General features: G+C 42.6%; 3 protein-coding genes across 4 annotated transcripts in view; all 3 read left to right on the top strand.

Moving 5' to 3' along the window:
* crppa (CDP-L-ribitol pyrophosphorylase A) overlaps nucleotides 1–29,013 on the top strand; it is a 53,797-nt gene extending 24,784 nt beyond the window's left edge. For both annotated transcript variants that reach the window (XM_083918506.1, XM_083918505.1), the window contains 4 exons: nucleotides 1,843–1,920; nucleotides 2,111–2,203; nucleotides 8,857–8,988; nucleotides 27,549–29,013. In XM_083918506.1, coding sequence (XP_083774632.1) covers nucleotides 1,843–1,920; nucleotides 2,111–2,203; nucleotides 8,857–8,988; nucleotides 27,549–27,653 — 408 coding nt within the window. In that variant the 3' untranslated portion in view covers nucleotides 27,654–29,013. The remainder of the gene's footprint in view (nucleotides 1–1,842; nucleotides 1,921–2,110; nucleotides 2,204–8,856; nucleotides 8,989–27,548) is intronic.
* Nucleotides 29,014–70,891: 41,878 nt separating this feature from the next.
* meox2a (mesenchyme homeobox 2a) lies at nucleotides 70,892–81,590 on the top strand. Its single transcript, XM_083919158.1, has 3 exons — nucleotides 70,892–71,813; nucleotides 76,541–76,713; nucleotides 80,603–81,590. The coding sequence occupies exons 1-3, from the start codon at nucleotides 71,258–71,260 to the stop codon at nucleotides 80,819–80,821; spliced, it is 948 nt and encodes a 315-aa protein (XP_083775284.1). The 5' UTR covers nucleotides 70,892–71,257; the 3' UTR covers nucleotides 80,822–81,590.
* Nucleotides 81,591–84,757: 3,167 nt separating this feature from the next.
* On the top strand, nucleotides 84,758–138,322 carry agmo (alkylglycerol monooxygenase). The gene is made up of 13 exons (XM_083918850.1): nucleotides 84,758–84,859; nucleotides 91,713–91,843; nucleotides 94,325–94,476; nucleotides 108,351–108,454; nucleotides 109,160–109,255; nucleotides 112,652–112,718; nucleotides 112,965–113,030; nucleotides 115,133–115,212; nucleotides 115,604–115,738; nucleotides 118,699–118,815; nucleotides 122,718–122,800; nucleotides 124,470–124,575; nucleotides 137,824–138,322. Exons 1-13 carry the CDS (start codon nucleotides 84,761–84,763, stop codon nucleotides 137,902–137,904), a joined length of 1,317 nt encoding a protein of 438 aa, XP_083774976.1. The 5' UTR covers nucleotides 84,758–84,760; the 3' UTR covers nucleotides 137,905–138,322.
* The last annotated feature ends 5,857 nt before the right edge of the window (nucleotides 138,323–144,179 follow it).

Below are 144,179 nucleotides of genomic sequence, written 5' to 3'. Positions count from 1 at the left end.
TTAATTCCACTGCCCCCAGGTAGCCAAAATTCTCCAATTCAGTCACAAAGTTGTAATCCATTAGAATTGAGAAGTGTTGTTTCTAGCGCCTGCTTTGGCGGTAAGATGTAACAGCAGGCGAGCCTCTGGGACTTCATCTCCCAGAGTTCCTTTGGAAACCAAACAATGTACTGAGGTGCGTGTGCTTACGTTTACACGCCCCATCAGGTCTTTCCAATACACACTCATACATTTACCATCAGTAGGGTCTACTATCAGGCCTATGTCCCAAGTACACTCTGACTTTGTCCTGTTATTCACTCAATCAGTCATGTTTTCTTCCACATAATCCATTAGAATTGAGATATGTTGTTTCTAGCGACTGCTTTGGCGGTAAGATGTAACTGCAGGCGAGCCTCTGGGACTTCATCCCCCAGAGTTCCTTTGGAAACCAAACAGTGTCGACTCCATGACGTCAGTACATCTGCAGCTCTCACCTGCGTGATGCGGTGTGATGCCTTCACATGCTCCACACTGATAGGAGGTCGAAGCATCACTAACTGCAGCACATTTGATTTTTAGCGCGGGAATGTCCCCACAGACACAGATCGTATTTCTCAGCAAAGCAGCAAATACAAGTGCTTTCATTAGTGGGTCATCTGATCACTCACCATTGTTGTAACTCACTCTTTGAAAGATAGGAACGTAACAGACAATTAACTAGATGACAATCTCATGGATTATAACTTTAAATCCAAATAAAACTGTATATTTAAGACTGCATGGTTTTAAACGAGACCCATCCATATTAAAATAGATAAAATCCGGTCTCTTCCCTGACGTTTGACATCCATTTCCGCGGGTAGCTCACTGCTCTGCTGAGCTCTTTGTTTTTCTTGTGTATTCTGTGGTTTGGTCGTCGAGCCTCCGTGGCTTCCCAGCTCTCCAGGCCATGTCTAAATTTAAATAAACATTTCTACTCTGGGATTTCATGCCCAACCTGGTTTAGATCATCTCAAATTTTTTAAACCTTGCAAATCTACATTTCGGACTGAAATGATTTCCCCCCTGAAGCCACGGGCAGTTATCTTTCAGGACCAATTAACCCTCCGACATGTGTTTCCCATAACCATTTCACATTGCCAACGACTTTGTTGTTTTAATGGGTAGAACAACTGTATCTCCATGCCAAACTAAAGACTCTGGATGTTTACTTCTGTGTTATTTCCTGCGTGTGTGAAATTGTAGTACCAGGCTGTAATTAGAGGCCAAACAACAAATATGAATTGAAAATGGACACGGCTTGCTATCCGGTTGCCTCGTGTCACTATGTGCCAAGGCTGAAGCTGACTGGAAAGATCAGGACCTAAATGTCCTGGTTCTGTGTGCAAAAAAGCTTTTACAATTCTTGGCTGTACGTCGGCTTTTGACTCAATTTGCAGCGTAATGAAATTTAAGTTGATTGCTGTTCCCAGCTTTTTGCACATGACAGAATTTTCCTGCCACTTCGGAAGTTTAAAAGGAGCCCAGAAACAGTTTCATTTTTTAATCTCTTCCATTTGTTTTAATAAGCTTCTGATTACAGTTGATGGAAATAAGCCACTCAGTTGCATACTCCCCGAGTGTGTTAACATCAGTCATGGCAGGAGAACAGGTGGATGTAATCTCACATTAAATGATTGAAGACGTGGCTGAAACGAAAACCAGAAGCCTCTTGACCTTTTGATCACTGTATTGAATCGCTGACTCGACATCAGAAGCATTAAGACGCCGGTACTGCAGCTCCCGCTTTAAGTGTTATCACTCAGGATCCTGTAACAAGCAGAATATGAATGGAATATTTAACATATCTCAATCTTACAGGAGCTGGACGTCATCCCAGATCTGATGGGAGAAAACGCCAGCTATCTGTTGAAGGAGTGGAACTTCATCCAGCTTTCTGTAAGTTCCCATTATATTAAAAAAAAAAAACTTTTCAGGGAAATGAAAACATGTCCGTGCAAATATTCATGATTTGTTCTGGCCAAGGAAGTGTCTAAAAGCTTCTAGCATACATTTTATCTTTGCTGGCCATCATGGAGAAAAATGCTCTGAAAGTTCTTATCTAGTTATTGATTTCCTTGGTCTCCAGGTCGATCGTTCCTGCCTGTCTGAAGTGGAGGCGATGCTGACGGATTTGGAGGCAGCGAATCGGGCTCTCCTCCACCCGCTGGTGGTCATTTGGGTGAGTTATATAAAGCTTCTTGAATAAATATAATATAAATATAGATATTTGTAACAAATTTAGTGGCAATCCATTCAAATAATGTTGTTTTCAAAACCTCAAAAGTGAACCTTGTGGTGGCTGTAGATGAAAGGTCAAGGCCAGGTCACAATTGACCATCCATCCAGAGGTTGTGAAGATATTTCAGCCTGAACCAAAGTGATGGACTGACTGAGCGTTATTACAATATAGGAATGAACGTCGGTTTGTTCTGTATCAGTGAAATCATTGCTGAAGCTACTGACAGCGCTCTGCAGATTATCCTTCTAAAGTTTGCATACACTGTACGATTGGACCAAGCCCCCACCACAGCGACTTCCTGGTTGATCCAATACAGAAGTGCCAAAAACTGCAGTTCTTCGAGTGGCCACTTAGAGTAGTTTGCACAATAGAGCAGTTTCTCATTGACCCCCATGTTAAACAGACAGATTTCAAAGCATAATCAAACCTATTTAAGGCCTGGTACAGAAAACCATTCTGGTCTGTATGTTTAGGTCATATCTCCATGACAACACTGAGGGGGGGGAATTTTTTTTGTACCGGGCTAGTTTTTATAAAGTTTAAGGATAAAGGATAAAGTGTTTTTTCAATCAACTGTACAAACAGATGGTTTGGGAACACAACATGTGAGCACTGTTATTCTAATTAAATGGCCGCACAGCATGACTTGCAATCTGAGTTAGCCTACTTTCCAAGCCACAAACACTAGATGCTAATCTGGAGCACCGGGAGGATTCATGCCACGAGTGTCGGTTTTTTTCAATCTATGGGTTTAAACATAATTCATAAATGCTGGCTGCCTGTACTTGACTCCGCTAGGGACACGGGGAAATAAAAAAAAAATCACTAATGTTCCCGGACTCCCAATGTTCCCGGACTCCCACTCCCGTTTATCTAGTAACGTGTTCTGTTAGCCTAGTATCCTGGGCAGTCGTGCTAATGTTGCCAATTCATTAAACGTCAGCCAGACAAACATATCTCCCTCCCCCAACGTCACATCGATGCCCTTTTTTGGTAAGAGGAAATGAGGCGGAGTCAAAGTCGGACAAGATGGCGGCTCCCAGAGGCGAGTACGGTTGGATCAAGTTGAGAGAATAGACCTCGATGGAGAGACCCCGTTTCTGAGCCGATTCAGACCAAATTTCAGCTTCGATGGGTGCAGTGTACAGGGGAAACAAGGAGCAATCTTGGCCTGACCGACCTCTCCGGACTGGCTATCCTACACTCACCCAGACTCCTGACTGTTTCTCCCCGTCGTTGTCTTAGGAACCAATTTGAATGAAAGCATGGTTGCATAAATGTCAGGAGTTACAGGAACTATCCCCTGCACAGCAACTCTTGGCGTGCAACCTTTCAGGGAGAAAACTTGAATTTGTAAAAGCCAATCCCAGCATTTTACCTCGGACCAGTGGACCGGTGCCAAAATAAAGCTCGGTAATGAGGCTAACAGAACCTGGAAAGCCTACTCTCTGTAATTCTGTGATGTAACTCCAATTTAATAAGTGCAAATGTCACACAGCATTACTCGATTAAACCGCTGCCTTGTTCTGTGTTTGATACGCTGGCCTTCCAATAAAGCTGTAAGTCACCACACAGCAGGTTTCATTAGTTCAGGATCCACTTGGCTCCGTTACGCCAGAACAAAAGCAATTGTGCAAATCTTACTTACTTATTACTTTTTACCCTTCACTTATAAAGGAATAAAGATGAGCAATAGATTCTCAGGTCAGTGTGTGCGACTTCTTCCGTGACTTTTTTAAATGCCTGTTGTCACCACTCAGCCAACATCTTCATCCTGTATGTGGTTGGGTTTACCTGAAAAGGGTACCCAAGCAGTTTTACAGTTTCTTGGAAGTAACCATAAGTGCTCTCCAAATATATCAAAATGAATATTAAAAAAATATTCCATGGTGTTTTCTGATGGAGTAACGGGAAGCCAACGCTTGTTTCTGCCACGGCTGACGTTACATTTACCAGACTTGTTTGTCTTTTTTTTTCTACCCATCATGAGTGATTATTATTCCGAATAATGTACAAGAATATGCTTGTATTAGCTTTTGCAGTGGTGCAACAGTCGGCAACATGTTTTCAGACCTTTTCCACCTGCGTCTCCTCCTCAGCACATGTTTAAAGAGTTACTGAAGGTGTGTGTGTTCAGTAAGAGGCAGAGTTGAACGTGTCTCGGTGTCATTTCCCACACTCTGAATGAACCTTTCTTTGCATGTTGGTTGAATACAAACATCTGTCCCAGGACGGATTCAGTTTCCTTTGAGGTCCGTGTAAGACACAGCGAGCCAAACCTTGTCTTTTTTTCGGCTTGTAAAAACGTCACCTGTAGTCCACCTCACCGCGTGTCCCCTGATGAGCTCTGTAGCTGTTTGGAAACCGTACACCTCCCAGGGGAGCGCCTCGGCCCGGCCCCGCCTACAGCGCTGCTCGCCTACTAACAGGAGAGGAAAAGCCTAAAACAAACTGATCCAAACTGGTCCCAGAAACATTTCAATATTTGCAGAAGTCCCGTTTGGTTTGGCCTCTTTTCATTAAGAAAATGTAGCTCTATGACAAACACAGCGCCGAAACAACAGCAGATAAGAAGAAGACAAATAAAGACACAGAGGAACGATTTAACTGCCGATGTTACGCTGCATTACTCCACTGAAACCCATATCTTATTTGTTGTACCACGATTTCTATCAATATTGGAACACACACACACACAATCACACACAGATTCCAACATGTAAACACACAGAGTGAAGCTGGGTTTTAGTGGGATCAGCCCTCGACAACAGGGATGTCAGAGTTCCCACAACTCTCACCGTCAACATCAACATCACCGTCAATTTTGTTCTCTTCTATTCTATTCCACTCATATCCGTTCTCTTCGGTTATTCTATTATATTTTACACCTCACACTATATTTTTTGGTTTATTTTATTATCCAAACCTCTTATACCCCACTGGACTGTACTACTCTATTCCACGCATCACATCAGGTTACATTACATCCATTTCGCTGACAAAGCGACCAAAGATTCACGACAAGACCAGCTGAAACTTGCAACTTTAACATTCTTAAACCTGCCAGTTTACGCCAATGCAATTAGACGAGACCTTTTCCTCATCTCCACAACAATGGCTCTCTGTTCTTCACTTCTGACTTTTCATTTTTTTTTGTAGGTGATAATAAAAATTTATAGCGTCTTAAAATATGACTGATGACAGAGATGGAGAGATACTTGCTACAGCTGCGTTACTAGTTTCCATTCAATTCAATTTTATTCACAGTGCCAATTCATAACAAAGGTTATCTCAGGACACTTTACAGAGTAGGTAAAGACCACACTCTATGACTTATTTATGATTTACAGAAACCCAACAATTCCCCCATGAGCAGCAACAGCAATCTTGTGGCGTTGAAAAGCTTCCCTTTAACAGGCGAGAACGTGGAACAGACCCAGCTCTATGGAGGACGGACATCTGTCTTGACTGGTTGGGGAGGAAGAAAAGACACACAGATGGACAGAGAGAGACAAAGACAGACAGAGAGACAGTCCCAGAGATACATGCAACCACAAAAGTAACAGTAACTATAATACTATCTATAGTAATGTGAATATGACTTTTATGTTCCTTTCATCTCATCTTCAACCGTTTATCCGGGGTCGGGTCCCGGCTCAGCTCTCTTTTCGTCACAACGATTCTCCGGCCAATCTCACGCTCCACCGTCCCCTCACTCGTGAACATGATCCCGAGGTACTTGAACTCCTTCACTTGGGGTAAGGACTCATTCCCTACCTGGAGTAAGCAATCCACCGGTTTCTTGCTGAGAGCCATGGCCTCAGTCAAGATCCAGTGAGTGCTGAAGGTCACTGACCGACGATGCCATCAGGACCACATCATCTGCGAAAAGCAGAGACGAGATACTCAGCCCACCCAACTGCACCACGACTACGCCTCCATATCCTGTCCATGAAAATCACAAACTTTTATGTTACGGCAGTTAATATCGTAGAACAGTTTAAACAAGCACAGCTAAGGTGATAGACTATGACACTGTTAATAATAAGTAGTAGTATTGTTTTATTTCTCTGATTCACTGCTGATTCCCAGCGACCCGACCCCGGATAAGCGGTTGAAGATGAGATGAGATGATTCACTGCTTTGTTCTCTATAACGATGCTCCCTCTCCCTCCGCTTAAACACTTTTGACCAGTTGACGGTTTGTAGCTGCCCTGACCAGTAGGAATTTGCTACGAGCTCATTGGCGGCTGAAACAGGTGACGTGCTTTACATTCTCAAACCAGCTGTTGGTGACTTGACCATCTGAGTCACAGGCGACATCCTCATCCAGTTTGAGTGGAGACGAGCGGGTCACTTTTCGCTGCTGCAACGTTCTAAAATAGTTTTGTCTCGTTGGGAGCCTTTGGTCTGAGCTGGACTAAACGATCTGGTGCTTTCTATTCCGTTTCATTCTGTTTTGTTGTGTTTGACTATTCTGCTCTGTTCTACTCTGTTAATAACACTAATTTAAGTTAAAACAACAGCTACAGTCAAACATTTGGCTTTAGTCAACTACAATTTGTTGATTAATCAATCAACAGAAAATGAATGGACAGTTTTGATATAATTGGAAGTGTGACAATAAATAATTTCACTAATTTTTACATATATTTATACATCTAGTGTAAATTTAGTTTTATTGGGTCTTGGACAGCTGGTCAGACATCATTTTGAAGACTTAAACAAACTGATTAATTGCAAAAAATAAACAAGAAAAGATCATGAATGAAAATATGAATCAGTAACAGCCCTTCAAAAATCAGATAAGGCTATATTAAAAGCTACCGTGTCTGCAAAACTTAAGGCAAATAGCAATTTAAAAACTGAAAACAAGCATAAGACTCAAGCAGCTCACACAGAGTCGACTTTCCCCTCCATGTATAACCTGATTTCATGGTCACGTCAGAATGTGTGCGAGAGCTGTCTGAGAAACTGTGACTACGAGAAACGCGAAGCTGCCTTTCACGGTTCTAAGTGATGAGGCTTAGTTCGGCCCCAAAGTGTTTTTCTTACAGGGGGCTGTTGTTAGATTGCACACGTACCCCGTGATTTATCACAGCTTTGATCACATGGTAGTGATCAGTGGAGGGATAATTGAGTTTGAAGTGTAGGTGGTAGCCTGCAGGGCAGAGAGGCAGACTGGTTGATGGAGGTCACAGTTTTTAAACCGTCTGTGAAAATGAGGTGCTATGGCCTCGAGCGTCGGATTCAAAGAAAGAGCCCCATGTTGTTGATATTAGCACCTTATGTTCCATGTTGTTACGTATCATAAATCTGTGATTGATGTCTGTTTCTGGGAGTTTTTTGTATTATGCAGTAGACGCTTGTTATGTCGGGACCCCTCGAACATTTTCCTGGCTGATGGTTTAACCACATAGCAGCAGTTCACATGTTTTGACACCATGTTCACGTAAATGTTAGAGCTGAAATGAAGTTTGAAGGGTTACAAACAAACTAAAGAACCTAAATGAATAACACACAATAACTGTTCATTGTAAAAGTGTAATAAGCTCCAGTTTATCAAAGAAACTTGTGGGGCGGCACGGTGGTGTAGTGGTAAGCACTATTGCCTCACAGCAGGAGGGTTACTGGTTTGAATCCTGGGTGGGGCCCTTCTGTGTGGAGTTTCCTGTTCTCTCTGTGTCTGCGTGGGTTTTCTCCGGGTTCTCCGGTTTCCTCCCACAGTCCAAAGACGTGCAGGTGTTCGGTTCATTGATGACTCTAAAATTGGCCGTAGGTGGGAATGGTTGTCTGTCTCTGTTCATTTCTATGTGCCCTGTGATAGACTGGCCAGGGTGTACCCCGCCTCACGTCTGATGTCGGCTGGGATCGGCTCCAGCCCCGCGACCCGATAGGCACAAGCGGTTGAAGATGGATGGATGGATGTTGTTCTTGTGTCAGTTTTTGTTTTGGAGTTCATATTGTGGGCACAATTATCTCCGTCAGTGTTTCAGTAGACTCATGAACTAGTGGCCCGAAGGTTAAACGCCCTCTAATGTGCTGAAAAACTGAACGTCACCTGATGACAGCCAACGTCTGATTGATATTCAAGTATAAGCATAATTACTGCACATCTTGACACATTTGAATCGATCCTCCTGACGTTTAAGTCTCACTGTCTGCTGTTTTTGGAGATATATGACAAAATAATTGCGGTGAATAAATCGTGAGTTACGTTTCTGTCAGCAGGACGGTCGTGGATATCAGCTCATTTTTGGATTTGCAGTAATGTGAACCAGTGTGTCTGGATTATGCTCCCCAAATTGGAGAAAATAAACCCCAGAGGCCCAAAAGATTTACAGCTGAATTAGAGAATCATTATATCCTCAGACAGGACTGTGAATCAACCAAACCTCTGTGTACTCTCAACACAGCAGAGCTTCTCTGAACACAACCTTAAATAAACAGACTTGCAGAGTTGCAAAATGCTGAACAATGAGCTGTAATTGCTCCAAAAAAGGGACATAATAGGGACATAATTGCTGTTCTGGTTAGAGATTCTCTATCGGCAAGAGTTTTCTGATTGGGTACGGTGGCTTTTGTTTTGATAGGTGCATTTGAGCGGTTCAGATGAGCTGTCTGTCAGCGGAACAGTGGTAGAGCCAGCGGCTATCATGGACCTGGCCTCCGCAGCTAAACTCCGAAACATTCTCCTCTACGGCATCCAGCTTCATCAGTCAAAGGTAAGCTCTTTTCCCTGTCTTTCTTTTCTTTCTTCCTAAAGTGAGCTCACAGTTCCTGTCCTGTGAATGCATACTTTGAGACGCCAAACAAAACAGAATGGGAAATGTCTTTTAAGTGTCTCGTTCCAATGTCTTATCTGTCTTGTCATGCTTTTATGCTCCAGGCGATGTTGCTGTCTTTTAGTGCGAGTGTGCGCGTACGCTTGGGCGGGTGTCTTTTTTATGTTGGAGCGGTAATAAATGCGTGCCCACTCGTGGGATTAAGACAGCACGATATCATCTTTCCACCTTTCACCGTACATGTTGTGTAGTATTGTTTCAACTCAACGCAACAGGGATGAAGAGGACGCAGAGGTGCTTTAGGTATACAACAGCTCAACCACCACACGTGGAGGTCGAACCTCCACAGTCAAGCTGTGTGTCATGGGAATCCGCTTCGAGGCCCAGCCAAGTGTACACTGGAGTCATCAGGGTGGATGCGGTTGACTTGAAATCCATAACTGACTAGTAATTATAAGATTATATAAGGTGGAATCATTCATCCAGCACAGTGAGGAATGTCAGGATTCATGCTACCAAAGCCATCGAGTCAAATCACAACATTTGGGCCAGATGTGCAGGGGCAGACTGGAGAAAAATGCTGAATATTCATGCCGTTGCTTGCCTAAAATATGACATCCATCTTGATTTAGTATGTTCATAACTAACTGCAGCAGTGTGATAAATGACGTTCCTTGGCAACAGCATCGCTTCACAAATCAATTGAAAAAGCCTGTGTGCCTCATCCATCCATCCATCCAACCATCCATCCATCCATCCAACCAACCAACCATCCATCCATCCATCCATCCATCCATCCATCCAGATATCTGAGCTCCTTACCCTATCACTAAAGACAGGAACAAACCAAACCGACGGCGTCGAAGGCCGACTGTTGCGTCGTGTCATCTTTGTCTCGCCCAAAAACTTGAACATACCGCAATGACTACAGCAGATGGCTGAACTAGCATGTACATTCTGCGCCTGCGTAACATGAAATAACAGTTGTTGTCTTCTCATGCACTGAGCTGAATAGAAAATCACAGTGATTGACTAGTGCCAGCAGTGTGAGGTGAGGGTCAGTCGTCATCAGCAGAGGCTGACTGTCTCGCCCAAAAAAGTTGCACTTGAACACACCACAAAGACTACAGCCCACGGCCAACTAGCATGTACGTTCTCAGCCTGTATGAGAGGAAATGACTCTCCACACCAGCAGACGATGGTAGTCTGAAAAACTGGAAAACTGGAAGACCGACAGGATGGATTCAAGACGCTAGCTAGCGAGTAACATTAATAAAATAATAAACTAATTTCGGCCACTTGTACCTGCAACCTCATTCTTTCAGTCACTACCCAAAGCGTATGACCATATTTCAATGGAGAGCTTTGCCTTCCAGCTCAGCTCCGTCTGCACACCAATGGTCCGGTACAACGCCTGTACCGTCCAGATGTCTGAGCAGGTCCGCTTTATTCACCCCTGAATAAAGAAGAGAAGAATGAGCTGAAGGAGGAGCCCGGGTCTTCTATGGTTAGTGATTAGGCATCATGCAGTGGGCCTCACAAGACACTGTCACTTAATTAAATAGAAATGCATTGTATTCTTGAGACAGTGAGGCATGAGATACGCTGCTAGCCCACATGTGACTTTGATTCAGCTATCAGATGTTGGACATCATGATTTCCGCTGAATTATGGAAGTAATGCTGTTAATTAGTCATCCCGCTTCGACAGAGAAAAGGGGAAGGGAGTGTATGGAGGTAATGTGTTGTTTCACCATGATTAAATGCTTATCGTTGTGAGATAGTGGAACAGCAGAATACAGCCTTGTATAAATCACTGTTGGCTTTTTTTTGTTATAATGAGGATAATTCTTCCCAGATGGCCCTTTTCGTGCTTGCGGAGATGCTTGCCAACACTTCCTCTGTCAGCCGTACAGCATATATGAATATTGCTCAAATGAAGTTTGCTCTATTTCTTTGGCTTTAATGAGAAAAAGATCTGATCTGACACCAGGCAATATTGCACACATAGTAAACAGACAATCAGTTTGTTTGGTGAAAGATGCATAAAGATGTGCAGATCGCTTACAGTTGCAGTTTTTCCGCTTTTATTAAAACATAAAAAACATCCATATGAAATTCATAAACATCTGCGATGGCACTGTGATTAAATGAGAAACAAATACAACTAAAGTACCAGGCACAACTCAGGCATGTTGGCAGCGAAATTCAACATTTTCAACATCTAGAGGGCTGATATTATTTTCAGACCGGTCACTTGAATGCTGACATGTTGTGTTTTCCCCACGACGAAGCAGCCTGGATTACATTTTCTGTTCCCTGCAAAGAAAAGTCAAGTTTTCCTGTTTGGAAGTCTATTTTTAATCCGCGTAAGGGAAGAACACTGAAGGCGTTTAGTTATGCTGCTGATTTCAACATGTGTTCTTCCTGTGATAGTTCACTTCAATCAATAAACACCCAATTCATATAATAAGATGTTGACCTCCGGTATATAGTTTAAAAGAAGTGTTTATCCGTCTAAATGAAAGTTTAATGAATGTGAGTCCTTTTCCTTTGTTTGTGCACCAGCACCACTGATTTTTCCTCTCCGCTCATTACAAAGCAGCGCAATGGTCCGCATCAACACAGAGTTCTGGTTGATCATGTCAAACATTGACCAAGCTAGGGCTACATCAGACGAGAAGACCGTGACTCACTTTTGTCGGTTTTCACTCACTTTCTTTTTTCAAATCTGCGTCATTGTATCCAGAGCAGAGCTGGAGCAACGGTGAGGCTGGCTGTGAACTTTAGTCTCAAAATGACCTCACCACAAAACTAACTGTGATGGAGGGAGAGGAGGGTGATGGAAACGGAGCAGCGTGATGCACGGCAGTACGACAGTCGGCGAAGTTGGCCAAACTACTTCTGAACCAGACGCTGGCGCAAGCTCCTCTTCTGTCGTCCAGTGTGACGGATTCTTTGACGGGCAGCCTGAAGACGTGCTGCATGGTACGATTTTACAACTGAACTATGACCAAGGAGGCACACTTGTACTTCATCTGATAGGAAAACCTTTAATGTGCAGGTGTGCTGAACTGACACAGGGAGTTACTGAGACATGCGGCCAGGACACAGGACTTGAATATCCTAAACAGAGCTTGTTTGCCAGTGGAAATGAAATACGATTCTGTTTATTTGTGTGTTCTCTCAGGCAACAGTCTAAATGTGATTTTTAATTAAACTAATCTAGTGTTATTTGCATATCTTATAAACTAGATGAATAAACATTCATTCTGTGCTCTGTTATAAAGCATTTAATTTGCCCTTGACAGTCAAACAAAGTATGACATCAATACTTTGTGTATTTTCCAATGTTTTTTTTACACAAAAGTCTGTTAAAGATAACCCACCATAAACTCTAAGTCCCTTTTGTTCCTCCCTCAATGATTTCATCCTCTGCTTGGACGTGACTGGTTGTTGTCAACTGCACATCAATGAGAGGAACAACTGTGAAGAACATTTACGTGTCCCCGGTCTCTCATTATGTATCACTCTGAGGAATTATTGGACGCACCCACCTCTTTGGAAAAGTACAGCCATTTGGCTAATTGAATTTTAACCTCTGACAGTGAAAATGCATGAGCGCATGGAATTGTGTTCGTCCCAGAGAGGTTGGGAAAACGATCCACCTCATTGACCTTTAGTAACGTCTTTTTGGATAAAACGCGGATCCTGTCAAACGAGGCCTGACTGTGGTTTCACATATTTTCATAGTAACACTGAACCGCTGAGGCACAATGCATCCAGCAGCATGTCACCGTGCGTGCCACTTCGCTCCGTCGAGAGGAGAGAGTGAAATGGAGTCACGGACAATGAACAGCGGTCTCCCTGAAAGGACATGTGATCAAAGCGCTCTAGAGCCTTTTTCCGTTTATGTTGTTACTCTGTGAAGATGCCCACAAGCCAAACATCAGGTGCGATAATGTGCGAAAACATCAAACCTAAAGACGTTGGCTGAGGATATGCAGACACCGGATCCTTATTAACTGACACGATGTTGTGAGAACGGTGACGGTATACACTATCAGTGTCTGCAGTGGCGATAGGAAGTGTCATTGGATCCCTCCTCGCACAGGGTCCTGGCGACTTGTCATCCGCTGAAAAGGGTGTTGTCACGGTGATATATGGGTGTTGTAATCCCTGCAGTGAGAGCCCTGATGTTTACCCAACCCCATATTTCCTCCTCCTCAAAGAGCCCGGACCGGGAATCCTAAACCTGAGAAGAGATTAGCTGGCCGGGAAGAAAAGAGACGGAGAGAAAGGAGAGGAGGGGAGGGGATGGAGGAAGAAAAGGAGAGGACTCTATAGGTCTATTCTCCTCTACCTGTTCAGATCTTGGTCTGAAAGGCAGACGGGTGAAACCAAACCCGACCCAGTGAAGCTCTTGCTGTGACACTTGTGGAGTTTTGTCCTTGCCGGGGTCAAGGGAGATCAGGCAAGTCTGTCGTCTCTGTGGTTTCAGCACACTCCCGACTTTTCTCAGGCTAAATCCAACAGTTTACTCCTGAATAAACAAGTGATCTTAATACGGAGACACACCATTGCATAAAAGAAATCAGAGGGAGGAAGGTTGTGCAAAAACATTAAGTGTATGCCATTTATCTGACACTGATTCATTTTAAGGTGTCACAAGGCAAAATATATTATTGTCAGACTGAGAGTCTAGAGCTCTGTGAGGCTGTACTTGAGCTAAACGCTAACACCAGGAAGCTCACAATGACAATGTCAATATGCTGCTGTTTAGCAGGAGATGATGGTCACCAAAGTTATAGTCTCGCATTGCCAGGCCGCAGAAATGAAACCAGTCAAAATCATGTTGGGCGCTAAGCCTCAGATCCACTGACTGTGCTGTTAATAGAAAGCTAAATAATATCTCATGTGCTGGATGTAAGGCTTAATCTCAGCACTGTACATGTGGTAAGTCAGACTAGCAAAGTTTTAACAATTCATCCTGAGGGGGACATGCATATTGTACCAAATGTCATGCAAATCTATACAGTAGTTTTCAAGACATTCTAATGAAAATCACAGAAGTCAACCTCGTGTTTTTTCTATGGAAAAACTCAGCGAATCATCAGTTATTAACCATAAACGTGCTAAACACTGTAGTAGATTTGGAGATATTTCACTGTTAAAGCTAAACTTTGACCTGCTGATGGCACTAAATGGATTCAAGGTCAGGGCCTCAAGGTCAGTGGGAGTCATTCTTTGGAGACCGTGAATGCATTACAACATTTCACAGCAATTCATGGAATAGTTTGAGATGTTTCACTTTGAACCAAACTGGTGTTGGACCGACCGACATTTCCATCCCCAGAGCTAAAGAGAGTGAGCTCAAGTTTATGAAGTCATAAACAAATCAAGTTTCACTGCAAAGTTCCATAACTGAGATCTGGTTCTTCAGTTATTCCCCTTAAAATGAATCACACACTCCTGGAGAATTTTCTAAATGAAGCGCCATGGGAAAATGATTTCTCCAGAGGTCTTTGCCCACACTTTCTCTCACACTACATCTGTCAGTCGACTGTATGTGGCTTATCCTGTTCAAGTCCAACAGTGGAGACAGGTGAAACCCTACACAACCAGTTGAGGCGCTTGCTGTGACACCTACTGTATGTATTCTCACCCTGACGGGGTCACGGGAGATCAGGGATGGTTGCCGTCTCTGCTGTCTGAGCACACTCCCAACCTTTCTCCGCGCAAATCCAACAATTGTCCTCGGATGAATAAGTGACTGGTGTTATATATTCTGTGGTGAAAGAGCCTTGGAACCTGTAATGTGCTCCGAGATCCTGTCGTCATTTTGGTCTAAAAATGAGGAGTTATTTCTATTATGAGACAGGTGTTATTACTTAAATGGCATGCATTAGTCTCTTTGACTAATCCAGGTCATTTAATGTAAGGAGGAAAGAACACTTAACAAAACGAATGTTAGATAAGTTAATCAAAACATTTGCAGGAAGCAGCACATATAAGACATTACGTGGCATTCTGTGAAGCTGTTTTCAGTTTCACCAACAACGCCTCGGGGACGGCTGACAGATTTGGCGAGTCTTCTTGTTGCTCCGCTGCACTTAGCGTCCAACGTGCATCCCGCCCCTTCACACAGTTTTCCCCTGCTGTTTTGCCTAAGTGCTCGTCTTTGTTCTGACAATTATGTCTTTAAACTTTATCTAATATCCCCCTGGAAATGTGGATGAGAGCACTTGGCTCCCTCTGATGACATCTCCATACAGACAGAAGCCCGGGGATCGCTCTCCTCCTTAGTGATGTATTTGTAGAGTGTTAGGGTCAGAGCCTTGGGAGAGCCTCGCACTGCCGCAACATGTGCAGGATATCAAGCTTGATCTCCTACGCTGAGAGCGCTCCAGATGTGTGTCGGTATGTGTGAAACTTGACCGCTGGAGTTTGGCTCAAGGAATTAGACATACCAAAGCGGTGTTTACTCAGCTTTGATTTCTTAGATTAAAAAGACCAGTGAGCGCGCTGTTGGGGCTGATATGACTTGACTCCGGCTCTTACAGACAATTTGGAAATTACATTCCAAGAGAGAATTAGCGGTACAAACAGACGCTATGTTTTTATGGAGGATTAATGCAAGCCAGCTCTTCCCAATTAGTTTGTAAACATACAATCACTCAGAGTTAGGGCAAAGCATGTGTATGTTCGTTTTGCCACTTGGTTTTGAGCTGTTTCTGACCACCCACAGTAGTCCTGGTTTGAGTTTTCCTGCAGCTCTTTATGTTGTGGGTGAGCACGGCTCTGCGGGGATTATGCTTTCATTTAGCAGGCCTCATCAAAGATTGTTTTCTCGACACTCACCTTCCTGCTCTGCTTGTGCTTTTATTTGCAGGGACCTCTCGGTACACATGCTTGTCTGCTTGGGTGTGGTGGAAAATAGCTGTGGAACAGCACAAAGTGTATTCAGACCAGGGAAAGCACCACCAGATGCCCCAGAATGCTGATAAAACTGTGGTTAGCATTGTCACCAGCAATGTTCTCCTAGTGTTTGCGTGGGTTTCCTCTCAGTGCATCGGTTTCCTTCCACCAACACCCCAGGTGCTGTGCAGGGCTGCCCACCAATCATAAATATAGGTTGGGTTCAAATGCAAGGATGGATTCTCACATGTTGGCAACAATAAATTCACTTAAAATTGATCTGCTCCTTCAGTCACTCCCATTTAATAATGCAAACATTTAACATCTGCAGTATCTGCAGATTGCTGATGTATTTTGGCTATGTATTTTGGAGACTACCTAAATCTTTCCCAGGAATATTAGGGCTTTATGACGTGTACAGGATTTCACATGATTCAGAGCCGTGATCAGATATATGGCCAATCGAATTGGTCACCAGCATTTTGCAAAATAGCTTGATATGTGCATGTGCCCTCAAACTTAAATATGACCAAGCCGCTGCAACAAGCATTTTGTAACTCACCAAAAATACATATTATGGTTATCTACCAAATGCGATTGGATGAAATATGCATGGTTCAAAAGTTACAAACCAAAACATCAAGTTGCCACATGATGGAGGTATTTGATCTAAATCCTCACCAAACTTTAATCATTTAACTAGATTTTATGCTTGTTGCAAGTGGTGAGACCGCTGTAGATACCTGTGGCGCAGGTTTTTATTTATAGTCTTGGTCTATAGTTTATAGTGTTCGATTTCTACCATTGACACAACACCGTGTCCTGCTTCAGTTGAATTCCCCACAGTCTGTTTCGCATGACTTTGAGATACAGTATAGAGTGACATGAACATCAACTTTGTAGCTAACAATATTGCCTCAGAGCCTAGCGTGTATCTACGCTAAAGCCCCTTAACACACAACCAAAAATCAAGCCTTTCTTTATTGGCTCATGGCTCAAGCATAACTTTAGTGGAGGTCATGGCACACCAAGTTGTCTGGCGGTCAGTCAGTTGGTTAAAAAAGAGAAAACGGCAGGTAGGTTCGGGGATTTGGGCCCCACTGCTAAAATCAAATTTCCTGCACTTATGGAAACCCACACTGAAAGTTTATAAAGTTATAAACAACCGAATTTCAAGGTGTGATTCAAGAAAAAAATCTGGTGTTGTATTTAATGTCCTCAAATGAATCGCGCAGTCATGAAGTGTCATGTGAAAAAGATTTTCCTTCAGTTTCTGGTAGTGGTCCTTTCTTGTTCTCACACTACATCTGTCAAGCCACACGGCCGGCTTTATCCCCCTGATGTTTAGTCTGCGGTACACCGATATTTTGACAGCGGTACAAAAATACAGTGTTGCACCTATGTTTGTATGTTTGGCTCACAGCCTACTACGATTACAATCTCATGCTTGTCTTAAGGATGGAAGTGAGGGCACTAAGCCCTGGCCAGAATGTGCGCTGCTGAAAACTCGGCGTGTAATAAATGTCTTGTTTTGTGAAATACTCCTGCACCTGCGCCTGACCTCAGATGGCCTGGGATATCAACTGTATTTGGCTTCCCTTGGTTGGGTGTAAGTGATACGGTGTGATAAGTAAATGAGGCATCCTTAGAGGTTGTGTGTGTGTGTATGCTTCTGGGGCTCTCTCTCACCGCATGTGGGATTCGGTATGTCCCAGTTCATAAATCCCACCCATACCTTCATGCTTTCATACCTCCTCAACTAAAGAGCCATTGTTCTGCTTACTGTTTTGAGGTATGTCTTTCGGTGAGTTGAATCCAAACAAAGTCGTCTCTCACTAGAGCTTGTTTGAAAAAGTTCTCAGTGACGGGATGCAGTGGAAATACAGACCCCCTCAGTGTCCCATTCTTAGCAGGGTTTGCTTTCTCTGAAGAGCAGAAAGAAAAGTCGTACATTAGACGTGACTAACAAACTATGCTATGTTTGCCCAATGGACGCCCCTAGACAGGATATTTTGGAAACCTGTGTTGAAAGAGCTTTACCAGTGTACCATGAAAGGGTTGTGTGGCAGCAATTGTTCTCTCAATGGGGTCTGAAAAGCAGTTATCAATACAAAAGTTTGCCTTTTCTATGGCTGGAAAGTCTGAAGGAACTCACAAAAGTAGGGTGGGATGCAGACTTATTCATTTCCCCATTTTATGAGCCCTTTCAGATGAAGTGAGGCAGAGTGGGAACGACACGGGTATCTAAAGTACAGCCGTTCAGGCAATGACACTAAATACCTTGCAGAAATTCAATAAAACACATTCCCAGAAGTAGGGAATAATGCTCAGGTCGCTGTCATCTCTGTCAGTTTCAGTCTTTCAGCTCGGATCCAAACTCATTTTACAGTAATGGCTGAACTTTTCCGCTTAAGCAATCCCTGAAGGTTGTTTGGATCTCAAATCTAAGATTAGAAATAAAGGTTTTCAGTGAGCAGCAAAACAAAGCTTTATTATAATTACAATGATGATGTAGTAATGGATACTAAGAAAGCAACTGAACTTACTTTTGAGGTACTCTGTTCTCCCCTTTCTCTTTTCTCCATCCCATGTTCTGTCTGTATTTCATTTATTCTTGCCTCTGTTGTTTCTTGAACTCATCAGAAAGCATGAAAACACCCAAAAAAATGGGAACACTGAAGCTAAACTAACCAAACAATTTTGAAAAGATACCAAATATGTCATGCTAAACTGAGAAACGTGCAAGAGAATTAAAATATTCTTTTACTCTTCGTAGTTTTTTGCCATGTTTTTGCTACTTTTACCAACTGACTGGAGTACTACACCATTCTTTGTTGTATCTGATGAGTCTTAGTCTCCAAACTAAGTGCAATTTGAGGTATTCCTTTTTTGTTTCAGCTTTCTGTTTGCTCTTGCTTTAATCCTTCTTTCTTGATTTGATCTTAACCAATGTTTTCACTTGATAGGAAAGCTGCAATGCAGGTAGTATGTGATTAGTACTTTTATGTGTGATATTCGAGGATATTTTTCTGCTACTCCTTGTTTACTCCTCTTTTTTATCATATTGACCTACTTATGCCCCAGTCATGATAAAGTCATGCTGTGCAGCCAAATATTATTCAAACCCACAGAGCTTTCTTTTCACTTTTACTGGGGAACCTCTCCAACGTTTCCAAAGATACCAAACATGTCAGACTGAACTTTGGGGAAAATGTGTATAAAATGATGCACAAGACATTGGGAATATTTCCAGCCATAAAAACATGGAGTCTTGGGTTTGAATGTTTTCCTTGTATGCCTTTAATGAAAAGCTAGAACAAGTGGACTGACCAATCCTGAACCTTTGAACTGCTAAAGATGAAACAAAAGGGAGACATTAGATGTTAAAGAGTTAAAGATTAAATGCAGGACATTGACTTGTAATGGCGTAGCTTTTCTCCGTGGAATTGCTACATTTCCTAAAGTCATTCTTCATTATATTTAATGAGTCTCTGCAGCACCTTAGCAGTGTTAAAATTGGGGCTGTAATCAGATTTTTGGACTGGACAGTAATTGGACCTGTTACTCTCTTGGCAGTTTAGCCCCAAGCTGATGCCTGTCTTCAGTGATACCGTGAGGGGACTGAGGGCAGTAGGACCACAATACCCACTCAGGGACGAGCTGTCAGAAGCCCTGAAACACTATCCTCTGTCAGACCAAAGCTCTGGGTGTTTTTAGCTGTATTGTATCACCGGGATTCAACACACAGGTCATTTAGGGAGACTTTTTCCAAGCAATTACTTCATCTATTAAGAGGGTAGAAGTCAGAGTAATGCTCAGTGAGGTTCATGTTAGGTGGTTTAAGCTTTTAAGACTCCCAGAGTGGAGAATGCTGCCTGGCCTTATTGCTAGTAATGATACTGCCCTCAAGTGGATGCGGCAACTATTAGGACTGCAGCGCCTGCATGTCACTATCAGAAATACAGTGACAGTAAAAGAGGTCATAAATATATTTCTAAATGTTCTTGGCCACCTTGGTTATGGTAGCTGGTGTGACTCTAACAACTCTTTCCAGTTCTCTTGGCTCGGGCTCTGCGCCAAGCTTTTCCATAAGCTGTTTTTCAATTAGGACCCGGCACTCTTGGCATTTCATGAAGGGAACAGAAGTGGAAGCCCTCAGCAGCACCAGTCCTCAGGGCTGGGGTTCTCAGGAGAATGACAGAGGCATACAAATTGTCACCGTTAAAGGTCCTAATTGCCTGAAACCTTTAAGCTTCAAAGCAGACTCTTCTTGTGTGGCAGAAATGCCGCTGCAAGCTCCTCTCAGATGGAAAGGTTGATTGCATCCGTGGCATTTAAGAGTAGGGAGAGTTTGAGGATCGCTTATTGTGTGGTCCTCTGATGCTTTCCTGCCCGTTCTTCCCTGTTCCCCATTTGCTCTGCGTTTCAAAGACCTGTCGCCTCACGGCTTGTCAGAGTCCTCCCTTTAAACAGTAAGCAAAAATAGAAGCTAATGATTCAAGTTCCATTCCATAAACTTGTGGTCGCAGTTTGGAATAACAAGGCTGTTGCATGTGTTTGTGCATTCATACACATGGGAGTGATTGAGAGCATTTTCTTTTAGTTAGTGCCCAGTCAAATGATTATATACTGCATTGTCCATGTATTAAAACAATGCTGTCACTTAGTTTCATAATATGACTTGTCTCTTGGACCATCATCTGGGTGCTCGGGGCACAGAGTAAAACTAACAAACTGAACACAACTAAAGTCCCCCTCTCGCTCTCTCCAACTATGACTCGTATCCAGTGGTATTTTCCCCTTGATACCAGTTCCTATATTGTTTGCTAGCAGGCTCTATTTTTAAATGTGAAATCTGTCAAGAGAAACTATATAAATGTCATTTAGGCCACCAAGGGATTGGACACGTCAGTAATCGATGTAGCAGTCTTCTGCCGTCAGTGGAAAAAAAGTGTTGCGTTTCAAAATGTAAATGTGTTGCCCTCCCATTTAACATGGCATACATTAGCGTGATAGACCTTCCACTGATGTGAATAAGTGATGACACTTTTGGCTGGAAGTTAATCATTATGAAGTGGAAAGTGAGGTTCTGTTATATCTAATAACAGTAAAGTGAATCTCATAAAAACAGGTACTTTTAGAGTAGAATCACATAAAATACCCTCCTGCGACTGCACTCAGACTTTGGCACATGAAGACGTTTCTGTCTTTGGAACATATGAAGTTTAATTCCACACTGTAAACAGGTGAGGAGTGCCTATTAGCTCAAATAGCTCAATCAATCAGACTAATCTGCCTGTGGTTTTCATCTCATGGGCTCAGTTACGCCTTATTTCAGGTTTTATCTCATCTCTGTCCAAATACCTAACTCCAGCACTGTTTGTCTCAGTGCTGCTACAGTGAGATATATTCAGCCTCGAGCGCTAGCTAACTGGTTTCTCCATCTCCATATTCTGCTGGAAGAGACAGTGGGACAGAGACAGTGGAAACGCTGGAGGACACAGGCTGTGATGATGATGATCCTCCAGGATCACATTCCAGCGTGCAAATGTACGAGTATGAACGCCCGATGAAGTGTCTACCCAGTCTGCCTTTCGTCTGGTATGTCCCAACAAACGTATTCCCTCTCGTGGATGTTTGCGTGCCCACAACAATGAGCCAGCGGTCTGCTCATTAGCAAGCTGCTTTATTCCTCCTGGATGGTCCTCAGTGGAAAAAGGAGACACGAGCTGAACGGAGCGCCGCCGCCGCCAACGGCAGCAAAGCCTGGGTCAGGAGAGGTACCATCTCTCGTCTGACAAGTCTCACTGGAGTGAACTCTTTCCCGAGCGCTGATCAATCAGTTCACATGCTCCTCACGCTAAAGTCATATAGATTTCAGCCTGAAACCAGTTAGATATGCAAATGTCTCTCTGAAGCCTCTGAGTTTGTTGCCGTTGAGTAATTCTACCCTTTTGTCGTGCTTTTTTTTCTCGACCACATTTGAAGCCTGAGTGGCAGTTGTGACTACTTAAAGCTGTGCCACGAGTCAATGAAGAGCTCAAGTCATATTTGTGTTCCACTGTGCAAGCAACTACTTGATTTAATAATGCTGTTTTACGAAGCATGATTCATATTTCAAAGGCCCCATATCTGGAGTGGAAATAATTCAGCGCTCGGGCTTAGACAGGCTTAAATCTTTGATCCTCCTTGGTGATCTCAGCTTGCTTTTTGCATTGTCTTATTTTCTTGTGTGCAAAGTTAAGTGTTTTTTGCTCTGCCTTTAAGAAAACAGACCTCTATAATAGAGTCATTAGCTGCGGTTTAATGGCTGTAGCTGCCTGAGACACCCGGAGTTCTCGTGACTTTCCCATCATCCTCGTCAATGCACTTGGGTGGTTATCGACCGACGATCGTGCTCATCACATTTATCACCCCCGTGGCATTTTAGCTCCTCCAAACACATGTAACATTTCAAATACTTTCCGTGTGAAGACGTAATTGCTTTTAGATAACAATCAGAGGAATGCTTTAATCTGATTGCTTGTGATGTAAACAGGGAAAATATGCAATTAAATTTTACTAGAACACTTTGATTTCTCGCTATTGACTGATCACTGATGAACTTATGTATATTCCTGAAGATATGCGGACAATGTTGTGCTCTCAGCTGGATTCTGTTGACTGCTTACAGATGTACTGGCCGATCTCATCGCCTCGTGCCAGTGATTAAGCCTCAGAACAATGATTTGGGTACATCATAAAGAAAAACAGGAACAGTTTTTCCTTTGATTCTTCAAAGATTTAGTCAATTGTGGATCTCAAAGCCTATTAAGAAAAGATTGTAGTAGTGAACACTGAATGCCTCTGGAGCTCATACAAAGCTATCATATTTTGATTCCATCCTTTTTTTTTGTTCGTGCCTCCGTGTTGCTTTAATCAATGAGGAGGCTGGAGTCGTTGATCTGTACTCCAGTGCTTCAGTTCCCCCTTCAGTCGGATTTGTGTGGAAAATCCATGTCATCTGACTCCCCCTCCGCTGGTTCTGATTAGGGAGGAGTGCTCCGGGAGTTCTGGATCCCGGGTGTCTCGCTCCCATTAACCACGGTCAGGCCCGATTCCACGCTCATCGCTCTCACACCTCGTCACATTCTCGTCCAGTTCCTGTACAAACTGTGCTGTTGGGAGCTGGCCGGTGAAGTTAGGCTATAAGATGGAGAAAGGACAGATTGAGAGAGGATATTTTTTTCTCCTGCTGATCATATACTCAGCTCCCAATGTGTTAAACTGCTGACACATAGTTGTTATGCAAAATGCATTTGGAAGCCAGATCTGAAGATATGTTGAATGCGATGTTCCAGGTCACAAATCATCCCCATTTTGTCATTTCAGTGGGATATATTTTCAATATATATTTTATGTTCCTCTATGTGGATGCAATGACATTAAATGCTTTGTGTAAAGCCTTCTTAAGCCCTCTTAAATTACTTTGTTTCACTCGACGCAAGCCTGCCTTTTGAGAGCTGGCTGACGAAATCACTTATAGACCCAGAAGAGAAAGTGACAGATTGCTTGGTGAAATAATACAAGTCAGATCCAATCCTGTTTAAAGGATAATTACCATTTATTATAACTTGGATGCAGTTTTTGTAGGTTTTGGCATTGTTTTTGTCTGTTTTGATAACTCTGTACTCGCCAAAGTAAAAGACATTTTTCACAGCAGACATTTTGACATGTCATAGCAGGAAAGGCACAATTTATGAAGGCTTCATTCCAATTTGGTGGTGCAGTTCCAGTACCCTGGTGTTGCCCACCCTGGCTCCCCGTCATGGCTAACTGGAACACCCAAATGGAACAGAGCCATCTTTAATTTGATTAGTTACACCTGTGCCTTTTCTGCTATGACATGTCAAAGTGACCGCTGGGAAAACGGTCTGTTTCTGAGTTCTGAGAGCACGGCAGCATCACTAAAAGGAAGTCGGACACACAAGTTTGGTTTTCAAACAGAGAAAAGAGTGGGATAGTAAAATTATTACCCAAACTGTCCTTTGAAAACATCCGTCACAGTTCAGTCTTTGACCTTCTGAAGTCAACTTAGTAGAGTTTCGCTGTGAAATATCCTGGATGCTGTGGAACTTTACACTTCAGGGAATGTTATAAAAGATAGCATTACATTTAACGCCTCAGTTTGTCCTCAATCATCTACGTTAAATGTGAAAACATACTCTTTGAAAATAAGAAACTAGAAACCATCTTGTGATGTGATCACACCAGCCCCCTACTTTCAGGGCCCTTGCTCGTATCACACCCATTTTCGGACTCAGCCCTCGCTTTGATCTCAACTATACATCTGTAACGTTTTCTGACTGTATCTCGTACGGTTGCGATGCTCTTGCGGTGACAAAATCTGTCCACAGACACATAACACCTGGCGAAATACTCAAAACAGCCTCTGTGTTAGTTCCTGCTACAGTAGGTGTCCCAGGTCCACATGTTGCCATGATGACACACGCACACACACCCACACACGTGCGCACACACACACACACACACAGACATACAAACTGAAAACAATACCAGTGTCGCTGTCGCAGCTGGTAATCAAAATATGTAACCATTTATAGTAACCAGCCAAATAAGGTCGCGTTAGAATTAAAATAATGGTCCGATCTTACATTTCTGTCTGGAACATGTGGCTTTAACTTTAGTTTTTCAGCATGACATCATGTATGAAGCCATCCAGCGCTTATTTAAGACTCTTTTATCGTTGTATGTTTTTAAAGCAAGTCAGCTGGAAACATTAAAAAGCAAACTAATGGAGCTAACATAGCTTGAAACAGTCAAAATAAGGACCAATTGTTACAATAATGGCTATGAATTTGGATAGTAAATCTGCCACAGTTATAACTGTAAACTGCTATGTGCTGTACAAGAACGTAAAGCTTGACAAGCATAGCAACAGTAATAAGGGGGGTTCAGGCTTTGCAAAAAGATTTGGGAAATAAAAAGAACACAACATGAAAGTGTAATTTTAAGGTATTTGAATGCAGAACTAATGTATGAGAAACTGTTTGTTTGTTGCAGAAACCTGTAGAATCAGAACGGGGCTTTCTGGCACGACGTCACCTACTGTTAAGGTGCAGAGAGAGGGGAAATACTGTAGGTCTAAAGAGGTCGAAACTGTAGCAACACATGTAGTATATAGAACAACTTTATGTCAAACCGACGCAGTTCGTCTTGTGGCCTTCGGCAGGGTCGTGTTGCAGAAACCAAAATCTATCCCAGGCCTTTCGTTTTTCTCTTCTCTGTGGTTATCCGTCCTTTCTTCATGTTCTCAGCGGTATAAACTATATGTGTGAGTTTCAAGAAACAAAAATCTTTTTTATATTTTCTCCCTCATGCATGCTGCTACATCAAAAGTGTTGTCAAGAGCCTTATTAAAGTCCATTTATGAAAAAGTCCAGGTAGAGCATGAAGCATAAATCTATGCGAGGAACAAGTTTAAAGAAAGCTCCTCGAGCTGCAGCGCCTTTGAAAGACGTAAAACAGGTCATTCTTAGGCCTCGTCAAGAAACTAAATCAAAGTAGGGAGTCGCTGTAGCCCGAGGAACGGAGTCAGGGGAGTGAAAACCATTAAAAGTGCATTGTGTAAGCGGTTTGCAGAGAAGGGGGGGAAAAAAAGAAGAAAGAGATAGAGAAGATAGGACTCACGACGGCAAAACAACCACAACAGTGGAGTTCAAATTCAAAAGAAACAGTGTGAGCGAATCAGAGAATGCTTGGTCCCCTTTTGTCTTCCGTGTGGTTTAGCGTAGATCTGTCCAATATCATGCACCATAAATCTTAACGCAGGCCTTATTGGTTCACAAGCGTCTGAGGACTTGACATTAACGCAAATTTGTGAAAAAGGACAGGCGTTTTTTTCTTCCCCTCTCCTTTTGAAAATTGCTTCCGTCTGTGGATCCAAACATAAAATAACATGGTAGTCACGAAAAATCCTCCACCAGATTTTCTGATTCTCACAATAAAATGTAATGTGGTGAATTCAGTGTGCGCTGCGTTTGTTCCTCTCACGAGGAGCATCCTTGTGGGAAGAATCCAGGAACTTTTTATTTTTTAAATAAAATGGCAACTGATGCTAAATCTGGAACGTTGCCGTGTTTGTCAGAAATGTACATGCAACTCAGAGTGAAGCCAAAGTGCTGTGTAGTTAAGTTCACTTGTACTTATATATATATATATATATATATATATATATATATATATACACTTCTACTCCACTACAGTTCACTACAGTTCACAGGCAAATATTGTACTTTTTACTACATTTATTTGATAACTCTGGATACTAGTTACTCAGATTGTTGATACAAAAATCTAAATTAACTGCACCAGCTGTTACGTTAAAGTGATGACCCAGACTGTATAAAATATATATGTTGCCCACATAATTTCACCGCGGGTACAAGCGGCCGAAATGGGTTTCCTCAGGAGGGTGGCTGGAGTCTCCCCTAGAGATAGGGTGAGAAGTTGCCTGCTAAAGCTGCTGCCCCCGCGACCCGGCCCCGGATAAGCAGTTGAAAAATGAGATGAGATAATTTCACCAATATGTTTCCGAGGAGCCGTTGTGAAGCTCAATGTGGGCGGTAACTGCCGTCGCCATCTTGGCAGTGTCTGACGCCACCTTACTCCCAACTAATACAAACATCGGCTGTGGATGGTGCTGAGGCAGGCTGAATGTAGCCTATGTTTACATTGTACCAGCCAATAGTTGCTGGCATTGTGGGTTGCCAGGGTTGTCTGTTGTTGGGTGCAGCTACTGTAGTCTGGCACTGGGTGAAATGGAGTTTGCCAATCCTGCAGCTGCTTATTTGTCCCAGCAGTGACCGGAGACGGGCAAAAAACAGTCAATATAGGCCAAGCATTCACTCCATGGACTGAGATAAAGGAGTTAAACAGCATTTAATCGCACGCCAAAATGGCTACATTTCTCCTTGATCGGTAAGCTAAATTTCATGTTTATTTAGCTGTAACCGTAACTGTCAGTGAAACTTCTCTGCATTACTGTTTTTAATAGTGTGATTTGCCGGAGGGGATGGGTTGACACACTCTGCAACTAACCTGGCAACCCGACTGCTGGATTTTTTTGTTATTGATGCAAATACAATCTTGAGACACTAGATGGCGGTGTTCTGCTCATTCTCCATATTCAACCTTTAAGTACGAGATCTGAATACTTCTTCCATCACTGCAAACCATGGATGTTGTAACTTCTTCCTACAGGTCTGTTCCTTAAGTGGAACAACATGGTTTAACATACCCAGTGCTGTACCACTTGTTTGAACTGGCTGCTAACGCTGGTACACACTGGAGTACAAACATTTGGATGACTCAGACCGAGTCGTGACTCGCGGGAGAAAAGATAAACATAAACAAATGTGAAGCTGCGTGGGGATGTCTCAGTTGGTCTTTGCAGGGTCTTCTACTACTGAGCTCACGTAATGAGCGTCTGCCTGTAATTTTATGCTGTTTAACAAATGACCTCGCTGTCTCTCCTCCTCCTCCTCCTCCTCCTCTTCTTCCTCATTCTACTCCCTCTCTCAGGACACCGAGCGTTGGGAGAGGTCAGTGTTGAGGGTTGCTGAGATCACATCAGCCCTGATCCGGGAGAGGAGCCCCGCCCTGGTGGGCCAGCTTCTGCAGGCATGAAGGGGAAGCAGCACCCACAGAAATCCCCTCAGCGTGACTCACGAACACTGCAGGCAAGAGACGGTTGAGTTTTTCTGCTCTGATTCCATCTGTTTTATCAACAACAACGATGTTAAAGGGATCTTCTCACGATTAACTACCACTCGTCTAAATTAAGTGCGGGGACTTTCATGAGACCAAAAAAAAAAAAAAAGGATCATCGAAATTGAAGCAGAGGAGTCCCAAGTGTGGGTCAGGCTCAAGAAACCCAGAATCATACACTTCCCATCATGCAACTCAGTAACGCAAGCACAACTCAATGGCCCGTTGTTACACCATTATAAAGCAGACTCCAGGGGAAAAATTGGAAATGTCAGTGAAAGATGAAGCTTCCCTTCACTATAAACAATCAACCTGTTCACTTTGGAGTGTAAAAGAGGAAGTTGCATCTTCTGTAGGGTCCGACCGACATGGGTTTGATGAGCGATTTTTAGAGAGAGAGTGAATTTTTGAGCTGGAATAAAAAAAAATATTTCTTCTGTGTGGATTTTTCACTGAAATGACTGCATAGCTACTCAGAAGGCTGCTTTCTTAAACAAATAACACATACTATTTATTATTGTACTACATTGTCAACCTATTTCAGGAATGAACAGTAAGAAAATTAATAATAAATGCTAAATAAAATAAATAGCCGTATAAACATCCTGTTCAGTATCAGACAACTGCTGATCATTTAAATAAAGAATGACACCATTTCTAGATCACCATAAGCACCGTTTTCTGCTTTATATGTTCTATACAAAAAGTCTTCTTATCAGCACATATCGGAAAATATCTACACGATACATACGTATGTCTATGATAGGCCAATATTAGTCGATAATATCGGCGATCGAGCTCTAATGTCCTGTCCACATTAACTGCAAGAACGTCCCCATATCTCTAATCGTGTCACTGATGAAGAGTTGTATGAGGTATAAAAAATTCAAAAATATTTATTTCTTTAAAATGTATTTTTTCATCAAGTTAGTACGCTGACATTTTTCAGGAAAATCCCTGTGCATCTGTTTTCAAACTGTCTTGCTTTGGAGAACGGCAATGCACACCGCAGCGCACATACCTGTATCATGTACAAATTTAACACATAAGAGGAGCTTTAAAGTGGCTTTAAACACTGGAGACCATCGTTTTAAGAAAGGGGACAAATCAGTTGTGTATACAGCATGACCTGCGACCTGTTTAAGTGTAAAAGTGCCTGCTTGAGGAGCGTTTACGGTGCTTTTGAACTACTGTATTGTGTCATAACCACTGCTTTTACCGCTGGACAAAGCTGCTCATGAAACAAATACTAAGACGGTTCTTTTTTGTACTCCATGAAAACTGCTTATTTAAAATAATGCATATGGTATAATAAAGATAAAGATGTTTTTTGTCATATTGTACTGTAGAAGTGCTTATTTCAGACAATGTTCTTTTGCATTTTTGTGCAGAAATCAAAATCACAAAATATTCAGTTCTACCATGAACTCTAATGATTAGACCCCGACAGCAGCACCGTGTGCAGCATCCTGCTCACGGGCACTTCAGCTGCCTCCTGACGCTGCGAACACGCCGCACATTTGAGAGTGTTGGAAGAAACCATTCCTGTCGGCGGCGTCTTTTTATGTTTGTGCTTCCTTTCTACCTCCCAGGCCTTTCTCTCCTCTGGACTTGTTAACTGAGCCCTCGTGGACTTCAGTCGTACATACTGTGACGTGTTCACTGTCCTCATGTCAAGTCTGCGAGGGTGAGAGACTGCAAAGACGCTGATAAACAGGCTTCACGCCTGTTTCACTTGTTGCTGTGGAAACATATAAGCAACAACTACAATCATGTACGCAGTGATCGCTTCATAACTTATATATTTGGCATTACAGTGCAGCTTTTGTAGGGCATGCTGCAGCAATAAAATGCTTTTTATTACCTCCATACTATTCTTCTCCATAATTCTGTACCATAATGTGACTGAACATTCAACCGGATTCAAGCAATGCTTTAATACAGTAATTGTTTTGCACATTCATAATGAGTTAATTTTGGGTTTTTTTTAATCTGCGATTGTAAAAACTACAATACTGCGTCCATATTGCAGTGCACTGTGGATAATTAAATCAGTGAAGTCGGCAACATGAGGGGACGCCCTGGAAGTCTGCAGAAAGTCCGCTTGAGGCCCCTCTTGGACTGGATGAATTGTGGATTTGGACAACGCTCAGGACTCGCAGGCTTCCTGGGAAAGCACCCACAAAGTCCTAGTGTGCGGCGAAGTCCGGACGTTTGGATTCAGCCCGGCCCTCGACTTGTCAGTTAAAGCACAGGTGTTACTAAGAACATGGAAATTGGCTCAGTTCTACTCGTGTGTCCCAGTGAGAGTGAGCTAACCGGACGCCTCCAGATGGATTGATTCGCATTTGCTCATCATATCCATCTGGGAACCCTCGTTTGGAGATCTTTGGGAAGGGGCGAAAATACTGGTTACTGATTGGATAAACCATCTGTCTATCACCAACATACGGGCCAAATCAACCAATCAGATCAACGAGCGTATCACGTGCTAAGCAAAGCTCAGAAAGTCTGTAAAGGTTTAGTGAGCGGCTTCCTCAAAAACTGCGTTCATCTCATCCGCGGAAGCCGCCATGGTGTTTACACTGAACAGTCACTCCTCGTTGCGTCACACTTAAATCCGCCTCAAATCCAACGCTAATCAGTTCGGTCACTTGGGCAAACTTCTTCAAATTTTCTCCGCCGCACGTTAGCAGACTGACCTGAGAGTAAAATACCATGGAGCTCAGAGATCGGGATGGTCTCACGAGGCTAAGATGGAGCAGGCATGCACGCAACCAGGAACCTAAAACCAAAGCAGCTAAATGGAATTCAGCCATCATTCATTTCATTATTTGCACATGTGCTTTTCCTGCTGTGACTTGTCAAAATGTCCAAAAACACCTTTTATCTTTGCCTTGAGATGCTTTTGGGAAATGAGCCCTGCAGTCCGGCCTCATCTTGACCTCTCACCTGTCTGCACAGCTGACCCTCTTTACCCCGGTCAGTCTCATTACAAATGTACAGAGGGCAGCTTTTAGTCAGCCTTGACCAGACTGTTCATGCTGTTAAGCTGTCATAGTGCTCCAGACATCCATGTTACCTGACCTGTGAAACACTGAGTCAGTACACTTGTACTTAGAAATCTTCTTCTTATCATCACTCCTAAAATGCACCACCAACAGTAATGTTTATCCTAACGTAAATTCTTAATTTGAAGGATAACTGTTGATTACAGCTGAGGGATGTAGTGGAGTAAAAAGTGCAATATCATCCTTCTGTGATGTATAAAGTCTTCAAAAAGAAAGTCACAACAAATCTGCTCTTTGTAATGTTGCATTTCTGTCGAAGCGTAACCAAATGTCTGGGAATATTAAGAAACCTCAAACTTTGCGTTGAGTACGTTCACACAGGTGACTGCAGCCGTCCTCGGGATCACGCGCAGGTCTGCAAACACATCAAAGAGTCTTTAAAAGTGTTGATGCCGGAACATTCCTAAGACGGCCACAAAGGCCCCGTCGCTTTGTGTACACCTCTCACACTTCCAGGGCATCTCCAGTTTCCTGCATTTCTCCGTCCTCTGCGGCTCAGTGGAATTCCAACTGTTGATAGAGCGCTGCCTCGGGCTTCTTCAGCTTCCTGTAATGAACTCCTCACAACGTACGTTTATATTTCAGGGACCCACAGCGGCGCATGAGGAGCTAATGGTGTGAAGTGTATGCAAGCATCTGCATTTTGTTGTCTTAATTATTAATGCAAGAGTTTGATTTTTGTTTTGTTCCCCATCTGAATGCTTCCTCCACTTTCTAAACTGTGCCCATATTTTAGATTTTACTTATTGTTAACCAACCCCATGATAGTTAGTCTCTCTTCAAATACCTTCTGTGTCTCCTCTCCTGTGTGCGTGTCCATTCAGTCCTACAGAACACAAAACCTTAGTAATCGGCTCACAAATTTATAATTTAACTTTTTTAAAAAGGCTTAATGTCCAAAAACAGCTGGTCACTGGAGTTTTTAGCAAATGCTGCTCAAAACAGGAGGAGAAATATTTGTTGGGGACTATTTATGGCAGGGGATTTAAGTGTAATTCCAGCAGAATCATCCCATGGTCTTTTTCGACACTTGCATTCATCAAATAGCCATCGTTTTTTTTCGTGTGTGAACTTTTAACGGAGATATCCCGGAGAGTCGCTAAAAGTTGCTAACAGCTGGCCGTGGCTAACACTGATTAGCTCGGGGCATTAAGGTGAAGGCATTAAAACGTCTTTTTTAACCACTAATACTGCTCATGATAACATCAAACCTCTGCAGCAGCATGAGAAGAGTCCACATAAAAAAAAGCCGCAACAAGGTAGTTATTGAACCCAGAGTTTATTAAAAGAGTGTTTAAAAGACTTACCTACTGGCCCCTGTACCAGCTACTCTCATAGTAAAGTCCATTCAAGTCGTTTACAAAATGCAATCCAGAAGGAAGGAGCCCATCGGTGCTCTGTTTAGGAATCGGTCGCCTCTTCCAATTTATCCTGGGGACATGAAAAAACAGTGTCCAGTACAGTGCGGTTGATGAGGGATGGGGAATCCTTCAGACCAGTCACACAGCGTGTTGCGGTGTTTGATGATTCCAGGCTATGGTGAAAAATGTCACTCTGTCGGCAGCATTAACATTCTTCTTCGATGCCCTTGGGCTCGCAGTACCCACAGGCACACCAGAAAAGGCCCGCACACTGAGACTGATGCTACCCTGATGCTACCTCTACTTGTGGCCCCTTCCGGCAACACACGCCCTCACCCACTCGCGTGACATTTTGGTGCTGCGGGGAAATTCTCTGTCTGGGACTTTTTCCAAACCTTTTACATCTTTTATTAACTTATACTTCACCAAACTGCCACAAACAACAACGTTTACGAGTTTTTTTTGTGGAATAAATCATCAGTGGGCTCCTTCTTTTCGGATTGCATTTGGACTTTACTATGAGAGGAGCTGGTACAGGGGCCAGTAGTAAGTCTTTTAAAACACTCTTTTGATATACTAAGGGCTCTCTAGTCTAGCTTTGTTTTTATGTGTAGGGACTCTTAGAGGTTTGCTGTTATTTTGAACAGTATTAGTGGTTAAAAAAAGCTGTTTTAATGCCTTCACCTTACTGCCCCGAGCTAATCAGTGTTAGCCACGGCAGGCTAGCAACTCTCCGTGATATCTCTGTTAATACACAAAACAATCTCTTGATGGCTTATTTGATGTATGCAAGTGTCGAAAAAGACCATGATTTTACGCCATAATTACACTTTAATACACAGTAGGTGCTCTAGTAAGTGTTTGCGGCAGCTGGATGGTGCAGAAAAGTGCATGTTTCCTTTTGTTTTATTTTAAGGGACGGGACAATGTGAAAGGAAGAAACTGGAGTCGCTCAGGTGTTTAAAGTGTTGAGACAGGGACATGGATTTCATGTTACCGTGGAGACCTCGACTGTTGGAGATTTATCCGATTCACTGAAACTAAGGGAAGGAAAAGTGTTGATTGAAGGACTTTATCAGAACCACTAACATGCCTGGATGGATGGTTAGGAGTGAGGCTGTGTGAAGGGTGCATGATGTATTTCTTTGAGTACAGTGACACCTGGTGGACTTCATGGTCAATAAGTCTGGTATGCTGTGACTGTTGTACTCTGTTTTTCCACTAGGGGGCCATATTGGACCTGTCTGTACAAAGACTGTGTGAAGTGTACCTGCTACTTTGGCATGTTTTGGTGACATTTAAGGTTTTCATGATACTGAAACAGCATTTAAACTTTGACGGTGTGAAATGTGGTGAAATGATTATTGTTTTTATTAAATGATTGGACTTGGACCTTTTTTCAACAGGTGGCACAAAAAAACAAAACAAATCATTAACTGTCATTTTATCTGTTCTTTTCTATCTGTTTTGTTATGGAAATGTATTTTAAGTGTAAAATTAAAAAATAAAGTTACAATAAAAGACAGAAGAAAATGCAGAAATAGAAATAATAATGGAATATATATATAAATAAAATCAAAAATACAAAACGTTTTAAACAATTCAGTTTAGTTTAGTTTAGTTTTATTGCTTAGTTGCAGAAAAAGGCTGTATATGAGGAACAAAAAACAGAACAGGGTAGCAATTATAGTGCTCAGTTGTAACTTGGAATTGTTACATGCACTTGTATACTCATGTATTTATATTTATACTACTGCCCACACTGTATTGTTATTTCAGTATTTGAAATCTGTGCAAAGACTCTAATAATGTCATTTAAGTGAGGGGAAATATGTTGTAAGTCTGGATTGTGTTTGCTTCTCAGGTCAGGTGATCTTTTTGTCCTTTTATGATGGTTATCGGCAACTGAGCCTGTTGAAGAAGTTTTCTGAAGTGAAAAATGAAAGATCTGTTTTGTATTTAAGTGTCGACACTGTTGTTTAAGGTGTCAACACTTAAGTAGAGTATGAAGAGTATGATTAACAATGTGTTCAGTACGAGTCTGGATGAAGACACTTGTTGAATGCCTCTCCTTCTTCCTTTCATCTTGAGCTAATCTCTAGGAACATAAACTTGAATTTGAACTTGAACTTTGAATTTCATCCTTCAAAAAAGAAGAAACAATTTCAAATGATCTTGGAAACACACAAGGTGGCAGACCTCCACGGGACCTTACTTTTGTTTTTTTTAGTATGGTAGTAAACGACGAGAGATGAATAATGTTTTGATCACATTGGAATTGTTTCATGAATTACACATATGAGGTTTATAAATACAATTTAAAAGAGAATTCTTTTTTTAGCTAGACCGATGAGAAGACTGTAAAATACAGAATTAGAAAGACTGCACCCCCCAAAGTTGAATATCTTAACGTCTCGCTGAAGCTACACTGTCATTATGTTTCACATGAGCATCGGGTTGGTCGTGCTCGCACTTCAGTTTCCCACTTGATAAAAAGAGTCGCTGGATAAAACACATCGAGCAAGAGTGAGACGAGAGATGCCGTTCACTGAGCAGTTTAACACAAAACTAAATGGTACTACAAGTGGTAGTGGGACTTTCCTGCCTCATAAAATTACCTTTTAAATTGACAAACATATGTGTAATTGATGGCATCTTTGTTTGGAAGCAGACATGAATGCAGCTGCAGCAAAACCTACTTTACTCACCTTAAAACAAACACAAATCGAAGTGTACACACAGTATATGCTTTATGTAGAATAATCTCATGGCTCTACCTTGCTGTCAGACTCCCCTTTCATTTGGCACTATGTTTTCTCCACATATTACGCTGCAGATCAGCTGCTTGAGACTTTCTGCAGTTCATGAAATAAACAAATACACAAAACTATAGAAATGAGTTTTAACAGCGACAACAAAACCTTGTTTACTGTGGAGATCCTTTTCTGAGCTGATCCTTTTATTCTGCAGAGGGAGACTGAGCAGCAAAAAGAGAGAGAGGGGAAACTTCTGGGGAAACTGGAGGAAGCTGTTTGACAGCAAGACAAAGCTGTGGACATATTCTAAATATAGAGTACATTTAAACTGAAGTGGATTTAGATGTCTTAAATACATTTAGCTGCTGCCCCCATCCACAGCAGTGTATTTCTTAGCTTCTGTGTCGGCTGGCGGCGTGCTAACCGTCATCTACTGAAGGTAACACTGACTCTGGAAAAGTACCTCATACTACCTCACTTCAAAATAGCCAACTCTCCCTTTAAAATCCCTGCTTTTATTGCATTTTCTGTGTGTAATGTATTTTTGTCTTTTGTTTTATTTCTCCGTGATTTGCTTTATTTGCTGGCTTTGAAAGGCGCTTTAGAAATGAAGTATATTATTATTATTTTAATGTCTTCTGTCTGAGCCACACTAGCTTAATGCTAACCAGAGCCACGGGCCTTGGCTGATACCTCAGACCAGGTCCTGTTTAGATAGCGCCACAGCTGGTGCTGCAGGGAGGGAGACCGAAGCCAGATCCCACAGTTTGACTGTCTGTAGGTCTGCCAGGCTCAGACGGCACGTCGTCACCCCGACCAGCCAACCACAGCTCTGATTACAGCCTTGGAGTGTGTGCTTTTCCATACAAGCACATTCGCTGTAGTTTTCCTGGGTTTGAAATGAATTTGACAACCCTAAATTTAGATTGCCGTGTCCGAGTTCATCCTGGCCGAAGGATCCCCAAATCTGGATCACAATAAAAGCGGCACGTCCATGCCAGCAACGCCTAACGCACTGAGAGAAACCACAAGAAAGCACTTCTTCCTGGAGACTACAAAACAAACACAGCGAGGAGGTCAAGAGAGCAGACTAAGAGTATGAGGACTTTGGACGGGTCAGGAAGCTCCGTGTGCTGCGGTGCCAAGTACAATAACGTAGCCATGAATACAGGAGAGAAGGTGTTCAGGAATTTGACCTCATGAAGTCATAGCGAGCCCACATTGTCTGGTATCCTGGAGCATGAAACCTACTCTGATTTTGTTGGACATCGGTGCGATTCAGAGTCTGTTTGTGTTGCTGCAGCACAAATGCTGTCGAGGTCGGATTTCCATGGATTCCCACCAATAATAACACTGAAAACAGAAATGTAAAATGTTTGCAGCACTGGAAGTCATTTCAGATTAAAGTGCCCCGACGAACGGCACCTGAATTCAGAGAGGACATGTGCGGGCAACAGTGCCATCTGGTGGAGATTACTCTCGAGTTTCAGGGTGGATTTAAAAACAAATACTCCACAGTCAAACCACCAAATCTAAGCAACTGCGTACACGTTTGCAGTCTCACATACAGCCACAATTACTGCAATAAAGGGTGCTGTAAAATTCCCATCAAGCCTCCCCTAAAGCTTCATCAGTCTACAGATGGATGTTGAAACGCTCGCAGTGCAGAGGAGTTGCAGTGTAAACACGTTGAGAATGATGTCAGTGTGTGGAGAAATGAGTTTATACAGAATCGGGGAGGTTAAGCTGGGATTTCGGTGGTCTGGAGGAGGTTTAGAGACCAAGTCAGTGTGGGAAAATCAAAGAGGGGGGAATTTAATGACACATGCTCCTCTCGCTGAGCATCCAACACTGTAAAGATGTTGAGCAAAGCATCTAAATTGCTGGAAAGTGAAAAGCGTCAGTGGTCTGTGATGGATGGGTGAGTTTACTGATGGGATCAGGTTTTATGATGCATCATGTGCTCCAGAGGTGTGGACTCGAGACTTTGGGATTTGGATTTGAGGCGACACAAGTCACTGTTTTGATAACTTGCAACTGGCTTAATGGAAAATAAATAACTTGAGTGACTCGCTGATTATCTTGGAAAAGGTTAGAATCATATTCCCATAAAAATTATTAGACTGTGGGTACCTTATCTTTCTCTTTATAAAGACTGAATACTGCAGGAAATACCTCACTGTGAGACTTCACTTGGCACTTGACTTGTCTTAATGAAGGACTTGACATAACCTGTGACTTGTCAAAGTGACTTGTTTGTGATTTGGACCAAATGACTTGAGCCTGTAACCCTGTTATTCCTTCTGGCGTGAGTTTTAACGAATGTCAACAGTACATGCAAAGTCTGTTCAGGTCACAATAGGTTGTGTGCAAATAAAAGTATTTGTAATTTTTACGTGTATCATGTCTCATTTGCTTATTAATATCAACTAACAAAAGGCTGAGGGAGAACACCTGTTAGCTGGTTTGCAGGCAGACATGAAGAAACAACAATGGGAAATGCATTTATTTCAGTTAATAGGGATCAACGTTTCAGCCTTCAGGATGAGATACAGCAGTCACTTAACTGGGACAAATCAGGGTCCCATCTACAGGACACCTGAGAACAAACGGGTCCACCTAATCAAGAAATCAACTGGTAAAAACCAGAAAATGAAATGGAAAACATCTTGCATTTAAATAAGAAAAACAATTTATGATTTATGTGTAGTTTATTTGTAACACCTGACCCAAAGATGACCTTAAAATAAGGTTTGCAGTAATCATGTTCTACCTTTTACCTCGGGTTGACGAGCAGCCCGTGGTGAAAGAGAAGCGTGCAAACTGGCCATCAAGATGACTAAACACAACAATGAGAATCAGCCATAGGCTTACACACGGCTTCAGACAGGGGGTGGCAGGGCAGCGGGTCCCCTGGGGGGAAAGGCGGTTATGGCGAGTACAACCCGTGGGGTCCCGCGAGTGGTCGGAGGAACATGGAGCTAACGTTAGCGGCCTGCAACTAAGTTATAGTTTCTATGTTATGAACTCTGTCAGTCAGACTCAGATGAGGAATATGTCGTGCACGAAAATCAGTGACTAGCAGACGTATCAGACTGGTAATTGTAGTTAGCGTCTTTTGTTAGTAACGGTCAGCGGCTGACAGCTGCTGACAGCTGCTGTATGATGGCCGTGTGTTTTCTCTCTGTACTGACAGTCCGCTCTGCTGTTGAGGGTTCAGGTTTCTTTGCAGGTGTTGTGTTGAAGTCGTTCTCCTGTCGAATAGTGTTTCACATATTAGGGTGCACTCACACTGTCCATCCGTACCATGCCCCCGGACGTTTCATGGCTAAAGTCTAGTTCGTTGACCAGTGTGAGTGCAAGGCGCGGTACGTTTGCCGTCCACGGCCCGTTTGGGAGAGGTGGGTTTTTGTAAAGCACGTTTGCACATGTACGAGCACGAGTGTGTGCACGTGTAAGAGCACGAGGCCTATGGCCGTTCTGACGTCATTTATGTGCGCCTGTTGGGACATAGAAAAAAGAAGGAGGGACCATGCGCGGACATTTCAAACAATGGCGGTGAAAGGTTCACGTTGGTGTGATGTGGAGGTGGAGTGTTTACTGCAGATTTGGTCGATGAAAATATTCAAAAACAGTCGACAAGACGCACAAAAACTCAGAGGTCTACGGAAAGATTTGTAAACAAAGCGAAGCATCGCGATGACGTCATCAATGCGTGTGACGTGTTACGGTGATGACGTATAGGCAGCAAGAAGCATTCGCAGAGGCCCAGGTAGTGTGAGTACAAACGGGCCTGGGCCGCGGGGGGAGAGGGACGGGGGGACAAGTACCCTAAAGCACGGGGCACGGTACAGACGGACAGTGTGAGTGCGCCCTTAGACTGTGATTGGTTAAGTGACGTACCAACTAAAGCTGCCCCGGATACAATTTCTTTCAAATTGCAGAGCAGCACTAACACCAGTGGGATGTGAAAACACCTAGTCTCTAGTGACACAGTGTGCTCTGGTATAGTCAGCAGAGTCGACATCAGACATTTTAGATGACAGAAACAGAGGAACACTTCTCTGAGTGGAGGGGGACTTAAATGTCTGGTATTTATATGAGTGAACCCGGCCGTGTTATTAGCCCACTTGGTATCGGATCAAACCACATTTTCCTGAATTGATTTAGCTTTTTTTTTTTTTTAACAATGCAATTTGATCTTTTGGGGACTTTGTGGTTCACCTTGCAGTGGAATTGAAGTTAGCCTACTTTAAAAACCTTTTTTAATGTGAACAAAGTGTTTTTGAACTTCAAGCTAAAGCTGGTTGTGTAGAAATTTACTAGAAAACAAATTATCATTTTGCAGAAATAAGAGTCTTATCCATTAAAGCAGCAGAAATAGAAAAATAAAATACAAATCATTCACACACAACAGTACTTTTAATACTAATTTATTATTTTTACTTTTAATTGTTTATGTAAAGCTATGTACACTTTATATTGTCAAAAATTACAAATCTCCACGGAAACACCCGTAAGCAAACTTGGGGGAAATTTGGGGATTTTCGTGACACCGTAACAAAGTCCAGGAGTCTATCTTGAATGTGCTTTCACTGCATACTCATTTAATTTCCCACAGCACTTGAAGGCAACAGCAAAATACTGTTAGTGGAAAACAAACAGATGTTAGTAAAAGATGCCAGGGATGAAAACTGTTGGGGTGTAACTTTCAACTTTCTGTCTTCTCCGGCCCCCGTACCCGCTCCCACATATTTCCTCTGTCTCCCACTTGCTGACCGCTCCTGAGGGCCAAATGAATTCCACATTTCTCCCCTCCTGAGCTGTCACAGCTCCACACAGCTGAGGCTCTCCTTATAAATGAGACTCAGCAGGACTCTCACTGACAGCTACGTCTGAAACAACCCGCCGGAAAAAAGGAGATTCAGTTGGTCGACCGGCCGGCCGGCCAGTCAGCAGCGTGGCCTCGTGTGTATCCTGCTGCCTCGGACAGGTCCCGGGCCCCACGGTGTGGTGCTGTGGTGAACCACAACCGTGTGGCGAGTAACCTGCTGTTGAGAGGCTATGTTGTGAAGATCTGCCGCAGCTCACTGCAGATGAAGGCAGGGTTTTATTCAGTAGTCTAAGAAAAAGGTTTGTCACACCAAAATATTCAGCTAAGAGAAGCTTAAAAGACATGATTCTGTAGAGTAGGTTTGAAACTATGCACAAATCCTCTTACAATATATTTAATTCTAAAACAATACTAGCAATAGCAATAGCAATACTTAACTCTGTCTCCTGAAGAATTACCTTCCTGTTCATCTAAAGTGCATACTCAATTATATCAAGGGGAATATTTCAGACATCAACGTTCTAAAACGGTAGCAGTGTTTAACGTGAATTGATACAAAACTATTTGCATTTAGGAACAGGTCATGGTTTGGATTAAAATAAGTATGTTGCGTTATAATAAGTCAAAGTTGCCTTGTTGTTTCACACTGGACATAAACAGCTGTCACATCCATCCACCCGACGTCCTCCCTACATAGACTTTTTAACATTACATACACCTGCTTTGTCAGGACCCCCCTGTGTCACTGTGTGGAGGATTGTACTCCAATATTAATGTCTGCAGCCTCGTACCAGTCACACAGACTCAAAAGGTTTCATTACTTTCCTTAAAGACAGCGGATCTCCTCCTTTATCTCTCTGTGCGCGGAAACTATCTTTTTGAACTTTATAAAGTTCTGACTTTACTGTCCTCATCCCACTTTTTTCTTTGGCGAACCATCTAGATATGCCACCTATACTGGACCGGAGTGTGGACTAACTGGAGTATGCACAGTATACACACGCTTGCTACCCGTACAGTCCACAATAGGTCACTTTTTTCGGGCTGCACACGGCTCCGCTTGGACCCGGACACGTGGAAGTGGTTAGTATCGTTTCGGCTTAAGGCAACAAAACCACTTGTATAGGGTTAGGAAAAGTGGCTGGAGTTAAAACAAATACGTTTGTAATGTAACATACGGGACATCCCGTGTTTACGCCGGTATTTGACTTCCTGGGAATGAAACCTGCTCAAAAACAAACCTCATCCGAACGTGATTTTCAGGAGACAGGCCTCCAATACTTAATAACAGAATTTTAAAAACCCATCTGAATAATGTACTTAACTACAACACGTTTCACCTCTACGTAAAAAGTCGAACCTTCTGGTGCTGTAATCTCTTCAGCAGAGATCCAAACCTTGTCTACATTACTGGTGCCAAAGAAGTGGATTGGATGTAAGAGAGAGTTTAGTAATAGGGTGAATTGGTCCAAATTAGGTCCAACAATTATGTACAATTACAGTGAGGGGAGGACACGATGGCACATCAGAGCTGATTATTTGTGTTTGGAGGCGGAGGGTGCTGTGGGTTAATGGGTGCTCCATCATCGGAGGAGGACAGGAGGGAATGACTCATCTGGATGTGAAAGTGTGTCTGCTGAACTTTTCTTCTTTGTGCTTTTATGCTGAAATAGTCTTAAGACATAACATGAGACAATATGGAGCATTTAAGTGCAAAGAGAATGTTAAAAAACATTTATGATGTGATCAGAAACTTTCGAGAGACGAGACGAGACGTGAGGAAAGGACGGATGGATTGAAATAACGGAAGTGAGGGATGGAAGGAGTTAAATAAGAGAGGAAACGGTCGAGTAAAGGGAAATAAAACAAGTGAGAAACGGGCTGACGAACGGAAAGAAGGAGGAAACAAAGAAAAACGGAGGATAAAAACAAAAGGAAAGAAAGAACAAAGGCCAGATTAGGTAAATATTAAGAAGAAGGAATGGAAAGAAGAAGGGAAGCGAGGAAGGATACATGGGAAGAGAGAATGAAAGGAAGGGAACAATGGAAATAAGGAAAGAAAGGAATTAAAATATGATAAAAACAGAAAGAAGGAACAAAAACAGTGGGATTAAAGAAAGAAGAGAGGACATAAGGATAATAAAAATGGAAACAAACACAAGGAAGAAAGAAATGAAGAAAGAATGAAGGAAAGATACTGAACCACCCGCTATTAGAGGAAGAAAAGGACATTTAACAACACTGATTTCTTATCTTGAATTGTGAAATAGTTCTGTGTCACTTTGTTGCCAATAGAGTTAATTGAATTGAGCCGAAGCTGAGAGAGAGGACTTAGTTGGAAGCAGCTGTGGATTTGGCCGTCGGTCGTTGCAGCTCTGTTTGTGATTCAGACGATGAAATGTCAGCAGAGCTCAGCGTCTCCCCTCTGCATCCATCCCCACTGCTTTGCTCTGCTCCTCCAGCGCCGATCAATCAAAGCCCACCTCCAGCGGGCGAGACAGGATGTCCATCCATCACAGCTCACACCCACACAAACAGTGAGACACACGTGTGAACGCACACGGCTGCTCCCAATGTTTCCATGTTAATAAATATGTGATTAGCTATTCTTTATCATTCTGTGTTATTTCAACAGTTAAGCTGCTCTATATATTATATATTATATCTTATATATTATAATGATCCGCTCTCATCTCTATCATGTCACTCAGAAATGGATCAGATTCTCAAGATTCAAGATTCAAGATGTTTATTGGTCACAAAGAAAGTAAAAATGAAATAAAAATATATATTTAACTAAACAGTGTCAGAAATAGAATTTTAAAAAGGCTACAATAAAATTTAAGTTAAAAAAATGTACAGACTAAAAATATATGCACACACTAAAAATAAAGCTAAAGTAAAGTGAAAGGTCCAAGGACAATATTGCACGATTGATTCTAGGAAGAAATAAGTATATATATTGTATTAATAAGTATTCAGAGTACAGATAGTAGCAGCAGTGTTTGTGTGTTAATCAGTTCTGTGTGTGTGTGTAAATCAGTTCAGGGATGTGATACCGAGCAGCAGAGTTGATCTAAGAGTTACCCAACATTTGATACCTATTGTGTTTTCAGTTTCTCGTCTATTACATTGTAACTTTGCTGGAGCTGCAATGTCGCAATGTCTGCCTCAGTTTGTTTTTTTCTTCCTTCCTTCATCCACATTCCCACTTCCCCTTTATTCCCATTTCTCTACCTGTCTCCCTTAATCCCTGGAAACAGGATTCCCAGAAATATCCCCGCAAACTATTTCTGTTGTCTGAGAAACATAAAAAGGGAGGGAAAATAGGAAGAAGTAGTACGATGAAAGACTGAAATGTACAAATGATAGCGTGGTCTGCATGGGAGAATACTCGATTGGCTGCAGGGTGTCCATTAAATGTCAAAAAGAACACTAACTAAATAGTTCAGCTGAAACTCTGTTCATTGTCCTAAATGACTGAAATTACAGTAAATGAAAGAATAAAATCTTTAGTGCCTCATCCTCTGAACACCATTGGATGAAGACTGTAACGCAAACTGCAAGAATTAGGTTTTTCATGCCCCTCTGAACTTTGTAGCACAGCGACCATCGACTCGCCACTCCGGGCTGCAGCCGACAGTACACGAGTGCATCATCATTCTTTGTGACAATCTTGATATTGATTTGAAGACAATGATAGTTAGCTTGTCTTGTTGTTAAAGGTGCTGTCAAATTACCGCATATTTACTGTTGACACTGTACTGTCAACTGTACCAATGTTACTGACTTTGAATCTTGCTAGCAAAACATTAGCATTAGCTTTTCTGATTTTATGGAGCCTTCACGTCCTTTGGAAAATATGGTAAATACCAAAAGCCGGTGTAAAAATTGCACATGAACACCCCCTCATGTGGTAATTTCCACTGGGAAGCTTTTAGAATATTTTGATACCCGAGTTGCCGAGATGAGAAAAACTCTGACCTTTTTATTAACGTGGCAGAGCGCGACGCAAGAGTCAACAACATTGTTTTTGAGCTGGTATTGGAGATTATGTGCTTCAGATTAGAGTTGACTAAGCTTTTGTAGCTAAAACAGAAACATTAGCTATATCTTTGGTCCTTTTAAAAAAATCTACCATTCATGATCCATAAAAAAAATACAGCCTATTATTTACCGTTTTTTTTTACCGGTAAATTCTCTTCGCTGTAGCTGATGAATAAGGCGGTCTAAAATGGTTTTCCCCAAGTAACAGGTCAGGATCTGTGGGTCCGCCATGTTTCACTTGAACACAACGCACTGGTCATTTCCAGTTCACAAGTGGAAAGGACCATCTTCTAGGGTTCTATGACATGAGCAGACTAGAAATATCTCCTGTTTCGTAAGGTCCGTATTTACTGGAGCAGTGAACAACTCCATTTCATAATAACAGACAGTTGAACAGTTCTGGCCTCCCCGTGTCGGCATTAACCCTTACAAATAGAAATATGTAAGTCTTTTACATCCTCCCGTGTAGAAGCAATTATCAGAGTCGGCAAAACTCAGCAGCACAGCGCTAACCTCCTTTTGACCCACCAAATGGATCTACCGTAGTCATCATAAATGAGGCTAAAACAACACAGCGTCTGCCATCTTATCTTGCACAGCAGCTGAATTCTTGGGATACCACGAAATCACGCGAGAATCATGGGTTCACTTGTCACGCAAAATCCATCTGCTCTTTCAGATTCATCTAACTCGCATCGAGCCACTCCTTCCCATCTGCAGTATGGACTTCCCCGCCCACCTGCTCCCCTGTTCTCCATTTCCCTCGTCAGTCTCACAGTATTAATACCAGGACATTATCACTTTAGCCACCTGTACCTGTTGTTACCTGTTGCCTACCTTTAAGCCTGTTCCCAAACATTGCTCTACGTAAGGAAACAGAGCAATGGCAACAGTTTTTAAAAGTTAGTGTTGAGCCATGAGAAGTAAGTCCAAAGCTTCTACACTGACTTAGCTCCACGAGCCCCCCATGCACAATAATTAATAATATCAGTGTTTGAAAGAAAGACAAACTCAACTCATGAGACCAACTTCTTCAGAGAGAGAGATTGTTCGAAAAGATCCGGGGCAGACAAAGAAGCTCAGTGTGAACGTGAATGCCAAGACAAATGTATCTGAATTACTGTGAATACATGCTCAAAGTCAACTGCGTCTTTCTCCCACACACACACACACACACAAATTTGCAGACTAACTACACCGTGGAGACAAATCCCCGGTTGATCTTTCCCATGAACATGTCTCCCGGACTCAGGACTCTCCCCCTTCGCCAGGCTCCCTCTGGGGCTCCGGTGAAGCATTGTAACTATTTTCTCGAACGAAAACCTCAAACACAACAACAGCGAGTTAGTCATCGCGACCTGCCATAACATCTTGATTTGTGTTATAGCGTGGGAGCTGCGATGCGCGCGCACACACACACACACACACACACACACACACACACACACACACACACACACACACACACACCACTCTCAGCAGCACCCTTTGAGGGATCAACTCATCAGATGTGCATGAAAAGACTCCGGGTTCTGGAAGCTCCCTGCTTCTCTCCCCTGAAAATGATTTATGAGGCCGAATCATTCACAGCGCTCACTTCCTGTCAGTGAAATCTCCAGACGTCCTTCTCTGTTTTATACTGTCACGTCCCATCTAGATGGCTGGTTGTGGAATTTAGTGCACGGTTGGATTACTCTTGTCTGCACATGTGTTTCGCTGCGGGAAGCTCCGTACTGTTTGACCGTCCTCGTTTAGTTTTAACGCCTTTTTTCTGTTTTTATGCACAGACTCACTTTGTGTTTTCTTTACATTTCTTAATCATCTCTTTGGCAGTGAGTTGAGCATTCATACTGACAGAAATACAGCGTCCTGCAAGACTCTCAGGCTCCTAAAAGTGTTGGCTTTGAGTTCGGCTTCATGGGTTGGCTTGACGACTTCCTGTGATATTTTACAGCCTTCTGCTGAGACACTTGAAGATGCTGAAACACTTGTACGAGAGTAGACAGAAGAGCGAGACTTGTAATATTTCAGTGACTTCAGCATTCGACCTGATTGAAAGATCCACTTTACTGGCAAATTATCTGTAGGCCTCCAAGTAGCGACATGCTTGGGTGATATTTATTGATATGCAACAGCCCCTGAGCGCCTAATTGGCTGTTTTGGAACTGACCCAACCTGTGACGGCTCCCTCAGCTGCCAGCTCTCCTCCCAAAATGGCTGCCCTGACCACAAGCCTTCGGTCGGCCCAGCACTTTTCATAGAGCTCGACTGTAAATTTTCTTTTCCCTTCTCTCTCCTTCGCCTCTAACGTCTTCATTACCCAAGTCGTTTTGTCAGCACACCATTGAGCGTAACAGAATACCATACTGACCAACATTTAGGTCATTTCCTCCTCTTAAGACCAGATATTGCGCTGCCGCAAAGGTAGCCATGTTGCCAGATTGGAGGCCTGGGTTGCCAGATTGGGGACCCGGCTAATCTAATTAGAGAGTGAGGGAAAGAGGCCCGAGGGGCCCGCAGGAGTGGGACTGTGGTGGAGCCAGGACTGGTTCCCCCTTTTGAAAAACTATGCACCACAAAGTACAATGTGGTAATGTCTGCGGGCCTAATTCTTCCGGAGGGGAGAGAGCCGGACTCTGTCCTGCAGACAGCCACATCCCTCGCTTCAGAGGGAGAGAAAAAGAGGGAAGAGGGGGGCAGAAAAAGAAAAAGGGAGCAGAAGAAAGCGAGTCTGAGGATGATTTATGTCCTGCTTTGCAGACGCAGAAATAAATCCAGCGATCTAGCGCAGAGGGGGAAGCAGGCCATAAAGCACGGGATCAATTCTGAACTGGTTCCCTTTTTTGAAAAACCCCAAATGAGCTAAAATCTCCTCCCATGTCAAAGCCAATCGCTTTGTTTTATGTCATCAAGGCCTTTTATGATAGTGTTCCCATTCTTAAGAAGGAGGCGTGGCCGTCTGTCTGCTGATGACATATGAGGTTCAGTCTCTGGAGTGAGGACGGGGCTCATGGAGCTGATAATGAGGGTCCTCGGTGGTGAAAGTGGTGATAGCTGTGTGGGAGGCCTCTTTAAAAAAGTGCTGCTAATTTGAGCCGTAGAAGTTATTGGGGTTATTGCTCCTCGCTTTACCTCCAGCTCTCAGTGGTGCGTGGGACCTGCACGGTGTCTGAGATGTCACACACGTTTCCATGCACACACACACACACACACTCACACACACACACACTCACACACACACACGTACATATGTGCACCTCCAGGTGGCCGAGAGCCGTGCATATATTTCACACCCACTCCGCTACGATCAATTTCACCTCCTCGCATGCGTCCAGTTAAGTGTGCAACTTTTACAAGGGAGAGAGGGATCGGTTTCAAACTCCCACAGAAATCCCAGCTTCTTTCCATCTCTATTAAACGGACCTGATGTTGACCAGTAAAATGATCGCTATGCTTATGTGTGACCCCTTGAAACTGCTGAGGGGACACAAAGAAACAGCATCTATTTGTTACGTTATGTGAGAGACTAAAGCACTTTTTAAAACAATGCTTAGAGTGCTGGACAGAAGGAAGTAAAGACATTAGAGGAGATGAACAAAACGTATTAAACCGCAAAAGTATAAAGCACATAATCGGGTATTTACATTAAGATCATGAAAACTTCAGAAAACAAGTGATTATTAAGATGCTTTAAAAAGGCTTCTCTCAGTCTTTGCCTGTCAGATGGTTTGTTACACAGAAGGCCTCATTAGAAACTGTTTGGGAAAGGGCAGGCACTTTCAAAACCTACCTGGCACGTGATTGGTTGAACCATCTGTCTGTAAAAATCTTCGCCGATGTAAGCAAGAGTAAGACAAAAGCAAAACTGAAAAGCCTTCAGTGCCATTCTCTTCTTCTAATGACGAAAAACTCTCCAGTTCTGATGAAACCGATGCTGTTGCAGCATCTAAGCTAGCCTCTCCAGGAGCCACTGTTGTTGTTCTGTCAGTCGGCTCTTGTGTCGTCGTCACCCACCGCTTCCCAATCCGCTCTCAGCTGCCAGTAGCTCATCACAGGACGCTGATTGGTCAGATGACTTCTAACTGAAATACAAACACATTACTTTGTGCCTGACAAGATGGATGTTTTTGTGTGAACGTTATTCTTGCGTGATCTGGCGTTATCAGCCTTGGTTAGCTTTTGGAAAAGATCATAGTTTGGGTTAAAACAAGTGTATTATACATACTTATGTAAATAAGTATGTAATGTAGTAGTGTTTTGTTGTTACATTCGTAATTAAACTTACGTACAACTCAGCACAGGACATGAGCAGCAGTCTCCTGTGTTTATCCTGTGTGTTAGACTTAGAGACGTAGACTTAGACTCCCAATTGAGTTTCCAGCAGCTTACCAAAACACAAGGGAGGCATAAAAAAATACAGTATAGGATAACCAATAAACTCTCAGCTAAATAAATACAGGAAGTATAAAAAAAACAATAAACAAGGATTAAGAATACAGGTCAAATTAAATTCATGGAAAATGAAATCAGATCAGTTAAATGTAGAGGAAACGTAAAAAATAAAATATATATTTTTTGCAATACTGTACTCTTATAATAGTTTATATTTTGTATTTTATATTTTGTATTTCTGAGTGTATTGTACCACTGCTACGATGACCTCATTTCCCCTCAGGGATAAATAAAGTTATCTATCTATCTATCTATCTATCTATCTATCTATCTATCTATCTATCTATCTATCTATCTATCTATCTATCTATCTATCTATCTATCTATCTATCTATCTATCTATCATCTATCTATCTATCTATCTATCTATCTATCTATCTATCTATGTTTCTATCTATTTATCTACCTACCTATCTATCTATCTATCTATCTATCTATCTATCTATCTATCTATCTATCTATCTATCTATCTATCTATCTATCTATCTATCTATCTATCTATCTATCTATCTATCTATCTATCTATCTATCTATCTATCTATCTATCTATCTATCTATCTGTATGACTGTATATGACAGAAATGAGCAGTAAGATTAAATTATTGCACTTTAATCCTGTCCACCTCGACCTCCTCCCTGTGAAGAGTTTGTCCCGCTTAATACTACGTCACCTGACTTCTACCCTGTCCGATGCTGTTGTGTTTTGGCGAGGACGGTCTCAAACATGATATATTTGCAAATCTCTTAGGAGGGAAATCCCAGTTTATCAATTGTATCCAGTTGCATTTTCTTCTGAATCCCAATTTCTTATAAATCCAGGGAAAAAAAGCCATTGAAAAAAAAAAAATCAACCAGGGAAGTTCCAGTGGTTTGCCCAAAACATGCTTTCTTTAGCTGTTGCTAGGGAAAACAATAAAGCAAATATTTCACATACTTTGATTCAAGTGACTGTAGATTATTCACAACACGATGCCTCTGATCTTTTTTATTAAACCACACACATCCGTCGATTCTGTCGGAACGTTGTCAGAGTCTACAGTGCTCTGGATGTTATTTACTCTTGATAATTTCTTTGGACAGCGCCCAGGGGAAACACATTTTCAGCAGGATACAAACGCCCGCTCTTCCTCTCTCAGTCTTTTCTCACACACTCTAATTCCCGTACGAACCCTCCATCCTCCTCGCCTCCTCTCCGTCTCTCTGACGTTGACTAATTGTGCTTTGTTGTGATTAAAGCCACCAGATGCTCCGAACGAAACCGGCCAAAACCCTGTAAACTCGCAGCTCTTTTTCTATCGCCGCTCTTTCTTGTGGAAAGTAGCAGGAATGTCGGCCATCTTCCCATCCTCACGGGACGCCACAGCGTGCTCGTTTTTTAAAGAGTGTGTTTACAGTGAGACGTTCCGCTGATGTGGGATAGATTTATTACTTATTTACTCTCCAGCTTGGCCCGGGCCTTTTGTTGGTCACGTTTCTGATCACTTTCGATGCCTCATGCCAGACCACGAAGTGATGGCGGCATGTAAACACACCCGACACGAGCTGGAATCCAGAAAAATGTGTGTGTTAGTGTTTGTGTGGGTGTGAGAACGAGGCAGGGAATCTGTGTATTTATACCCACGAGTGTGTGTGTGTGTGTGTGCGCGTGTGTGTGTGTGTGTGTGTGTGTGTGTGTGTGTGTGTGTGTGTGTGTGTGTGTGTGTGTGTGTGTGTGTGTGTGTGTGTGTGTGTGTGTGTGTGTGTGTGTGTGTGTGTGTGTGTGTGTGTGTGTGTAGGCTACTTGAGATACTACTTTACTTGAGTATTTCCATTTTATGCTACTTTATACTCCACGACATGTCAGAGGGTAACATTGTACTTTTTACTTAACTACATTTAACTGACAGCTGAAATTACTTTACAGATTAAGATTTTACAAACAAAAACAAGTTGCATTTATAAAATATGATTTGCTTTTATGGATAAAACTATCCAACAGTACATACAGTAGTTAAAATGTGCTCCACCATCACAAGGCGCTAACATGTTAAAGTATCAGTAATAATATTCCAATATTATGATAAAGACATAATAATCAACCCTGTCTCCTGAAAAGTGACATTCCCATTCAGCTAAACTGCATTCTCAATTACGTTTCGGGGGAAATTAATTTTCTCCACCAGCGAAAACGGTTTTAAACACTTGGTTAACATTGTGAATTGAAACAAAACTACGACTTCTTGGTTAGGTTCAGGAAACGATAACAGCTTCGGTTAAACTGAGTATGTTTGTCATGTAACTTAAGGCATATTCGTGATAAAATGTGCGATATCTTGTTTCTAGCGGCCTCTTTGGTGCTAAGGTGTAACTGCAGGTGAGCCTGTTCATTCAGATCCTCCATCTTGTCATGATCATGGTCACTGTGTGTGTTGACTTTGTTTTTTGCTCTTTTTTGAACTTTAAACACACATTTACCTCTCTACTTCTGAGCCGTCCCCTATATTTTACCCTCTTAAATTCATACACACACACACATGTTCCTATAACATTTCTGCCCTTACTACAAGCCTGACTCAGAAGTTGGAAGTTCCCTTTCTAATAACAAGTGAACACAGCATAACCGGCAGTGAAGAGCTCCACCCGCAGACCAACCGCTGTCAGCAGTGTCACTAACATGGCGACGTAATTACATTTAGAGAGGGAACGTCAGACACACAGATTGGAATACTGAAAAAGGCAACAAGTGCTTCAATTAGTGGGTGACATGATCAATCACCGTTGTTTTAACTCACTCTTTGGTAGATAGGAACTCAGTGGTAGAGTGGGTCGTCCTCCATTCGAGAGATCGTAGGTTCCATCCCTAGCTTGCCCGATACGCATGTCGAAGTGTCGTTGGGCAAGACACTGAACCCTGAATTGCTCCCTGTGCTGCGCATGGGTGTGTAAATGTGGTGTGAATGGTTAGATTAGATGGTATGTAGATGTCCACCGCCATCAGTGTGAATGTCTGTGTGAACGGGTGAATGTGACAAACACTGTGAAAGCGCCTTGAGTAGTCAGAAGACTAGAAAGGCACTTTATAAGTACAAGTCTATTTACCATTTACAAATAACTAGATGAAAATCTTATGGTTTATAACTTTAAGTGTGATGGAAAATAAAGTCTCTTCCCTCTGGTCATAAAACCCGCCAATACCCATGAACATGTGACTTTTATCTTTGGTAAGATAGGTTACAGTCAGCATCCATTCAGGGGGAACATAACTGCAGTAGTCACAGGTATTTATCGCCTCGGCAGTGATGGAAACGTGACGCCCACGCTGACGGATTCATTTTCTCTCCTTTTCTGGTGCAATGCCATGACGCATGACGTCTTCGTTGGTGAATTCTTTCACCTCAGCCACAAAGTCCACCTGTCTCCATCCCAACAGCCCTTAATAAGTAAGAAATTAAGCCCTCAACCGATTTATCTGCATTCATTTTGGTGGAAAAGGGGTAAAAGTCAATGTTGACTTTGGTTTCACGCAGAAAGTGAGCAGCGGTCTCCTGTGTTTGTTTAACCCACCTCCTCCTTATGCTGACTTTGATTGGGAACATGATTTTCATATGTATAAACTACCGTATTTTCCACACTATAAGGCGCACCACATTATAAGGCGCACCTTCAATGAATGGCTTATTTTGAAACTTTGTTCATATATAAGGCGCACCGCATTATAAGGCGCATAGAACAGACGCTACAGTGGAGGCTGGGGTTACGTTCTGCATCCATTAGATGAAGCTGCGCTAAAGGGAATGTCAACAAAACAGTCAGTTGCTACCTCCACTTCCGCACCATTGATTGGTTCATGTTAAACTCTCTGGCTGCTGCTCTATTCCCGTGTTCTACTGCGTGACTAATGGCCTTGTGTTTAAACTCTGCGTCGTAAGCGTGTCTCTTAACAGGAGCCATTTTGGGCTCTTTACACAAATACACACATGGAAATGAAACGGCACGCTTCACACAGTCGTATATCTCAACATGCACCGCACGTTACTTCTTCTACGGGGGAAAATAGAGTCGGCGGCTGCTCACCGTAGTTGGAGACCTGTCGTGGCTCAATATTGGTCCATATATAAGGAGCACCGGATTATAAGGCGCACTGTCGGCTTTTGAGACATTTGAAGGATTTTAGGTGCAACTTATAGTGCGGAGAATACGGTAACTAAATCTGGGGCAAAATATAATTAAAACGTAATTGAGAACACAGTTTACCTGTATGGGGATGTAACTCTCTGAAAGGGAGATCATTCTGCCTTTACTTGACTTTTACTTTTTATACTTAATACTTTTGTAATAAGTGAAACCTTTAATGTAAGACTTTGTATTTGTACACGGCAGTAATGCTACTTTTACTTTAGTCCTGAGTCTGAGTCCTTCTGTCCTTGTGTGTCCTCTGTGTGTCTCTTTACTCGCTGTGTGTTCCTACAAATGTGTGTGTGTGTAATTAGTCGGTTGTAATCAGCGCCTTATAAAGGATCAATCAGGTGGAAGATAAACATGGCGCGCTTGTGTAACACACTCCATTAAGAAGGAAAACGGAGTTGATCACAGAACATCGTTACACTATTTACAGTGAGGTCTGCACTTTTTTAATGTTTGAATTAAAGATCATTCTGCTAATGCACATTTTAAACAATTTTCCAATTGGCTTGTGTTAAAGGATAACTCCGGTTTATTACAAGTTGGCTCTTATTTTCATAGTTTTGGCAACACAGTCCGTCAGGGCAAGAAGCACTGATGCTCTGACCGTTAATGTTTCCTGCTCCGCCTCACTTCTTTTTAGTGATGTCATGGTGTTAACTTATTATTATTACCAGGCATGATCAGCAAAACCTCAACAATGAGACGCAAGTTGTAAATAATCAGGATTATCTCGTGATGATCACTAACAATTTACTGATTCAAGACACAAACATCCAAACATCCTTAAACATTAGTTAAAGCAGGACAGTTGGCCCTCAAGGAGCAGGATTGGGCAGCCCTGAGTTAAAGAATAACTCGTCCGAAAAAGGTAATAACTCATCTCATGTAAACAAGGTGTTGGAATCATTAACTCAGAATGTAAAATCAAATTGCACCCGCATGTGAGGCATAAATCAAAATGGATTGTGGGATTCCTGTGAGATGGGAGACTTGTCTCTGTACATCTACCCCTTGTTCAGGATAGGAAAACTAAATCAGACATATCTACTGTATATTGTGACCTTACAGGCGTCTTATAGGATGTGTTTTACACACAGGGTTACCATCTGAGTATATTTCTTGCTCACAGAAGACACTTGGAGAGGAGGAGGTATAAATAATAAAATGTATGACTGACTGTCGTGGTTTGTGCCTGCAGGCTCACTAGCTGTGTTTCATATTTTAAGGCTGTATGTGGAAACGAACAAATTCAATACAACTTCCTCCATTGCGCGAAAAACGTATTTATGCTTGCTTGAGTAGTTTATTGTCTTAAAGTTGCAGTCGGCAACTTTTGTTTGATCATATTCACTGAAGCCGACACTCTGCTCCGATAGAACAACATAAATCATCCCGCTTTAGAAAAAAAACGCGCCTCCACGCGCATCTACTGTAGAGCTTATAGTTTGTTTTCCAAAAATTCACCACGCCCGTATCATCCAGTCCACTCAGCGCAGTTCACAGTTCATGCACACGCCACCGATCCCACCTCCCCCCTCGTACATGTTACAATATCAAAGGCACACGACTCAAGCTAGGTATACGCTAAATGTTGTTAGCAGTTGCTATCTATGAGTAAGTTAGCCAGCCTACCTTCCTGTAGCGTGTACTCCATGCTGTTTATCGATGACATAAGACACGGGCGCATTCACAGGAATTTGGTGCACGCGCGCTGACGAGCACTTGACGGGAGGGAGCGGAGAAGCTCGGTGGTAGTGGGGGAGGGGCGTGAGAGTTGTAAACATTTGTAATTTGACAACTCAGTCGGGCAGACTTGCCGACTGCAGCTTTAAACAAAAAAGAGTTGATTCTCTAAATGGGATACGGAAGCGCCAACTGATCAGCTGATTCTGCTGTCCACATCTTCCTGGATATTATATTACGTTTACTTCGTCTCTGGACAGCATGAAACACGACCAACAGCTGACATGAAAGAACAAATAAAAATTGAACCGATGTCTTTAAGATCTAGCTGCTTTTTTCTCGTGTAGACGGTTAGATGACTGAAGCCACCTGTTTTGTTCTCACTCAATCTCTACTTGACGTTTCGAAAGTTTGCTTAAAATTTGCTTTGGCCAGTGGAAACATGGCTACTGCCACACTGTCATGGCTTACAGGGACACTTAAATAGAAGAGAGCCATCATTAATGTTATTGCAAGTCTAAATGTCTGCTGCGGAAAAAGGTCGCTGTAAAAAAAAAAACTGGAGAAAAAAAGTTTCACTGCTGCCTGCACACTGCCGTTTCTGAAAAACAGTCCAAAATATCCTGATTTTAAAAAACGTTTATTCTCTCTTGTTAAAGTAACAAAAAGCAAACTGGTTTACCGTAAATGTGTTCTTACGTCATCCTAACTGGACCGTGTATGTTTCATAATTCTACCAAATTATCAACCACTTATCTAATAATGATATATTAGATCCTAAAATATTACACACATCGCTTTCTTTTCTTTTCATTGGCACTTAATCACCATTATATCATAAAGAGAACTGTTCTAATAAAACACTGTTATATCAGAGGCCATGTGTCACGTGCACCAACATGTAGTGTGCAACTCTTCTCCGTGTTTCCGTTATGAAACATTTAGTGTTTTGTGTACGATGCAGTGGGACAAATTGCCCTGGAAAGTTCTTTAATTGATGAACAGTAAAAAATAAATAGCTGCAGCTGTTGTTGCACTCTTGGCGAGTAGAAACAGTAAAAACAACAAAGTGAAGTTTAAACCAAAGAGTTTATTTATTCAGCTCACAGAACATCAATAACGAAACCAAAATCACAGCAACACAAGTTTTTGTTCAACAAGATCCTGTTCTTTGTCCAAAGGTATAAGAATATTTCAATGTGTTCTCATCAATAGGTTCACATGATGATATGATATCTCCTGAAAACTTATGCACATCAGTTAGCATGATATCGTATCTGGCTAACGGTACGTGACTGTGACTTCCGGCGTAATTTCTACAGTAATAAATAAAAAAATAAGGAAATTACGGTGCATTACTTTCATAGTTACATGTACAGAGAGGGGATTAGGACAGCCTTAATATTGGTTAAAACATAGTGACAGCTGATTAATTATTGAATACAGTTTCCTTAGTTACTGTTCCACTGGCCATCGAGTCCATATGTGGTGTAATGTGACAGTTTTGTAGCTAAAATTCAACATCATGACTATAAAATAATGCTTTGTACAATGATCTCCGGATGTCAGTGAAAGCCTTCCCCTCTCTTTGTCTCTCCATTGATTTATTTCTCTCTTGTCTTTTCTTGAATTTTTCTCTGCTCACACAGAAACTTTATCTGCTCTTTCCTCGCACAGGACAGTGCGAGCGTGAACACCTAAAAAGTATAAATGTAAATCACTTTTTATGGAAAACCGTCTCTGGTCCAAGTGGCAGTCGTCCCGCACTGGTTCCTGAGTGAGACTGTTGCTTCAAACCGACAACATCCCTATTGTTTCCTGCTGGAAGACGAACCGCACCGGCGCAACGGTCAGATCCCAGGTGTCGCTCTCTTCTTTACTCTTTACAGGCTCGTGATATGCGGTCGCTCCTGAATGCAACTTTGGTGCAGAAGTGTAAGTAACATTTCGGTCACAAAATAACTGCAGAAACATACATCTGCAGGGAGTTGTTTATCATCGCCAATGAATCACGGATTATTGTTCTGCAGAAAAGACAGTTTCTGGCCTGCAGCATCACGATGTTTTCCAATCCACAACCTACTCATTATCCAGTTGACATGCTCCGCAGTGCTACAAATAAGCAGTCAGTGTTGCAACGGTAGATTGTACAAAAATGTGCACGTAGCTTTGACATCAAAACACCAACAAGTGTTTCTGGTTGTCCATGAGCGCCAGTCTGATCGGCTCAAATAAACACGTCACACTGAAAATCAAACTTCGTAAGAGTACACGCGGTTCTTCTCGGCTCATTGTTTTGGTTTTTGCTCTCACCACCACCGTCGATTCCAGGAAAAGGAAATACATCACCCTCAAAATTACTGTTTGTATATCAATTACACATGTTGCCTTGAATTCAGGAAGAAATGTTATTTTAACACCTCCGTGGTCAACAGAGAGAAGAGGCATTTTTGCTGAAACATTAATATTTACAACATTTCCGCATAAACAGTCTCCCTGTATTCCATGTGTGTCCGGAGGGCGCCTGGGCACCTCTCTGTGATTTTTCACTGTTTGAGGTTTGACTTCAGCTCTTTTAATTGTTCTACGTCATCTACGTTCTGCCTTTTACTCACGCTGTTGTTTAATGATATACAACTGGAGATTACTGAAGCACCACCAGCTGCTCATCTCCCAATATTCACACAACTGTAGTAAATGGAAACGTGCATTCATTTTGCAAATGCAAGAAATTGGAAGTTTGGATTAAAAACTGGCTAATGAGACAGCCAATGGGATGTTGTTGCTGTTCAGAAGGGTCACCCGTAGAGGCCGGTGATGGTCACAGGTTAATTGAGGAGAGAATAATCTGGCAACCCTTGGGCCGCAGGTTTGAGTTGCAGAAAGTTGCTCAGAATAGACGACGCAGGCTGTTACAGGCCCGCTGCATGACTGAGAACCTCGGAAATAGATACACACAGTATTACTGTAGTGTGACTGTAGACCCTCTGTCCACATAAAAAGTTGCAGTTCCTATGGGGTCACAGTTGGACTGTAACGTTCCAACAGGAAGTCCCACCTCCTCCTCCTCCCTTTGTTTTAATGAAGCCCCTGGGAGGTTCTGGAAAGCCCTGGAACTGAATGTGGTCCATCCCGTCCAAACCACCGCCTCCTCTTCAGTCCCAGCGAGCTTGGACCAAACCCTGCTCTGCCTCCTGCACACTGACCCGTCGCCACGGCAACTGCAAACAGGGCGGGACAGGGTCCTGCTGAAAACGGGGCTATGATTCCAACAGATGTCACGGCGACTCTGGTCAGTTTATAGCGTGACTCTCCGTGGATCTGATCCACAGGCAACACATTTTACATATTATCAGGGTTGGAGCTCCATATTTGGGTCATCATTTAGAACATCTGGCCTAAGGTGTCACGACATAAAGTCCAGGATATCGACACTACACTGTAAAACAACCTATCTAACCCTGTTGTCATGACAAAGGGGGGGTATTTGCACCCATACAGCATGCCCCTGTATCCTCCTATTGTCCCGATCATGCGTCATGATGTCCAGTCCCCTGATTGGGTGAAGACATGGGATTGTTCTGAACCACAGTCTGGGGAAATGCTTGGGAACTCCACTTCCCAGCGTGAGAGGAGACGGAGAGCAGAACAGTTCCCCGGAGGCGTAGCCGATGACCCCGCTGAGTGCAAAATATGCAGAGGTCACCGGATTCCTATTGGGCAAGAGCTAAATATGACTGACACCGAGCAGCAATAACCCTTGACTCCAGAGCTGCCGGAGAGACACGCTATTTATTTACAGGCTGATAAATGTCAAGCAAACAATTCCTGATTTTCAAACATGCCTTCAGTAGGAAGCAATCTGGGAAGTAAACCGAGGGGAAGGAAGAATTTCATCTCAATCAGAGCAGCAAGTAAAAACAAACAATAAAAGAAGCTGCGGGGGAAGTTTTTGTCGCTCCTCACAGCACATCTGTAGCTGGATTTGAGACTTCAGATATCTTTTAGGGTAATAATCTGGAATATTTTCATTTAATAAATGTCTGTCGAGTCACTCTCTTTTGTAGACTGGGGTAACACGTGTCACAGACTGCACGTCTCGATGCTTAGAGGAGGTAGGGGGAGCTGAGGCGACACTCTCTTTGACTCACTTGTGTGTGAAGCTTCGTGTTGTGTTTTCTGGTCTCTGCTAGCGTTGGGAGTAAACGGTTACCAGGGCCGGGCTATGGTTGAAATCTTCTGCCTTGATATAAGCGATTCATTTCATATCTCAGCATATGTCACAATACAGCATGTTTTCTGGTAATTCAATAAATAAATAGTCTTTATGAAATCACCACATGGTAAAGCCTAATTTTTTTTTGTGTGTATAAAATCATTTTCTCTCATTTAATTTTTATTTTTTTTATTAATTACCTTTAATTATACAGGTAAAATCTCATTGAGACCCAGGGTCTCATTTGCAAGAGAGAGACCTGTTCAGGTCGGCAGCAGCAGAACACAAAGTTACAGACTAACTGAACACACAGGAGACACAACACACAACACACAACACAAACAGTAAAACAGTAAAATAATACAGTACAAACTGCAAAGGGCAAAGAACAAGTTAAGTACAAGTTGAGTTATGTACAAGTGCAGACACCCACAGACGGTCTCAACAGTCTCCCTACGAGCAGTGTGAAGTCCCCTAGAGAAGTAAAGCTGGACAGCTTCAGCCTCTGCTGGAGCTGGGTCCAGGTCGCAGGCGCAGCGTAGGAAAATGCCTTCTTGCCAAGTTCAGTACGGACTGACGGGTAATTAAGAGCGTTAGAGCAAAATCAACAATCAATGATCAGAGCGTTAAGTGTTAGATTTTAGGTTTTTTACATTCTGATAGAAACAATATAAAAAAATATGTACAATAGACATTTTTATATAGTTTTGAAGATACGTCGTTTCATATCGCCCCGCCTTACATGGCCGAACAAACGAGCAGTGACTGCAGACGATTAAACAAAGGGACAGTGAGGTCCAAAAACATGTCTGCAATCACTTATCGGCTCAGGTGCCACCACAGAGAACCTGACAGAGATCGTTGAGATTGTAACTTTAAAGTAACTCTAAACCATCATCGTTGTGTTTCCACTTTTTTGGATTCACATTCATCTAAATCTCAGTTGTGGAAAGTAACTAAGGATGTGCTCAAGAACTGGGCTTCCTCATTTTCAGTAACTTTTACTTTCAATTTCATTGTATTTAAAAAAAAACTTTTTCTACACTGTATTCTATAATATTGCATTTTTTGTTACAGTACATTCATCTGACAGTTGTATTTATAAAATACACCAGCTGTAACATTACATTTTTACACGTTAAAGCAACAATAATACGATCCAATAATGAGGTATATAATAATAATACTGTATAACTATGAAAAGGAGCATTCGGCCCAACGAGTACTTTAACTTTAAATACATTTTGCTGTTAATACTTTATCAGTTGCAATAAATGTAAAGTGCATTGTTCCTGTTAAATAAACCTTAAAATAATAGATGAGTGAACAAATACAGTACACACTCACACATAAAGGAAAATAATTCAAGATTTAAAGTTGATATTTTACTTCAGTGTTAATGCCTGAACAAGTCTGGAGCTGAGAGCATTAAATAACTATCTTCAAACTTCTGTCACGTTTGTTTTTTTCAGTGGACCTGCTTTTGTTTTTACACACAGTGGTGAAAATGAAAAGTGGATCACCAACTATTGCCAGCTAGTGTTTGTGTATGTGTGAATGTGTGTGTCTGTGTGTCAGCGTGGCTGTGTGTATGAACGTATACATGTGTGTGTGTGTCTCTGTGCATGACTGTGGGGGTGGGAGGGTTGGGTTCTTTTAACTTTCTTCTCCTGATTTTATTTGATGTTTCTCTCTTTCTTTACATCTCTGTAACTTGGCACTTTGCGATACTTTTCTGTATGAAAAGCGCCAAATAAATAAAGGTTGATTTGATTTGATTTGATTTGATTTGATTTGATTTGAACTATTGGTATATATGAACTGAAATATTTCCGATTTTTGTTTGCATGATTCAATAATCACAAGCAGCGCGCCAGTGGTTGACCGTGTAAACATTAGTTATGTATGTATACACACACAGACACAGACACAGACACACACACACACACACACACACAGACACACACACATACACACACACACAGACACACACACACACACACACACACACGTATTCAATCACACATACCTTTCATCGCCGCCCAGTAGAGGTCACTGTTCTGCTGTTGCCTCTCCTGTGACCTCAGAGAGCGGCAGCTGCACCTCAGGTCCTCGGGTCACAGTGTGGAGAGCTTCAGCAGCAGAGATAAAGGATGACTGAGCGGCCTGAGCGTCTGCTGCAACTTCAGAGTAAACTGCAAACATGATACGGCTGCTTATGCAACAAACAGCTGAGTAGGCAGAGGAAGAGCACGAGATATCACAGATGAATCCATGACGACAGAAAATGAAGCTACCATCGTCCTAACAGAGAGACAATTATGTCGTCTTAATTGATACAACGGGCCCATTCTGTCTGACATTTCTCAGAAAATCTGATTTTGAGGGAGTTTTATTTGAAGATTGCTGTTTTGTTTTTACATCACACTGTTTGTGTGCATGCGTGTAACATAGTCAGTGTGTAGCTGGAGAAATATTTCTTTATTTCACTTTAAATGAACAAATATCTTTTAATTTGTCAAGGAGAATTCAAAAATGGGCTTTAACCAATGTCATTCAATGTTATTTCATATAGAATATTTATTTATGAATCTACCAGACAACATGTCGTAGCACTGTGGTCACTTGAACTCCTTATTGTATCCAGTTTTTATCCAGTGAGTCACTGTTGCACTTTGTTTGTTGATTGATGATTGTTAACTGTTGTCCCATGTCACTCATGTCGTCGTGTATTCCATCTCTTTTAATTATTAGCTCTTTGTCATCGTATGTGTCATTATTGTGCATTTTACTGTTGTTTTTGCTGCTGACTGTGCTGCAAATTGTCCTCCGGGGACAATAAAGATCTCTTGACTTGACTTGACATGTTAAACTGTGATATAAATGGTTATTGAGCTATGATGTAACCATCAGGAGAGAAGATTTTAGCCTTATCGTCCAGCCCTATTGCTGCTTTTGGTGGAATTGACTGTCCGATAGACTTTGTGTAGTTTTTTGAGTTTGACAAAATCACAATAAAGTATTTAATTCTGACGCACACATTACTCCCATCAGGTGAGGAAAGGGATCCCGTCTCAACACTTTCACACCTAAGTTCTTGATGGATGGAGCCAGTCATCGAGATGCCATCAAATTTGTGAATTTCCATAAAGTTTTTCCCCTTGAGTTTGAGCTGCAAGAAAAGAAAGCAGAGGAAAAGACATGCAGGCCCACCCACATATTAAAAGACAGGAAACAGCATGTTATGCAGCAATGACCAGCTAATAACCTCCATCGTGATTATAATATTTAGAAATCATGACGGGTTTAATGAGGTGATTAATACATTTAAAAACATATTGTTTTCTTTGTTTCAATATCGTCTGACTTCATAAAGGCTGAATTTTAAACGGATATGATGTTTTTATATATGCAATCATCATATATAATCAAAATATATACAAAGATTTTTAAAGATGATTTTTTGGCAGTTTTCCAAGCCTTTATTATAAAGGACAGACAGGAAATGGGGTGAGAGAGAGGGGGAGATGTACAGCAAAGGGCCTCGAGGACCTTCAGCCTCTTTACCTGGGGCGACTGCTCTAAACACTTATTTTATATCCAATATTTTTGCACAAAACTGCAGCTTTCGCATTCAAAAGCAGTTATATTGTACCGTATATTTTGTTGTATCTGTTGCAATTCTTTTTATTGTAATTTTTCTATTCAATATTTATGTTCATAACTGTTACGGTGCTTTGCTTTTATCTGAGAACCTACTTGGTTATGATTCTGACTCTGATTGTGAGATGAAATGCTCTGCACTCCCACACAGGTGTTTCCACTTACTCTGTCTGATTAGACATCTGGTCGAGGGTGAAATCATGTGAGGGCCGTGTGCTAATAAGAATGACCAAGGTGTGATTTGTCCCGCCCCAACAGGTGCAACAAAGCCAACAGGACAGTGAGGGAAATGTCAATCAAACACCGTCACGCCCACGCAGTCTTTAAAAGAGGTTTCAATCAGGTAAGATAAGTGAAAACACCTGTGGAGGTGAACTGGGTGAGTGGGGTTGTAAATTAAACCCTGGCCTCATATACAGAAGTTCTGGCAGGCCGCCAGGTCAGTGGGAACCCCCACCACACCAAAAGAAAACATTTTTAATGCTAAAAATATGCCAAATTTCTGAGTCCATTGGATGGCATGTGGTTAGTCTGAATGTCTGTGATAACAGTCGGACTGACGAGTGTCTGTTATCTAACTTCTAAAGTCAGTTGAACAGATGAAGATAACCTTGTTGGAAGCTAACCGGGTGCAAACAGGCTCGGTAGTGAACAACATGCTAATGTGCCGGCGGCTTCAGTTGTTTTGTGTCTTTACCTGAGCTGCACTAGAGAATATGGTTTAAACAGATCTGTGATGTTGTGTTGCCCTCATTGTTCACCGTAAAGTAGCCCCGGTGCGTTTTATGTGGAGTGATTTTCTGTAACTGGTGTAGCGTTAAAGCACTGCAGAACTAACAAGCTAGCTAACTAGCCTGATGTCCACTAATAGTTAGCAAGCTTGTTAATTCCACTGTGCTTTTGTGCTACAGCGGTTACAAAAAAAGAAAGTGTCCACCGGCTGTGTCTAACTCTGCCTCTCCTCCTAGAGAAGTAGCTAACTGCAGCTCGCTACAGTACCTGTGGTCTATTAAACAGTAAACATCAAGGCTTCTGACATATAGAAATGAGCGTTGATTCTGCAGAAGTGTTGTTTCCCCAAGCCCTAGGGAAACACTCTACAATACAATATATTCAGAAACCTTCAGATCTGCTCAGATAAAGCTTGAACCAAAGTACGGACATCACAAATCCTGACCCTGTCTCCATTTTATCCCATGTTGTGATAGAAAATAGATTTGCTGCTTGGATTATTAATGTTTCTTCGAGTGAATGAAGTGCTACATTTACGTGCGAGACTTTGACACCAGAGTCCGCGCTTCACATCCGAAGGCCCACGCGTGGTTGAGTTCAGGCAACAAAAGCCCGTTGGTTAGGAAAAGGTTGTGTCTTTGGTTAAGATAAAGTCTCTGCAGACTGTTTCTGTAATAAACCAGACCACAATCAAGTGCCCCGAGTGCCGAAACACAACAATGAAAAAGTTTAATAATGCTATGGTCACTGTGTGCAGATATTGGAGTGCAAGATCTGATATTTTGGCCAAAAAATAAATGAAATACGTTGTAAAGTAACATTTTACTGACACGTTCAGTATCTACATTCTTTATTTAACAACTTTTCCTCATTATGTTGATAGAAAATGGAATCCGGGCGACGTTGCGTGTCCTTCAAAACATATTCGTTGCAAATTCAAACACTGTCGTTGACCCACCGTGGTATAACTTCACGGTGCCGCTTTGCAGAAATCAAACTGATGGCGCGGAGTCTGAATTAAGTGTTAATGAGATTCACCAGCCCCAACACATTGACTTAACATTAGTCAGAAAGCAGGCTGGTCCCCTGTACAGTAACCCAATGGAATAAATGCTCTGGGAATCATCCAGAAACTCCCAGGAACCTTAAGAGAGAAGGAAGCTGTAAAATCATAAAAGGTTGACTTCACTCTTCTGAATGATTCGCCTTATTGGAACAGCATGTTGAAGCCGGAGCATCAGAGTGATGCAATATGGCCAGAGCTCCTCCGCAGCCATTGGACGGAGCCAGCATCGTTTAGTGTTGTTGAGCAGGAAGTTTCGCGTGCAGGGTGGGTTTGGTTGGATGGTCAGTGGGCGGGCGATCCGATCGAACAAATAAAAAAATCACTAATGGTGCCGTACACAAATTGAGAAGTCTGGAGTTGTTCCCTGCCTGGCAGCCGTTCCCACTCGCTTGAAGATGGCAAGGAGTGTGAAGGGGGCGACGTGAAGGAGGGCGTTTACACTTTTAGTCTGGGAGGAAACGGGCTTATAGCACTGTGGCTGGCTGGAGCTGAGGCCGCTTTTGGTTTCTTGGCGGTTGTACCGGGTCCAGAGCTAAATGGAGGTTTTAGTGCGGCGACCCCGGGCTGTTTGAGGTGTGGTCTGACTCGGTGCGAGGCCCTGCAAAGCATCAACACTCGTCTACTCAGGCTCCAATGTCTTCAAGCTGGAGGCTGGAGGGGGAACCATCGCGCCAGGCAGCTCCAACTGCCCCCCTATTATAGATGATGATCTCACCCGGGCTGTCCGCGGTCATAACAGACACAGAAAATGGCCACCGAAGAGCGGCACCGCTCGCTGAATGTGTTAAATGACTCTTTTAGAGCGTGAAATTAAAATCGGTGCTGAGAGCTGTTATAGCTCTGAAATGTAAACTTCTCAGGAAGAAAATCAGCTTATTTCTGGTCTGTTGTAGATGAATATCTCTATTTTTCTCAATCTATTATAGGAGCCAGATAATCCTTTAATTTACACAGGAAATTACTGGAATTGGTTCTGCCATGTTTTCCTGTGACGTCAGGAATAATCCAAAATAAGTGAGGTTCTGAACAACTCACTGACGCAGAGTGCAATTTGACAAAGACATAGAATTTAAAACAGTGTTTAAAAGCATTTAAAGTCAGACACAATTCAAAAAAGCAAAAATTCTCACAGTTTTTTACTTATTCTTCACTCGAACGCAACCGTAAATAGTTTAGTCTCGTGCAAATTGCAGAAGAGTAAACACAATTTTTTGTTTCCATCTCAGGCCGCACGAAGTTAAAAATAACAAACGCATTTGGAGTTGTCAACATTTTCCCTTATGCCTTCGTGCAGTGGGTCCCTGCAGTTCCCCTCGTCATGTAATCGAGCTGTAAATGGAGACAACATTTACTGTCTGGCTTCGTCTTAAATCACTGACATCTCGCTCTATCGTCCATACGGACAATATTCCTGACAACGGCCGTAAATCTGCGGCTGAGGCCTGAAAGGAAACAGCAGCGACGACAGTTTCCCCGCCGCCCGCAGATGTTCGTCTCCCGCACCACAACACTGTCACTGTTTCAGGACACACACATGCTACAGTAGAGAATATGAAGAATCCCTAATGAGCACGATGGTGAAATTCATCTAAAACAGTCACACATTTTAATACAAATGTGTCGGTGTGACAGTTATTTTTATTCATGTAAAAAGGAGTTCACAAAGAGTATTTTCCCCTCAAACACATCACCTTCTCGTAGGTAATGAGGGTCACCGAGATATCCCGTGTAATTAAGTTGTAACTTTAAGGCCAGCAATCATTTTCCAAGAGCAGACGTGCGGTTTTTCAAAAGGTGGGACTATTATATCTGAAGAGAATGAAACGTTTCCATTAGAGTCGAACAGAAATCTCTTCTCTTAAAGGGTTTTATCGCAGTTTTAGTTCTGTCTTTTAAGGAGGACGCGTGTTTTTTATGCCGACCTTCTTCTCATTAAGGACACATTAGGTCTCTAATGCTAATCCTACTGCACTTGGCTGCATGCTTTATATATCATGAGAGAGTGTTATACGCGCTGACTTGTTTCCATACTGGCAAAGAGAGGATTTTAAAAATAGAGGAAAGTGTATTAATGATTACACACACACACACACACACACACACACACACACACACACACACACACACACACACACAGGCACACGGGATCTTTTTAAACACTTATGTGTTTTACAGCAGAAAGCTTTGATGCAGCTCTCGGCCTCTGACGATAATACAACACATCAGGGGCTGTTAAATTTAGGGAAGTGAGTGCAGTGAGATTGGCAGTGAAATATTATCATACGGTTTCATACGGTCAGCCCGAGACATAACATCTTGTGCTGTTATTAATCTTCTTTATTGCATCAATTTACAAATCAAATGCAGTTTTTTTTAATGTATAATCTCCACTTATAAGCAGTATATAAACATTTAATATATAGTTCATAACACAATATAATGCAGTTGTAATAAAAGGGTAGTTTAGAGTATATTAATATATATTGTCAACAATTATAACTGCACCCATAACGACATAATTTCTATTATTACAACTGTGTTTTACCATATTGTCATTAATTATTGGTTTCTACAACAGTCTCCAATTACAGGTGTTATATCTGTTCAATAAAAACACTAACACTATAAAGCTGCTCACTTGAATTCTGTTGTAAACAATTTATTAGATGTTTATATTCTGCTTATAAATGTTAAATATCGGCACTTAGCAGTGCTGCACGTTGAAGTAACTCCACTACTTTTGGTGATTGACGTAATTATAATTACTGAAATTTAAAAGGTTTGTTGTCACTTGTCTTGGTCATCCACCGCAGCCTGTTACTCCTGTTACTCTGATTTTTCCAGGTTATGATCTCCCGTCAGCCGACCCTACGGGGGTACGACGACACGGAAGACTTTCACTGCACATAGTAGCGGATAGTTCAGGAAACTTGAGCTCGCTGTCCTGATAATATGGAGATTATAGATAAAAAATCTCAGTCAAATGTCTAAAAATGTCCTTTTACTGCCAAAATAAGGTTTCAAAATCTTGTGTTGTTTGATTTGAAGGCCTGTTGAGTCGACAATAAAAAGACCTTTCAAATTGTATGTCTTGTGTTTTATTGATTCACTAATTACTTTAATACTAAAATAATAAATCTATGTGTGCATTGATAGAGAATTGAAGTAGGTATAAAGTGACAGAAAAGTTATTTTCCCTTGTAACTAATTACTTTTATATGCAGCAATTGGTCAAGTAATTCAATTACTTTTAAGGGAAGTAACTAGTAATTGTTGTAATTAGTTGTAAATTACAAATTGTCAGTAACTTGAACAACACTGCTTTAAAGTAGTGTTTTTAAGAGCTTTTAAGGACACATTAAAGCCAAGGCCGCACGACTTTCCTGTGGTATTCTCTTGATTTACCTCTTCATTGTCCTACATTGCTGCAAAAAATAAAATAAATCCATGAATGCATGTTGCAAAACCGAACCCTAACGCAGTAAAATTAGCTCTTCATTTGAGAAATGGACCAAAGTGGTCGTTGCGTGTTTGTTTTGGTGACAGTGGCACTGAGCTGTAATCCGCCCTGCGTCTGTGTGACTGACAGCCACAGGTTGAGCAGCAGGTCTACCTTCACTTTCTGTCTACTGTGGTGAAAACGCACCGTCGGGAACACGTAGACACCGGCGGCCTCTCCTCTCTCTCTCTCTCTCTCTTTTACGAGTTACACCTTCTGGCTGTTAGGTCTTCACTTCTTTTTGTTCTCCTCTTCATTTGACACGCCGTCACATAAAGGTTTGACATGTGTGTGCTGTTGGAGGAAACTACGGGTAGTTTTAAATGAATGTCAGTTATGGGCTGTGCCAAAATATCCACAATATCTTCAAATTATGCAACTGTCATGTCTAAATAAAAAACTATTTCCAAGTGGATTTTATTCAATTCAGACAGTTGTGCCTCTGAAACAGCATTTACACCATCGTGGGACACTGAAACCCCTCACTGAATCTGAACTAATGACATGTTGTTTGCTGTTAGCAGCTCTGCAGGGACCCCCTGTATTCACTGGTAGGGAAAAACAAAACAAAGTGACACTAAAATAAAAAATAAATCCACAATTAAATGAATAAAATGTGTAAGGGAAAAAAAATATGTCGTTGGGAACCTCAGAATCACTGGTTGACGCCCAATATTTTCACAATAAAAGCCCAGTATTGGCTTGATACATGTGTAAGCCACACAAACACACACTTATTCACACAGTGGGATATTTTTGCCTCATATAGCCCGCGAGGGGCGACGACTAGGATTGACTGAAAACACCCCACAGGCCATCACTGCTGCCACAAGATTGGAAACACGTGTGTGTTAATACCTGCTCAAGGCCCTGAGCAAATATATCGCCTCGGCTAACCTGCTAATAGCCTTAATTTGTAAGGTAAACAGTAGAAGAGTTTGACACTCACTCACCTAAGGTGCCTTTCCTCTGCTGCGCTGCCTCTGCTGCCTTCGGAGGCTTTGGAGGGACTGGGGGAGGGGGGGGGGGGCAAAGTTACAGCCTGCCTCCGCCATGATATCTGCTAAAGTCATTTTCTCTCAAAGAGGAATTAATTTCCTTTCTCAGGCGGCCCGCAGCGCCTGTGTCGTCCACCCAGATCTCCAGAGTGTGGACTCATTGTGACTGAACCTGCCCAAGCCACGAAAACTCATACATACATATATATATAAATACATTGATAATTTGTTTTATAAAATATTTGATTTTAATTATGAACTGTACACTTTAAATCTGTGCAGTACACACTTTCGTCTCAGTCACAGTGTTGCTTTGGATTAAAGTGATCTGCAGGAAGGAAATCTGTGTATGGTGATTATTTATCTGTCGTTTTAATCAAATATAAGAAATACATATTCACAATATCGCCAATATTATATGATCTCTATACATTCACTCATTCATTTAAACAGGGAAGACCATTGAGAGCCAACTCTCTTTTGCAAATCGCACAATCCTTTATTTGTTAGGGACGGTGCACATTAATGAACAACGATAACAACACATCACTGTAAAAGTGCCGGATTATAGCAAAGATGCTAATTTGCATTCGTAGTCCCTGCTAAAAAAAAAATAGAAATGATACAAATACTACTAAATAAATAAATAAAATACAAATAGAAGAGACAAGACACACCGCACAATACATGACACACTCAGGAGGACACCAGACCCACACAGGATACAACAATGACAAAACGTCATGTGCAATATGACACAGACGAGTCAGTGGTCGCACTTTTGATTTGATTTGAGCCACTTTTTGAGTCGACCTTTAAAAGAGGAATATGTGGGGCGTTCCCTTATTGTGGAGGGAAGACTATTCCAGATTTCCCCCCTACAACAGACGACACAGTCTTCCCAAATGCAGTGCGCCTGTGGGGGATCTCCCAGTCTCCTCTGACACGATCCCTGGTGCTCAGACCCTCCAGAGTCCTTTTCTGTATGAGTTCAGTCAGTGGTGGTGGTGGAGCGAGACCATGGAGACTTTTATACACGCAACACGCAAATCTAAATGTTTTAAAGTTATGGAAACTTAAAAAATTGTGTTTTTAGGAGAAGGGTTTTTTATCCAGAGCTTTTAGGGCTCTTTTATAGAGACTGTCTATTGGTTTGAGTGCTGTCGTACACGCCAGACGCCCTGTTTACTGTTTACTGTACATAGAAATGAGACGAGATACTATAATTGCAGAGACTACAGTAACTTTTTCTATAACTTCCTCATTAATTCCCTGTTAAATCACTTAGAGAGCAGGAGTATGACTCATATTGAAGTCTGTCTTTGTATCAGAGGAAACATAATTGAGCTACAGGGCAAAAAAAATCTGTTTTAGTTTTAATGGTGCTCATAATAATAATAATAATAATAATAATAATAATAATAATAACAGCTGGAGAGAATAATAGAAGCAGAAACAAAAAAACGACTTCCTTCTTCCTCTCCCAGCTGTTTACCAGCTTTTTAAAATGTTATTATTCTTACCTGACTCGTGTAAAATAACACTTTTATGGCCTAAATGATTCATGTGAGACGCTGATGTGAGCGCTGACAACGTGTGATACGAGCGTTTGATGTATGTGGAGGTTGTAGGTGCTTCAAATATTTCATCTTATATAAACTCATAAACCATTTCCGGCAGGAGGATTTATTCCCGGTCACTCTCGACGCCTCCATGTGCGATTTTGTTTTCCTGTCTGCACGTGCTCCTTTTAAATCCACTGAAATGGATATCGCCACGGTAATTAATGGTAATTTTAAAAGCCAACAAATTCGATGTTTGGGGCGCTGTTTTTGAAATGAAAAGCTGTTATTTCGACTCCGCGACCTCGTGCTGAGGGTCACACTCGTGTCTGCGTGTTGTGATTTGACGACGTGAGGTGTTTCATTTCAAAATGAGATAAAAAAAAAATCATACGCAAAAAGAAAAGAAACCCCACTCCTAAAAATGATTGCATGCAGTGAATTCAAATGAACTGCGGTTGTTTTTAAGAGTAGTAGGTAACGCGCTCGGATGATCGAATGTTAACCCTTCTTTCACACTGGATCCTTTTGCACTGCATGAGTGTTTTTGTGATGATAATGTTGTAATGAAACTTTAAAAGATGCAGTTAGTGAGAAAAGCTCCTCACAGACCAAACCATGTGCAAAGGAAACAATTAGAAGCAACACGTGTCCTCGCCTCCTTCCACAAGGCTAACAGTATTTTAAAGGGTCAGCGCTGACAAAGAGAGGGCGACGCGCTGAGTTAACCCCTGACACCTCACCCCCTATCTCTCCGCGCTCCCGCACCTCTCCCCCCTCTGCCCCACCCATAAACCATTAAGGCTGTTTTCTTGCAGGAAAAAAAAAAAAAAAGATGGCCAACGGAGGTCAGGTCCAAGTCCAAAATAAATTGCCCTCTTTCCTGAGGCTCAGCCATTTTAATAGTACAGATTTATTGTGCTGTGCTTTTTGGAGGGTGATCATATGTATGTGGTCAGTAGCGCGTATGCAGTCTGTGACCCAGCCTCCCTCTCACGTTACACCCTATTTATAACATCCCCTCCGCCGGCTCCCCTCGTTCTGCAGTTCCTAGGAACCACCTCCTGCTCCCAGCCTCGAGCTCCAGTCCCCTGTTCCTCCTGACATCTGAGAGGCTCTGCTGCAGCTTATCCTGGGCTAACTGTTTATCCTGTACAGCCTGGCAACTGGCCGCACTCTCCGGATTACCACGGGACACCCGTTTCAAAACACACTTTGCTTTCTGCTCTGACTAATCGAGAGTAGACCATTTGAATTTTCGAAACTGAAGGAGAAAGTTTTGGGATAGTCAAAGGGAAAAGAGAAGCATCTTGGATATGCGCTTGTGATCTTTTCTTTTTTTTTTGTTGCTTTAGTAACTTTACCCTCTTTTACTTGCCCTTCTCACCTTTCCTGGAGGGCCGTGTGTGTTTGCACGCGATGGATCACACGCTGTTCGGCTGCCTGCGGAGCCCCCACGCCCCGGCGCAGGCCCTGCATCCCGCCTTCACCCAGTCTCCCCTGACTCTGCACGGACGCTCGGACCACGTCTCCTACCCCGACCTGGCCTCTTCATCCTCCTCCTCCTCCACCTCCTCACCCTCTCCTTGTATCATCTCCAGCTACCCGGTCGATGACGGCCTGTTTCCTGGGCAGCACCACCACCACCACCCTCACCGCGGCCACCTGCCCTCCCAGCAGCATCACCACCAGCCTCAGCACCATGCATCTTGGCATATCCCACAGATGCCGTCACCTGCCAGTAGCACACGCCACAACCTTTGCCACCCGCACTCCCACTCATCCCATGACAGCGGGCCCACAGCCCCAGACCTCGGCCACCCTGGGGGGCCCAGTATGTGCGCCAGCACCCCCAGCCTCGGCATCGGCAGCACCCCTACAGGGGCCTCCTGTGTGCCTGCAGACTTTGGCAGACAGACTCTGTCACCTGCTGAGGCCGAGAAGAGGAACGGCAAGAGGAAAAGTGACAGTTCAGGTAAGAGGAGCTGAGATCAAAGTTTGTTTACTTCACTTTTTTTAAGCCGATGCAGCAGAGATTTTATTCCTCAGATATTTTTCCTACACACATTATGAATAAATATGCTCCTAAAGACTTGAAGTAAAATGCTTTGGAGACATCTCTTTGTTCCATCTCATTGTTGGATCAACACCGTCACATAAATATCAGCATTTTAAGAAATTCCAAGCAGAGCTCAAGAATAACAAACATCCGTACTTGTCATTCTGGATCTTTCAACAGCACATTACTGTTGAGATTTGTGCAGCTCTGATAGGAAAACAAAAAAAGTGTGTGAGAAGCAGTTTGAGGGTGTCGGCTGACACGCAGGGAGGTCGTCTCAGCCGGCGGACTGAAGCGTGGAGCGAAAGGCCACATCGTAACTGCGCGGGCACATCTGACTACTGCCATGCTTTGTTTAAAAATCACATCTGGTTTGTTGCGACAACTCTTCAGAGGGCAGAAAATGAGGCGCACAGTAAAGAATTAATGCCGTGGATTGTAAAAGACTACACCGGCGCCTCACACGCACTAAACACCCGACAAACCGAGGCTTTTCAGACTTTTACTCTGAATCTTGTAGTTAAAAAACATTCGGTCACGTTCACTGAAAGGAAATAAAGTTTGCATATGTGTACTGACAGGATGTGATACTGATTTATTTGATCTAAATAAATAAATAAATAAATAAATGCATAGTTAGTTTGATTTTTACAAGGATTATAAATTAATTAAACCCTTAATATGCTGTGATTACTTGTTGCCTTGAATCCCAGTGAGACAGATTTATAAAAATGGATTTATATTCATATATATAGTCAACAAACGTGCTGTATGAGCCGTACAGCAAAGTGCACCATGGCTGTGAGCATCAAGGCTTCTTCTTTATATTTATAAAATGAGTGACTCTGCATCTTCAGACGGATGCAGGTGTTCTGGTGTTTTCTTAAAAGTCACCGACCAGAGTGTGACGTTTATGCAAATAAATTGAAAATTATGAAGCTATATTTAAGGCTTTACATTATACTTGAATTTTATAACCTGCATTTTAATTATTAAACACACACACACACACACACACACACACAAAATAACTTTTTTAAGCAAATTCCTTTTTTACGACTGCACTCTAACACCTCCCTGGTGACCCGCAGGACATTTTCAACCTGCAGTCACCACAATAATCAATCACGGTGTGACAAACTGCCGGGGGTCGGGTCACGGGAGTTCTCTCAGGGAACGTGATATTAGTAAGAGTTCTTAGCTTTCCAGGGAAAGTGTGCTTGACGCTCCCTCAGTCCATTTGAGGACCGCAGGCCCATCCCGCACCCTTTTAAAGGCCTCTTTGTGCGCACAGTGTATCACCTGCACTTGACCACTTGACTGATATTCCTGCATGCGATTAGTTTTCTGGTGGTCACCTCGGAGAGTGTGTATTCCCTCTGACAGGACGGCTGTTGCTGTGGTTTACAACCGGTGTGCAAAATATAATTTGACTGTAAATGTTTGTGTCCGCCCTGTGTTTGTGTGTATGTGTGTATGTGTGACGATGCTGCTGCCTGTCCCGGCCAGGACACTCTTGAATCTCTTCCTGGTTAAATAAAGGTTAAATAAAATAAAATAATAAAAAATTAACAGACAGAGTAACTGCACTGGAAATATATATTTATAATCATTTAGTTTATAATACCAAATAGCAGAAAGCACAGTTAAAATAAACCTTACTCACTGATTTAACAGCATATGTTGCATTCAATTAAAACAACAAAGAATATGCCAAAATAAAGTACGCAGAGCCTTTCAAGGGCCCAGATGGCTTAGTTTTATAGTTCTGTCTGCACTAAATGTCTAATATAGCTCATATCATCCTCATGCAAAATGTCACAATAGCATATTTAATCCACAAGTTCAATGCACCACCTCCTGTTTCCTTTCCTCTTTTGTCAAACCCTTTGGAAACGGAGCCTCTGCCCCCAGATCCCACTTCCCTTGTAACAACAGTTACTACAAACTCATTACACGTGCTGTGCATTCCCTCCACGCTAACGCCAATCACGCTGATTATCAGGGCTAACTAGGTTGCTGACTCAATCAGCTGTCTAAATATCACGCCGCTGCCAGTGGCATGAGATAGAGCCAAGATCGGGTTTCACCATCTGGAACAGAAACTCGAGTGAAACCCGATTTCAGATACAGAAATAATAACAAAACCCGAGAGCTCATTTCCATGCTAGGTTCCCCTCAAATACGAAGCATCTCGACTCTCGACTGTGTTTTAATGCTCGGTTGTGATTGTTTCCTCAAGGAAGGCCGCAGGGTGGGCTAATGAGATGAGCCACAGCTCCCTGGTATTTCGGGTGTCTGGTTTCTGCGGAACCTGCTCATTTTTTGTGGTCACCCGGAGAGTGTCGGTCGGTGCACTTTTCTGAGTTCACGGGTTGTATTTGCACAGACTGATGCCTTCAAGGGAGTGGTCGTCCTTTCAGAAGTTACTAGATTTTCTGTGTGGAACAATGAAAGGTGCTTGAAGTCTTATTTTGTCGAGGGTGTGTTGTAAAAAAGGAGTGAGGTGCTGAAGGCCTCTCACTGGCACTGACACTTTTTCTAAAAAGAAGCGTTAGAAAAACATTGCGGGTGTGTGTTCATTGTTGCGTGTGCCGTCGCAAGATTATTTAACCAAAGGAAAATAGTCACAACTTTCACTGAAGGAAGGAAAACAACTATCACGCAATTTGTCATCATGACAGAGAGAGAGAGAGAGAGAAAATCGTTTTTTCTGCCCTTACTTCTGTTGCACATTATTTTTGCGAGGGTCCCTCCTGCCCTGGGTTCAGTTCATTTGGGAACCCTAAATGACGTGCCCTGTCTGGCTGCTTTACTCATATTATTCCTCCTTTTTTGTGGAGAGATGAAAGTTACAGCGGGGACCTAATTGCTGCGGTGTAGTGGCTGTGTCATAAAAGCCCGCCGCTCGTTTTAACTCCAGGCCTGCTGGTCTGAACCAGCTGGCTGTGTTATTCTTTTATTTCTCTTTACACAACGTCTGTGTTTACCAGAGAGAGAGAGAGAGAGAGAGAGCGGACAAATACGTCTGAAGTTCCGCTTCAATCAGCCACACACTGTTGAACGGCTTCGAAATTACAGGGAGGGAAAGGCAAGGTCAAGGGGGAGCCGGACACAGGCCGCGGGTCAAGCAACGATCTGTTTCATTTCTTAAAACTCATGTGGGAATTCTTGCAGTTTATATATCTGTTTGTCCTTGGCTCTAAAACGCTGCAAGTGCCACACAAATATAACTCTTTGTCGAGCAGTTTCAGTTTACCCCTCGTCTTCTCCTCTTCAGCCTTTCAGGGGAGTTATTTTGTCCTGAAAAAACACACTTAATTAGAAGGAAGATCTTCTTTCCGACAGAGCGACAGAACCGACAGGGGTCCCCGTCTGGGTGGAAACCTTAGGTGAAGAGATAGTTGCTCCTCTGACGTGGCTTCAGGCCTCGCACCATTTGGGAGTCTGGCTCTGGGCTGCAGGACTATTTACAATTTGGCTTTAGGCAGGCCCGCTGGATTAACACACACAACGGAACAGAACCGCAGATGAATTAGCACGCAATCACGGCCGCCTTTCGGGTGCAACGTGCAACTGAAGCGCGTCCAACGGAGAAACCACAAAGGCTGCTCACAATAGGAACGTCTCGGAGGGCAAATTGAGCGTGCGTGTTTACGTCGGAAAGTTTGTGGAAATAACGAAAAGCACAATGTATTTTCTCTGGGCCGAGGAGCTGAAGTGGAGACGACACACGCTGGGATGTTTTATTTCTTTCATATGTACATCCCACATTTTCCCTCATGAGATCTTTTTGTACTTTCTTTTTGTATCTGTTGTTTTTAATTTTCATTAAAGGGTAATACATCATTTATTCATAAGATCTCCAGCATTTTATCGATGATTACTCTATCAACCCAAGTGGTCAAGGCAGCCTGGTTCTGCTCCAGGTTCCTACCCATTGCAGAGCGTTTTCCCCTCACTGCTCATGGGGGACTGCTGGGTAAATTATAGAATACGGTCTAGACCTGCTCGATTTAAAGCTGTCTGGAAATAACTTCTTTTGGAGGTTTATAAATAAAATGAACTTGACATTATCAGGTAACATTTTACGTCATCTAACGCCCTTTTAGAAATGTTCATCTTGTGATTGCCGGACATGTATTATTTTACTGCCATTCTGAAACCTGCAAATAAAATGTGAAACAAAAGATACAAAGCTAAAAAAAATAGTGGTGCTTTTGCTACCAAACGAGGAGCTGCCTGTGAGTTTTTAGGTAAAAAAGGAACTAGGAAATACAGTATATCACGTATCCTGCAGAGCTGCTGTTCCGTATTTGAAGAATAAGGGTGTAGCAGCAGATTCCTTTAAGAAGACAAATTAAACCCATGTTGGCAGTACGAGGGCCTGCCTATTGTAACAGCACAGCTGCCACACTCAGACGCACATGTGCAGCCGCCCGTCAGTCCTTCCAGCCACTTAAAGTGTTCATAAACAATGACCCAACAATAAAGTGTGACTGACAGCTCCCATTGTTTCTCCTACCTCGCCTCTTTTCCTCCCCTGCTGACTTGCACCTGCCACATAACGTTTGCTTTATTTTTCATTTTTTGTTGCATATAAATCTGAGTGGAACAAAAACCTGTGTGGTGTTTGGTTTCAGAGTCCCAGGACGGGAATTACAAGTCAGACGTGAGCAGCAAACCCAGGAAGGAGAGGACGGCGTTCACCAAGGAGCAGATCCGAGAGCTGGAGGCCGAGTTCGCCCACCACAACTACCTAACCAGGCTAAGGCGCTACGAGATCGCCGTCAACCTCGACCTCACTGAAAGACAAGTATGTTCCTACCCACCGCAGCTTGTTTCCCCCCGGGTGCAGACATTATTGAACCCCCCCATTAGCACATTAATGCCATGTTGTGAAAACAGAGGCGGCCTCGGGACGTCGAGGAGGCTTTTCGGCTCGCTACTGTGTTTTTGTAACTTCGGTGTGAGGGGCTATTGTGCTCCAGATGTGGCTGTGCGACGGGACTATCATATTCCAGATGTTCCTGTCTATTCTTTCAAGCAGGCCACAGTCGAGGCAGGGAGACGGGGTCGAAGGAATTGCTGTCTAGCAAGTCACTTCCTCTCTCCCACTACCCCTGCGTGCACAAATTGGTCTCTGAGCGTGGGCCGGTTGCTGTAAAAATGCAGGCACATGAAATAACAGGAGACAAATGGCTGGAAGGAAACGGCGTACAGCCTGTTGTTCTCTGACACCCGTTTGTAAGCTGTAAGCCACATTTAGTTGACACCTCACCATTGATCTTTTGCAGTGTGATACAGTGTGGATTGAATGTAAAGAGCAGACCGGAGAGAGCAGCCGGATCTCACAGAAATACTGCGCGTGAAATGAACACGGCCTCACCGCATTACGTGATGATGGCACGTAATGTATTAAAATTCTGTGCCGGAGCGGAAGCAATGCCAATGGAAAATCCATTAGGTAGCCTTTTGTCTAGTGGACACATGAATTCCTGAATTCAACACAGGCAGCACTGTCTCAAAGTCCACGTTAGGGAGGAGGTCGGGGTGGATGGACAGGTCAAACAAACACGGGGCTGTCACCCAGGACACTGCTGTCCATGTCCTGTGTGAGACCAATGGTCAACGTTGACTTTCATACAGAAGGGTACGGGATAAGTGACATAACACCACTTTTCCTAAACTTAACCAAGTAGTTTTGTTGCCTTAACCTCAATCATTTCCATGGTGCACGTCATTGCAACACACCATCTAATGGGGTGTTAAGAGATTGTGGTCAGGTGACATATTTCTGTGAGTTTCAGAAGAGACCCTCAGATACAAATCACAATTTTAGATGTACATGTGTGAGCCTTTCAGATGATGTGTGTCAACATTTATGTATCAATGTATAACCCTAAAGATTGCCTGAGTACATACAGAACTAAATTTGTGGACATTTAACTTTACTAATAACTTCAGCAATGGCTCCATCTTATTTAGTACCAGGGCCGTGCTTTTAATCGTGCATGCTGGTTCTTACTGGGACACCTACATGGAACAGAGCCATTATTAATGTTATGAGCTACACCTGCTTTTCCTGCAGCCCTATATTATAATGCCTGCCTGGAGGAAGGTCTAACCGGCCTTGAATGTCTGAATATACGTAATGATAGTATCTCGGAAAGTGAAACCGTTCTGTTGTGGCTGAGAACGTCCGTCATGCTGTCAGGGTTAATGGTTCTATTCCAACTCGGGCCACCCATGCTAAACATGTATAGTATGCACCCAGAGTGCTGTGTAAGGGGCTTCAGATAAAAGTGTCCATTTAAGGAATGCTTCTCAGTAAATAAAAATGTCTGCAAGTGTGTTTCAAGGCCTTTAAGGTAATGAGAGCAGTAAACCTGCACAGTCACATTAAGGTTCTCACTCTGATCCGAGAGCGACTGGAAACTGTGACGTGAAAAGTGATAAATGTATCAGAAATGATGTAAATTGTAATCTTCTGCTTTTAAATCATAATACAAAAAGTGTAAAAAACAGTAAAACCCAACTTCTAAATGCCACTATGTCAGCCAAAACCCCCATTTAACTCCACCGAACCGCAGAGCACAGAGTTTGCCATCGTAATTCCACTTCAGCCGTCTGCCAGACTGTTGCAATTAATCTTTTTGTGCCTCGCAGCGGCATCCAATGTGCAGCTCACGTGACCTCAGTTTTGTCAGGGAAAATATACAGCAGGAGATAGCGAAGTAAATACTGGGGAATACAGAAAGAGTTGGCCACGGCACTTGATTTATGCTGCGTGAGCCGTTTGGAGACATTTGATTGATGTTTTATGTCTCTGTGGGTCGTGACACCTGGAATACTTTCAAAGATGGCCGACATGGAGCACCCTCTGCATGTCTGGGGTTTACAAAAGCATAGGAAAGGAAAAAAACAAAAAAAATGAACATTTTAGACGTGTAAACATCTGACAAATAGAGTCATTGAAAGAGCCCGGCTGCCAGAAAAACAAATGTTGGCATTGTGCATTTCTGAAAAAACACAGAAATGTTGATGTGAAACGTTTCTGGCGCCCTCTAGTGTCTGCATGACACCCACAGGGCATCCGACTGACAGCAAGTGCTCCGGAAGTCAGGTGACGTAATATACCGCGCCTCGAACTGCACTTAGGGAGGAAGTCGGGGCGGATGGTTGTTGTCATGCAGACACCGGACTTAGACCGTGGTCCCATGTGAAAGTGAAACTTACATAACAGTACTCATTTTACCCCAAACCACGACCTTTTTCTATACTTGAGCATGAAGTTTGAATGCCTAAACCATGGGTGTCAAAGTGATCCAGTAAAGGGCCGTGTGGCTGCAGGTTTTCATTCCAACCAATCCAAAACACACCTGGTCCAACACATCAACAGTGTGAAGACAGTTCAGGTGATTGAGTAAGTCGAGTCAGGTGTGTTTTTGATTGGTTGGAATGAAAACCTGCAGCCACAGCGGCTCTTTACTGGATCACTTTGACACCCATGGCCTAAACCTAAGTCAGATTCTTAGTATTTGTTGGAATTCACAACGTTAATTGCGTGTGTACAACTGCTGAACTTGAACGTCAAAAATTGTGGTTATGTAAGGGGGAGGGAATGAGAGCAGGTTACACCGGCTCAGAAATGTTCCGATGGTGGTTTCTCAGAAACGTACAATGCCAGTGTGTTTTTTCCTCCGGCGACTGGGTTGTGTCAAAACTGATTGCACGAGTAACCTGGACGGCAACCTTTCAACCGTGTTTAGCAGCTTTAACTTACATATCTCTACATCTTTTGACTTGCACGTCACTTCAGTGCATGCATTTTATTAGCAGTAGTGTCCCATGAATTCTTTTAGCAGCCATTTTGAACCAGTGAATCAGCAGTTCTTTAAATGGACGTTGTGATGCAACTGTGAGTGTGATTATTGGTGTCATGTAAAACAGTACAGGTACAGTTCTGGTGAGTGTGTCTGAATGTGTGTGTGTGTGTGTGTGTGTGTGTGTGTGTGTGTGTGTGTGTGTGTGTGTGTGTGTGTGTGTGTGTGTGTGTGTGTGTGTGTGTGTGTGTGTGTGTGTGTGTGTGTGTGTGTAACCCTTAGGGTCACGTGTTTGGTTTTGACATTAGAGCCTGGCATATATAACTGACCCCCTCCCCTTCTTCTCTCAGAAAAAGCCCAGTGGCTCGTAAAGAATCCGAGGTGATACTCAGCACGGCGTACGCCACTGACGTTTAAGACAAACGTTTGTGCTGTCAACTAACTTCCTGACCATGTGACCACGCAGTCCACGAGTGTCCCCATGACACTCCCCAAAAATAAACCCACCCTGCGTGACAGGAGCGAGCCCCCCTCTCCTCCTCCCCCTCTCCTCCTCTCCCTCCCTTTATGTGTCGACACTCGGGGGGCCTCTGCTGCTACTTGACGTGTAAACCGTTTTAAGCAACAGCTTAATCATCAATCTGAGAGACGTAAATACGGTCAGGGCTGTTGAGTCAGGGAAAAACAGGTAGACGCCAAGTATGAAATGGAACAGCACACCCACACATAATTACAGCTTTAGAAATAGCTGGCAAACCTTTAGAGAGAGCTGCTGTGAAGCAGTAGGGCTTCCCTAATCGCTTCTTGATTGTTTTGTGACTGTTTATTCTCTCCGTAAGAGCGATGAACGTGACATTTTCTGTCTCCTTCCTCCCGTAGGTGAAGGTGTGGTTCCAGAACAGGAGGATGAAGTGGAAAAGAGTGAAGGGCGGCCAGCAGGGGGCAGCGGCTCGAGAGAAAGAACTGGTGAATGTGAAAAAGGGGACGCTGCTGCCGTCGGAGTTCTCTGGCATCGCAGCGCTCCACCACTCGACGGACTCCTTAGCCAATGAGGACAGTCAAGACAGCGACCAGAGCTCCGAGCACGCTCACTTATGATGCACACACACACACACACACACACACACTTGCACACACACACCCGTCCCCACCCCCTCCTCAGAGGATGGGCCCTGCTCGGCCTCAGGACTGTCCTTAGAAGGGCTGCTGTTTGCTGATTCGCCATCGTCATACAACGATGCTAAATAAGTGTACAAATATACAGAGGGGTGATGTGTGGTAGATGATGCAGCCAACATGCAGGCAACATGTACATTTCGAGAACAGAGCACATGAAGGAGGATGTGACATATTTTGAAGCACCATTGGTTAAACAATAAAAACAAATCCTTCAGAAAAGGAATCACGACACTATTTGAAAAGTTTGGGCTCCACAGATTCACTGAATATTTCATAACATTTTGGGAAAATCCTCCGTAATCAATCTGTTGTAAACATTCCATGTCGTGGGCCTTTGGGAGAAGCGGGCTTTGGTTTGCACTGTCGAACACACAGTCTGCACCTCAGTCAGTTTCTACTGTATACAATGTAAATTACAATGTAATTGAGTTATCGATCAAATGAAGCGCCCTGGAAATCACATTTGCCTCGCTAATATAAACGATCTGTAAATAATTCTCTGTATTGTCTTACCTTAACAGTCATTTTATACCCACACTATTCAGCTCACGCCGTAATAAACACTGACAGTTCTTGAGTCGACACTTTTCTGCCTGGAGACGACACTTTGTAAACAAATCTGAAGCCTGGGTTCAATATTTTCTTTAAGTCATTTCAGGATCGGTTGCAGATCGAATAAAACTCAACCAGTGGTAAATGGAATTCAAGATGATTCGATAACTTTTTTTTTTTTTCCCATCCATGCAGCCGTTCATCCATGTGTGCGCTGCACGAAGTGAAGCCGAAATGAATTAAACATTGCGGAGAGTGTAGAAAGCTGGTGATGGGGGTGCATGCTAAATTCACCTTAGCCTCGGGGCAGGGTCGGGACTCCTGCCAAGAGTCGGAGAGAGAGAGCCCGCAAAGGATCGGATTCTGTTACAAAATCCAGTTGAAAATAATGTCTTGACTTGATCTCGTCTTTCACCACATTGTGATTGTGCATGCTAATTTTGTGAGGAGGCACCTCACGCGGCATGTGAGGTTTTTAATTTTCTTTTCCTTCCACCCCCTCAAAACAAACCATGGGAACGACTTTTCTTTAACGTTCCAACTGAAATTGAGTGCAAAGAATTCACAAGTATGGAGGACACGGCATATTTGGCCTTACTTATCTACCATGTACGCAATATCAGCCAAGTTACCACAGAGTATAAACATATACAAGTAGAAGAAGAGTCTTCCCACTCCACCTGCAGCGACTGAGTGCTGTCCAACACCTGATTCCTGCCAACTTCATAAAATAAGAACAAAAAAGTGAGCACATCTCACCTTAAACCTTATAATAGTATAGTATAATTACATTTGCATGTGTAGAGAGAGAGAGAGAGAGAGAGAGAGAGCGAGAGAGAGAGACAGAGAGAGAGACAGAGAGACAGAGAGAGACCAATGCCCTGCTTTAACTATTGACCTACAGGCCAGTGTCAGAGGGTCTAGTGTATCATAACTGGATACCGTACAATAAAAACCAGGCTATGCGCTCTATCTCTATGTTCTCCATGATCATTAGAGTCATTATGTGTGGACATCATAAGGCCCCGCAGTGTGTGTCCAGGCTGTTCCATCAAAAAATCTACGATTACAGGTGACACCATGACCTATCGTACCTTTCAACTGTCCTTGAACCCTCAACCCAAGCTAAGAGCAGCTAATCTGCTAAGAGCAGGTACTCTGCTGCACAACAAAGTCTCATATCTTCATTGTATCTGCTGAGGCTAATCTACGGTGCAGTGGCGTTGTCCTTTCACCCGTGTTACCTAAAGAACAAAAAAAAAAAGAGGTTTGAAGTTGTGCGTGTGTGATTGCAGGCAGGTCTACAGGGTCGTGCAGGTTTTCACAGTAAAATACTTTATCTTCTGTAGGTAGCCTAGTAACAGTAAGCAGATTTAAGCCTTAATATAGCCTCATTTAAACGGGTGAGTTATTAAAAAAAACACCTGTAAACATGTTTATTCCTGCTGTAAAGTTGAGCATTTTTTAACATAGTGGTCTATGGGGATTGAGTTATTTGGAGAACTGACGCCTCAAGTGGCCGTTAAGGAAAACTGGAGTTCAACCCCGGACCGTAAACAGTGATCGGCCCCGACAAACGCCAGCTTTACCTGAAACCCCTAAATATATAATATTAGCCGTTGCCCCTTGAGGCTTTTGTTCAGACAGACAGCTGATGGCCTCTGAGATTGGTCGTCTACAACACGGTTTTATACGGCTCATGCTCTTTGTATTCTGTGCGCTTTCGCAGAGGTAGATTAAAAAAATGTCACCGCTCACATTTCTGTCCATTAAGATATGGAGCTAGTTAGCTTAGCACTAGCAAGACAACTGGAAAAAGGGTGAAAACAGCTAGCCTTATCACCTACCAGCACCTCTATAGCTCAATAATTAACACATTATTTAATTTATCTCACACACTCTTGTTACATTTAGACAATTGTTCGCACGTCCTGAGAACAAACCACACGTAAACAACAAGACAAGTCACAAGTCAGTCACACCAAAAAGTAATTTCACACACTTACACAACCATGACAACCATCACAAATCAGGTTTAGACTAATCCATACAAAAACCAAAGGGGCTATGTTATGAAGGAGGGCGGCACGGTGGCTGGTGGTTAGCACTGTCGCCTCACAGAAAGAGTTGTGCTGATTCGAATCCGGGCTGTGGCCCCTTCTGTGTGGAGTTTTCTCCGGGTTCTCCGGTTTTCCTCCCACAGTCCAAAGACGTGCAGGTGTTCGGTTCATTGATGACTCTATTGCCTGTAGGTGTGAATGGTTGTCTGTCTCTGTTTGTCTCTATGTGCTCTGCGATAGACTGGCGTCCTGTCCAGGGTGTACCCCGCCTTACACCCGATGTCAGCTGGGATCGGCTCCAGCCCCCCGCGACCCCAAGATGGACAAGCGGTTGAAGATGGATGGATGTTACGTAGGCATTGATTATTTGTTGCCAGGCAACAAGTAGAAACTCCAGGATGTTAATGGTCACAAACAAAAGTAAATACATTTTCCAGTTGTTGTGCTAATCTGAGATAACAGGCTGCTGGATGTGGCCTATTTAACAGACAGGTAGCCTGTCAATCTTCTTATGCAACTCCGCCAGAAAGCACATGTCAGGCCTGTACCTTTAAATCCGACCACTTCATAACTTCCACACTTAAAATGATCCCATCTGCACGTACAGACAATAGCATCAACAGTTAACAGAGTAAATACATGAACATTTCAAATATCCATAATTAATATATCTATCTATAAAAGTGTTTGGTGACATGAGGCATCCCATGGGGGGTAAATTGGGAGGGGGGCTTCTCCCAAACACAACCCTGACTATTGTTGAGTGATAATCAAGCACATGTCACATGTAACCCTTTATGAACAGCACACAGAGGAGTGGATGCATAACCATGCACAGAACAGCTGACTGTAAGGTCACTCACTGCACTCTGCAAAACACACCACAAACTATCGCGAGACAAAGCGACACAGTCTGAAGTGTGACCAATTGAACCTCTCCTCCTATAAAAGTCGCATACTGTACGCAGGTAAATGTTCACTGTAACTGAACCCTGCAGCTTTAAACCGTCCCGGGATCGGTTTCCTGTGTGTGAGAAGTTTCCTCGTCAGCAGCCGCGCTCACTATTTCGCAACCGACTGACCTACTTGCAAAAAGGGGGAACAACAAGGGTGTGTAACGGCGTTTAGAGGAGTTGAGTAGTGACGCCCCCACCGCCCGGTGAGAGCTAAATACCTGCACAGGTAACACCCGAGAGTCACCTGGAGCGGCGGTGCGCACGGGGCTGTGCGCCAGAAGGCTGAAGCCATGGAGGTGTCCACGGGGGTCCGGTCCATGTTCTTCATGCTCACACCGAACGAGTCATCTTTTGAGAAGGTGGAAGATGTTCCCAAGTATGTGCAGCAGGTGGGTCCAGCCTCAGTCTCACTCACTCACTTACATCAGTGCGCTTTGTTTTGTGTTGCGTAAAGAAAGACACCTGAGATGAGCTCACGGTGGAAACGCGAAGCCCGAGGCTATAAAAGTAACAGCACAGGGTGGACTGAAACGCTGCGTTCAAGTGTCCAGGTACAACTAAGAAGCAGGTATCAACTTGCTGTAAATACAAGTTGATTAATCGACTACTGAGCAACTATTTCAATAATATTCTCAGTGTTTTTCAAGACAAAATACCAAACAGTCACATGTTCAAGCTGCTCAAATGATTGCTTTTGTTTGTCAGATGCAGGGTTGGGATGTAACCATTTTTAGGAAACTTTATCGCCTACTTCCTCTCCACATTTGTCTGACAGCTTTAGTCCAGATGACATATTTTAGACCCATATTTGAGAGCCTGTCTGTCCAGTGCAAACCGTGCATCTCCACATATGGGTCTCCAGACCCGAAGGATGAAGTGTTCCTTCATTAAAATCCTCCTACTTCTTAAGTCAGCTGGAAAATGCATCATACTATGGATGCACAATATAAATCTGTATATCTGCGGACATATCTGTATCCATAGGCGCATACATTGTCTGATAAAATAACTGTATTTACAGAATGTAGAAAAATATTTTTGGGAGGATTTGGAAATGTCACTACATAGTTTCTCCGGCAGAGCGAAGTCATCAATTGACTGGTCCATTTATTTATTTGCTATAATTTCTTTATTTTCTCCGTGTTTATTCCTAGAATGAACCTACCTACTCTGTAAAGTGTCCTGAGATAACTTTTGTTATGATTTGGCACTATAAATTAAATAAAACTGAATTGAATTGAATAAGAATTGGTTGACAATGTAAAATATAATAGGATGCCCCCTGGGCGCCTCCCTAGGGCGGTGTTCCAGGCACGTCCAGCTGGGAGGAGGCCTCGAGGAAGACCCAGGACCAGGTGGAGAGATTAGATCTCCACACCAGCCTGGGAACGCCTCAGGATCCCACAGTTAGAGCTGGTTAATGTGGCCCAGGAAAGGGAAGTTTGGGGTCCCCTGCTAAAGCTCCTGCAACCCGACCCCAGATAAGAGGCTGAAGATGAGATGAGATGTTAAATATTAGGTATGCACAATAACCACGTAGCCCACTGAGTTCACGCTGCCTTTAATTTGAATTCTTTGGCAAAATGCTCTATAAAATCCAAAATACGCTTGCAAAGTTTTTCAATGTACCCTACGAGAAAAAAAATAATAATAAATGAACATTTGAATAGTCAGCACTGTTCTTTGTTGTTATATTTGGTTTGGTCAGAGATATGAAATATTAAATCATGCTTTTTCCTCACTACATCTGAGCCCTTTACACCATCAGTCCTCCGTAAGCTACAGGTCACAAACTTCTTTTTCAAATACAATAATGTGAAATTAGCAGTTATCTTATCAGTCATGAGGAGAAGCAGCTACTTCTCAGGAACGACTTAAAAAATCCATCCTAATCATCAAAAAGCTGAGAACAGGACCGTTTCCCGTATACTTGACCACCATTTCCATTTGACTTTTAGAGATTTGTCCCATCCGGATATAAAGGAGTTCAAATGAGCACGACCTTTATCATCTACAGCAGGAAAATACAACACGCGCATTAATGCAACACAATAACTGCTTTTGCTTTTCATACTTTAAGCACATTTAGCCGCTGATACCTACATGTGTATTTGTGCTAGTGGACTATTTTTTCACAGTGTAATAATAGTATTTTTAATTAAGCAGATGATGTAAATACCACCACGGCAAATATTACAGTAAGCTGAATATCTATGGCGTTAGGACTGTTTGTCGCAAAAAACAAAGACTTTGAACTCTGACTTTGAAATTACAGCATGCATTTTTAGTATTTTATATTTTAAAGACCATTGATAAACTGATCATTAGAAATAATAAAGTAGTAGTCAGTCAGAAGCCTAGACTCGACACTGAAGCTTCCAGGGAGCGGTCCTTTATGCATATGCACCACAATGGAAATCATGACATCAAGGAAATCCCCTTCGATTGGAGATGCAAGGTTTTTGACCAGCAGGATGAGAAACCTTGTAACTCTAAAGCTGGAAATGCAGATTGACATCACTGACTAATACTTTAGTCTGTAAAATGCCAAAAAGCAGCCTCTTATTTGTTAAAAGGACGAAAGTTTGTAATGATATAAAGAAAGGAGAAAAACAGCAAATCCTCAGTCTTAGACAACGTTTTGCATGTGACACCTGAGAACAAACAACATGTGCAAAGAGAGACAAGTCACAAGTTAGTCACACAAAATAGTAATTTCACACACACACACACACTCATGACAGCCCTCCCAAATCAGGTAAAACGCAGATCCTGTGATCCTGTGAACTGATGACTTGGATTGTGTCAGATGTCCCAGTCAGACTGCAGAGAGACGGGATCACACTCTTATTTGGGGTTTCTACTTGAACGTTTAAACGCTTTAATGTAAAATGTAAAAGCACATTATTTTCCTTAGACTGTCTGTCTGTCTGAATATACCTGTATTCACACTAACGCTCTGCTTTAGCGCCTGCCCCTTTAAGACACCCACTTGAAATAAGCCCAGTCTGCTCTGATTGGTCAGCATCTCCGGGTTTAACCATCTGCGCTCTTGGCGTCTCTGCACTGTCACTGCAGCCGGGGAATGACTGTAGCTGCACTTTTGCATCACTAAAAAAAAATATATATATATATATGTATGTGTGTAGAAAGTGATGTTACATATATATATATATAGTGCGTATTTTCCGCACTATAAGTTGCACCTAAAAACCTTCAAATGTCTCAAAAGCCGACAGTGCGCCTTATAATCCGGTGCGCCTTATATATGGACCAATATTGAGCCACAACAGGTCTCGCAACTACGGTGAGCAGCCGCCGACTCTATTTTCCCCCATAGAAGAAGTAACGCGCGGTGCATGTTGAGATATACGACTGCGCGAAGCGTGCCGTTTCATTTCCATGTGTGTGTTTGTGTAAAGAGCCCAAAATGGCTCCTGTTAAGAGACGCGCTTACGACGCAGAGTTTAAACTCAAGGCCATTAGTCACGCAGTAGAACACGGGAATAGAGCAGCAGCCAGAGAGTTTAACATGAACCAATCAATGGTGCAGAAGTGGAGGAAGCAACAAGACGACCTGCGCCAAGTAAAGAAGACTAAACAGAGTTTCCGAGGGAACAGAGCGAGATGGCCACAGTTGGAGGACAAAGTCGAACTCGACCTCGTTACACCAGCCTGGACTGTAGCGTCTGTTCTATGCACCTTATAATGCGGTGCGCCTTATATATGAAAGAAGTTTCAAAATAACCCATTCATTGAAGGTGCGCCTTATAATGTGGTGCGCCTTATAGTGCGGAAAATACGGTATATACGGTATATGGTATAGCTGTGACGTCACAACTCATTTAAAGGCACAGTTTCTGAATACAGGCCGTGTGCATTTCCCTGTGGATTGAGCATTTTAACATTCTCACCGTATGTTTACAGCACCTTGACCTGCTTTATTATCTAAAAATACATATAAATCTCACTTTTTACTATATGGGATCTTGAATGCACAATTTAGAAACAATTTGGGGTTTCTCCTGCGTCTTACTGTCAGTTTACAGCGTCTCAAACGCCATTTATTGTGGCGAATGTCTGGTGCAGGTTTAACAGCACATGTTTGTTATGAGGTTTTATGAGGCACATCAGGGGAGGAGAACAATTACCCCCGCAGCAGGAGTCCTTATAATCCACTACCAAATGTGATTAAACAAATTTGTTATTGCTGCAGGGCTTTATGGTGATACAAGTTTGCATGGGTGCGTGTGACTCAGCACTGTTTGTGATGTGTCGTTAATTATTCTGTTTTCTGATCCCCACAGACCAAATTAATTAGAAAGAACAAGACCAATTTGAGAGTTGTTTGGAGTAATTCGTACGTGGGTCGTCGCCAGATTCCTTCAGCTATCCGGTGATTTTCGAAAGGCAAACACAATATTTTCGTCGGACAGCGGTGATAAAAGTGTCTCGTCAGCCTGCGTGTTGTCGGCCAACATCAGTCATCCGTGACTGCTGTTTGAGGGGAAAGGCACACATCTGGTCCGCAAATGTCATGCTCCATGTAAGACCCCAGTGCAGAATAAAATAAAATAAAATGCAAATAATTAGATGCCACAACAAAGGGTCCACACATCATACTGCAGTAAAACGGGTGATTTTTAGTTTTTATTTGTAACAAGATAAAAACCGTGCATGCATCAGTGCGTGCAAGATCAAAAAGGCAACTATTGAGGGGGAAATATCTCACAGAATCATGGGGAAAACAAAAATCGAGGACAAATTGCAACAATAAAGACAAAAAAATAGATACACTGATGAAAACAAAGACGAGCTTTTTCCCCTTCGCCTTCTTTTTCGCACAGCATGAGAATCAACTTGCACTGCTGAATAATTTTGTCGAGAACGCAGGCCTCCAGAGGTAAAACTATCTGCTGGACAGGAGAGGAAAAAAGCAGGGAAGGTTTTTAGACTGGCGTCCAGAATGATAATCCCTCTCTCAGCGGGTTTGGAGGAGGCCTGCCTGCGCTGCGAGCCCATTTGCTGGCTACAGCTCTGCAGTCTGCTGCTGCCAGATGTTGGGAGCGTTGCGTGTGATCGCAGGTCCCTGGTGGTGCTCTCGCCTCTGCCTGCAGTGCACACACACTGACACACACCTGCATGTTAAAGTAGGAGCATTCACATATGGATATGCACACACATGCATGCACTCTCACTCTTACTTCCATCCACACACACACACACACACACACTTCCTCCCTCCCCACCTGCAGATGTGCTCCTCCGCGGTCTCGTCACGCCCTTCATTCCTCGCTCTTGGTGGGGCCATGTGTCCTGGTTACGATTGCAGTCACTTGGTCAATGAGCGCCTACGAGCGAAAGCTAACCAGCAGGTCTGACACGCCGCTGGAGTCGCAGTCGTGACCTGTTTGCTAACCCCGTCCCTCACTAATTTGTTCCATATTTGACGGACCCATTAAGAGGTTATTACATGTTTCCAGCACGGTTAGAAATAGCGGGCCGTAACTGACTGTTTGCTTAGTGCTTACCATTTGTTTTGTCATAAGTAGTTACCAGATGTAATCCATTCTTTGCAGCGTCTGGAATTTTGTCATTTCAATTTTGTTTTTTTTGCTGTAAAAAGAGAAAATGCTAATAAAATGCTGCTTTAGCATGTGTTTGACGTTGGCAATGCAGAAATATGTTTTTCAAAAGGGGAACTTCTTCATTTATGTATATCAGTTAATTCAGGTTATTTATTATAACATGAACAAAGTGAAGAAAAACAATTACTCAAAAAAAAAAAAACTTTCTGGTAGTTACGATATGTACAGTAGCTCGGAGGTCACTCTTCTTTCTTCTAGTCCTCACTTTGAATGGGAGCTTCAACAACTGTTGATTTGCACCTTTGAGACGTCGTTTCTCTTTATATAGAAATTGCAAAGTGGAATGAGTCATTTGGGGGAAAATAGGGTTCCAGATGTGCAGGACCTTAACAGTGTTGTACACTTGGAGCACGTTTAAGGCTTGGATTGACATAAAACTGGTGTAGTTGAACCACCAGGGCAACAAATCACAGCAAACTGTGATAGAAAATGTCAGGTTCTGTGATTGATAAGACTAAAGTCTGTCAGGAGAGAAGTTATCTGTACCATGTTTAACTGTGTCTCTATGTCTGGAGCATTGTTGCCACTGTTATGTCAATGTCTGCTTGTTTTTGTCAATGTCATTAATGTCGTCTATGTGTGTGTAAGCAGCCAACTCTTTTTACCTACAACCAAATCTACCCTTGGGTACAATAAAAGTTACCTTACCTTGCCTTATCTACAGTTGCCAACCTGCATTTCAAATCACAGATCTTAAGATACTGTTGTCGTTTGTTGCTTAGCTCAGCTTAGTCACAAACAGCTAAATTGGACACTAAAATATGTTTCTGAAAACACTATGTGAGAGGAATACGCAATACTGTAACAGAATATTGATTCATATTTGATCAGCGCCGCCGGGTTTCACAGTTGGATCAGAGTTCAGAGCAGTCAATGACACTGCGTCAGAGACTCCTCGGCTCCGACTGGCTGGTTTTCTTGCGTGGTGAAATCGAGCAGATACTGTGCAGAGAGTGGAGCGGAAGGTGGACGTGGAGCTACATGACTTTTTTCCCAGCTCGCTCAGGTCGTCTCGTTGTGCTGTCAGGATAAAGGGACAGTGTCAGCAAATATGAAAAAAGACACATTTTTCATAGAAAGTAAGCAAATTCAGCTCTGTGTGTGTGTGTGTGTGTGTGTGTGTGTGTGTGTGTGTGTGTGTGTGTGTGTGTGTGTGTGTGTGTAACTTAATAATAACTTTAATAGTGGATAGAGCTCCTGCCTCGATTGACACACGTGTATTTGGAGACGCAGCTCACTTTCTTTATTTTATCAGTGAACATAAAGACAAAAATCCACCAGTGAGATCAGTTCTTCCTCCGGGGCAGCTCTGCTCACACAAATGTTTGTGATCTCCATTCTGCCAATACATTGTGTCTCTAGACCGTTTGCTCCAGTCTGGTACTGAGAAACAAACATCACGGATCAAAACACATGAAAGGACGCGAGCTTTGAGCTCATCTGCCAAGACAAATGTTTAAGCTCAACACAACTGCTAAAGGCAACAGTGGACTTGAAACTGTCCTGTTTTCACAGTTTGTAACAGTGCTGAATCATGATTGTGTGTGTGTGTGTGTGTGTCTGTGTCTGTGTCTGTGTCTGTGTGTGTGCGCAGGCCACTCCTTTCTTTGTCGGGCTGATGCTGCTGGAGCTGGTGGTGGGCCTGCTGAAGACAGGAGCCCCAGTTATCACCGTCAGAGATGGACTGACCTCCATCGCTGCAGGGATGATCTCCAGAGTCCCATTGTAAGTGTTGAAGTCGCTCATCGTCAGCTCAAACTGTGTGATATGATAGGAGTGCTACTTGATTTAACTTTTATCTCTTTTAATCAGATATTTTCATCACCATCATAGCGGCCTTTTCCTGTTTTGAAAAATATGCTACCTGTGTGATTCATGTAGATTTGAAAAGTGGTTTTGGTTGATGTAACTTGTTGCTGTTATAAGGAGGATTACACAGAGATTGTGCACCACTCAGATCACTTCTGTAAACCTAGGTGTGTATTTATTACATTGAAACTCGATTTGTTTTTAGGTTGAGCTGCATGGTATGACACAAAACTAGGGAGGTTTTACCAGACGCAAAAGCGGAACACAACCTTTAAATATCAGCTTCGTATCAGTCAATCTGCGATGAGTGTCAGCGATTTTGTTTTTGGCATCAAGTTTCCATGCTGGGCCTACTCATACACCGTGTAAAAAAATGGTCGTAGCCTTTCCGTCACGGTCCATTCGCTCAACTTGATCCAATTCTCCTCGCCCACAGGAGTAGCCGTCTTGTCAGACTTTGACACCGCCTCATTTCCTCTTACCAAAAAAGGGCATGTATGTGATGTTGGGGGGGAGGGAGATACGTACATCTGACCGACGTTTACCTCCGAGGTGAAGCGAGGGCCAGAGGCTAGCTGTCACTCAAGAGGCCACGCCCCTAATTATTCATAAACTTTGACCTCCAATAAAATAAAAACTAGCTTGGTACAAAAAGTTTCACCCCCCTCAGTGTTGTCATGGAGATATGACCTAAAATGATGCTGTGGAAACAGTCTGTTTAACACGAAGGTCAATGAGAAACTGCTCTATTATGAAACCGGCCCAAGTGGCCACTCTGCGAACTGCACATTTTTGGCACTTCCATACTGGATCAACCAGGAAGTCGCTGTGGTGGTGGCTTGGGCCTATAGTTAAATTATGTGTCTTTTTGTGAGCAAGTGCTTTTCTGTATTTTCAACAAAAAAAAACTCATGAAATGAGAGGGAAACCTGTAGTACCATTATTGTTGAAATCACAATAACCAATTTTATCATAATTTGTAGGGCTGTCCTTGATTAAACACATTCTAAGTCGACTAATCAATTAGTTGATTTAATCAAATGTAAAAGTGATTCGTTTCTCCTCAAAGAATCACGCAAAAGCACCACTTCAAATCTTGTGTTTACCAAAGATGTGCTCATAAATAGAAATGTTATTACATTTTTTTTATTTCACCTGAATTTTTACTGGTCATCTCATTGAGACACGGAGTCTCATTCTAAAGAGAGACCCGATTAACAGCAAAACCAACACAGTTACATAGAACAGGACATTCAGACAGGACACAGTCTATAAAAGTGCAAAGTGAAATAAGTCATTCAGCATGAAAAAAGCATAACAAATGATTAATCAACAACGTTCACACTGCAGTTACAAGTGACCTGAATGAGATTTCTTCCTCTCATATGTGACCCATCTCTGATTTGCTTTTGACACTGTGAACAGCACAAGTCACATTGAATCTGACATATTCTAATCAGAACTACGCCACTTTGAAATGCGGTACTGAATGCACCCGCAATCTGAACTGCCAGGTAGCATTGAATGAGACTGTGACGTCAATCTGAGCCACGCTGCACTGTTTAGTAAATGAATGACGAATAAAGTCGATTGAAAAACAAAGTGAGCCACAGACAGGAGCCAGGAACAGAATCAAAACAAACACGGAGGACAGCAGTGAAGCAGGGGGCCAGTGGAGGGACAGTGAAGTTGTATAACTTGTTCTAGTTTTATCTAGTTTTATTATTTGAGCCATAAAGTCCTACATGCCGGTTTCCATTGCCATGTTTGCCTCCGTGTGGCATGATGTCATCAATCCTCACCTGCACATGCGGGTCACTTCAGGAGCGTGAGCTGTTCACACAGCAATCCGTAGACAGGCCACATTTAAAGACGTAATGTGAACAGACAAACAAATAACAGCCAAACAAAAGCATTTATTCAATGAGCGTCTAGTTTTGCTACAGTGGAACAACCCACTCTACACTCCCCCATTGAAGTGAGTGGAAGCTGAGCGTCCGACTGTGTAAAGTGCTGTGTGATGAATGAGAAGGAAGTTGCGCTGGTTACCTGTGATCAGCTGATCACAGCTGATTCTGAACAAAAGATGATGGCTTTCTTACGCATATTTAGTTAATGAAATGTACACACAGCAATACATATTTCACCACTTTCACCAGCTGAGCTTCCCTTGCAGTCTTAGAGCAATTGCCACTGATGTATATGTATGCAGGACTTTACTGCGTGCTTCCAAATTCTGACATCAAACATAAGCCCTTTCTCAGACGGACTCAACACCCGAAGAGAGCTCTAGGACCGTCTGACAATATGTCCAAATGAGCTGGACAGCATGACTGTAACATGAACTGCATATTGTACTAACATGTGCACACTGTGGACTTACTGTCCCTCCCTCAGGCTGTTCATGAGAGGCTGTGAGCTGACTGCTTACATGTTCGTGTGGGACCGGTACCGTCTGCTGGAGCTGCCGTGGGACTCCGCCTGGACCTGGTGGTTCACCTTCCTGGGCGTGGACTTTGGCTACTACTGGGTCCACCGCTTCGCTCACGGTACCACCACAAGACACTCACACTCACGTGCACGACCCACAAAGATATTCACAATTAATAAGTGTTACTCATTTAAATTACAACAATGATGGTGTTGTGTTTGTGTTCTCACTGAAAAGTATATTGAATGTTAAATTTCCTTATAGCCCAACGACAGACCAGCACCACACATATAGTAAATAAAGCTGCATGTGTGCTGCATTCCTGCTTCTCAACTATGACGATGAACTGAATATCTCTAAGTTGTGGACAAAAAAAGACATTTGAGGACGTCCGATTGGGCTTTGGGAAACACTGATCGACATTTCTCACCATTTTATGACACTTTATTGACCAAACATCTCATCAGTTAATGGAGAAAATGATCGCCCCTCCCCTTCTTCTGTCATGGGTCACTCACATATTACTCACAAAAAAACTACAAAGCCAGCTGATGATAAATGGTTTTAAAATGTTGATTTAGTCGCCATCCCTGCAGGGAGGAGCACACAAGATAGCACACACACATCATGCTGTCTGGACGTTGTGGAGGAAGCAATTATTTTTGAGTTACATGCAGCTGTTTTAGAGCTGTGCAGATGTGCGAGGCCGTGGTCTCCGGAGGGCTGTGGTCTTAACCCCGGAGCTGTCACAGCAACAAGCTGTATATAGTCATAGGCTCTGAAGCAGCGACGTCCTGCAGCATCACTGTAAAAAGCAGAATTAAAAAATATATACCGGATACAGTGTTCGTACAGTAATGGCTTGACATGTTTTAAAAAAACGACTCTTCCTGTGTGTGTTGGCTCAACTGATGCACGTGCCAGATGCTCGGCTGCCACACCGAAAGACAAGTATTTATTTGTGGCCTGCACTGATGTTTATTTATGTCGCTGGCACATCAAACTGGCCGCCGTCGAGTCCACATAGTTTTGGCTGTCCAGAATCTGGCTGAACAAGAGCTGTGTTTTCTGAACCGTCTCACCAAAAACATGATTTTGAGTCGACTGAGAACAGCGCCTCAGGATGCTCTGTAGAGTTCGACTGCATAGCGCCCCTCTGCTTCTAACATGCACAGGAGGCATTTTTAGCTCCCACCACCATGGCACAGGGCACACTGGATGTTATTTTTGTCATGGTGGTGTCTGTGTATGTGTGGTGAGAACATAATAACGCCGCAGGTTCTCCCTGACCCAATCTAATTGGATTTTAGGGCATTTTGCTGCATCACTACCCATTAATGAGGATACCTTACTTTTGTGCAAGAGATTGGAAGTACTATATCGGACGTTTGCACGTAAGAATGCACATGGAAAGTATGTGGGCATAGAGATCTGGACAATTAAAACTAAATGATTACATATTGATTTTTTTTTTTTGGATCATCAGGGAAAGTATCATAATAGACAGAGACAGTCCAAAAAAACACAGCATCACTCTAATGATATAGAGTTTACAACAAAGGTAAGGGCCGTCCTTTCAGTCTTATGTAGTCTTGTTGGGAGCTACTGTAGGCTGGCACTGGGTGAAATGGAGTTTGCCAATCCTGCAGCTGCTTCGGAGCCTCAGCGAAGGGGGCGTTATTTGTTCCAGCAGCTGAGTGAGCGGAGACGGGCTAAAACCAGAGTCACTATAGGCCAATAATTCACTCCATGGACTGAGATAAAGGAGTTAAACGACATTAAAACGCACGCCCAAATGGCTACGTGTCATCTTGATCGGTAAGCTAACTTTCATGTTTTCTTAGCTGTATTGGCTAACGCTAACAGCCTTCAGCCTCACTATCACTGCCGTGGAAGCTGCTGCTCTGCTCACGCCGATCATTTTGAGTTGAGAGCTAGCTAACCGATTACACATTACTCAAAGAAAGACTTCCAGTTGAAGACTGGCTAACGTTAAATACTGTTGTAAAATGAACTGATTATTCAAATTAGTCATTACCCTGTGTGATTCATCACTTGACATGGAGCAGGCTGATTGCTTGACAATCTCAGCAACGAACCTGGCAATCGGACTGCTGGAATTATTTTTTTGTTGGTGCGACTACGATCTTGAGACACTAGATGGAGGTTTTCTGCTCATTCTCCGTCTTGAAAATCACGTTTTAACAGGGCTTTTATACTGTATGTACAAGACAAAGACCAAGGACGGTGGAAGTGACCCCAGGAAGAATAGCTCCTGTCCAACACAGACAGAAGCTAATGAGGAGAAAGAAACAAAGAAACAAAGAAACAAAGAAGACTCTATCACTCTGATAGTGGTGCATTGGCATGAAAAAATCAATACTTGAAACCCTTGGAACCAAAATAATTAAATCCAAAGTCTGCCTGAAACTGAAAGTAAGCTGGATAGGAAGTAATCTAATCATCCCTGAGGGGAGATTACATTTTTTTTACTAGAAAGCACACACACACATATGCAAACAGAACCAATACACGTGTATTAAATGAAGAGATACCAGAGCAGTTTGGGGTTCAGTGCCTTGTTCAAAGGCACCGTGGCAGTGCCCAGGAAGCGAACTGGCACCTTTTCCAGCCACCAGTCCACACTGGGTACTTGGTTTGACTTGAACCCTGGTGACCCTCACACCAAGCCAAGTCCCCACGGACAGATCTACCACCGCCCATTTAATGTTATTGTTGTTGTTATCCTCAAATTGCCCCTTACACACATCCAACAGTCAGTACGCGCCATAACACTTTATACATAACCACACAGTTTATAGTTTGGTTTATTGCTTTCTTTTCGTGCTTTGTGAAAAGAAAAGAAAAATGGCATGTTGCCGCGGCAGCCAACGGGGTGGATCCCATCTTTGTTAGTTTACCCTCAGTGTTTGAGCCTGAAGAACCGTGTAAAGAGAGGTCCACGCTCATGTTCGATAATCTAGAAAAATAGACTCAGCAGCACACATTGACCTTCCATGTGCGTGATACAAGTTACACATTTAGAAATACAGCTGTAGTGTGTGTCTGAACGAAGTGTGTGTTCCTGCCGTTGCCCTCATAGTCTGAGGATGCAGAGGAATGACGCTCACAGTATCACGTATCTACTGAGTTTATTTGGTCGGAGTTATTTCATTTTTTGAACTGCAGAATCCTTTTTACATCTCAAAAAAAGAGAAACTTTCCACTTACTTTCATTTCCTCTTCTTCCAGCCTGTTGGCGTTGTTCTTATGGAACATTGTGGGGTCGCAGATAATTGTCTGGTCCTGAGTAACCCACAGCGCTCACTCGGGATATAAGCTTTTCCCCTTGTTACCAAAGCGTAGCAGCTCTCCCTGACCGCAGGGCGGCCTCAGCGCGGTCCTCACTCGTCACTCTGGTCAGCCGAGGTCATCTTGGTCGACTTGATCTTGACCTCCGGCTTTTCCTAGAGCAAGGTTCGACCGAAAGCTTCCAGGGTTTGGGATGGATGTTGCCTTTTATGAAGCACTGTGGAATGAGACGGATGTAGGACGCGGGTAGAAAGTATTTTTCAGCCGTTTACTGTCACATTGCCATATTACTTATTTTATTGCACTCTTGCATCAAAATCCTAATTTCCAATCCTATTGTTTTAAGACATACGAGTCATAAATCTTGATATTACATCATAAGAAAGTAAAGATTACAATAGAAAAGTGAGTGCTGAGAAATACGAGCCCTTATTAGCCTCGGTGCAGAATATCCTTTTCTGTTTGAGCAGTTTTATGGCCCCATTTTTCATAGTTTCCCTCTCATGACTTCCACATGAAAGGACAACTGTAAGATAATTGGAAAGTACTTTGAATGCTGGTCAGTCTGTGCTGATGCCCCTCTTTACTTTGGAGACGTTTCCACTTAGCTTCGCTCTCACCAGACACTGTGATCTTGGAGATAGCAGCAGATCGAAGGGAAGTCAGCTGCCCCTGTCTGCAGGCGTTTGGATCAAAGCCAGGATTCTGCATTGACAGAAATATTAGGTTGTGAGTGGACGCGTATGTGTGGCCTTTGTTTGGTATTCTGTCTGAACCTGTGTAGACAAACAGTGTGGTTCAAGTCGGGGCAAATCTGAAATCTCAAACATTTGAATGACCTTTGTGCACACAGTCACAAATGAAGTGCTTGTTTATCTAAACTCTAGATTGCACTATTTGCTTAAACTCGCTCTCACTGGTGGATGTGGCCGGAATCAATACACTGCAGCTTTAGTTTATCTGCCATTGCATTTGAATGGCTTTATCTTGTTTTGAAGAGAGAAAATGTAAGTTTTCAGTTGCTGACAGATTGCTAAAAAATGTATCTCCTCTAACCGTTAAAATAATACGACCCTTGCTGCGCATTTAACCACCATTTCACCACATATTCTAAACACATTGGTCTAATAAGCTGGTGACTGACAAGAATAGAAAACAAATTCCAGTTTCACCCACATGTAGTCTGCTGCTTTCCGTGTCAGACAGACTATATTTGTTCAAAACGTATTCTATTCTGAACCGGCCTGGAACCAGATGGCTTCTGTAGAGCAGGAGGCCGACTCGGTTCGGATGCGGCCATGTTGTTGACAGGCTTGTTGATTCTGTTTATTCTAACCTCGTATCGCAAGCGCCACTAATAGCAGCTCTGCTCTCGAACAGCATCTATATCCAGGCATACCATCCGGGCTCAGACCATTAATCAGCCAGTCAGCTGTCCGTATTCTGATTATATGTGAGGTAATGGAGTAACGCTGCAGTCGTCTCACCACACTGGCTGCCGCCACTCTGTGTTACGCTTATAGAATCACTAAACGGTCACGCTCATGGCACCAATACTTCCTCAATGTGATGTGTTTCCTATTGAAACTGGATACCAAAGGATTGATCTTGAGTTTAAACCATTCAGCTGTTAGTTATTGAGAGATCAGTTTGACCCGACTGGATTGTTGAACAAGTTATAATGAGTTTTGAAAGTTGATGGGCTTCAGAGAAACCTGGAGAAATCTGTGGTCGCCAAACAAAAATGGTGGTCTAAGTTGGGACTCGAAGATTGTCTTGGTCCAGACCTTTGAATCCTCCCATTACCGCTCCAACGAGTTGACCGATTTGTCTGGCATTGTGACAAAAAGCAATCGACCGTTGTCAAGCGGCGTTTACGTAGACGGCATGTCCTCTTCTTTTATCCACACTGCAATGACACAAAGCTGGCTGAAATTAAGCAAAGTCTCCCTTTTGAAGCCACGGCAAAATATTAAAGTTGGAATGGCTATCCATCAGTTCAGGCTATCCAACCGGAAATTCACTTAGATTTAAGTGATTTTAATTGAGCCAGAATATGAATTAATCTTAAGCTACTGTTTTTTTAATATTCATTCAATTGACATTAGCAACATGTTCTTTTTTTCACCTTTTTCAGAACATTAGCTCTGATATCATGTATTAATGAGGGTAAAGTTATGTGACAGCGGTAAAAATGTGTTGTTTTGGATATGCAAACATATACGGACCATAGACTTTATCAAACATCGATGTAGTCTCCGTGACATCACCAATCTGGCCTCCGCTGAAGTGGCTAATCCAAAAATGGACAATGAGGTGAAGCTGAGGTGGGCCGAATGAAGCCTAGGATCCAAGCTCGCCACCTGCGATGGCAGCCACCGTTTACTCAAAGGAGCCATCCCTTAATTATGCAGAACTTTTAACCATAATATGAGAAAAATGGAGTTATATAAAAATTCACCCCCCTTTCAGGTGTCATGAATGGGGAAATTGGCTATAGAGAACACAGCTGTGTCCTTTTTTTGTACCAGGCTGTAAACCTGCTGTAAAGTCAGGCCTTTTAATATGGGGGTCTATGGGGATGGACTTGATTTCAAAGCCAGTATCCATATGAGGAACTGCAGTTTTGGGCACTTTCACATTGGCTTTATTTTTCAGACCCGGAGGTGACCTCTTGGTATGGACAGGTAGATATGTACACAATAAAACGGTATATCCACAGAAGTGTCAGTAATCAGATTTATGTATTGAACAGTTTTCTCCTCGGGTTCCTCAAAGCAGCCGCCCGCTTCAGCGTTTTATTTGCTGTCCTAGCACCTTACTACATCCTCTATCCTCTATCCTCTACCTTTCCCCTGCTGTGTCCACACCCCTCCTGCTCTTTGGGCCTTGCAGGCAGCAGCAGTTGTTAAGACAAACAGATGTGCTCAGCACTCCTCTCTGTCCTCCGTCCCCGAGGAGACGAGGCCGATGTGGATGTTATTGTTTAAAGAGGAGCTCCTCCCAGCTGTGTGGCAGAGCGGAGGTGGTGTGTGTGTGTGTGTGTGTGTGTGTGTGTGTGTGTGTGTGTGTGTGTGTGTGTGTGTGTGTGTGTGTGTGTGTGTGTGTGTGTGTGTGTGTGTGTGTGTGTGTGTGTGTGTGTGTGTGTGTGTGTGTGTGTGTGTGTGTGTGTGTGTGTGTGTGTGTGTGTGTGTGTGTGTGTGTGTGTGTGTGTGTGTGTGTGTGTGTGTGTGTGGGGGGGGGGGGGTGGAGGTTATGTGCCCCTGGGCGGCCGAGGCCCCATAAATCTTCTGCGTGACGGTGAGTTCCTGGCTCGATGCAGGTTGTGGGGCCGACAAAAGAATCCGGGCCCCCAGTTGGTTTGTTGGTTCTGACGGTATGGTTTGGTCAGGATGTGGGGGTCTCGCTCACGGCAGCAGAAGAGACCAAGTGAAAGGCCACATGGGAGGCAGAGATAACATCAGCAGTGATGTATAGGTCACTGTGCTCTCACTCGCTGTCTGCTGTGTGTGCGAAGAACGAGAGAGAACGTCTACTGTGAGAGAGAGAGAGACAGAGAGACAGTCTGATTGAACCTAGACATCACAAAGGAAGAATGTCCACAGGTCCTGTTTCCACAGCATTTACAACAAAGTGCAGAAAAGAAGAGTGTGTAATGGCCACCGAGAGGGTCGCTGAGCTCAGCAGAGGCCACAGCCCGGCTGTCTGCTGCCCTCGTGTGCTCCCCTCGCTGCACGGACAGACTTCCCTTTGTCAACAGCTGACAGACGGACACTGAATGGAGGGATGAAGTGGGAATAGGAAGGATGAGTGTGAACGGTAATGTCTTATGGGAATAACTTTAGAGTACTTTAGAGTATTTTTTTTCACAACAAAGTTGTCCGTGGCTCCGATAACTTAATACTAAGCAGTCTTAACATGTGAGATCTATGAATGAGTCAACATTGGTATAAAGGAAGTCCATCAAGTCCCCAGTTTTACCAGTTTTACCAATCAAATCTAACATATATTAGGTTTTTAGATTTTGCAGAGCTACTTTCTACAGCTGCAAGTGTAGTTGGTGATTTCGGTGTGTGTGTTTGTAGAATTGTGAAATGGAAAGTTACTTGAAAGTTACTGAAAGTCTCTTTGATTTAAACTCTGGACTTTTCTTTCTTTGGTGTTTAATTGAACTGGTCTGGACACCACCGCTGCGTTCTATGACACATTTTCTTTTTGTGAATTTTAAGTGGTTGCTGTGGTTTGTGCTTTTTGACACGATATGAGGAAAATATCCAACTGCGACCATTTTGACTGATATTGCAAATGCAGTATGATCCACATTATTGTAGGGAATGAGCATTTTTGCAGCTGGGATCGGCTCCAGCACCCCCCGCGACCCCGACTCCGGGATAAAGCGGTTGAAGATGAATGAATGAATGAATAATCTAATTTTAATTGAAAAATATATTGAAATGATGTGAGTTTTTGGCGAGGATCTGTACCCAGCAGATTGCAAAAGCAGTGGTATTTAATTCAGAATGGTATTTTGACTCGTTTTGTCTTTCACAAAAAAACAATGCTGATAATTGTGCAGCTCTGTTCAGCCAAGGTTGCTGCCCACGCTGGTTCTCTTATTCAAGATTCAAGATTCAAGAAACTTTATTTATCCCGAGGGAAATTATTTTGCAACAGTTTCAATACAAAGGCGGAAAAGGATCAGAGTAACAATAAGCATAAACATAAATCAAATCAAAATAAAGCTAGCGTAAAATAAATCAAGCAATGAACCAGGTGTGACAGAGTGCAACAGACATCGTGGTTAAGCGTAGGTATATACAATATACAACAATACGCACTGTTCAGTTCGTATTGTTGTATATTGTATAAACCTATGCTATAATCTAATGTAACTGTTGTCGCCTCTGCTGAAAGTAAATCTTTTGATTTTTATTTTCTCGATAATTCATTTAGTCTGAAGTACGACTCGCCTAAAACCTCTTTTGAATACCTAAATATAAACAAAAAAAGTGAAATACAATGCACCTGGTCATATGTACATTTCATTTTATGTCAAAAGAAATGAACTTGTGCTTTGCATTGAATGTTGGTAAGTTTAAACCATTCTCTGCTTGACAACGTTACACTTCTTCACTTTGTTTTCTGTGACGTGGAAAATTCATGTCATAATGAAAAACACTTATTAAACAGTTATTAGTTACAAAAAACTAAATAAAGGCCCTTTTCACGTATGTTTTTTCATTGAATTATGACAGACAATGCATACTTAAATAGGAAAAACATATTAGAATGGGTATTTCACTTTATTTCTTTGCTTTCATATGTTTTAATTTAGGCATTTTACATCTTCCATAAACCCTGGGTTTGTATAGCATCAAACATAAAATCTATCTTGACTCTCCTTTGTGTTTGCAACAGCGAGTGGTAAAAGAGAGAGAGCAAAGACTTTAACAGTTTTATATCAGTTTTTACAACAGTGTTTTGGATTTCAGGAGTTGGACTCAAAAGGACGGTTGAGGATAGAATGTCAATTTTATTAAAATATAACAGAAGCGCCATTATACGTAACCCTTCACTTTCTATACATAGTTTTTACACCCTGTTTGTGAGAGCTGTAAGTGGGCCTGACCAGGGTTAGTGTGTTTAGTTTAGTGTGTGTGACTGAGCTGTGTGGACAGCATGAAGTATGGCAGCAGCAGATGGGAGTTGGCCGACTGTCCCGCCGAGTCCGGCGCTTGCTGTTTGGGTTGGCATCCCATCCAAGAGCCCTCCAACCCAAACACTGGAGGGCTGTTCACACGCCATTACCTCTGTGATTGACAGGGCGGCCCTCCACTCAGAGGGCTTCACATGAAGGACGCCGTTTGTCAGTGCCAGGAGTTTGTCGCTGAGGGTGATGATTTGGCAGCTGATGGATGTAAATGTAAAAGCATTTCATAAGGTTTCGGTGCTTGAAGAGAGTGGATTTGGACCTCCTTCTGTGCTGATTATTTTTCTTTTCGACTAGTCATACTTTCTTTTAATGGCAGCATTATCAAGGCTTAGATTGATCATTATCGGCACGTTATACTGCCGTCACTGGAGCTAAATTTATGGAGCTCAATAGGACTTTGCCTCCTGCGTTTATACTCTGGTTATGTAAGCACCGCTCCTGACGGACGTAAACAGACTGTTAACGTCTAACTCAGTCACGTTACATGATGGTGATGATGGCTTATAGGCCTTGATTGTGTGTCATGATGTAATTCAACAGTGTGACCAGAAGTCGGGCTGAGAGTCTTGGTGGTGAATAGCAATACTATAAGGTTTAATTTAGGGTTTGATTTTACAGGAGACCATGGAAACAATAATACATGACGATATGTGTTTTATCATGCTTATTCTAAAGCCACTTACCAAAGGAAAGTGTCATTCAATTTAGAGATATCTGTCGTCACCCACAACTGATAGAGGTGAATGAAAACAATGATCTTTAAAACAATACAATATTACACATTACTCTGGAGAGTGACTGTCTAGAAAGTTTTGATTTGTTCAGTGGTTGAGATAGGTCTGGTTGTACCCATTAACAGCTGTTTTACCACATAGACCAGGGGTGTCAAACTGACCCAGTAAAGGGCCACTGTGGCTACAGGTTTTCATTCTAACCAATCAAAAACAACCTGGTCCAACAAGTCAACTGTGTGAAGACAGTTCAGGTGATTGAGTAAGTGTGTTCTTGCTTGGTTGGACTGAAAACCTGCAGCCACAGCAGCCCTTTACTGGATCAGTCTATTTCACATGTGACATAGACTGTATAAAATATGGACATAGTCAGTGTGACGTCAACCATATGCTTCTGAAGAGCTGTTGTGAAGCTTGATGTGAGTGGCTGCGGCCGTCACCATATTGGCTGCACCTATTTCTGCCTGATCCCAGATAATCCAAAATCGGATGGGGCTTGTGTGGGCTGGATGACGCGTGGTTTGCTCAGCTCACAACCTGTGACGGCACCCAACTGTCATTTAAACCTTTACTTATGCCGAACTGTAAGCCTTAGTATAACTTAAACAGTTGGGTTACATACATATTTTACCCTCTACAGTTGATTGATTATCAAAGTTAGCTATCTCGAAGTAAAGTCATGACGTATCGCCCTTTCAAAATATGATTTCCAGGCCCAAGCTGGTCCCGACCATATATTTTTATAATGCTGCGGTGCTGTGTTCCCCGCTGTTGCAACAGTGTGAGTCATCCTATCGATGAAAAGGTGTCTCACTGAAGAAAGAAGTGATAGGAGCATTTGGACCGGGAAATCGCAATTTGAAAGGGTGTTACGTCAGACATAAGAGCCCCGTAGAGACAAAAAACTTTTTTGTATTAGGCTGTAAACATGTTTATTTCTGCTGTAAAAATGGGCATTTCAACATGGAGGTCCATGGGGATTGACTCGCTTTTGGAGCCAGCCTCAAGGGCCACTTCTATTCAAGCAACTGCACTTTTTGGCACATCCACGTTTACATCAATGTGGAAAACATTAACTCATCTACAACCACCACCACAGCTTCTGTTTCAAATGAAAATGACGTCAATGGGACAGACCTGTCACTCATACTGATTCGGTTGCACAAAACCAGACCCAACATGAAGTTGACTTACATGAACGCAATAACAGCTTCCACCTTCACACAGCCACTAGAGGTCCTTATAAGTTAAACAGTGTTTGAGGGATTTGAATAAACGATTAATGCTGTCATTTTAAATGTAATGTCACATAAAGTCATAACAGTCCATCACCTGGTTAGCATGCGCTCATGCTTGTTATGCCTGAGAAAGCGTGAATTGAGGCTCGCTGGAGGCCAGATAGAAGTGCCGTCCTCAGCGTTTCTCTGCTCTTGCTGGGAACGCGGGCTCTGTGGCATTGGTTCTCACCATTAACTGGGCTTCCCTCCTGAATAGGCCCTGCCAAACTATGCAGTGTCCCGCCGAGTCCAGAGATGAGGACATGGGCTTGCAGTGAAGCCTAGCGGTTCCTACTTCCTATCAATGACAAGAAGCATCAATCTTAGCCGCCCTTAGACCTGGACCCTGCCAAGCACGATTCCAGCGAGAAGAAAAAAAGCAAATGGCTGCTGGAATTAAACAAAGGCTGGATTATCCTCTCAATGTGTCTCTTAGCGGGACAGTTCATCTCTGAATCCCCCGTGGTTCAGAGCGGAAGGAACGTCATAATTTTAGTGCTTGACTGCCTTAGATGCACTCGGTCTTCTTTTGGTTTTACTCCTCTCCCCTCTCACTCATGCCTTGTCTGCAGACTGTCTGTCAGTTGCATTGAGAGGGCAAATAAAGTTTGAAATAAAGTCTAACCCCGTTGCTTCTATTTCGACTCAATCCAAAATACACCATTTAACACTGTATCTGACACTTGCAAAAACATTCCCTGTGACATTTTCTCTCTCACACCTGCTGAATCCCAGCAATAGCTCTGTTAAATAAGTGAGGTGTGCAGTATTGCTCGGGAGCGGTAGTTTTCTCTCTGAGCTCCTCAGGGTTTCCCCAAACACTTGAGGAAGTCCACCAGTTTTACTGATTGGAAACGTGTCCGGAGATTTCGCGGTGCTGCTCCGCTCACGCTGCACACCTTCAGTTCTCAGCAGTGTGTTTGTTCAGGTGCAGCGCGGACCATCGGTCCTTTGGGGGTTTTTGACTGCCGGCCTCGATACAATTCACAAGTTTATTACAGAGGAGGAGTTTAAAATCTGGCTGTGGAAGGACTTTCTCAAAATAGAAAGGAGTAATCTCACACTGGGCAAAGCTGTGCAAGACTCTGTACACACCTAGATAGTATTTGCGTGTGTGTGTGAAAACTTACATGTTAGTTATCTTCATGACTATGATTGAGAAATGTGTTTATTCACGATTCTGTGGAGCATTAGATGTTGCCTGTACTGTGAATATGAAACTACATCTAGGAGACAGTTAGCTTAGCTTAGCATAGCAGGCTAAAAACAGCTAGCCTTGCTTTGTACAAAGGTGACAAATACTCCCAGCTCTCATAAAGCGCACAAATTAATCACCAGTATATCTTGTTTCTTTTATGTTTTAGGTGTAAAAACAACAGTTTGCCGTTTTACTGAGGGTTATTGGCTGAAGTCCTTATCCACTGGGAGGCTCCAGGAAGTTACTCAACCAGGCCAAGAAATAGTCTTCCACATAACAAGGGTTGTGAACCGAACTCATTACTTTCAAGTGTAGCGACCAACACATGTTAAAATTCAATCGGTGCTAGGTACCATTGGGTACATATCGGTTCAAATGTGAATGCTACCCGACCCTACACAGAGCCCCCTGTAAAACAGCAAACTACTGTTTTCATGCTTGTGTTTTTGTACTGATAGATGGTACAAACAGGGCGCAGCATGTTTTTGTTAACTGCTAGCTGTACCCCCCTGTTTCCAGTCTTTATGTTAAGCTAAGCTAAGCTAAGCGGCTGCTGGCTGTAGCTTCATATTTCTGGTACTGACATAAAGGGTGGTATCATTTTCTCATCTGTATTCTCCACCAGAGAGCGAAAGAGCACAGTACCAAAAATGTTGAACTGCTCTTTTTAGGGAACTTATATATTTAGATGGAGCTATAAAAAAAAAAAGCATTTTCATCAAGCTAAAATAAGGCTGTGTGCATATGCGGGGGACGCATTCATGCATGCCATGTATAGAGTTAATGAATCCCATCACACATCAAGGCTGCTTTATAAAACTTAGACCTAATTTAATAATGTGGGCTGCTTTACTTATAACGAATACATTACTATACATAGTCTATATGGGGCTTTGTGGTTGTGCGATATTTGAAGGTTACTGTTCTCTCTTGTACGGCTGCAGAGGCCAAAGTGGACGGGAGTTGCCAAAAAGCACAGACTAGACGGGGTGGTCCGGAAACAGCCCGGAGATCCAGTGAAACTTAACAAGCATGTTCCCTTTGGATGTTAAAATGAAGTGTAACACAGATATTAATGTAGCAAGTATCACAACACAGCAGAGGAATGTAAACTGGAGCACTGGGACATCAAGCTGGACGCTAACCAGCTGCAGCCGAATACCCCCCTCATAATAGCCTGAAACCCCCCGCTCGTCCTCCTCCAGTGGCCAGCTACACTCAAGCCTCAGCTTTTCATCACGGCTGGCCAGGAGTGGGACCCAAATGACTCCTTCTGGGGATGAAAGTGTCTAGTTACTCATCTGTGGAGGTTGATTTTTTAGATAAATCACTTGTGGTGTGAAGGCAGCTGAATGTGTGTGAGGGTTCAAGGCCCGTACAGTATATGATTCTCATGAAAAGTTACACGGCTGCTGTGAGCTCTGTAACACATTGATGTGCAGATGAATGATAACCTGAGATGACATTTGGACTTGTGGACTGTTTTATGTTGGATATGTGTATAAATGAGTGTGTGTTTGTGTGTGTGTGTGTGTGTGTGTGTGTGTGTGTGTGTGTGTGTGTGTGTGTGTGTGTGTGTGTGTGTGTGTGTGTGTGTGTGTGTGTGTGTGTGTGTGTGTGTGTGTGTGTGTGTGTGTGCGTGCGCGTGCGTGCGTGTGTGTGTGTGTGTGTGTGTGTGTGTGTGTGTGTGTGTGTGTGTGTGTGTGTGTGTGTGTGTGTGTGTGTGTGTGTGTGTGTGTGTGTGTGTGTTTCTTTCTTCAGAGGTATCCATCATTTGGGCTGCTCACCAGGTTCACCACAGTTCAGATTACTTCAACCTCACTACCGCCCTCAGACAGTCCCTCACCCAGCAGTTCACGTCATGGGTAAGAGAATATTCCCTCTGTCAAAGGACAAGTCTGACTCGTTTTTTATTATTCTCAACATATTCAATTTATTTATGGAAATAATTTATTACCGTATTTTCCGCACTATAAGTTGCACCTAAAAACCTTCAAATTTCTCAAAAGCCGACAGTGCGCCTTATAATCCGGTGCTCCTTATATATGGACCAATATTGAGCCACAACAGGTCTCGCAACTACAGTAAGCAGCCACTGACTCTATTTTCCCCCGTAGAAGAAGTAACGCGCGGTGCATGTTGAGATATACGACTGCGCGAAGCGTGCCGTTTCATTTCCATGTGTGTGTTTGTGTAAAGAGCCCAAAATGGCTCCTATTAAGAGACACGCTTACGACGCAGAGTTTACACTCAAGGCCATTAGTCACGCAGTAGAACACGGGAATAGAGCAGCAGCCAGAGAGTTTAACATGAACCAATCAATGGTGCAGAAGTGGAGGAAGCAACGAGACGATCTGCGCCAAGTAAAGAAAACCAAACAGTGCCTTATAATGTGGTGCGCCTTATAGTGCGGAAAATACGGTAATTACTCGTGCTCATTCATCCGACTTATTCAGAACTGGAAACGTCCCGTCTGCTTCATGTAAAACCCTGGATTTGTTCTTAAACAATATGTTGATAAAAGCAAACGTTTGTCAGATGTGTAACGTATTAACTTCTCTCTTCCTCAGGTTTTCTACCTGCCCTTGGCTCTGATCGCACCCCCCGCGGTCTTTGCCGTCCACATACAGTTAAACCTTCTCTACCAGTTCTGGATCCACACAGAGGTAAATATTTAAACACAGGATATACGTTCTGTAATCAATCAGTTGTGCGTGAAAATTGTGAAACAGTGACATTATCCGGATCCAAAAAAGAGGAGACAAGGGACAATGTTAGTGCATGAACGGTAATGTTTTTCACACGCCCTGTTTTATGTCTGTGAGTGAAATACCTACAACACCTGATAATGATTAAAGGTTGTTTGAGGTACTTATCAAGAATCAGTGTGTTACCTCCAGCTGCTGGCGGTCGGTACGCCCTCAGTTTGAAGAAGTAGACAGGAGGAAAGGCACGGGAGCGAAGCAATGGCATGCTGTGGACGGGGACAGCAGTTTAATGTATTTTAGCCACCTAAAAAAACCCAATATCACTTTAAGTGTATGATATATTTAGAGTATTCTCTGCTTAACCATCAGGCAGCCCTGTTTAAGCCACCAGACTCCTTTGACAAAACATTTCTACAACTGTATTCTACATACATGCAGAATACAGTTAGTTGCTGTTCTCCAGCTTCCTCGATCAGTTTGATTGTTTGTTAGTTGGTTGGATAGTTTGTTAGTACTTTAACCTTTACAACACCAAAGTCACTCAAATAACAAAAGCAAACTAACCTAACTAACCGATGGAGGCAGCGGTAGACCAGACACTTCTGTGTGCTGTGATGTAAAAATACTGTTTTTGTCATTGGAGTCTGGTGGCTTTAACAAGAGCATAGATACCGGCTTCAGTTTCCCCCGTTGGACTTAAAAGGTTTTTTTTCTGTGGGCAAGGTAAAGTGGTGAAAATATTCCAAATAAAGGGCACACGTAAACATATATTGATTTGTTTAGGAGTATTTTTTCTTAGGTGGTTAAAATACATTTAGCTGCTGCCCCCAATTATTCTCAAATCTGTACCTGTAGTCCTGTCTGCTCTCCAGAGTGGTGGTGTGCTGACAGCTGTCTACTGTAGCTAATACACTGCCCTTTGCTCATGCTTCATGTAGCTCTGTAGCGGGCATTTGCTTTTTTTTTGCCACTTCACATTAAAAAATAATAATCAATATAATAATGGATAAAGAAAATTCTTGTCGCTTGGAGCTGCATGTAAAGAACATGTATAATATGCACTTTGTAAAAATGATCTCATCTCATCTTCAGCCTCTTATCCGGGGTCGGGTCGTGGGGGCAGCAGCTTTAGCAGGGGACCCCAAACTTCCCTTTCCAGGGCCACATTAACCAGCTCTAACTGGGGGATCCCGAGGCGTTCCCAGGACTAGGTGGAGATCTAGTCTCTCCACCTGGTCCTGGGTCTATAAGATATAATATATATATGTATATAACAATGATGAAATATGTAAATATATTGTGTGATCAGTCAGCATGTAGCTGTGTGTGCATTTACTCTTAGAAGGCTAACCTGACTGAAGAAAAGCCTGTAAAGTCTGTCTCCCTGTGCCAATACCAATGCGCCTGTTAAGTGGAGCCTTTGTAGACTCAGCGTTGCAGTGGAACCTGTGTTCAATAAAAAATAATGAGATTTTATGAAATATTCCAAACAGAAGCATGGCCGCTCTCTCCGCCTTTAAAGCGACTGGGAGTATCACTTTTACAATCCCCACAATCTTGAGAGGGAATAAATGGATTTGGGACGCCTTCCATCTTTTAGTGCACTATTAGTGAGAGCAGTCGTAATAGTCACAATTTTCTGAAGGGATGTAATTTATGCCTCCTTTTATGGGCTTTTTTTTTTGATGTCATGTAATTTATTGGCATGCTATTCGCTGCAGCGCTCCAGCCCCTGAGCCGGAGTGAAGTGGTGGAGACCCTTTTCATTCAAGATAAAACTCTCACGCTCGACTGCCAGACGCAGCCATTACATGGAAATAATGAATCGCTGAGAAAGTCTGTCCAGCCGTGCACGTTTCGGCACACTGAGAGGTCTGTTGTATTGATGTGAAACATCAAAATATCTGAAAGTTGCTGCCAGAAGAGAAACATGGAGTGTGTGAAATACGCTGTGTGTGACCTCTGTAATCATTATTGCTTTACTGGTTCATCTGTTTGATATCTAAGGAGAGAAAATGATTCATGTTTGATAGTTTTATGCACAAAATATACTCAATGATGCATACAAGTGCATGGTTCGTTGTGTCAGACAAGATGTGTGTGTTTTCTGTCTGCGTGTTAATGGTTTTAACCATTACCAGCATTGTTAACATCTCTGCTCTGCGGCACAGAGCCGTGTATACTGTTCTGCATTACACAAATTCAGTTGAAGAACTCAGTTGAGATGTATAATCAGGGAAACAAACAAGAATATGAATGTTTAGGAATATATGGAAGTGATATTGGGCAAGATACAGTCACAAAACTTTCCAGGTGTATAGTAGAGATCTTAATAACAGCCAAGTGCAATGATGGGTGTGGTCCGGGCAAGGGCGCCGGAAGTAGGGTGGGGCCCAATTTGACGTTGGGGCTGGTGTGATCCCATAGAAAGATGGTCATTACTTGCCAGTAATGTAACATGAATATCTTTGGGCTTTGGACTGGTTATACTAGTACTTTGAAAACATAATCTTGGAGTCAAGGAAATTGCCATAGGGTTAGACCAGAGGTAGGCAATTCCAGTCCTGGAGAGCCACTGTCCTGCATGTTTTAGGTTTCTCTCTGCTCCAACACACCTGACTCTAATGATGTGCTCGTTATCAGGCAGCTGATGCTCGTCACAGTTTGATTATTGTTAGACTCAGGTGTGTTAGGGTAGGGAGAAACCTGAAACATGCAGGACAGTGGCTCTCCACCTCTGGGTTAGGCGATACATTCCCACCGTCAACCCAACAACTGCTGATTGCCGATATATTCACACGTGTTTGTGTCCAATGGCCTCACCCTAATATGTGATGAGTATTTTTAGCCATGCTGGCCCCATGTTTCCAGCGATGCCAATGTCCATGTGTTGGGTCTTTTCTACCTTTCCGCCTGAAATATCTCAACAACTATTGGATGGATTTTGATGGAATTGTGTGCAGACGTTCATCATGCTCGCCCCCAATCAAAGTTTTCACTTATTCTGTGAGATATCTCAATATCTTCTATAGATGGATTGGCTCCAAATTTCATGTCACATTAGTAATTCTCTGTCAGGGGAAAGCATCACAAAAATATGCATCCATCCATCCATCTTCAACCGCTTGTCCTTATCGGGGTCGCGGGGGGGCTGGAGCCGATCCCAGCTGACATCGGGCGTGAGGCGGGGTCCACCCTGGACAGGACGCACAAAAATAATGTCAATGTAAATGTCAATAAATAAAACAGGCTGCCATGAAAGGTTGTTATGGATTTACTGAACACATTATATGTATATGTTTATGTATATATTATAAAGTATTTAATATAATGTATTTTATTATTTAATTTCAGCTGATCAGAGACCTCGGACCTCTGGAGTGGATCTTCAACACCCCAAAACATCACAGAGTTCATCACGGTGAGAAAAGCTTTATTCTAATGTTCTTATTTTATATAGTTTTACGGATATATATATATATATTTTTAAATGTGTGAGATGGTACTTCAACAGGAAGATATTCATCAAACGTGTTAAAAGGCTGAAAAAACATTGATATCTGATTATGGCTGCTCCAGTTATTTTTGTGCGTGTTAATTAGTCAGAGATAAGTGTTATTTGTCACTTTTTCACAAGGATGCCGTTTTAAATATTTCATCTCAACAGGGAGGAACAATTACTGTATTGACAAGAATTACGGAGGAATTCTCATCATATGGGACCGATTATTCGGTAAGTTTAAGTAAATTTGCTTCTATTCCCAATTCCCTTTTCAACGGCTCCATCTTACAGTCACTGCTAATAGCTACATATTATTGTGTATTAGTGCATGACAGTGTTCTGTACATGACAGTGAATCAGTGAGGAAGCAATACCAAAAGTGTCACTGCTGCAATACATGCTTTTGCAAAATAGTGATATGCATCGCTGCGTCTCTCTTCTTTGTGCCTCCATCAACTTGCACGTATGATGTTCTTTTCAGGAGGAATGTGTCAGAGTGGAAGTGCTGAACACCTTAAAGTGTTCAAGCAGCCACAGATGCATTTATAATGCCAATGTTATGCACTTAATACATTAACACTTACAGTATATTTAAATGTTACCCGTGAGGCACTTTGTGTGCATGCAGCAAAATTAAAGAAATCATTCAAAGAACCAGTTTATTTAGATACATTTGTTGTTTTTAAGGATGTTTTGAATCACATTTATATTATATTTTGCACATAAAGTGTTCAGTGCATAAGAGTTATGACTCAAACAGATGTTAGCAGCCTGCGACGTCAAGGTGCTTTTTAATGTTACTGTTACACTTAATCTCCTGTGTAGCATCACAGAGTTAAAGATGTTATTAGTGGACTGTTTTTGGTGTTTGTATATGAAGCGATGGCTGCCCCATAATTATTTGATATTGAATGGAAACTAAAGGTTGTGGTAGGACCCGTTGCAACAACAGAATGAAGGGAAACAGGGACTCTGTAAACTGTAGGTTTGCCTGTAGCCTTTTTTACTCCACACAGCAATTTTGCAGCAAACGTCAGCGAGAGGTAGCTGATTAAATTTTGAGGTTTACATTACCCAGAACTCCCTTGGGCTATTTTTTTTTCACTCTCTCTGTGACTGCAGAGTTTTAAGAGGTAGATCCCAGAAGCTGTGCTCCCAACTGAATTAATGTTCTTCTGTAGCAGGTTTTATACTGTGCTCCTCAGAATATCCCTCTCACCAAATGTCGGGAAAATGTATTTTTTCATCGGCTAAAGAGCCAGAACTTTTTCTGAGGAGTTGGTGGAGACCAAAACAGAGCTAAAGGGAGGATGAATATCGGATTTATATCAGCAGGTGGATACAAACATGACTCCAGGGGAATGATATTGTTACCAGGGTCTACTGGTCTGCTGGAACTGAAAGCTGTATATATGCTCTCAACAAAGCCACCAGACTCCATCAATAAAAACAGGCATTTTAGCAGAATACAGGGGTATCTGGTCTACCACTGCCTCAATTGTTTAGTTTATTTGTTAGTTTTGTTAGTTGCCAGTTTTTTAAACGATACAAAAGTGTTACGGATCGTCAAGGATTAGGACCCAAAAGCGGTGGACTGGGAGAATGAACACAGGAGTTTATTAAACAAAGTCCAAAATTAACAGTAGGTGTCCAAAAGAGATTAACAAAAGGTGTCCGCGTAGGCGGGTGGCTGGAGGCTGGAGGCGGGCGCGTGGCAGGCAGGGCGGCGAGGCACCGAGCTGACGAGGAGGACAAAAAACGTAGTTAGTGCCAGAATAATCTTCGAATGTTAACTAGTTACCAAAACGCTGAGAACGCTGGCGACAAGCTCTACCGATGAGACGGAGTTATCTGGCACAGGAGTGGAGTCAGAGCTGGCTTCTTATGGAGCAGGTGATTAAGTGGAGATGGGAACCAGGTGTGCCTCGTTGCGCTTGCCTGAGTGCCCGCCTCCTGGCGCTTTCCACACTGAAAGTAAGAAAACTCGGAAAAGAGCAGGTTGAACACAAATTTACGTCCCCGAATAAAACAGGGCAGCCCGAGCCATGACACAAAAGTCACACAATGATATTACAAAACTAACTGTTCGAGGCAGCTAAACTAACAGTTCTACAAGCTAAAATGACTGTTTTTTGTCAATGGAGTCTGGGGGCTTTGACGAGAGCATGGAACAGCTTCAGGTCTTTCTGGCAGCGAGGTAAAGTGGGGAAAGTATTCACAATATAGTGTACACTTATATTAATTTCTTTTTTTACTGGCAAAAAACAGTTTAGAGTGCTGCCCCATCCACAGCAGTATGTATTCCTAATGAAAACTGTACGTGTCCTTCTCAGGGACCTTTGCTCCAGAGACAGACAAAGTGGTGTACGGCCTGGTGTTCCCTATCAAGACCTTTGAAACCCTCCATATCCAGGTTGGTCTCATCTTCCATGGTCGGTGTGGCCACCATACTTCCCACCTCCATCCATCTGAGTATAAACACCTTTTTAGTATGATGAGGCGTGAGCTCATGTTTCCCCTTGGCTGGCTGAGTGGCCATTTTGTAACCATAACATTATTACTCCAATGTAAATCAACTGCCCAGCTGAGGTGAGGAAGGCCAATAGAGTGAAATGCCAGGAGGCGGATGGCGTGCTTATTTTTGCTGCCCTCGCTGTTGGCAGAGCACAGCATGAGCAACGTCCTGCTCAATGAAGGCAGAAACATTTCGACTCAGGATCGGTTATCGCCACGGCCTCATTACCGTTGATCAGTTAAATGTAGCATTTGATTGTATGTTGATTTATGTGTGTTTCCTCTTTTAGTTGCACTACTATCGGTATTTGTGGAGAAGGTCCAAAAGGTTCAAGAGTATCGGCGACAAACTGTCGACCTTCTTCAAAGGCCCGAGTTGGAAACCTGGTAAATCTCGGCTGGGTGACCACTCAGAAAATCCTAAGGTTTGTAAAAGAAAAGAAAATCCCTTGTTTTCATCATTCTTGCAGCAGGCATATTCTCAGAATAATACCCTCAGGCTTCATTACCCGTCATTTTGACACACGCAAAACACAGGCCTCAGTGACTCAGAGCATTCCTTATTGAAGGATTCACATATTCTACAACTTTTACAAGGAACTGCCACATCAAATAAAAGCTGCGAAGCCTTTGTAGAAGGAACACAATAAGTTCATTTTCACCATCTTTAAACGCAGTCTGCGGGATTAAAACCGCATGCATTCGAGTGAGTGAGTGTGTGTATGTGCGTGTGTGCATGTGTGCCTGTGTGCGTGTGTGTGTGTGTGTGTGTGTGTGTGTCTGTGCGTGTGTGCTTGTGTGCATGTCTGCGTGTGTGCCTGTGTGTGTGTGTGTGTGTGTGTGTGTGTGTGTGCGCAGAAAGAAAATACAGGCTCCAGTCGAATGCCCCGGCGGTTAGCTTTGAAATAACGCTGATGGTGTCACATATTTAGTTCCCTCATGCTTCACACTTAAAAAAAAAAAAAACTCCCCTTTTCCTTTACAATTAAATCGGCCCCTTAAACCCAGCGGGGTGATTCTAAACACGGACGGAGCTGGAACCGAAATATCTTGAAAGGCTTTGTGTAGACGTCTGCTCGTTGATATGTGCCGGTGAGGGAAAGAGAGGGAGGAGAGAGGGTTGAGCGTGTTTCAGCTCCTTGAGAATAAGCAGAGCAGCGGGCTGGAATACCTACAGGGTTGGGGATGGGATGCAGGGGGAACCCACATGTGGTGGTTTGGATCGGCGGGATCTTGGGAAACCCCCCGAATGAGAGACGGCCACGATTGGCCAGTTTTTTTTGTCCTTCTTTCCCAAAAAGGATGCAGTTTCAACACGAGGCCCTCAGGCCTAATTACTCATCGTTTAGAAGCAGACAAAAACAGGTCAGTGACTCAGGGAATTCTTACGAAAGGATTCATATAGTTCTGTGTGTTTGGGGGAAACCGCTACATCCAATAAAAACCGGATCACTTTGTAGATGGAGCACAACAAACTAATTTTCACCCATTTTGAAATCCAGCCTGAAGGAGACTGAAGCAACAAAAGGTCTTTTTGTGACAAAGGGAATAAACACATAAGAAGTAGAAAGGGAGAGAAAGTTTGAACATGACTTTTACGAGTTCAATTATGGTATTTTCCTTTTTAATGGCCTAAACTCACTGACTCTCACTCACTCACTTGTGTTTTCTGTTGTTTTTGTCATTTCCATTACTTCCTTTTATCTAATTCCTGCCCTAATGCTGTTTTATTGTCTTAAACTTCTAATCCTTCTCAACATTTTCACATATCACAAAATCCACTTTTGATTGATTTTTTTTCAGCATTTGCATGTTTTAATTGCTTCTCCGTCTGCAGTAGACGTTTTTATTGTCACTGGCCCAGGCAGGATTAAAGTTGTGGGGATTCACAGCACGCCATTGTGCACAAACTGAACACAACGAAGATTGCAGCGAGTGGCGGCCATGTTGAAAAAGTGTCGTTTTCAATTCTTTAGCTTTTGTTTTTTCTTCTTCTTCTTGCTTTCTTTATTAAAACAACATGGCATGATGAATTCTCTCAGCCCACAGTTTCTATGGCTGCGTGGTCAACATGTACATCTGTACGTACACGTGTCATTTCAAAATTTTTAGGATGTGTTCAAAACAAATGCCAAACAAATCTTTCAGGTGGTGAAATTACCAGTACATGCAAAGTCAATGCACAGATGCAAAATGAACAGAACATGGAAATGAACAACCTAGTTAATTGGTTTACATTTGTAGACAATTATATTATCCGTCCAAAGTCTAAACCCAAAAAGTGCATTTAAGTGTCGTATACAAGTTTGCCGGATCAGGCGTTCGCTGAGTGCAGCTCTGCAGTGCTGTACGGTGTAGCCACATGACGTTAGCAGTGGACTGTGGGGGATATAGAGGGATTTTCTACCGTTGAAAGTCACAAATAAAGCTTTCTGAACCAAACATTACACAACCGGGCTTGTTGCAGCCGGGGGGGAAATTCTTTAACTTCTTTAAATTCTTTAAACAGCAGCATGTTGTACCGGAGCTGTTCTTTGTGGGCGTTCCTGGCGGACTTTTCCTGATTTGATGACCTTACCTCAAATTCTGCGAAGGCTTGATGTCAGACCACCGAGAAAAAAGTGTCTGAAAGAAGGCGTGACAGCAGTCTGTATCCTGAGGGGAGACTGGTTATCCATAAACATGTTTACCTCGTTATTTGAGACTTCGGTTGCGTTTAGTATGAACATCCAACATTATTTTAATACATATTTATATGACAGAAAAATAAGGAAACGCATACTGGGTCCACTTTAAACAAAGCTTTGATGCAAAGACTTTTAATAATTGAGTTACTTGAGTTTGTCGAGGGAATAATTTTAGCCCTGTAAAGCTTATAATTTAAATGCCCTTGATAGGCAGCCAGTGTTTATGGCAGTGATTCCTAAGCACTACTACCCCAGTAAAGAAGGAAAGTAAACTAATAAGATTACATATTGCTGTGAGGCTGATCTTTAGTATATTCACTGGAACAAGAGATGCCTCCCACCAGTCAGCTGTAAAACCTGAAGGTCACATGCTGTGATTGAAAGTGTGAAGTATTTAACATGCGAGCAGTAAAGTCGAAATATATAACTGCTTATGTGCTTTAACGGTCCTTAAAGCCATAATGTAATAACACTCACAACACATTATATTTCATATGTATTGACTCTGGTTATTAATAAGGAGTCAGGGTACAACCGTGCTGTACAACTTCAGAGGATGTTACTATAAACACGGGGTTAATGAATCGTTGTTATGTAAGTGCACGCTGTCAGATGTGAGAATATGTCCAGAAAATGTGACTGTACTTACAAAAAAAGAGGGTTTGGGGAATTAAACACGTTGTATTTTCCATGTGCAGGTTACCGGACAGGAAGTGCCTCATGATCCCAGCTGGCCGCTGCCTTTACAAGTTTATGTGGTCATACAATTCCTGCTGGCGCTGGGGACTTACCATGATCTGTTTGAAAACAAGACGGTATGTATGGGTCACACGTAAAGGGAAACCGTAAATGTCAGCAGAGGCCAAGATGAGGATTTGTGTTTTCAACTTGATTAGAAGGTTTAGTGCTTTGCTCAAAAGCACGCTGACAGTCCCCCTGAAGGAGGAAAGAGCATTTTATAGCTCTTCAGGACCGAAGCTGTTGACCCTCTGGTTACACGCTGACTACTGTTATGTTTAGGCTCCCGTAATCCCTCATATAAAGTATGACAAGGTGGTCCAAGGGCTCTTAATTTAAGACCGAGCGCTGCATGTTTGTTTGCCAACATTATTTCACCCAATTATGCAGTTTGTTGTGGCTTCGCCATGGTCGAGCGGAGTCCTCTACTTAGCCAGCAGGAAAAGACTAGCTCTGTCTAACATCATGACAGAATGACTGATCGGCATTCCCCTTTAGAACAACCTTTGTCTATTATTTTCCACTCGACGAGCCAAGAGACCCCCTTCCTCTGCCGTCAGAAAAAAAGAGAAACAGGTCTCCTCAGCAGTTATCTTTGGAAGCCTTTTTTCCCAAGGCATAGTTTTGGTTAGCCAAAAACTGCTGTCACGCCCAGACCCTTCAAACTCCCAAATAAAATGCTCTGTCTTTTTCTGATCCCTACCTCCGTGGTGCTCCTTCAGTTGTGGTCCCCCCCTCCCCAAACACACGCGCACACACACACACATGCAGGCACACACGCACACACACACACACGCACACACACACACCTCACACTCACACACACACCTCCTGTCCAGGGTCGAAGGTTCCCCTCCCTCTTGGCAAATGAAACACCAGCTGGTGGTCCAGGAGTGAACACAAACGCCTTAATTGTCGAGTCAACCATTTCCCAACCCAAATAGCCTTCAGGATGCAGCAATCAGGACTTGGAAGGAAAATAACAAAGTGAGCGCACTGGCCCAACAATAAATCATGTCACTGTTATGTATTTTTACCCACATGTTCTCTAGGTGCTTATTTAGCTTGACAATTGATGATACACTGCCGGGCAATTTATGGGCTTTTGCGTTAATTCAAAGGCATGAAAACATAAAGTGAAGCTACTCTTCAATTACATCATCAGCTGGCCAGTGTGTACGTTTTTATTATAGGCTTGCTAAACAGTTACTATTAGAGGCAGAGAGGGGAACTGAGTCTTATCTCACAACAGCTCTCATTAGTGTTTATGAAGGCAAAACCTGGACTTCAGTACCTGTTATGATGTGAGTTTACAATTCAAGAAGGAGAGCAAAAACTTCCTACATGGTATACTGTAGCGACACAGATCAGGGTGTGACAATGTTTGCACTTATTTGCACTTATTTGTTTAAGTTATTAACACTAGTAAGTCAATATTTACAGTGTACTTCTACTCCATTATACCTGGGATGGAAATATTAACAAATTTAAAAATGAGTTATTATTAAAGGAAGGTTAAGATAAAACTTTAATAGAGATGCTAACTTATTAATGCATCAATAACTATAATCCAATAATATATACAGTATTCTGAAATGTGCCATTTTGCATAATAAGTACTACTTTTCCGGACTGTGCTGTCCAATCAAAAAAAAACAAAAACAACATAATGATGATGAAATTAGCCCAGAACAGTAGACTTTTACTTGTAGCAGTGAAAATCGCAAAATTCTGACGTGTCAACACTGACAAGTGTCTTCAAAATCAAACTTATAGCAAACTTATTAAGAGAGATACTCATAGACTGTATTAAAAGGAGATAATCTGAGATGTGTTTCACCACACCAGGGGGACAGGTACGTGGCTGGTGGTGCACCGGGTCACTCGTTAAACCCAAACACCGGTCAGGAGAGAAAACGTCCGTCAGTGCAGTGATGTCTTCTAGTTTGCACAGTTTCAGGAGACCTGCAGTGGATTCAACCTGGTCTGCTTGACATCGGGTCGGTGCATGACTGTGTGTCTTAGGCTGTAGGATGTTCTTATGTCTCATTCTGGCTCCTGGTGTGTGTCCTGACCTTTCCTACCCTTAACAGAAGCATTAACCTACTCAGTAGGCCTGCCCCGACGTAGTTTCCTGTCCTTTTCAAACTACGTCACAATTGCATGTTCATCATCAAAAATCTCTCGTCTGAAAAGGACTCTAACTTATGGGCTATGGCCCCTAATGTTTCACAAGCAAGTGACGTGCCCGGTTACCAGCCTTATAGATGTGGGTGTGACTGAGCACTTCTTCCACCACTAAGCAGTCACCTCTCCTGGAAGAGAGGAGCAGCAAAAAAAATGGCACTAGCAGGATTGGATCAATCCAGTAATCTGAAATAAATCCAATCTTTCTCTGATAATGAATCCCCATGTTTAGTTTTTAATAAAGATTCATTGTTCATGCATTTCATTCTTCTACCAATGATGGTTAGTATAAGCTCGCCACCGCTGCATCTGAGGCTGAGCACCGCCCAAGAAAACTGTGATTGGTTTAAAGAAATAACCCCCCCCCCCCCCCCACCCACCAGAAATGTTGAATGTTCCAGTGTGGCGATAGGCCTAGCGACGTGACACCCCCTATTCATGACATCATCATAATACAGCCTGCAATAACGGCCCTGAATAATGAGTTAATCTGCTTCGTCTCCGGGGAAAACAGAATAACACAATCAGTGCGCTGCCACCAGATGTTAGCTTTCGTTTCTGTTATTGCTGCAGTTTGACACTTGATCATGTTAAAAAATTAGCACGATGAAAGAAGCACAGGACATTTCCCCTTCCACTCAAAAAAAATAATAAAAACGTTCTGTAAACGCGACTCCACCTGGCGACTCTTGCGGAGGATTTTCTCACGGCGTCTCGGCTGTGCAGACACACCGACAAACAAACACATAAAGATCACGTGATCCGGTGCCTGTGGGTTACTGAACCCAGATAGGTCCCCATAACCTTTGACACCAAAATAATTCTGCTCTAATTACGCCTCTCACTAAAAACAACAGTATCAGTAGCCTTTGAACTCCAACGCAATGATCATTCAGCCCTAATAATACGCTTTGACAGTCTCGTTCCTTCACTCTGATAGATGGATCAAGGCCAGAATGTCGCCCCCGCCCCCCCCAAGTTTGATTCACGGAAAACTTAATCATATCATCCCTCTGTGGTCCCACGTGAGGCCTCAGATAATATAGTTCTTGGATTATGACTCTTGGATGAACATGAAGACGAACGGTTTTATTGCATCCTGTTGATGGGTGGATTTTACGTTTACTATATTTGGCCTTCTGGGTCGGCACAGTATGGGAGCAGTCAGTGAGATTTGGCTGTTAGGTTCCGTATTGAGTGTCGGAGAAATATAAACCTAAGCTGACAGCCCGCGGCATCCTCAGGAGACACCGGGCTTCCAGCTGCTGCCCTCAGCCAAGGCCGTAGGTTAGAGAACAGGAATTAGTCTGTACATCACGTTCCGTACTGCTCTGTAAGAGTCTTTTTTTTTTTTTATATCTGCGTCCCAAATGGCTCTGAAAAGGTCAGTGAGAGTCTGCATGGGATTTCTGCTCCGATGTTGGTTGTTTTGGCTTCGTTTTGGGGGATTCAAACCGCCGTCTCTTCAACTGTGGTCAAGTCCCCCCCATGAAGACCCATCAGGGATGATTAGAACATCTCTGTAAACTAGGCATGGCGGTATAAAGTACGATGCAGATTAGATTTGCTGCAAGATACTGTGCGTGCCCGTTCACTTATTCTGAAGGTCAGACGTGTTTTGGTTGGCACTGCCACGTAAACAGTCCGACAGCCACGCGGTTTATGACTGCTCTCCCAGTAAGGTCTCCTGTGATCCTAACTCAGCCATGATATTCATTTAAGGTTGAGATTGTAATGTATTTTTTCCCCGACCACATTTTCTCATGGCATGCACATGCATCTCGTTTGGTAGATGCTGTCACAGTTAACCATTCTGGGGATGACTGGCTACGTTCTGCTCACTCTCACTTCCCTGGGCTTCATCATGGACCAGAGGTACAGTACTGACGTTTATTCATGCATTGATTCTCATGCAGGCATTTGAATTCAATAAAGTATTTTTTATTCTATTTTATATTTAATAAGACGTACTGAGACTGGGAAGCAAGATGGTTATTTATGTCAGTGGTTCACAAGCTGAGAGAGGCAAGATATTTAACAAGATGGGAAAAATGAAAAACAATATGCTTTATATACAATATACTGCCATTAGGGCTGAAATGATTAGTCAAGCAAAAGAAAAGCCATCAATCACATATTTAATAATCCATTTATTGTGTACTTCTTAACTCTGAAGATTTGCTGTTTTGGCTGTCTTTAAATTTGAAATTCAAAGTATTGTTCAAGCGTGGGTTAAAACTATGATACCTGATTCTCTGTTTGAATTCAAAATTCTCAGTGTATAACTGCAACAGCCCGTGCCTTAAATGCAGCGTCAGTCTGTTTGCTGACTTTGTAAAATGCATCTTTGTAGCTGAATGGTGCGCACTCTGGAATTTGCTTTATTAGCAATCTGAGGCAAAAAGCGGGTGGAACTAATTATTTTAAAAAGGCATGGAGGTCATCTTAAACCACCACAGCTATGCTCTGTCCCAAATCACACACTGCAGTCAGTGCACGGACAATCTGCGCACTGTGTGCCCTATGTACTGATAAGATCAGTACACTCAAATCCCCTAGGAAGTGCTGTCTGAAATCACACACTTACTGGAAATGCAGAAATTCTGTTTATTTTTTCCAAAAGCTTTTTTAACTACTATTCTGACTCAGCACACCATCAAAATGTCTTTCTGGTCCTCTTTTTACATTTAGAAAGTGAATCTAGTTGTTGCCACTTCGTTGCACTGTTTTTCTATCATTTTCCAGTTTGAATAAAGTCCCGCCTCTTCTGCTACGTAGACCAAAATGGCGGAGATTGAGGGCGTTGAGTGTTCATCCATCCACATTCAACGGTTTGGCCTTTTTTGAATGCGCGACCAGATAAATGCAGTACACTGCATTTTACCGACTTCCAGTTTGAGGGTGGAAGTGCGTGATTTGGGACACAACTCTAGTGTGACTAGCATGCTCACAACACCCACAAGTTTAAAAGGCAACTAGCTGAACATTAGAGAGCAAGATCATTTCTTGTGTCGGATTTTAAGATTCAGATCCGTGGGTTGAGTTTGAATCAGTCTCACATTTACAGACCTTCACAGTGCGGTGGAGTCTGGCTACACCAGCTCATAATTCAGGGATAGAGGGAAAAATTGCTCTGGCTTGTTTGTATTTCTTTAAACCAATCACACTCATTCTGCGTTTGAGAGGGCGTCAGATTTCAGGCTTTATCCCAGCGCTGTGCACGTTGAGCCAGACTGTTTGAAACAAATTATATCAAATTATTTTAAACCTTTTTTTCTGAATTGAAATCAGACACTTCACACAACATTTAGGATGATTCACTTAGATATGCTTTTGTTTATAAATAAACATGTGATAAAACACGTAGCACTGGAATCAACATCAGGGGGTCAAATCTATTGGAACTCGATCAGCTCTGGAAAAAACGTGATTATTCCTGGAACAACACCACAAATGTGTCAAGGTCCAGTCCGGGCGGTCAATAAGGTGAAGGCATCCAGCTGAAATGTCATTAAGCCTCTGTGTCGTTCGTTCTCTTGCTCAGGCTGACGGCACCTGTCTTGGAGATGCTGCGCTGCGTCGTCATGGTGACAATGCAGAGATATGGGTACATGAAGCCCATGCTGCCTTCACTGGCCGTCCCCACGGAGGTAAGTGTGCACAGTGTTACAGCGCAGATGACAAAGACATCAATGTAGCTCACATTTATTATAATGTAATAACAATAAACTATATAACTAAACTATAACTTTATTTATATAGCACTTTTCCAATCAAAGTTAGAAAGTACTTGGCAAAACAAAACTAAATGTCTGACTGACAAACATGAACATGAAGTAACACGTAACATAAGTGCTGTAATACTCACGGTTTAAACACAAAGTCGACACAACAAGAAATAATTAGCCTTCTAGGAGCTCATTAGCGTAGAGTGCATGTCGACTGCGTGTATATATGTGTTGATACATATTGAACAAAACACTCCACGTCTCGGTAAATGTGTAAAGTAAATTAGATATGTAGTGGAAACAGAAGTAAATATGCATGATAATTAATGCATATGGTGATAATAAGGTGATGCTAGTGATTATAATCTGAGTAAAGTGTGAAATCCTGACATGAAAACTGTAGGAAACGTGTGTGAAAATCTTCATACGACAGCATCATGTTTCCCCGGTGTGTGTACGTGGTGTGTGCAGCCTGTGCTTGCGTGTGTTGTGTTGTGTGGTCTGTTCTGTGTGTGTGTAATGTGTGTGAGCTGGGTGCTAAGTCCAGCCCTGCAGCCCTGTGATCTATGAGTCCAGATGCATCGCCCAATTGACCATAAAATTGGCGTGCCTTTCTGGCTCTGGCAGCTCGACTGTAGATGGCGGCTGACCTCTCATTACTTGCCCCCCCCCTCCCCCCTTCCCTTCGACTGCCTCTTTTTTTTTTCTGCCCGCCCTCGCTGTTAGCCATCTCAGCCAGTGTGAACTAGAGCAACACTTCTGGAACCAATTAGTGCCGTCTGCCGCTAACTAGAGCTGGCTGATGAGATCTGCATGTGAGCGCTGAATCACTGCTTTTATTGTCCTCTGACTCCACATCTGTGCTGCTCAGGTGTTCAAAAGACAACGCGGGGCCCTGCCGGCTTTTTCTCTCTCTCACCGTAAAATATGGAATGAAACTGAATTTGGATTCTGTAAAGTCATGTCTATCCAGTCCGCTTCAGAGTAAAAATAAACATCTTGATTCATGCTGCACATGCTGCACGGCTGTGTCACTTTGACAACGCTGTAAGTTTTATGCAGCCGTTTCCTTGAGCCAATCATTAGGCCTCATTTCGAGTCGCAGTACATCAGTTTGAGTGAAATAAATGTCTCGCTTGCAGGTGGGGCTCATTGAAAATCCTCACAATTTACTCGAATTGGATCCTGACATATTTGTGCCGTTTGCTCAGAACTACAGCAAAGGGAAAAACACATGAAACCACCCCCAAACTTTTAAGGTACTTTAATGATATATGGGTATGACGCGTGAGGTGAACGGCCAGCTCTTTGTTGCGGTGGGGGGGCGTGTTTTGAAGTCGGGCCAATCAATTAACAGTCACCCGAAATGGAGGAGGGGAAATTCACATTTAATTGTATTCAGGCAGGCTCATGCGACTGTACAGTTAGGAAAGTGGGAGTGTGTGTGTGTGGGGGGGGGGACTACAAAAAGAAACTAGGTTGGTTTGTGGTCCTTCAAACCCAGTGGTGTGATATACTGCACCCTTAAAGCTCACAGTGGTATTTATAGTGGCTCTGGAGATTTCCCTTGTAAAGCTGCAGGCTTGACCTGTAAACCGGCGCTGCCTCTCGCTCCCAGCCGCCTACTCGCCCGCCCCAAACCCCCCCGTCCGTGCGGCTCACATGAAGACCTCGCCGGTTCAGACGAGACGAGGCTGGTTACCGTGTGTGTGAATGAGCAGGGGTGGGTTGTATGGGGTTATAGCTGTGTGTGCAACAAGCGTATGTGTTGTCTCAACTCTACTACCAGCCTCAGCTTCATCATCTCACTTGTCTCCATGATTGAGAATGAAATACACAAATACAATCGATACTGATTGATATTTGAGAGAAGGGCTGCAACTAACAATTGTTTTCATTATTGATTCATCAGCCGATTATTTTGTTGATTAATCCTCTGGGTCTTAGTTTAATATGATATAAAAGAGCAGAAAGCAGGAAGTTTTCCATATTGAGAGGATGAAAATTGCATTTTCTGCCATTTTTGCAGGAAAAATTTTTTTTTAAGTTGTTTCCACGCTGCCATATGGCAACCGCCCTAGCGATCGCCCTGGCAACCACCTTCCATCAAGAGCGTTTCACAAAAAAAAGCCAAGTATTTTCTTAAAAAGCAGCTCCTTCATGGTGAACACAGGGCTGCAGAGAAAAGTCTGTGCTTGTCGGCAGCAAAATGATTATGAGAAGCTGGAATCTATAAATGCCCAGAATTTCAATTTGAGAATGAGCTTAATGATTCATTTATTATTAAAGTAAAAGCTTTTTTTTCTCCGTTCACATAATCGATTGATCTATAATGGTTTCAGCTCTAGATAAGATGCCGTTGTGTGAGGATTGTCAGTATCTCACCTAACGGCCTGAGGATGTTTGAACCTGTATTTTTGTGCCGTTTACAAAATAACGTGCGATTACTTAAATCAGCACCTCTCTGACAAAGTGTCGACAACAATTCCACTTCAGAAACAGTTTTTATTGCAGGACTGCTGTACCTGATTGCATTATAATATCTGGTGGTCCGCCCCCTGTCTGTGTGTGTGTGTGTGTGTGTGTGTGTGTGTGTGTGTGTCCACATGCACATGTATTTCTCTGTGTTCTGCAATGATGTAACACATGGTTGTGTTACTGTGTGGGCCCCCGGTTTGCCTGAAGGCACAGGGAAACATGCTGTGGAGCAGAACTTAGACGCTGTGTATCCCAGAGTAATTAAACAGCTCTTCTCTCAAAATGGCCACTAACCGCTGTTGAAGTCAGAGTAATTTAAGAGGAGAGCTCATAAAAATACACCTGTCTTTGGTTGAGAGTGAGAGCATCGTCAGCTTCACTAGAAACCCTTTAACTTCCTGGGAAGTGTCCTCGTAATAAATGAGTTCAAGAAGTGCCGTGGGGGCTCATGCAAGTGTGACACTCGAGAGGAAGATCTAAATCCGTGTAATCCAGTCAAATCCAGAATATTAAATAATAAAAAAGAGATCTCAATTGTTTTCTCATTACATTTTCCATCTTTTCATCTCCGTGCTGATGGTGTTTTCCAATGTGAAAAGAGCCCTTTTTTCTATCAGGCGTTCAAGGGAAAGATGGTTGCTCCGTGGCCAAAAGACGAGGTCAGGACAATATTATGAAGTCCGTGTCAACACACAAAGGCACAAAGTGGCATTATCTTCAACACATCACCTGATTTGTCTGCAAAAAATTGCCAAATCCCAGCCCCCCGTTTCCCGCTGCTGCAGCCGTGAGCCGACAGATAAGACGGCCGAGGGTGGGAGGTCGGCGTTATCTGAGAGCGTCGTTTCCACCCGCCTAATCTCAGGTGCGAGAGGTCAGCTGCCTCTTTCTTTTTGCTCCTTTTTTTTGAAGCAGGAATGTGTGGTAGCAAGAAGCAGCGCTGAGGTTAACAGGATCGTTTGGAGCAATGGAAACTCTGCGAGCATGACATCATCCGAGAGCTCGCAGGAATGGAAAGGAAAGGAAATCTCCTCCCGGAGAGAAAATGGAGGGATTTGAAAGAGAGACGCTGGGTAGGACTGTTCCGTTGGAGTCGGAGTAAACAGCGGGGTGGTCGTCCGTACACAGTGTGAAATATTATCACTCAATGTGCAGGGGATCGTGCCCGTCAAAGAGTAACCGCTTGGTTTATGTTGTCAAACCACTTGCCAGGTAAAGCTATGGAAATCTAACAGCAATTGGCCCTTTGGGGGTTCTCCAGCAGTGTTTAGCTTGGCTTTTGTGGGCTGAGTTTCTGTGGCCGACGTCGACTTTCTTGTGAATTCGTCTTCCTATTTGTGCTTTAATTCATGGGTGAAAGACAACAGTCACGCAGTTTACGATGCCGCTTCAGAGCCAACGCGTGAACCTGATTGAACCTGACCGTGCTGGTTTTCTCCCTCTTCTCAAATGTGCACAAAGCTGATTTCACTGATGCCAATTTACAAAATCCAAAAACACAACAAATGATAAAAGGCTTTCATGAAGCTCAAATATGAATAAGTCAAAGAGTTTTACTGTAAAATGTTGCGGAGACGTTCTGAATGAACGACTCAGCGTATTCATTTAGAGGTCTTTATTGCAGTGCGAGCTTTCATCGCTCTGCACTCAGTTTATGAATCTCTCTCTCCGCCACGCTCATTGGCTTACTGGCTAACAATCACACGTCTGATATTGTAGTTAAATGAAATTCCTCGCGGCCCCTTTTTTTTAACAATACTTCGAGCTGCAGTATCTCGCCTGAAGGGAGCTGAAGGGAAAATGTCTCCAGCTGCCAGGATGTGTGAGCAGCCAGGGGTTTGCACGGACTTTAGATCTAAGATTGCAAAACTGGGGATGTCCACTATCACACACAGACCTCCACCAATGTATATTTTAAACATCAACTAAGAATCCATGTACAAGGCCTAATGAGGAGGTCCAAGGTCACATATTTCTTGGGAGGACTTTTGATCTCCTGATGCGATAACTTATCTCAGGTCAGATATGAACTATTGCTGTCTGAGGTGATCGTCCACCTCCTCCCTCCACGCCGCAGTGTCCTTGAGCAGGACACTGAACCCCAACCGCTCCCGATGGTTACGTCGGTGGCTACCAATTTAGGTCACATCACCCAGGCCTTAAGAGGGTCTGCATCTGATACTCCAGTGTATCAGTCGGTGCATGTCTGGCCTCTGTGACAGAGTTTTTGGAGCTTGATACTGAGCTCCTGTAGACTTTTCTTTAGCCTTCTCAGCCTTTTCAAACATCCTCAAACCACATTTTAAGGCCCATTGTATGGTTCTTGCTGCAGACTCCCCAAACTTGTGCAAGCACCTGCGAAACTCTTCAGTGACTTCATTCCGGTAACTTCTATATATCCCCACAAGATTCAGGAAGTAAACCGAAACATAACTGTAAAGTACTCTAGTTGAGTTAACACTGATTTTGTTCCAGCTTTGTAGCGTTACAAGTGTCGTAAGGGACACCGTTATCGAATCCCAGCGGGAATTTTTTTTTTTTTTAAATCGAAGTAAAAGGAATAAATACAGATATAATAGAAAGTGACAGATTACCAATAGAGGTGCATGAACTGAATTAGAATAGTATAAAATAGAAACATACAAAGATACAAATGCCAGAACGGTTATATGTGCTAGTTTATTTTTCACCTTGACTCTGGCACAACAGGGTGGATGATTATCATGAAGAGGTTCAAAGTTTTGAAACTTTGCAGTCACTTTTTGATGACATGCTTTGCAAAGTGGATATCCATCGTCTACAACAACTCCTTTCCCTTTTTTTTTAGATATCCAAAATGCTCCCACGGTGCCAATTTAAGGTGCTTTTTCATTAATTTCACAGGGAAACAATGCAGGAATCAGGATACCAGTCTTAAGATTATGAAAGCGTGACGTTATGAAACCACAGTTATGTGGCAACATCAGTGTATCCTGACGTCCCTGCTTTCTGTGTGCTTGCTGCTGATTTGTCCACAGCTCCCACTAGAGTGTCAGAGAGAAATGGCAACTAAGTGTGCACAGAATCACTGTTGCAGACAGGAGCACACAGCCACAAAGGAGATGTGTGTTAGTGTGGCGACCATGCTGAGCCCTCTACTTGACAGGTCCAGAGCTTGATTTTTGATTCTATAAAGGCTTAGAGTTAAGCTGCACATGCATCTGTTAAGAACCTCTCTTCTACACGACATATTCCTGCTCCCTCTGCGAGGGCCTGAACTCATTTTGATTGTGAGGCAATAATGTGAGCTCCTGAGGTAAGTCCTCATACTGCCTCCTGTCCTTTTGCTTTTGTTGGTCACATCCTGTGAGCTTTATATTCTACCTGAGTGCTCAAGAGCTTATTCTCCCCCTGCAAGCCTTCGTCTCAGAGGTCTTGACCTGCCTCTCAGAACAGAAATCTGTTTTTGAAGAAGAAGAAGAAGATGCAAGTTTCTCGACTTTTATCTCTGCAAATAATCTGATTGTTGACTTCTCGGCATCGCACTATTCAACCATCCTTGGTGGTGGAATTATCATCTTTGGAGCAAAATTTAGTTCTTTATGAGTTTATCTGATTCTATTTTGGATTTCCGTACTCAAATGAACATAAAGTGACCAGTAGATCTTTGTTTAGCATGTTTGTTGTCATGCTAACACCTGGGAAACATCAGGCAAAGATGTTGAGCTAATTACAGCCGTCGTCCCACCTGTGTTGCCACAACACTCGAGTCCAAACTCCACATTAGGTATGCAAAACAGAGGCTGTGGATGGAAGCAGTCGGGGTAAAGATGCACCTCTTACAGGCCCACTGAGACTCTTTCATCTGTACTTCTTCTCTGAGGAATCCCATTGAACTTCTCTTTGCTGGAATGCATCCTCCTGTCCGCTCCACCCTGTTTTGTGTTTGTCCTCCTCTTCTTGGACGCGTTCCCACTACTCTGCCTTCCACATTCCTGCTCCCTAATGTGCTCTTCCCGATCAGGTCCACTGGTGTGGCCACCCGGGGAACTGTGGTTAATGATGAGGTGAAGACTTCTCTAACTGAGCTTTTTGAGGCTGAAGTGGTGCCAAGCTGCCGGGGTCTAAAGTGAAGTGAAGGGTTACTCTCGGCGATTTGTCTTACGCTTTTAATGAGGCATAATAGTCTGGATGAGTCGTCTTACAGTACGTGTGACCTTCCAGCAGACGCATGGCAAAAAGAGAACAAACACCAGATGTGAAAAGGAAAACCTCTAAACAACTGTATCATACTAAATTGGCGTATCATTAGACCGCTTTGTGTTTTGCTACACTTTAACCGTAGAGCAACCACCGTTTCAGATGTGTTTTATCTGGCTGCAATGACTGTGTGTGTGCGCATGTGTGTGTGTGCGCGTGGGTGTGTGTGTGTGCGTGCGTGCGTGCGTGCGTGTGTGGGAGTGTGAAGGCGGTATTTCTCATGGCTGTGCAGTACTCTGACTCTCTGGTGGGACATTAACCTGCTCAACGTATCCTTCCTGAATATCTGCTCATAATGAACAGCCAGGAAGTTCCTCTTGTGTGTGTGTGTGTGTGTGTGTGTGTGTGTGTGTGTGTGTGTGTGTGTGTGTGTGTGTGTGTGTGTGTGTGTGTGTGTGTGTGTGTGTGTGTGTGTGTGTGTGTGTGTGTGTGTGTGTGTGTGTGTGTGTGTGTGTGTGTGTGTGTGTGTGTGTGTGTGTGTGTGTGTGTGTGTGTGTGTGTGTGTGTGTGTGTTCAAAAGTGTTTCTATATGATGTGTGTGCTGGTGTGCCCGTGCGTGTCTCATGCATGTTAGAGCGTGAACTATTCGTGGATGTGTGGACTTTACGTACACACTGTACAGTACGTATGTGTAGGTGTACATGTGGCTATGTCTGCATGTTCTTGCACCCTTTTACCGTAATTACTTAAACTAGCCTCTGATTTGCTTATTTTTATACTTCCAAAAAAGAGGGATTTGTTTAAAAAAAATGAGTTAAACAGATTTTATCCCAAACTTCAGCTGTGTTCCCATCTTTGTTTGTCTGAGTGTTGTCACATAGTGAGGAGCTCAGTATAATTATAATATATTTATATAAGATTTAATAAATTAAAAGAAACATAAGGAGGAAAACACCAAAAACTGCTTTATAACCTGCTGCTTGGCCAGATTATCTTGAAGAAATGTAAGAATATACAGAAACCACAGTGTGTGTACTTCCTACTTCATTGTTACGTGTGTGTCACCACTCACAGTGCGGTTGTACAGATAAGTCAACAGTGCCTTTTGGGTCTTTTGCTGCTAATCGTAGCTTCAAATGAAATAGCATAACAGATATTTTGATGGTTTCCGATGGTGTGTTTTCACCAGTTTATTCCCAATGCGGCGAACTCGCTCACTCCGGCTCAGCAGCCAGGTTAAAACAGAAAGTTATTTTCCGACACAGTTCAGTCCAGCTCTGGTGGACTGTAGGCAGCCATATGGAGAGGGAGCTCTGGAAACATCCCATTACAGGTCATATATCACACGTCTGACAGCAGCCATTCTGCCTTGTTTTCATTTCAATCACGAGTGCAGCTGTGTTTCAGAGCAGCGAGGCTCTGCCATGTTAACCCGCTGAAGGCTGGAAGATACAAGTCGCCGGGGGCACCAGAGTGCACTCTGGGGTGTTTAATGTGTCTTTGATGCTTTATATCCATCAACGGCACACAGCATTACTCAGTTCACGATCGGTGTTGTTCCCAAGGTCACTACAGATATTTTTATGATGGGCGCTGCATTACAAAATGTGTTTCTTGTTCCTCCTGCTGGATTTTTCGAGCTTCACTGTGCGGAATGATGAATGTGCAGAGTTTGACACGAGAAGGCTGTTTTCACATGCATCCGCTGAGAGTGGAAAGTTTCTCTGCTCATATGAAAGGGGCGGGCCTAAGAGGATGGTTTGTGACATCACAACTAGATTGGAAAGTCAATCTTGGACCAATTTGCAATTTATACAAGTGTGATGTGGAAACCTGAATCCCCCAGATTCTTTACAGGAGGAGCTGAAGCAACGGGGACAAGACAGACTTTGGTGGGTGTGTGAGATTTTGAAGGGAAGGAAACCTCTAGCATTTCACACGTCCCTCCCTCCCTCCTCCTGAAAAGCGAAAGTGATGAGTGCAGCGTTGAACGGTTTAACATTTTTTTAACCCTCGGCGACCAGAAAAAGACACCAAACGCTCAGCGCCTTGTCACGCTCGCAGGGTTTGTAGCACAGTGTTAATATGTGGTGCTTCCATTGCAAAGACTTATAAATAGGCTGGGTTCGAAAAAATAAATTTGGGTGGACCACAGGTTCTTACACTCAGTGGACTTAATTTGATATAATCACCATTAGCTGGATGGAAAAATCAAAGTGGGTTCAAAGCCCAGTGTTCCTGAGAATGATTCTGAACGTCACCATTTACATCCAACGCCAACACGCAGGAACCAGTGTGCTGCGTATGGAGCGAGGTGGAAAGTGGAGGTCTGGGTGTGGACGGCAGTAGAGCACTTTCATTTAGGAGGCCAAAGTTTGTGCCTCTTCACAAACCTGCAATCAACAGTTGCCTTGTAATCACAATCACTTCCTAACCTCGACCAAGTGTAGTTAACCATGCATTACTTGCCATAACTAAGATATTCCCTAAACCCTCACACGCCGTCATACCATGCACAGATATTGTATAAGGTGAGACTATTAAGAATGTTGGTATAAGCAATAATCTTTTAAATATTGATGTTCCTGTCTGTGTTAGTGTTTTCATTAATCTAAATGACCTCGGTGCACTTTGAGCTCGATGTTAATCTCACATGCTGCCATGTTAAAGCCAGTTAGAGGAAGTGTTGGACAATGAGAGACGGGGAGAGAGCCGTCTCCTTTAGGTAAATAAAGCTCAACAACGTGGCAGAAATGTACGAAAAGCCACATGTCCTCGGCTTTTTGTATCAATAACCCTTAACAAAGTACCCTCTGCACCAAAACAGAGTGAGTGCGAGCGGATTTGCTGAGATCCCCACTTTGAGAGCCTCTGCTGTCTGGCCGTAGTGCTTATTTGTAGACGATCAAACCCGCTTCCTTCCACTATGTAATCTGTCCCACATGGATTTCCTACAGAGTCCATTAAAGTGTAGCAAAGTGGGGCTCGAATGAGGAGAGATGAGAACAGAGGAAAATAGGTGCCCTCGCTCTGCCTCAGCATGCGGCTTTGATAGAAACGGCTGTCACTTTTCCGTCCGTTTGAGTGAAATGTGAGGTTCTGCCAAAGCCTCTCGATCCCGATCCGTCTCCCGAGATGGACGCAATGCAACTTTGCGTACTTGTAATCTTCCATCTGTTTTCCCATCAATGTATTTGGACTTCCAGCCGTCATGTTTGAATTGTATTAGGTGGATTTACCAGGAGCAGCAGATTGTAAAACAGCTTTATCCAATACGTTTTAGTGCAAGAAACTACATTACCCACAATCCTCAGTAGACCTGTTGGAAAGTTTAATGTTATCATAGAAACATTGAATAAAATGATAGTGTCCCACGAGTGTCGCCTCACTTCCTGCTGGTTTCAGTCTAAAACACCTTGGTCAGGTGTATTAACACGCTCTTTTTCAGAATGATACAATAATGAAATTCACATTTATTAGGAATATTGTTTCAGTGGTGTTAAAGAAAAGATGCTTTATTACCTTATTACCTTACACATCCATGTGTGTTTTCTCCGTGAGTGGAGGATCCTTTACTTTAACTTTCAATAAACACATAAAAACATTACAATGAATATTTCTTGCTAATTAAAAGTACACATTAAAAGTACTCAAAGCATATATATATTAGTTTTATGTATATATTATATATATTATTTGAGTGTTAACCATGTGTAAAAAACATTATAACGTTGTAGTTGACTGAGGTGGAGCTAATTCTAACTATTTGTGCGGCTTTTTCTATAAAATTGCTTCATATTTTTATTTTTTTCTATGTAAAAACATAACTTGTATCTAAAGCTGTCAGATAAACGTAGTGAAGTAAAAAGTACATGAAAAATACAGTGAGATACTCAATGTGCTCATTTGAACTGCCTTATATTCTGCTTTATGATGCATTCCTATCGTTTTAATCTGAAAAGTAACTAGTGACTAATAGCTCTCTAAATATATTTTATAATACTAAGTAAACAAACATGTATAATGTTGTGATTTGTTTTGTGAACGACAGATATGTCAAAGGTATTTAAGTGCTGTTCATTGGCAACAGTGAAAGGGAAACGTTCAGGATCAAGGCCACAAGAGAAAACACCTCTGATGAGTCACCGGGTTTTCTTTGTCTCCGCCGTCATTAAGCTTTTATCCTCCCTCTCGGTGCAGAGGCAGTCTCCAGGTAGTGTTAGGTAGAGAAGCAGAGAGAGGTCACAGTTATACTCTCTCTCTCTCTCTCTCTCTCTCCCTCTCTCTGTCTCTGTCTCTCTCTCTCTCTCTCTCTCTCTCTCTCTCTGTCTCTCTCTGTCTCTCTCTCTCTCTCTCTCTCTGTCTCTCTCTCTCTCTCTCCCTCTCTCTGTCTCTCTCTCTCTCTCTCTCTCCCTCTCTCTGTCTCTCTCTCTCTCTCTCTCTCTCTCTCTCTCTCTCTCTCTCTCTCTCTTTTTAAGTACAGAAAGGCAGCAGAGAGCAAGTGTAAACTTTTAAATTTCTTACTGGGACAGGCCAAGATGGCAGTGCATGTGAGCAGGAAGAGGAAAGAGGAGAACATGGTGGATGTTGATGTGAGTTTGTTGTTCTGTCGGATGGTGAAGGCCAGGGTCCACATAGATTTTAAATACTACAGTCAGATGCAGGACATGGATCAGTTCACTAAGACCTGGACTTATACTCTGGTCTTCTCTCAGCATCTCATCTAATGCATCTCTCTAACCCGCACCTGCACGGGCTAAGCTGTGTATGTTTTATTGGTTTTAGTTTGAACTATAATGCTTTTTAAAGGATGTGCTGTTTGATCTGTGCTTTTGATCAAAATGTGGATTCTTAATAGTTAAAATAAAGGTACTATAAAAATCAAAAAAAATAAAAAATCTCTCTCTCTCTCTCTCTCTCTCTCTCTCTCTCTCTCTCTCTCTCTCTCTCTCTCTCTCTCTCTCTCTCTCTCTCTCTCTCTCTCTCTCTCTCTCTCTCCCTCTCCCTCTGTGTGTCTCTCGGTCTCTCGGAGTCTCTCTCAGAGGAAAACAGCTGCCGTGTCCAGGAGGAAACGCTGCTTTTTTTCCCATCAGGCTGTTTCGCCTGTGATGGACAGCGGTCTGCTTTTGGCCTGAGCTGGGATGTAGGATGCAGTTTATGGGCCAGAACGCAGCGAGGGGTGGAGGCGAGGGCGGTTTTCTAGCAGATCCCCCCACCCCCTCTTTGAATAGCGAGGTCCCCCATGACTGGTGACCCTTTTGACCCCGCCGCGAGAGCATCAGGGGAGACGACCCGCTGCTTAACCCCTGAGCCCACTCTCTACATCACCCTGAGACTGAAGGCTCTCTCTGTTTTCTTTCAATTAGAGATTCACTTTCAGCCTCACCTTTGTGTTGGCTGCTCGTAAACGAAACCTGTCGCACTTTTTACGTGTTTCTTTTTAGATTATGATAATCCGTCACGCTTTTGCTCTGCGTTGCACGCGCATCCATAGCCGACCAACATCAAAAGCAGCTAATAGGGAGGAGGACGGGTATCTGATACCGAGAGATGTACTGAAATATTCATATGATCATTTCATACATTATAAACATAAGGAAGGTCGGCTCCTGAGGTTTTTTAAATCAATGTGAATATTTGATCTAATAATCGAAGTAAAGGAAACATTTAATTTCCAGTATGTTCATTTCAGAAGGCTCCTAACGTCAGGTCGAGCTTTGTTAAATGGAAGGGGAACTAATATAAATCAGGCCTTTAATCAAATTATTATTTATTATTATTATATTATTATTATTTTGAGGGGAAAATCTGTATATGAAAAAAAATATAATGGGTTTAAAAAGCCATGTTCATGTCTCAAAGGCTTCTGTTCTGTAGCCTATAATGATTAGGCATTTATATGTAATGATAGTTATATTAGATAAGTAAACAACTGTTTTAATAATCATATTTTTTTCACTGGTTTATGCTTCTCAAATATTCATATTTTCCTTTTTTTGTTTGAGCTGTTAGTCGAAATATGTCAACTTGTGCTCTAATAAATTGAAATCGGGTTTTCAAAATGTATTTATATATATATTTATATATACACACACATATATATATTTATTTTTTACTGTTCTCTGATATTTTATGGACCAAACAATTCATCTGTAGCTGCAGGCAGACTCAGAATTATATGTATAAGTATATGTACAGTATATATAAATTCCCAACACGGTGGTTTTTCAGTGTATCGGTACAACATTTTAATAAACGTCTACCTTCCAACTAAAGCTGTCAGCTCATTAACACTTTCAAAATCTTCTCAGCAGATCGTCATCCTCTCTCCAAAGTGCTGTTGGCGGTTTATAAAAAAACACACACTTGACTCGTAACCTCAGTCAAATCAGTATATCTTTACATTCTGAGTGTCTGCGTGGTGTCATATTCATGATAATAACATGTATAATATAATGACGTGTGATCCTAACCCTTTCCCTCTGTGTCTCTGTGTGTCTGTGTGTTGTCCAGGCCTTTGTCTCCCTCTCTCTGCTGTACTGGGCTCTGCAGAGCTTCTCTCAGCTGCTCAGCATCAAGAGCAAAGTCAACTGAGTCCAAACACTCACTGGATGCTCTCTTTTCAAGCCATAACTGTTGTTCCACGGCAACACATTTTTAAACCCTTTAAACACTGTAAAACACATGTGTATGTGGAGAGCTGGTTGTTTCCGTTTTTTCTTAATTCCCTATTCAGGTCTAAGTGGTTAAAGTCTGTCTTGACTAAATCTATATTTTATAAATGAGCCTTAAGACGAGTCAATGTGCTCAACGGGTGATTTTTCTTAATCAAACTAAACAATTTTATCTTCACTAACATCATCTGAGCTTTTGTCTACACTGTTTAACATGTATTACTAATTGAAGAACTAATGAATTAACATTATTATATTACATTATATGTGAACCACTATGTAAATGCTTCTTTTATATGGGTTTTTTGGGAGGGGGGTCAGTAAACTACACTGTAACTTCTGTAATTGTAGCAATCTTTTATGATTTAAATTACCTCTTATGTGTTTTTTCCCCTAATGCTTTAAATGTTTTATGTAAAGCACTTTGAATGACCTTGTTGTTGAACTGTTCTATACAAATAAACTTACCTTGCCTTCCGTTTGCCTTCACTTTGCATTGCAACATATACCTCTTTATATAATAAATGCTGCTCACATTGATGCTTTTTCATTTTCAGATTGACGTGCACTATTCAATTCAATTAAATTTTATTTATGGTGCCAAATCATAACAAAAGTTATCTCAGGACACTTTACAGAGTAGGTAAAGACCACACTCTATGACTTATTTATGATTTACAGAGACCCAACAATTCCCCCGTAGAGTACGGTGGCGTTGAAAACCTTCACTACAACAGACAGGAACGTCAGACAGACCCAGCTCTGTGGAGGACGGACATCTGTCTGCACCGGAGAGAGGAAGAGAAGGAGAGAGAAAGAGAGAAAAGACGGACAGATGGACAGAGAGAGACAAAGACAGACACAAAGACAGAGACAGACACACTTCCAGTAACTATAATAATAACACTGTACAGTATATGGATTTACATGTTTCTTTGCAATGAAACATTTAATTTGCTGTCTTCATTTGTGATGTTCCTAAAAATGCATGTCAGCCAGACAGAATCTAAAAACCAAAATGAAACCCCGGAGGTTTGTGCAGCGCGTTGAAACGGCAGATTGTTGAATTCTTCCACCAGCTCTTGTGTGGGAGTGACAAACAGTCCACAGCAGATGGTGCTGTTATCAACCGCCAAACGTCTTACGTGCAGCACCTGCGTTCAGTACAACTCACACATTTTTACTGAATGCTGTGTGTTGCTGTGCTGTAGGACGACTGACACACAGAAACACACACACACACACTCACATTATCCTAAAGCTATCATCTGGTACAGTGCAGCAAATGGTGACCTTTATGTTTTACAGTCCTTCTAACTACATAAATAAATCAACGTGTTGTGAGACATTAAGACGTACAGTATATTAAAAGTACTGTGGTTGAGCAGAAACAAAGAGTTTGATGTTAAAAATTGACAAATTATGATTTCCATTTTTCTGACAGGGTGAGATTTAGCAAGCTCTAAAAATAAAACACCTTTCATGTAATCTTTATATGTTTTAATATAAATATATATAAATAGAAAAATGTGAGACCTCCACACAAGGCGCCACGATAACAACATAACGTGTTCAAGTCCCTTAAAAATGTGTCAAATGTCACATTGTACATGAATACCAGTAAAAAGCATATCTTTAATAAGCACATTCATCAAATGTGTGGCTGAAAACAATAATAACTGTAACATTAACAATAGGATGAGTCTGGAAATAGGTGAAAACTGCTAAATATGTGTGTTTTTATCTCCTCTCTAAATGACATAACACCCGCTCTAAAGCAGTGTGTACATGGTCACATGCAAACATATTAAACAATATTAATATGAGTGGGAAATTGTGTAGTAATCATGTGAAAGCGTCTCAGTATGCAGCGTGTAAATGACTGAGAACAGTATGAATATGCATGATGTGTCATTTTAACAGGTCTACAGATGGCAGCTCTCTACTGTACATATGTGCAGCGTGCTCACGGTGGCTTCGCTGACATCTCCTCGTATGTGTTAACCTGACAGATGCACGTAACATCTGTGAAGAGCAGCCTACAGAACGCGCTCATTAGGATGTGCACTCACCGGCCACTTCATCGGCTACAATCTGTTGTGATCCAATACATCTCTCTGACCGTTTACTCATCATTTTTCAGTGTTTATTGACGCTGTCAGGAAGGTAATAATTCTACGTTATGTTTATTATTGAGGTAGTTTGTGGTGGTGTTCTGCACCTCTCATGGATGTAAATGGGGTGGACAAAATATTAGGAACCCATCTCAAAAAATGCAGTCCAGATGTGGCAAGTGCTAATTAATTAGTGTCAAGTCTGGTCTAAAACATTTTTCTCCTGTGTTTATGACATCAGGAAAGGTGAATGAAGCGTTTTGGCAGGATTATAACTCTCGTCCCTCACAACATGTTTGGAAAAACATGCAAAAAGGAAAATCACATGCCCAAAAACTTAATAAATTATGCAGATGAAAATCTTTTCCATGTGCCATTAAACGAATTTTGGAATGAAAAAAGGGTGAATATGCAGACAGGACAGCTAAACACCACTAATTATGAGTTTTACAATGGACATTCGGGCATCTAGTAAGGATGCCCCCTGGGCGCCTCCCTAGGCAGGTGTTCCAGGCACGTCCAGCTGGGAGGAGGCCTCGGGGAAGACCCAGGACCAGGTGGAGAGATTAGATCTCCACACTGGCCTGGGAACGCCTCAGGATCCCCCAGTTAGAGCTGGTTAATGTGGCCCGGGAAAGGGAAGTTTGGGGTCCCCTGCTGGAGTTGCTGCCCCCAAGACCCAACCCCGGATAAGAGGCTGAAGATGAGATGAGATGAGATGAGATGAAACGGGGGACATTTCATTTAGAAAAGGTAAAGTAAAGCACTAATCAAAAAAGTAATATCAGAACTTGGGGGATGAGGACAGTAAACTATGAAGTAGACTATGAAATAAAAAAAAGACAGTCAAAGATCAGAGTGTTAAGGGAGAAAAGAGAGGAAGTTGTTCTGCTCAGATTAAGGTTTGATCAAACTGGTTTAAACGTTACACTAATTCGATTGGGAAAAGTCAATTCACAAGTCTCTGTCCATCTGTCCGTCTTTTCTCTCTCTCTCTCTCTCCTTCTCTTCCTCTCTCTGGTGCAGACAGATGTCCGTCCTCCACAGAGCTGGGTCTCTCTGACGTTCCTGTCTGTTATAGGGAAGGTTTTCAACGCCATCGTACTCTACGGGGGAATTGTTGGGTCTACGTAAATCATAAATAAGTCATAGAGTGTGGTCTTTACCTACTCTGTAAAGTGTCCTGAGATAACTTTTGTTTTTATTTGACACTGTAAATAAAATTGAATTGAAAATTGAATTTTAATATAGTTGCAAACGTTGTGTCAAAAGTATCAGATATCATGAAGAAAGGTTATGATTGCAACAAAGGGTTTTGGTCTGTTTCACTGAATATATATATTTTATTTTTTATAGACTAATGTAACCAAAGTTCTATCTTATCTTATCTTACCTTAACAGTAGATCCTGTAGGACATACTCCAGTACAGCAGGTGGCAGTAAGCACCTTCAGCTGGTATTGCAATCAGCTAAAAACACAAAGAAGAAGAAGACTTTACTGATCCTCAAAGTTCAAATGTTTGCACCCATGAGGAGGTCAAAGAAGGTGCACTTCAAAATCACACATCACATTATTATTTTATGTTAACAGCTAATAGCTATAGGTCAGTATTTCATTTCTCCACTGGAGTAAAAGCTGGAAGTGTTTCACCCTCCCAGCCTGTTTGACCAAAAGCTCACTAAACTGCATCAAGATGTGAGTATAGTGACTGAAATGAGGTCTCAGGTAAGTTTGTTGTCCTGCGCTTAGCTAGCAGCACTTGCCACTGTTATTAGCTACATGCTAAGGAACAGAGAGGAGGCTGGTTTTGTGTTTGCCTGTTGTCTCCAGCTCATCTGTCTGATGCTCCTCATGGGTTCAGGATCATAAAGAGCTCATTGTGATTCAGCGTAGATTCACATAGAGACCCAAGCTCATTGAGGAAACATTGGGCCTTTGAATAGAACGTTAAAAACAGATTGCAGGTCACCAAAGTAAGCTTCCAGTTCATGTGTCTGATGCTCCTCATGGTTTCAGGTTCATACAGCGAAATGCAGAAGCAGCTTTCTTAGACTTAGACTTCTTTGACTTAGACTTCTCTTTATTGATCCCTTTGGGATGAACTCCCGCAAGGAAATTGAATTTCCAGCAGCTTACAAAAACAAGAGGGGGGTATAAAAAAGGCAAAAGTCCAACATTTAGGAGGCAAATGTTATTGCTCATAAACTCACCAAAACAAATGAACAATAACTAACAATCACCTCTGGAACTAAAGTGTATTTCAACATATTAATATTTTAAATTACACATTTATGACCAGAAATAGTTAAAAATATATATATACATTATTGTGGCTCTTTAAAGACCTCGGGTAAGTTCAGTGTTTCAAGTCCATCCAGTCGTTGCTCTGTGGAGCTCATTTCTCATACTTTAAACTTTAAACTCTTAAATCCATGATCTTTTCTTATGTCACTGTCTGCAGTCTATTTGATATAACATGACAATATTAACTGTGACCTGTTATAGTTTCTAAATATTCTGTGGGAAAGGTTAAGAGCGCCTCTCTGTGCTGCTGTGCTCATATTCTCTGTTTTTTAATGATCCGCGGGGTTATTGAAGCGATCCGCAGACAGCTCGACAAGCTGACATATTGATCCCGGTGCGGAAGGATATGGCCTTCACCTTTTACATGAAATCCTTCTAATAGGCGGTGAGGGAATTCCGCCCGGGGTCGCGCTTAATGGAACAAGGAAATGTCGCTCAAGAAAGACGATCAATGAGACATTCGATGGGAATTAGATTTGGCCGTAATGTAAAAGGGAGCACAAACAAGCCAGCAGTTATTTCATCCTCTGCAGTGTAACGGCAGCTTTTGAACAACTGCAAATGGCAACAATGCATTTTTACAGAGAGTTTCATTAATCAACATTTCCTCTAATTACAGCCGTGTCACTTAAAGGATATGAATGACAATATTCTCAGTACGCTCGATATGTTATCCGGCTGTTAAGTTGTGACGTAACGCCCTCTCAAAATATGATTTCCGGGTCCAAGCCGTTCCGAGCCTCGTATTTCTACAACACCGAACGCTGTGTTCCCCGTTGTTTAAACTTATCTGAAAACAACATAATTGTCATTTTACCTCTTTCTTATCTATGAAAAAGATGTCTAACTGACAAAAGAGGTGATCATAATTGTTCACATGTTCGGCTGTTGTGTCTGTTTTGTTTCAACGGAGCGGTTAATCCGAAAAATCGTATTTTGAAAGGGTGTCACGGCAGACTTAACAGCCGGATTACTTCTCTAACCTGTCTGTGGCTCTCAGCTCCAACACCGTTAGTTCCTGCTAAACATAAATCTTGCTGGGCATTGTAGTTTTTAGCCAACATTCATCAAACATGAGGAAATAATGCATTTGCTAAAGGCACTATTTTCAGCTGTGGATTAAGGGCGCACTCACACTGTCCATCCGTACCGTGCCCCAGCACATTTCACGGGTAAAGTCTTGACCAGTGTGAGTGCAACCGTACCGCATCTAGGCGCAGTACGCTTGCCGTCCACGGCCCATTTGGGAGAGGTGGGCTTTTGTAAATCACGTTTGCACATGTACGAGGTCTATGGTGGTTCTGACGTCATTTTCTGTGCGCCTGTTGGGACATAGAAAATAGAAGGAGGGACCATGCGCGGACATTTAAAACAATGGCGGTGAAAGGTTCCCATTGGTGTGATGCGGAGGTGGAGTGTTTACTGCAGATTTGGTCGATGAAAAGATTCAAAAACAGTCGATAAGACGCACAAAAACTCAGAGGTCTATGGAAAGATTTGTAAACAAAGAGACACATCGCGATGACGTCATCAATGCGTGTGACGTGTTACGGCGTGATGACGTATAGGCAGCAAGAAGCATTCTGCCGATGGACAGTGTGAGTGCGCCCTAAGACACATTTGATGCTCTGGTCAGTACAAGAGCAGGATGTGGGATTGAATCAGAATAAACTGCGGTGGTTGTGTTCATGACATAGTTGGATTCTGAGACATTGGTCCCCTGGGCTCAGACATGTCAGAGGCCCCCCACTCTGTCTGTGTAGGAACAAGACACCC

The sequence above is a fragment of the Echiichthys vipera genome, assembly GCF_963691815.1.
Source record: "Echiichthys vipera genome assembly, chromosome: 8".
Taxonomy (NCBI): Eukaryota; Metazoa; Chordata; class Actinopteri; order Perciformes; family Trachinidae; genus Echiichthys; species Echiichthys vipera.
This window is presented reverse-complemented; position numbering and strand designations above follow the sequence as displayed.

Coding starts and splice junctions, on each gene's coding strand:
- agmo (XM_083918850.1), top strand. CDS start 84,761: ATGGAGGTGTCCACGGGGGTCCGGTCCATGTTCTTCATGCTCACACCG. Junction 94,477..108,350: donor GGTCCACCGCTTCGCTCACG/GTACCACCACAA, acceptor TTCTTTCTTCAG/AGGTATCCATCATTTGGGCT. Junction 113,031..115,132: donor CATATGGGACCGATTATTCG/GTAAGTTTAAGT, acceptor TGTCCTTCTCAG/GGACCTTTGCTCCAGAGACA.
- meox2a (XM_083919158.1), top strand. CDS start 71,258: ATGGATCACACGCTGTTCGGCTGCCTGCGGAGCCCCCACGCCCCGGCG. Junction 71,814..76,540: donor GAGGAAAAGTGACAGTTCAG/GTAAGAGGAGCT, acceptor GTTTGGTTTCAG/AGTCCCAGGACGGGAATTAC. Junction 76,714..80,602: donor TCGACCTCACTGAAAGACAA/GTATGTTCCTAC, acceptor TTCCTCCCGTAG/GTGAAGGTGTGGTTCCAGAA.